The sequence below is a fragment of the Pleurodeles waltl genome, chromosome 12 (genome assembly GCF_031143425.1).
Source record: "Pleurodeles waltl isolate 20211129_DDA chromosome 12, aPleWal1.hap1.20221129, whole genome shotgun sequence".
In the NCBI taxonomy this organism is placed as follows: domain Eukaryota; kingdom Metazoa; phylum Chordata; class Amphibia; order Caudata; family Salamandridae; genus Pleurodeles; species Pleurodeles waltl.
Genome location: NC_090451.1, coordinates 694,539,727 through 694,683,905, shown reverse-complemented (window position 1 = coordinate 694,683,905; position 144,179 = coordinate 694,539,727). Strand labels below are relative to the sequence as shown.

Sequence of the window (144,179 nt, the reverse complement as noted above, 5' to 3'; positions counted from 1 at the left end):
ACCTCTAAGGGGAACCCTTGGACTCTGTGCATGCTATTCCTTACTTTGAAATAGCACATACAGAGCCAACTTCCTACATTGGTGGATCAGCGGTGGGGTACAAGACTTTGCATTTGCTGGACTACTCGGCCAATACCTGATCACACGACAAATTCCAAAATTGTCATTAGAAATTCATTTTTGCAATTTAAAATTTTTCTAAATTCTTAAAAGTCCTGCTAGGGCCTTGTGTGTTAAGTCCCTGTTTAGCATTGTCTTTTAGAGTTTAAAAGTTTGTTAAAGGTTTGAAATTAGATTCTAGAAACAGTTTTAGATTCTTTAAAAAGTCTTCCAACTTTTAGCAAAATAATGTCTGATACAGAGATGAATGTGGTGGAACTCGACACCACACCTTACCTCCATCTTAAGATGAGGGAGCTAAGGTCTCTCTGTAATATCAAAAAAATAACCATTGGCTCCAGACCTACCAAAATTCAGCTCCAGGAGCTGTTGGCAGAGTTTGAAAAAGCCAACCCCTCTGATGATGACCTCACAGAGGAAGAAATTAGTGACTTGGAGGCCAATGTCCCTCCTCCAGTCCTAAATAGGGAGAACAGGACCCCTCAAGTCCTGTCTCCAACTGTGTTAGTCAGAAATAGTGAGTCCCTCACAGGAGGGTCCCACATTTCTGAAATCACCGAGGATGCTCTCAGTGAAGATGACCTCCTGTTAGCCAGGATGGCCAAAAGATTGGCTTTAGAGAGACAGCTCCTAGCCATAGAAAGGGAAAGACAAGAGATGGGCCTAGGACCCATCAATGGTGGCAGCAATATAAATAGGGTCAGAGATTCTCCTGACATGTTAAAAATCCCCAAAGGGATTGTGACAAAATTTGAAGATGGTGATGACATCACCAAGTGGTTCACAGCTTTTGAGAGGGCTTGTGTAACCAGAAAAGTGAACAGATCTCACTGGGGTGCTCTCCTTTGGGAAATGTTCACTGGAAAGTGTAGGGATAGACTCCTCACACTCTCTGGAAAAGATGCAGAATCTTATGACCTCATGAAGGGTACCCTGATTGAGAGCTTTGGATTCTCCACTGAGGAGTACAGGATTAGATTCAGGGGGGCTCAAAAATCCTCGAGCCAGACCTGGGTTGACTTTGTTGACTACTCAGTGAAAACACTAGATGGTTGGATTCAAGGCAGTGGTGTAAGTAATTATGATGGGCTGTACAATTTATTTGTGAAAGAACACCTGTTAAGTAATTGTTTCAATGATAAACTGCATCAGCATCTGGTAGACCTAGGACCAATTTCTCCCCAAGAATTGGGAAAGAAGGCGGACCATTGGGTCAAGACAAGGGTGTCCAAGACTTCAACAGGGGGTGACCAAAAGAAAGGGGTCACAAAGACTCCCCAGGGGAAGGGTGATGAGACAACCAAAACTAAAAATAGTAAAGAGTCTTCTACAGGCCCCCAAAAACCTGCACAGGAGGGTGGGCCCAGAGCCTCTTCACAAAACAATGGGTACAAGGGTAAAAACTTTGATCCCAAAAAGGCCTGGTGTCATAGCTGTAAACAGCATGGACACCAAACTGGAGACAAGGCCTGTCCCAAGAAAGGTTCCACTCCAAACTCCCATCCAGGTAACACTGGTATGGCTAGTCTCCAAGTGGGATCAACAGTGTGCCCAGAGCAAATCAGGGTCCACACTGAAGCTATTCTAGTTTCTGAGGGTGGGGTGGATTTAGCCACACTAGCTGTCTGGCCGCCTAACATGCAAAAATACAGACAGGAACTCTTAATTAATGGGACTAGAATAGAGGGCCTGAGGGATACAGGTGCCAGTGTCACCATGGTGACAGAGAAACTGGTTTCCCCTGGCCAATACCTGACTGGAAAAACTTACACAGTCACCAACGCTGACAATCAGAGAAAAGTACATCCCATGGCAATGGTTACTTTAGAATGGGGAGGGGTCAATGGCCTGAAACAGGTGGTGGTCTCCTCAAATATCCCAGTGGACTGTCTGCTTGGAAATGACCTGGAGTCCTCAGCATGGGCTGAGGTAGAACTAAAAACCCATGCAGCAATGCTGGGTATCCCTGAACTGGTGTGTGTGAAAACAAGAGCACAATGCAAGGCACAGGGTGAACAAGTAGAGCTGGAGTCTGGAAGAATGGCCCAGCCTACCAAGAGAACAGGAAAGTCAGTTGGGAAACCAACTACAACACAGCAAAAGAAAGGGAACCTCTCTTCTCAGGAAGAAGTTCTGCCCTCTGAGGGAACTGAGCCTTTGGAGCTTGAACCTTATCAGGTTGAGCTCTTAGGCCCAGGGGGACCCTCAAGGGAGGAGCTGTGTAAGGGACAAGAAACCTGTCCCTCTCTTGAAGGCCTTAGGCAGCAAGCTGCTGAAGAGTCCAAAGGCAAGAAAAATGGAACGCATAGGGTCTATTGGGAAGATGGACTCCTGTACACTGAGGCCAGAGACCCCAAACCTGGTGCCACTAGGAGAGTGGTAGTGCCTCAGCTGTTCAGGAAGTTCATCCTAACATTGGCCCATGACATTCCCCTTGCTGGACATTTGGGACAAACCAAGACGTGGGAGAGGTTAGTCAACCACTTCTACTAGCCCAATATGTCCAACATGGTTAAGGAGTTTTGCCTCTCCTGCCCCACCTGTCAAGCCAGTGGTAAGACAGGTGGACATCCAAAGGCCCCCCTCATTCCACTTCCAGTGGTGGGGGTTCCCTTTGAAAGAGTGGGTGTGGACATAGTTGGTCCACTGGAACCTCCCACAGCCTCAGGAAATATGTATATCCTGGTAGTAGTGGATCATGCTACCAGGTATCCTGAAGCTATTCCCCTTAGGTCGACTACTGCCCCTGCAGTAGCCAAGGCCCTCATTGGTATCTTTACCAGAGTGGGTTTCCCTAAGGAGGTGGTGTCTGACAGAGGTACCAACTTCATGTCAGCATACCTTAAGCACATGTGGAATGAGTGTGGGGTGACTTATAAATTCACTACACCATACCATCCACAAACTAATGGCTTAGTTGAGAGATTCAACAAGACATTAAAGGGCATGATCATGGGGCTCCCAGAAAAACTCAAAAGGAGATGGGATGTCCTCTTGCCATGCCTGCTTTTCGCTTACAGAGAGGTGCCACAGAAGGGAGTAGGATTCTCACCCTTTGAACTTCTGTTTGGTCATCCTGTAAGGGGACCACTTGCCCTTGTTAAAGAAGGCTGGGAGAGACCTCTCCATGAGCCTAAACAGGACATAGTGGACTATGTACTTGGCCTTCGCTCTAGAATGGCAGAGTACATGGAAAAGGCAACCAAAAACCTTGAGGCCAGCCAACAGCTCCAGAAGTTTTGGTATGACCAAAAGGCTGCACTGGTTGAGTTCCAACCAGGGCAGAAAGTCTGGGTTCTGGAGCCTGTGGCTCCCAGGGCACTCCAGGACAAATGGAGTGGCCCTTACCCAGTACTAGAAAGGAAGAGTCAGGTCACCTACCTGGTGGACCTGGGCACAAGCAGGAGCCCCAAGAGGGTGATCCATGTGAACCGCCTTAAGCTCTTCCATGACAGGGCTGATGTCAATCTGTTGATGGTAACAGATGAGGATCAGGAGGCAGAGAGTGAACCTCTCCCTGATCTTCTGTCATCAGACCCAAAAGATGGCACAGTAGATGGAGTGATCTACTCAGACACCCTCTCTGGCCAACAGCAAGCTGATTGTAGGAGAGTCCTACAACAGTTTCCTGAACTCTTCTCCTTAAACCCTGGTCAGACACACCTGTGTACCCATGATGTGGACACAGGAGACAGCATGCCTGTCAAGAACAAAATCTTTAGACAGTCTGACCATGTTAAGGAAAGCATCAAGGTGGAAGTCCACAAGATGCTGGAATTGGGAGTAATTGAGCGCTCTGACAGCCCCTGGGCTAGCCCAGTGGTCTTAGTCCCCAAACCTCACACCAAAGATGGAAAGATAGAGATGAGGTTTTGTGTGGACTACAGAGGGCTCAATTCTGTCACCAAGACAGATGCTCATCCAATCCCAAGAGCTGATGAGCTCATAGACAAATTAGGTGCTGCCAAATTCTTAAGTACCTTTGACTTGACAGCAGGGTACTGGCAAATAAAAATGGCACCTGGAGCAAAAGAGAAAACAGCATTCTCCACACCTGATGGGCATTATCAGTTTACTGTTATGCCCTTTGGTTTAAAGAATGCCCCTGCCACCTTCCAAAGGTTGGTGAATCAAGTCCTTGCTGGCTTGGAGTCCTTTAGCACAGCTTATCTTGATGATATTGCTGTCTTTAGCTCCACCTGGCAGGATCACCTGGTCCACCTGAAGAAGGTTTTGAAGGCTCTGCAATCTGCAGGCCTCTCTATCAAGGCATCCAAATGCCAGATAGGGCAGGGAACTGTGGTTTACTTGGGACACCTTGTAGGTGGAGGCCAAGTTCAGCCACTCCAACCCAAGATCCAGACTATTCTGGACTGGGTAGCTCCAAAAACCCAGACTCAAGTCAGGGCATTCCTTGGCTTGACTGGGTATTACAGGAGGTTTGTGAAGGGATATGGATCCATTGTGACAGCCCTCACTGAACTCACCTCCAAGAAAATGCCCAAGAAAGTGAACTGGACTGTGGAATGCCAACAGGCCTTTGACACCCTGAAACAAGCAATGTGCTCAGCACCAGTTCTAAAAGCTCCAGATTATTCTAAGCAGTTCATTGTGCAGACAGATGCCTCTGAACATGGGATAGGGGCAGTTTTGTCCCAAACAAATGATGATGGCCTTGACCAGCCTGTTGCTTTCATTAGCAGGAGGTTACTCCCCAGGGAGCAGCGTTGGAGTGCCATTGAGAGGGAGGCCTTTGCTGTGGTTTGGTCCCTGAAGAAGTTGAGACCATACCTCTTTGGGACTCACTTCCTAGTTCAAACTGACCACAGACCTCTCAAATGGCTGATGCAAATGAAAGGTGAAAATCCTAAACTGTTGAGGTGGTCCATCTCCCTACAGGGAATGGACTTTATAGTGGAACACAGACCTGGGACTGCCCATGCCAATGCAGATGGCCTTTCCAGGTTCTTCCACTTAGAAAATGAAGACTCTCTTGGGAAAGGTTAGTCTCATCCTCTTTCGTTTGGGGGGGGGGTTGTGTAAGGAAATGCCTCCTTGGCATGGTTGCCCCCTGACTTTTTGCCTTTGCTGATGCTATGTTTACAATTGAGCACCAGTGTTCTTTCCCTAACCTGTACTTTTGTATCCACAATTGGCAGACCCTGGCATCCAGATAAGTCCCTTGTAACTGGTACTTCTAGTACCAAGGGCCCTGATGCCAAGGAAGGTCTCTAAGGGCTGCAGCATGTCTTATGCCACCCTGGAGACCTCTCACTCAGCACAGACACTCTGCTTGCCAGCTTGTATGTGCTAGTGAGGACAAAACGAGTAAGTCGACATGGCACTCCCCTCAGGGTGCCATGCCAGCCTCTCACTGCCTATGCAGTATAGGTAAGACACCCCTCTAGCAGGCCTTACAGCCCTAAGGCAGGGTGCACTATACCATAGGTGAGGGTACCAGTGCATGAGCATGGTACCCCTACAGTGTCTAAACAAAACCTTAGACATTGTAAGTGCAGGGTAGCCATAAGAGTATATGGTCTGGGAGTCCGTCAAACACGAACTCCACAGCACCATAATGGCTACACTGAAAACTGGGAAGTTTGGTATCAAACTTCTCAGCACAATAAATGCACACTGATGCCAGTGTACATTTTATTGTAAAATACACCCCAGAGGGCACCTTAGAGGTGCCCCCTGAAACTTATCCGACTATCTGTGTAGGCTGACTAGTTTTAGCAGCCTGCCACAAACCGAGACATGTTGCTGGCCCCATGGGGAGAGTGCCTTTGTCACTCTGAGGCCAGTAACAAAGCCTGCACTGGGTGGAGATGCTAACACCTCCCCCAGGCAGGAATTGTCACACCTGGCGGTGAGCCTCAAAGGCTCACCTCCTTTGTGCCAACCCAGCAGGACACTCCAGCTAGTGGAGTTGCCCGCCCCCTCCGGCCAGGCCCCACTTTTGGCGGCAAGGCCGGAGAAAATAATGAGAAAAACAAGGAGGAGTCACTGGCCAGTCAGGACAGCCCCTAAGGTGTCCTGAGCTGAGGTGACTCTAACTTTTAGAAATCCTCCATCTTGCAGATGGAGGATTCCCCCAATAGGGTTAGGATTGTGACCCCCTCCCCTTGGGAGGAGGCACAAAGAGGGTGTACCCACCCTCAGGGCTAGTAGCCATTGGCTACTAACCCCCCAGACCTAAAACACGCCCTTAAATTTAGTATTTAAGGGCTACCCTGAACCCTAGAAAATTAGATTCCTGCAACTACAAGAAGAAGGACTGCCCAGCTGAAAACCCCTGCAGCGGAAGACCAGAAGACGACAACTGCCTTGGCTCCAGAAACTCACCGGCCTGTCTCCTGCCTTCCAAAGATCCTGCTCCAGCGACGCCTTCCAAAGGGACCAGCGACCTCGACATCCTCTGAGGACTGCCCCTGCTTTGAAAAGACAAGAAACTCCCGAGGACAGCAGACCTGCTCCAAGAAAAGCTGCAACTTTGTTTCCAGCAGCTTTAAAGAACCCTGCAAGCTCCCCGCAAGAAGCGTGAGACTTGCAACACTGCACCCGGCGACCCCGACTCGGTTGGTGGAGATCCGACACCTCAGGAGGGACCCCAGGACTACTCTGATACTGTGAGTACCAAAACCTGTCCCCCCTGAGCCCCCACAGCGCCGCCTGCAGAGGGAATCCCGAGGCTTCCCCTGACCGCGACTCTTTGAACCTAAAGTCCCGACGCCTGGGAGAGACCCTGCACCCGCAGCCCCCAGGACCTGAAGGACCGGACTTTCACTGGAGAAGTGACCCCCAGGAGTCCCTCTCCCTTGTCCAAGTGGAGGTTTCCCCGAGGAATCCCCCCCTTGCCTGCCTGCAGCGCTGAAGAGATCCCGAGATCTCTCATAGACTAACATTGCGAACCCGACGCTTGTTTCTACACTGCACCCGGCCGCCCCCGCGCCGCTGAGGGTGAAATTTCTGTGTGGGCTTGTGTCCCCCCCGGTGCCCTACAAAACCCCCCTGGTCTGCCCTCCGAAGACGCGGGTACTTACCTGCAAGCCGACCGGAACCGGGGCACCCCCTTCTCTCCATTCTAGCCTCTGCGTTTTGGGCACCAGTTTGAACTCTGCACCTGACCGGCCCTGAGCTGCTGGTGTGGTGACTTTGGGGTTGCTCTGAACCCCCAACGGTGGGCTACCTTGGACCAAGAACTAAGCCCTGTAAGTGTCTTACTTACCTGGTTAACCTAACAAATACTTACCTCCCCTAGGAACTGTGAAAATTGCACTGTGTCCACTTTTAAAACAGCTATTTGTGAATAACTTGAAAAGTATACATGCAATTTTGATGATTTGAAGTTCCTAAAGTACTTACCTGCAATACCTTTCGAATGAGATATTACATGTAGAATTTGAACCTGTGGTTCTTAAAATAAACTAAGAAAAGATATTTTTCTATACAAAAACCTATTGGCTGGATTTGTCTCTGAGTGTGTGTACCTCATTTATTGTCTATGTGTATGTACAACAAATGCTTAACACTACTCCTTGGATAAGCCTACTGCTCGACCACACTACCACAAAATAGAGCATTAGTATTATCTATTTTTACCACTATTTTACCTCTAAGGGGAACCCTTGGACTCTGTGCATGCTATTCCTTACTTTGAAATAGCACATACAGAGCCAACTTCCTACACCTTTCAAAAACCTCATACAGGAAATCCTATTTCAAAACAAGGCATCGCTAGATGGATAGTAAAGTGCATCCAAACCTGCTATCTTAAAGCAAAGAGAGAGAGCTGCCTATTACACCAAAGGCACACTCAACCAGAAAGAAAGGTGCTACTATGGCCTTTCTAGGAAATATTCCAATGAACGAAATATGTAAGGCAGCAACATGGTCTATGCCTCATACATTTACTAAGCACTACTGTGTAGATGTGTTATCTGCACAAGCCACAGTAGGTCAAGCTGTACTAAGAACTTTATTTCAAACTACTTCAAGTCCTACAGGCTGAGCCACCGCTTTTGGGGAGATAACTGCTTATTAGTCTATGCACAACATGTGTATCTGCAGCTACACATGCCACCAAACGGAAAATGTCACTTACCCAGTGTACATCTGTTCGTGGCATTAGTCGCTGCAGATTCACATGCGCCCACCCGCCTCCCCGGGAGCCTGTAGCCGTTTAGAAGTAGATCTTCAACATGTTTACATTTGTAAATATATTACTTTAACCTTCATTTTGTACATACATATTCATTCCATTGCATGGGCACTATTACTAGCATACACAACTCCTACCTCACCCTCTGCGGGGAAAACAATCTAAGATGGAGTCGACGCCCATGCGCAATAGAACCGAAGTGGGAGGAGTCCCTCGGTCTTGTGACTCGAAAAGATTTCTTCGAAGAAAAACAACTTGTAACACTCCGAGCCCAACACCAGACAGCGGACTGTGCACAGCATGTGAATCTGCAGCGACTAATGCCACAAACAGATGTACACTGGGTAAGTGACATTTTCCTACTCAAACAAGCAAAGAGCTTGTGCCACATCAAATAGGAACAGGAGTTTACTCCCTGTATTTCCTCATCCCCAAGAAGGATAGAACCTTAAGACCAATATTAGATCTCAGAACTATCAATCTTTACATCCTGTCAGAACACTTTTACATGGCAACACTACAGGACGTGGTCCCACTACTACAACAGCAAGAGTTCATGGCAACATTAGACCTCAAGGATGTGTATTTTCACATACCCATCCATCCAACGCACAGAAAATACCTCAGGTTTGTTATTCAGGGATAACATTACCATTTCAAAGTGTTACCCTTCTGGATAACAACAGCTCCCAGAGTATTCACAAAATGCCTGGCTGTAGTAGCTGCCTACCTAAGAAGACGACAAATTCATGTCTTCCCATATCTCGACGATTGGCTAATAAAATCCAACAGTCATACACAGTGTCAAAACCATACACATTATGTAATACAAACCCTACACACCTTAGGGTTCTCCATAAACTACCAAAACTTGCACATACAACCTGCGCAAATTCAGCAGTATTTAGGAGCCACCCTAAATACACAAACAGCACTTGCAAGCCCAAGTCCACAAAGAATACAAGCATTTCACAATGTATTGGCACAAATACAGCTAGGCCAATAGCACACTGTCAAATTCGTAATGAAACTGTTGGGCATAATGGCATCATGTATCGCCGTTGTCCCACATGCAAGATTAAATAAGCTCCCTTTACAACATGCCTTGCACAACAATGGTCACAGGGTCAACTTCACGATCTAGTGTTGATAGACCGCCAAACACGCATATCACTTTAGTGGTGGAATTCCAGAAACCTAAACAAAGGGCGGCCTTTTAACCCTGTGCCTCAGACCATACTTACAGCAGATGCATCAATGATTGGCTGGGGGGCACACCTCAGCAATCACAACATTCAAGGACAATGGAACACCAAACACAAACAATTTCATATAAATCGCCTAGAATTGTTAGCCGTATTCCTAGCACTCAAAGCTTTTCAGCCTCTTCTCACTCACACTATTCTTTTAAAGTGTTGAAAGGTTATATTTATTTTTAAAGTTTATTTGCACATATTTTATTTAACAAAATAGAAATCACGCAGTCTGTTAGAATTTAAACCTAGTGGAAAGAGGGTTAAAGTTTTTTTCATTATATCAAAGGTTTCAGCTGCAAAGCAGCGTGTAGCTCGGCGGACAAGATGGCAAAGCACGGCGTTTGTAAAGCGGGTGCTGCGCTGAGCAATTGAAGGAAATGCATTTCCCACAACGGTGTCCTTTTCCAAACAATATAAATTTGTGGTGGTGTGCAAAACAAACAGGATACTTCTGTTTGTATTATGCTTAAAGCAACAGTGTAAACCTAAATGTAACCTTGGCTGTTAAAGCAGCAACTGTGTCCAAAACTGAACCTTGGGAAACAAATTCAGTTTCACAAGCAACAAAGTAACATTCCATCTGTTTTCGTTGTTTATTGTTTACTAACAAATATTGTAAAATTTACCAAAGCTGCATATCCAAAACTTATCATGTGGAAAACTTTAAAAGCTATTTCTGGTCACACTTCCTTTGCACTGATAAAGAAGTTTGACGCTGCCTTTTATTTAAGAAAGTTTTATTGTAAATGCGTTTTAAATCTGTAGTCCTTTTGAACTTTAAAGGAAATTAAAGATGTGGCTTGTGTGTTTTAATAGCACTATGGTGATGATTTAGCTTTTACAGAGCCTACAGTAGTTTTAATGAATGTAATTAATTTTGCAGCCTCTCCCCTTCTTTGTCTGAAACTGTTGCCCGAATGGTGTCACAAATGGGATAGGAAAGTAGAGAATCTGCTGGTTTTCTTTTGAAATAAGCCATCTGGGACAGATGAGCCAAAAGGTTAACACGACCGTAAAGATTGTCTCCTTTAATAGCTGTATTCTTTTTTTTTGTCACAAAGCCATACAGTGAATTACCCAAAAGCACAGGATGTGAAACAAACAATTGAGACAAGGACCATGGTTCCCAAGACTAGGGGCATGATTACAATCTTGAAGCAGGGGTTTCCTCCATCACAAATGTGACGGATATCACGTCCGCCGTATTATGATCTCTATAGAATATAATGGGACCATAATATGATGGATGGGAGATCTGTCACACTTGTGATGGAGGAAACCCCTCCAACAGGCCCTAAAAGTATACAGCGGTAGGAATAAAGGTCCATCTTTGTTTCTGTGTAACTTAAACTGTGTGTACATTTACAATGAGCCATCACACCGGGAATTAGAATTGTTTAATAATCTGATATACTCAACTATGGATTGTATAGATGAAAAAGGTCCTGTTTTCTCTGTTTTTGGCCGTATTTGTACGACGTTTTGATTTCGTGCACTCTAAATATGAAAATGACTATTTCAGTTTTCATCCCATAAATGTTTGCCTTACTTCTCCTGCCTTGAGAAACCCCTGGCTTATATATAGCCAGAGGGAGCGAAACACGTGTTGGCTGATCCTCTCTTTTTCTCTTGTCATCACTTTTGGACCTTGGATTCTGCATTTTGTTTTATAAATAAGTGACTCTGAATATTTGGAACTACAATGCCTGTACAACAATGAAATACATTTTTACTTTTACAATTTCAAGAACCTCCTGAGTGGGACTTCACCTTCTATTTATATTGAAAAAGTGCAACATTGCCTGCTGCTGTCGTTGAAGTATCCACTGCTCAGAAGGGTCTCAGAGGTACATTGTTTGTGCCTGCCCCGAATCTTTTACTTTTAACACATTTCACAACAATGTCGCGCTAAACGTAGCAACCATCAGCTGGTGCGCTTTAAAACTTAACCCAGGAGATGAAGTGTGATTTTAAAGCGGTTGCTGGTCATACGGCCCCAAAAAGCAAAAACACTTTGAGGGAAGTACACGTGCTCGATGCACGTTCAATTGCATGAAAGCATTACAAATTTGGAAATACTCTACCATTAGCTCACAAGAACATGCTTAAATCAAACCTCCTAAAGCATTGCGCTAAAGAAACACAGCTGATGCACTGTTAAGTGGGTTCTACGCTCATCATACCCCCAAAAACACACGCAGTTAAGGGAAGGGCTTGCTGCTCATTCACAATGACGTGCTGCTCAAGTGAAAAATGAAGTGCAGCAACCATCAGACAGGTGCCACACAAAACTTAATAAGCCTGGCGATAAAGCACACTGTCCATGAAGTGGGTGCTGTGGTGATCCATCCTCGGTACTTGCTCCGATGCGTGTTGACAAAGTCAACAGTGTAGGGAACTGCTCGTTCCAACTGAGGCGCAACAACCATCATGGGGGCGCTACACGAACCATGTGAATGAGTACAAGTCACATTCAGAATGTAAAAATAAGTTTCTAAGTCTAGAACTAAAATAGGACAAGTGGAATAGTACAAGTAGTATTGGCCTGATCCATGGGAGTGACCACTAGAAGAAAAGATGGAACAAGACTAAAGATTGACCACTTGAAAGCAAGGAATTCCAAGAGGCAGAGACATAAACAAATGGAAAGCAGTGGGTGGGTTGGAAGCCCACAGAGTGAATACAGCATTTATCGAGAGATAGCACATGCGTGCTCCCTAGTCTCGACCTAAAAAGGATCTGTTTACTCCTATAGATCACTACGCAGTTTGCTGCCACCACCGCACTCATATTGCTTAACTCATGGTAAAGGCCGTAGCTTTACACCACCATGGGGGTAGCACTTTGGGCTCCCTTCACGGTCCAGAAAGAATGCGATTCGTGAGACAGGCTCTATGTTACAGCACCCACACATGACCTGTGTTTGTGCATGACAACTAAAAACAGCAAAAGGGATCCAGTCATCATTACAGTTGGGGGACTCAAGGCAGGGGTGCACATCCATCACCATGCAAATAACGTATCCATCCCTATACCGCCCTTTGTTTCTACCCATCCCTAAACCCTAAAATGAACTTTATCCCATTGCCCCTATCCACCCTAAGCCCTAATAATTTCACCCTTAGGTCCCTTTACTACTACCTACCACTAAACACTACAATTACCCATACCTCCCGTTACCACTATCCACATCTGAACCCTAAAATTAGCTTTAGCATCTTTTAACACTGCCCACCCCTGAACCCCAAAAGTACCCTTACCCCCTCTACCGCTACCCACCGCTGAACCATAACATGACCTCCCATCACAAAGTGTTGTCTCACAACCACCCTCCGCTACTTTCATCCTTACCTCTTGTACTCCCTCCCTTGCCTGCCTTCCTCTCAGTGAGCACAATCTGCAGGCACGTGCAGGGGCAGGCAGTGATTAAAGCACAGCTCCATTATTTATACAGAGCTGCGTCCTTCCCGGTTTCTAACTTTGGCGACAGATGTGAACACTGGAAACTATGCAAGAAATTTATATTGCAGAAATGAATAAACAAAAAAAAACACAGTGTCAGGCATCAAAGGGGAGGGTGGGGGGTCATGTGTTTACAGGCCGGGCCCTTGAAGTAAGTATAAAACATAAAACTTTCACAAACCATGAGTTTACGGAATGTTATGTTTTGTTACTGCCTTCCCGCCTCAAATCTCTCACTTTTAATTGATTTTTTTTTCTTTCTGCACCTCTGGGGCTTCTACCACAGCCTCTTCTGGTCCATTAGATGTTTGTTATTTGTTCATGTAAAAGGAGCTGTGTTCTAAAGCGGGCATCAATAGAGTGTGGCCTCAGGGCACTGTGCACCTGGCGGAACTCCTCTTCTCTAAGTGCGTTTCTCTTAAAACGATGCCGTCCTTGCAGTGTGAACAGCTACGCCTGTCTCTGGCAGGTGTTCTTTTGTTTTCTGTCAGTAGTGAATGGCTTCATTTCGACACGCTTTCTGTGCACCGTCCCTGAACATGAGGCCATGCTCCTCTCACACTGGCTAGCATGGCTGAGGACAGGGTTGCATTGGACCGGGCACCCTCAAAAACGTGGCCCTCATTCGCAGATTGCGCCTTTTCGCAAAACTCTGCTTTAGTGTTTTAAGTATTATGAAAAAAAAGGGGGAGAACTGTCTAAAAGAGGCATATTTTTTTTTTTAACTTCACTGAGATAAAAATAAAATGCAGATGCTGCCAGGGCTCTTTGTGCATGGAAAAATTCACACTGGTGAACCACCCCTGAATATAAATGAGGCCACTTCTGTCCAGTTTCCCTACCTGCTCAATCTGCATAAATTAATGGACCAGCCCAGTGAGAGACGGAAAATGACACCTTGGAGAAAGAGAGGTAATAAAGGCCCATCTGCCTCCGGTAAGGCCACTTAGCCCTCACTGGGCTGCTGGCGGCATCTGAACAGCACAGACGTTGCCCAAATGGGCATCCACCCTGCCCAGAAAAAAGGCCCACAGCTGCAACTTAGATACCACTCATTGCCCAGTGCCCGCCTTACCAATCTGACCCTGGCTGAGGAAAAGCGCCTCATACACCACACTTGAATCCAGGTGTCGTTTTACTCACTAGTGCTGCATTCACACACTTGTGGACTCCCAGGCATCTCACCTTCTCCGTGCCATGCCCAGCTCTGCTTCAGGCATTATCAGGCTCAGGAGCGATGAGAGGGGTCTCTGTCCACTTTTTTTGTGTAGCGGTACAGGACTTGTGAGAAGCACCTTGATGATTCCTGCTGGTGTGAGTTACTGTTATTTTATTTTGCAGTATTTCTTTTTCTGAATATTTGAAGCAGACGGGCCGGATTGTTTTGAGGGGGGGTGGGTGGGCGTCATGCTCCTGTTGACATTGGCAAGAAGTGCCCCTGATTGAAGAGTTTGTTTTGAATATTGGAATGAGGTATCACCCCTCGTCTGCCAGGCTAGCTTGAACCCAGTGGCACTGTGAGATCAGGACCCACGTCTGAGCATACCCTGGCCACTTAGGGCGGCCAGTGCAAAAACAAGGTGATGGATTGAATGCTTGAATTAATCTCAGCCACTGTTTGAGCCCAGCCTCATGCAAATCCATCATCCCTGTCTTCAGTGAATCTGTCATGTAGCTGGGGCACTCGTAATGACCAGTGTCCAGCACGTGCATTTAAAATGGCTTCCCTGGTCACTTAGGGGCATATTTATACTCTGTTTGCGCCGGGATTGTGTCATTTTTTTTTACGCAATTCCGACGCAAAACTAACTCCATATTTATACTTTGGCGTTAGACGCGTCTAGTGCCAAAGTCCATGGAGTTTGCGTCATTTTTTAGCGTGGACACCTACTTTGCGTTAATGATATGCAAGGTAGGCGTTCCCGTCTAAAAAAGTGACTCCGAGGCATGTGCGCCGTATTTACACTCCCGGGCAAAATTCACGCCCGGGAAGTGGGCGGGTCAAAAAAAATGACGTACGGCCGCTTTTGCGCTGTTTTTTAGCGCCTGGTCAGGGCAGGCGTTAAGGGACCTGTGGGCTCGGAAGGAGCCCAGAGGTGCCCTCCCATGCCCCCAGGGACCCCCCCTGTCACCCTTGCCCACCCCAGGAGGACGCCCAAGGATGGAGGGAACCATCCCAGGGACATTAAGGTAAGTTCAGGTAAGTGTTTTTTTTTTTGTGGCATAGGGGGGCCTGATTTGTGCCCCCCTACATGCCACTATGCCCAATGACCATGCCCAGGGGACAGAAGTCCCCTGGGCATGGCCATTGGGCAAGGGGGAATGACTCCTGTCTTTGCTAAGACAGGAGTCATTTCTATGGGGGTTGGGAGTCGAAAAAAATGGCGCAAATCGGGTTGAGGCGAAAAATTTGCCTCAGCCTGACTTGCCCCATTTTTTGGCGCCCAAGCTCCATATCCCCCTACGCCGGCGCTGCCTGGTGTACGTCGTTTTTTTTCACGCACACCAGGCAGCGCCGGCGGCTAACGCCGGCTAACGTCATTGAATAAATACGGCGCCCGCATGGTGCTTCAGAATGGCGTTAGCCGGCGCTAATTTTTTTGACGCAAAACTGCGTTAGCGCAGTTTTGTGTCAAAAAGTATAAATATGGCCCTTAGTATGTCTGAGTATTGACAAAGACATAGCAGGGGCATATCTGCTCATGCAGATATACCCTCACATGTAACATAGTACACCCTACCTTATGGCTATAAGGCCTGCTAGAGGGGTGATATACATGTATTACATGGAGTGTTGGGGGACTTGGCACATAGGCTGTGTGCCATGTTGTGTTTTCACTTTTGTTCTTGATGAGGGGTCCCTTAGGGTGGCGCAGTTTGTGTTGCAGCCCTTACGGACCCTCTTGAGCACCTCAGGCCTGGTACTAGGGGTACCATTTACTATGGACTTACAGAGGGTGCTAAAGGGTTTGCCAGTTGGCTGAACAATTGTACAGTGTAGGGGGAAATAACACTGGCACTGGGACCTGGCTGGCAGGGACCCAGTGCACTTCAGTCAAAGTTGCATCAAATACCAGGCAAGAAGTGGGGAAGGGTACTGCAGCAAAAACCCAGTTCCCTACAAATCCCATGAGATTTGACTTTACTCAGAGGTTCTGCTGTATTTCAATCTTACAGCCTCCATCACTACGAAAGAATCAGAGTTGCACGTCATTTATTTGCTCTGCGGCTGTTCGCCTTGTTCCTTTCCGCAGAGCCAGGTGCAGCTCTGTTGCGTATAGACATGACAGCAATGCAAAGTGTGATATACTGTTAGCCAAGAACATAAACCATTCTAATGTGTTGTACTTGACTAGCCCCCGCCTAGCTCCTTGGGCACCCAGAATACATCACCACCTTCAACTGTTCTGCAAGTAACGTGCAGCAAAAATGCACTTCTTATAAACACTGCTTTACATGTCAGTGAATGCACCAGAAAACATGTAGTTATTTAACCTACCAAACAGGGTTAATTTACACCTTTACATGTATTTATTTTTATATAGTGCTAGACCGAGCTCACTGTGGAAAGATGAGCCCGTGGCGGATGATTATATATCAAATATTTATCTTATTTTCTGAATGACATCCATGATTCCCTCGTCCTTATTTTTAATTTTAAGTGATTCTGGAGAGACGTGGAGTCAGTCCAAGTTTGGATGGCCACCACGCCAAAAACTAGAGAGATGTGTCTTTTAAGAAGAGAGAGATTTTGGTTCTGTCCCTCTTCAGTTTGAGGCAGTTCCTTTTCATTCAGTTGGCTACCAAGGACATCAACTGGTGAAGTTGGCTTAGTTGGTGGGAGTATTTTCCGATAACAGAGAGGATGAGCTGTGTGTCGTTAGCATTAGAGATGATACTGAATCTTTGAGAGCGGATGATGCTGCTGAGGTGGGGCCAGGTAGGGCCGGGCACAGGGAGGGGCCTTGGTGCACAGAGTTATAGCGTTGGATCGGTATGGGGCTAGGCTGATTGGATGCATCTGGAGAGGATGGAGCTGATCCATCGTATTGCCAAGCTCTAAATTCTGGCATTGGATGAGGATCGGGTAGAGGGTGGTTAAATAAACTTCAACAAGTCATGATTGACACTGCTTGTGTCCCTTGCATTGTATTCATTTTCACAAAGAATGCATTGGTGTTGACAGCTTCATAGATCCTGAAACAAAATCTCTGTTTAAGTCACTGCAACACCTTCATGACCAGATGTTGGACTGTTATTGAATGTCCTCAAACTACACGGGAGATGCATCTGGGCCTGTAATCTTTAAAACGGTGGTCTCAGAATCTTATATCACCACTTTCCAATGGTATCTGTCTGAAGCAGAATGAATAGCTGAAGCAGTATCAGCTTTTTATGATGGGCTAACGGAAAATATAAAAAGGGTGATTTTTTTTGCACTGGTAGACCAACACATGATTACTGCTGCCATGATCTATCTGGTCTTACAAGTAAACCATAAACGATGAAGTAGGAGACATGAGAAGAGGCAAAGATATTTCAAACCATCTTATGTGACAATGAAGCTCTTTAACAGTCACCTTATTTGCAAATTCTGATAAACTTATGAAGATTAACTCTGCATGTTCCTGGGGCTAGAATTAATAAATGTGATGCTGCGGGCAACTTTTTTTCCATTCAAAGTGCCATGTTTATGACGCATAGACATGTGAAAGCACGTTTTGTGATGTAGTGCAAGCTTGTGTGACAGAGCCCATTGCATCACGCAAAGGGTCATTATATTGGGCTACACCTAAAAAAGTGGAACAAATAGTGGCATTACCAGTTTGGAATATTCCCTGATACCAAGTCAGCTCGAGGGGAGAAGCCAGGAGCCCACAGAACAAGAAGGATGGTTACTCAAGAGAGTACTAGGAAGCGGAAGCTTAAGTTTAGCTAGAAGGAGGCTGAGATTTTGATTAGAGAGGTAACAAGAGTAGTAAAAGATCTGAATGTCACCTCAAAGCTCCTAGTGGCAAAGAAGGCTGTTTCAAGGAGAAAAATCATTGACAAAGATAATGCAGTAGCTCCAACACACAACTGTGTAAAAAAGGTGGCACGACTACTAGCTTAAGTCTAAGGAGGAGTTGGCTCAGAACCAGTGATTAATTGGAGCTAGTGGTTTCCGATGTGCAGCACCTGCATTTAATTGTCAACACTGGCACTTATGACATTCTGCCACAAGGCGGTGCTGTTGTCTTATGTATAGATGAGTGTGATAACAGTTGTTTATTAATTCAATATACATTAAAAATGGCTAATAGCAGCAGTCCAAGCCACTCATAGCTTTGGAGGCGTGGAACAGTCTGAACTTTAACACTTTAGAAGTGTGATGGTTAGCAATTGTACTGTCATTGGCATCGCTGGCAGGGGCAATGGGTGGTGCAGGCTACAGTGGCTTCAGGATGAGAGCCCCAGCACTTATTTTCAAATATTTTTATTTTTTATTTTATTACAAATTAAGCACTGCTCAAAAGCCTAGATTTGAACTGGCAACTGGTAGAGGTCCACACAACCAACAGGAGTTGGCATCAATAGAGAAGCAGGTGGTAGCAGTCATTGGCCCTGAGACTAGTAGCAGAAATGATGGCATCAGCACCTCAGACCTTTCAGATACCTCTACATCTCATGGTAAGTCAACTGACAAATCAAAACGTATTTGTAGTGTACTTGTGTCTTTATATTGTTTTAGATAAAATGTAGGTGTGTATAAAGCTTATTAAAAATTAACTTCATATACATTTTTTGTCAATCTTAAGCACTCTTTGAACCTTTGACAAATTTCATTCTACATCATTATTAATTTTGTTTGTCCCATGATGGGATATTTTTTTAAATCTAATTTGTTGAATGTCATTTTTATATTTTAATAATGGGACAAGTGTGATCACATTGCATTTGTTTAATAAATTGATTTAATTGTGGCATCATTCACATTTAAGGTTTAAACTGAAACATAGAATATATTTTTTCAAATTAAGGTTTTGTATATGAATTAACTTAAATGTTACACATTTAAATATCTATTATACTCATGACCTAGACATGCTGATATGTGCCAATCCTACAAGAGTGACACTTTTGCTACAGTTTAGAGTTGAAGTCCTTATATTACTGCCACTCAGATGCGTGGATCTATTTTACTCAATAGATGTCAGACAACACTACAAGACCCAAATACTTTGCTTTCTCCAATAGGTTTAGGAGTGGAAACTCAGTCCTTAAATTGAGAGAAAGAGTGAGTTTGAAAGGCAAAAATGTCATACATTAGAGATTACAATGTTTTCATTTTGAATCTATGTTGTGCTCTTTCTTTCTTACATCTCCCTCCCCCAAAAATATATTCCTTTGGATATCTGGGCTCTTTAAAAATATTTGAGCCCTCAGCCATAAAATGGATGCTTGTAACATATCTCTTCATAGTCACACATACACACAGTCAGACTCTTACTACCATACAGATATCAGAAGGTATTAGACTTTAACTATACTGACATACCCAGTTATCAACCACATGGGCTGTTGTTGTTGGAAGGGATAGAGTATCAAATAACATAATAAAAATGTAGAACATATGATATTTTTATTTTTATGCTACCAGTAGTTCATAATGAAATATTACTAGGCCTAGGATGCAATAACACTTTTTTTTTTACTGTCAGAACTTCTAAAAATATTTTATTATAATTCCTAATCTTAGGCAGCTGTGCAGTCATAACAAGGCTTCACATAACTAGTAATTACATATAAATACATATTTATGTCTATGTAGAACATAATTTTCAAACTAACATGCACAATTTAAAAATATACATAATCGCTATGTATGAACGTTTATTTTTAAATATTTCAAATTGTACTTATTTTTATAGATTAAGGTTCATCCATTGATCAGGATTTGTGGACATTTAAGTCCTTGGGGCCAGCTCTATCCTCCATGGATGAAGATGCATTATACTGACGTGAACACACTCACATCCGGCTGGGCACCTTCAACGTGTTAAAGACTTAGACATTACCAGCCCTCTACAAAGCATTAATGAATCCTTGCAAAATATTCCAAAACAATCTCAAATTCTCATGAGAGAAGAGAGGAAATTGACTCCTTTATACATTATGAATTTATAAACTAAAACATTCCACAGTAATTGTCTCTCAGCAAAACCTTCACCTGTCTCACTAATTTCTTGGAAGGCATGCAGTTTGAACAATCAACCTCTAGTGCTTCCCCAACACATGCTCCCAGTCCTGTGTGCCTGACTTAAAAATATGGTGGCACATGAGGGATCATCTGTGGAGGAGCTGTGTGGCAATATCAACCAATAAAAGTGTCAGTGAGGATGTTGAGTTCTAACTTGCCCTTTGTTATGTTTCTTATCATGTCACCTTTTTTTCATCTAATACAGTCCTGAATTTTTTTATGTTTCCTGATGATGACTTTATTGAGGCTTTTTTTCTTTTTTTACACTAACTTACCTACCAAAGAGAAGGCGGCTTTACAGTCTTTAGCGACCGACCCAAATATAGTTATCAAACAAGCTGATAAAGGCGGCGCCATAGCCATTATGAATTCAGATGACTATAGACTTGAATGTTTACGCCTCTTGAGCGATTCAACTTACCATGTCAAAGTAGCCAGTGATGCTACTGCGAGGCTCTAGATCAGAAGCCTCATTGAAGAAGATCGGAACAATTTGTGGATCTCCCTTAAGGAGGCTGAATTCCTCGATACAGCCCATCCCCGGACTCCTTATTTTTATTGCCTACCGAAGATTCACAAAGGGAAATTGCCCCCGCCAGGACGCCCAATAGTGTCGGGTATCGGGTCTGTGTTAGAGCCTTTGTCGATATTCTGTGACCACTTCCTTCAGCCATTAGTACGAGGATCCTCAACTTATTTACAAGATACGAAGGATGTTTTAAATTTGATTGAATTCATTAATCAGACTGGGGATGTACAAGGCATCATCACCCATGAAGTAGAAGTATTATACACTAACATTCCTCAAGAGGCCACTCTACAAGTAGTTGATTTGGCCCTTTTTGAAGATCCGACTCCTCTAGCTACTTCAATCACTTTAATCATGCAATGCACAACATTGGCCATGACTGAATTTATTTTTCAGTTTGAGGATCAATTCTTCCATCAGATCCGAGGCACTTCTATGGGCAGTACATTTGTACCAAGTCTAGCTTGTTTGTACATGTATTATTTTGAAAAAAAGTATATTTTGCCATTGTAGGAAGTTGGCTCTGTATGTGCTTTTTCAAAGTAAGGAATAGCATGCACAGTGTCCAAGGGTTCCCCTTAGAGGTAAGATAGTGGCAAAAAGAGATAATACCAATGCTCTATTTTGTGGTAGTGTGGTCGAGCAGTAGGCTTATCAAAGGAGTAGTGTTAAGCATTTGTTGTACATGCACACAGGCAATAAATGAGGAACACACACTCAGAGACAAATCCAGCCAATAGGTTTTGTTATAGAAAAATATCTTTTCTTAGTTTATTTTAAGAACCACAGGTTCAAATTCTACATGTAATATCTCATTTGAAAGGTATTGCAGGTAAGTACTTTAGGAACTTTGAATCATTACATTAGCATGTATACTTTGTACATAAAACACAATAAGCTGTTTTAAAAGTGGACACAGTGCAATTTTCACAGTTCCTGGGGGAGGTAAAGTATTGTTAGGTTTCACAGGTAAGTACGTCACTTACAGGTTTCAGTTCTTGGTCCAAGGTAGCCCACCGTTGGGGGGTTCAGAGCAACCCCAAAGTCACCACACCAGCAGCTCCGGGCCGGTCAGGTGCAGAGGTCAAAGAGGTGCCCAAAACACATAGGCTTCAATGGAGAGAAGGGGGTGCCCCGGTTCCAGTCTGCCAGCAGGTACGTACCCACGTCTTCGGAGGGCAGACCAGGGGGGTTTTGTAGGGCACCGGGGGGGACACAAGTCAGCACAAAAAGTACACCCTCAGCAGCGCGGGGGCGGCCGGGTGCAGTGTGCAAACACGCGTCGGGTTTACAATGGTTTTCAATGAGAGATCAAGGGATCTCTTCAGCGTTGCAGGCAGGCAAGGGGGGGCTCCTCGGGGTAGCCACCACCTGGGCAAGGGAGAGGGCCTCCTGGGGGTCACTCCTGCACAGGAGTTCCGTTCCTTTAGGTGCTGGGGGCTGCGGGTGCAGGGTCTTTTCCAGCCGTCGGGAAATGGAGTTCAGGCAGTCGTGGTCAGGGGGAGCCTCGGGATTCCTTCTGCAGGCGTCGCTGTGGGGGCTCAGGGGGAACAACTTTGGTTACTCACGGTCTTGGAGTCGCCGGAGGGTCCTCCCTGAGGTGTTGGTTCTCCACCAGTCGAGTCGGGGTCGCCGGGTGCAGTGTTGCAAGTCTCACACTTCTTGCGGGGAGTTGCAGGGGTCTTTAAATCTGCTCCTTGAAACAAAGTTGCAGTTCTTTTGGAGCAGTGCCGCTGTCCTCGGGAGTTTCTTGTCTTTCTTGAAGTAGGGCAGTCCTCAGAGGATTCAGAGGTCGCTGGTCCCTTGGAAAGCGTCGCTGGAGCAGGTTTCTTTGGAAGGCAGGAGACAGGCCGGTAAGTCTGGAGCCAAAGCAGTTGGTGTCTTCTGTTCTTCCTCTGCAGGGGTTTTTCAGCTCAGCAGTCCTCTTCTTCTTGTTAGTTGCAGGAATCTAAAGTTTTAGGTTCAGGGAAGCCCTTAAATACTAAATTTAAGGGCGTGCTTAGGTCTGGGGGGTTAGTAGCCAATGGCTACTAGCCCTGAGGGTGGGTACACCCTCTTTGTGCCTCCTCCCAAGGGGAGGGGGTCACATCCCTAATCCTATTGGGGGAATCCTCCATCTGCAAGATGGAGGATTTCTAAAAGTTAGAGTCACTTCAGCTCAGGACACCTTAGGGGCTGTCCTGACTGGTCAGTGACTCCTCCTTGTTGTTCTCATTATTTTCTCCGGCCTTGCCACCAAATGTGGGGGCCGTGGCCGGAGGGGGCGGGCAACTCCACTAGCTGGAGTGTCCTGCGGTGCTGGCACAAAGGGGTGAGCCTTTGAGGCTCACCGCCAGGTGTGACAGCTCCTGCCTGGGGGAGGTGTTAGCATCTCCACCCAGTGCAGGCTTTGTTACTGGCCTCAGAGTGACAAAGGCACTCTCCACATGGGGCCAGCAACATGTCTCTAGTGTGGCAGGCTGCTGGAACCAGTCAGCCTACACAGATAGTCGGTTAAGTTTCAGGGGGAACCTCTAAGGTGCCCTCTGTGGTGTATTTTACAATCAAATGTACACTGGCATCAGTGTGCATTTATTGTGCTGAGAAGTGTGATACCAAACTTCCCAGTTTTCAGTGTAGCCATTATGGTGCTGTGGAGTTCGTGTAAAACAGACTCCCAGACCATATACTCTTATGGCTACCCTGCACTTACAATGTCTAAGGTTTTGCTTAGACACTGTAGGGGTACAGTGCTCATGCACTGGTACCCTCACCTATGGTATAGTGCACCCTGCCTTAGGGCTGTAAGGCCTGCTAGAGGGGTGTCTTACCTATACTGCATAGGCAGCGTGAGGTTGGCATGGCAACCTGAGGGGAGTGCCATGTTGACTTACTCATTTTGTTCTCACCAGCACACACAAGCTGACAAGCAGTGTGTCTGTGCTGAGTGAGGGGTCTCCAGGGTGGCATAAGACATGCTGCAGCCCTTAGAGACCTTCCTTGGCATCAGGCCCTTGGTACCAGGGGTACCATTTACCAGGGACTTATCTGGATGCCAGGGTGTGCCAATTGTGGAATCAAAAGAACAGGTTAGGGAAAGAACACTGGTGCTGGTGCCTGGTTAGCAGGCCTCAGCACACTTTCAATTCAAAACATAGCATCAGCAAAGGCAAAAAGTCAGGGGGTAACCATGCCAAGGAGGCATTTCCTTACACAACCCCCCCCCCCCCCAAACGAAAGAGGATGAGACTAACCTTTCCCAAGAGAGTCTTCATTTTCTAAGTGGAAGAACCTGGAAAGGCCATCTGCATTGGCATGGGCAGTCCCAGGTCTGTGTTCCACTATAAAGTCCATTCCCTGTAGGGAGATGGACCACCTCAACAGTTTTGGATTTTCACCTTTCATTTGCATCAGCCATCTGAGAGGTCTGTGGTCAGTCTGAACTAGGAAGTGAGTACCAAAGAGGTATGGTCTCAGCTTCTTCAGGGACCAAACCACAGCAAAGGCCTCCCTCTCAATGGCACTCCAACGCTGCTCCCTGGGGAGTAACCTCCTGCTAATGAAAGCAACAGGCTGGTCAAGGCCATCATCATTTGTTTGGGACAAAACTGCCACTATCCCATGTTCAGAGGCATCTGTTTGCACAATGAATTGCTTGGAGTAATCTGGAGCTTTTAGAACTGGTGCTGGTCACATAGCTTGTTTCAGGGTGTCAAAGGCCTGTTGGCATTCTACAGTCCAGTTTACTTTCTTGGGAATTTTCTTGGAGGTGAGTTCTGTGAGGGCTGTCACAATGGATCCATATCCCTTCACAAACCTCCTATAGTACCCAGTCAAGCCAAGGAATGCCCTGACTTGAGTCTGGGTTTTTGGAGCTGCCCAGTCCAGAATAGTCTGGATCTTAGGCTGGAGTGGCTGAACTTGGCCTCCACCTACAAGGTGTCCCAAGTAAACCACAGTTCCCTGCCCTATCTGGCATTTGGATGCCTTGACAGAGAGGCCTGCAGATTGCAGAGCCTTCAAAACCTTCTTCAGGTGGAAAAGGTGATCCTGCCAGGTGGAGCTGAAGACAGCAATATCATCAAGATAAGCTGCACTAAAGGATTCCAATCCAGCAAGGACTTGATTCACCAACCTTTGGAAGGTGGCAGGGGCATTCTTTAAACCAAAGGGCATAACAGTGAACTGATAATGCCCATCAGGTGTGGAGAATGCTGTCTTTTCTTTTGCTCCAGGGGCCATTTTGATTTGCCAGTACCCTGCTGTTAAGTCAAAGGTACTTAAGAATTTGGCAGCCCCTAATTTGTCTATCAGCTCTAGGAATGGGATGGGCATCTGTCTTGGTGACAGAATTAAGACCTCTGTAGTCCACACAAAACCTCATCTCTCTCTTTCCTTCTTTGGTGTGAGGTTTGGGGACTAAGACCACTGGGCTAGCCCAGGGGCTGTCCGAGTACTCGATTACTCCCAATTCCAGCTTCTTGTGGACTTCCACCTTGATGCTTTCCTTAACTTGGTCAGACTGTCTGAATATTTTGTTTTTGACAGGCATGCTGTCTCCTGATTCCACATCATGGGTACACAGGTGTGTCTGACCAGGGGTTAGGGAAAATAGCTCAGCAAACTGTTGCAGGACCTTCCTACAGTCAGATTGCTGTTGGCTAGAGAGGGTGTCTGAATAGATCACTCCATCCACTGAGCCATCTTTAGGGTCTGATGAGAGGAGATCAGGGAGAGGTTCACTCTCAGCTTCCTGGTCCTCATCTGTTACCATCAACAGATTTACATCAGCCCTATCATGGAAGAGTTTTAGGCGGTTTACATGGATCACCCTCTTGGGGCTCCTGCTTGTGCCTAGGTCCACCAGGTAGGTGACCTGACTCTTCTTTTCCAGGATTGGGTAAGGGCCACTCCATCTGTCCTGAAGTGCCCTGGGAGCCACAGGCTCCAAAACCCAAACTTTATGCCCTGGTTGGAATTCAACCATTGCAGCCTTTTGGTCATACCAAAACTTCTGGAGCTGTTGGCTTGCCTCAAGGTTTTTACTTGCCTTTTCCATGTACTCTGCCATTCTTGAGCGAAGGCCAAGTACATAGTCCACTATGTCTTGTTTAGGCTCATGAAGAGGTCTCTCCCAGCCTTCTTTAACAAGAGCAAGTGGTCCCCTTACAGGGTGGCCAAACAGAAGTTCAAAGGGTGAGAACCCTACTCCCTTCTGAGGCACCTCTCTAAGCGAAAAGCAGACATGGCAGGAGGACATCCCATCTCCTTCTGAGTTTTTCTGGGAGCCCCATGATCATGCCCTTTAATGTCTTGTTGAATCTCTCAACAAGGCCATTAGTTTGTGGATGATATGGTGTAGTGAACTTATAAGTCACTCCACACTCATTCCACATGTGTTTTAGGTATGCTGACATGAAGTTGGTACCTCTGTCAGACACCACCTCCTTAGGGAAGCCTACTCTGGTAAAGATACCAATGAGGGCCTTGGCTACTGCAGGGGCAGTAGTCGACCTAAGGGGAATAGCTTCAGGATACCTAGTAGCATGATCCACTACTACTAGGATGTACATATTTCCTGAGGCTGTGGGAGGTTCCAGTGGACCAACTATGTCCACACCCACTCTTTCAAAGGGGACCCCCACCACTGGAAGTGGAATGAGGGGGGCCTTTGGATGTCCACCTGTCTTACCACTGGCTTGACAGGTGGGACAGGAGAGGCAAAACTCCTTAACCTTCTGGGACATGTTGGGCCAGTAGAAGTGGTTGACTAACCTCTCCCACGTCTTGGTTTGTCCCAAATGCCCAGCAAGGGGAATATCATGGGCTAAGGTCAGAATAAACTCTCTGAAACCCTGAGGCACTACCACTCTCCTAGTGGCACCAGGTTTGGGATCTCTTGCCTCAGTGTACAGGAGTCCATCTTCCCAATAGACCCTATGTGTTCCATTTTTCTTGCCTTTGGACTCTTCAGCAGCTTGCTGCCTAAGGCCTTCAAGAGAGGGACAGGTTTCTTGTCCCTTACACAACTCTTCCCTTGAGGGTCCCCCTGGGCCTAAGAGCTCAACCTGATAAGGTTCCAACTCCATAGGCTCAGTTCCCTCAGAGGGCAGAACTTCTTCCTGAGAAGAGAGGTTCTCTTTTTCTTGTTGCGTTGCAGCTGGTTTCCCAGCTGACTTTCCTTTCCTCTTGGTAGGCTGGGCCCTTTTTCCAGACTCCAGCTCTACTTTTTCACCCTGAGCCTTGCACCGTGCCCTTGTCTTGACACACACCAGTTCAGGGATACCCAGCATGGCTGCATGGGTTTTCAGTTCTACCTCAGCCCATGCTGAGGACTCCAGGTAATTTCCAAGCAAACAGTCTACTGGGATATTTGAGGAGACCACCACCTGTTTCAGGCCATTGACCCCTCCCCACTCTAAAGTTACCATAGCCATGGGATGTACTTTAGTCTGATTGTCAGCGTTGGTGACTGGATAAGTTTGTCCAGCCAGGTATTGGCCAGGGGAAACCAGTTTCTCTGTCACCATAGTGACACTGGCACCTGTATCCCTCAGGCCCTCTACACTTGTCCCATTAATTAAGAGCTGCTGCCTGTATTTTTGCATGTTAGGGGGCCAGGCAGCCAGTGTAGCTAAATCCACCCCACCCTCAGAGACTAATGTAGCTTCAGTGTGACACCTGATTTGCTCTGGGCACACTGTTGATCCCACTTGGAGACTAGCCATTCCAGTGTTAGCTGGAGTGGAGTTTGAAGTGGTATTTTTCTTGGGACAGGCCTTGTCTCCAGTTTGGTGTCCAGACTGACTACAGCTACGACACCAGGCCTTTTTGGGATCAAAGTTTTTACCCTTGTACCCAGAATTGTTTTGTGAAGAGGCTCTGGGCCCACCCTCCTGTGCAGGTTTTTGGGGGCCTGTAGAAGACTCTTTACTATTTTTGTTTTTGGCTGTCTCACCACCCTTCCCCTGGGGAGGTTTTGTGACCCCTTTCTTTTGGTCACCCCCTGTGGAAGTTTTGGACACCCTAGTCTTGACCCAATGGTCCGCCTTCTTTCCCAATTCTTGGGGAGAAATTGGTCCTAGGTCCACCAGATGCTGATGCAGTTTATCATTGAAACAATTACTTAACAGGTGTTCTTTCACAAATAAATTGTACAGCCCATCATAATTACTTACACCCCTGCCTTGAATCCAACCATCTAGTGTTTTTACTGAGTAGTCTACAAAGTCAACCCAGGTCTGGCTCGAGGATTTTTGAGCCCCCCTGAATCTAATCCTATACTCCTCAGTGGAGAATCCAAAGCCCTCAATCAGGGTACCCTTCATGAGGTCATAAGATTCTGAATCTTTTCCAGAGAGTGTGAGGAGTCTATCCCTACACTTTCCTGTGAACATTTCCCAAAGGAGAGCACCCCAGTGAGATCTGTTCACTTTTCTGGTTAAGCCCTCTCAAAAGCTGTGAACCATTTGGTGATGTCATCACCATCTTCATATTTAGTTACAATCCCTTTAGGGATTTTCAACATGTCAGGAGAATCTCTGACCCTATTTATGTTGCTGCCACCATTGATGGGTCCTAGGCCCATCTCTTGTCTTTCCCTTTCTATGGCTAGGATCTGTCTTTCCAAAGCCAATCTTTTGGCCATCCTGGCTAACTGGATGTCCTCTTCACTGGAGTTATCCTCAGTGATTTCAGAGAGGTTGGTCCCTCCTGTGAGGGAACCAGCATCTCTGACTATGATTTGTGGAGTCAGGGCTTGAGAGGCCCTGTTCTCCATAGATAGGACTGGTGGGGGGGAATCACCCTCCAAGTCACTATACTCATCCTCTGTGTTGCCATCTTCAGAGGGGTTGGCTCTTTCAAACTCTGCCAACAGCTCCTGGAGCTGTAGTTTGGAAGGTCTGGAGCCCATTGCTATTTTCTTTAGTTTACAGAGTGACCTTAGCTCTCTCATCTGTAGATGGAGGTAAGGTGTGGTGTCGAGTTCCACCACATTCACATCTGTATTAGACATTATGCTTCTAAAAGTTGGAATACTTTTTAAGAAACTAAAACTAGTTCTAGAATCTAATTCAAACTTTTACCAAACTTTTAAACTCTAAAAGAAATGCTAACAGGGACTAACACAAGGCCCTAGCAGGACTTTAAAGAATTTAGAAAAATTTCAAATTGCAAAAATCTATTTCTAATGACAATTTTTGGAATTTGTCGTGTGATCAGGTATTGGCGGAGTAGTCCAGCAAATGCAAAGTCTTGTACCCCACCGCTGATCCACCAATGTAGGAAGTTGGCTCTGTATGTGCTATTTCAAAGTAAGGAATAGCATGCACAGAGTCCAAGGGTTCCCCTTAGAGGTAAGATAGTGGCAAAAAGAGATAATACCAATGCTCTATTTTGTGGTAGTGTGGTCGAGCAGTAGGCTTATCAAAGGAGTAGTGTTAAGCATTTGTTGTACATACACACAGGCAATAAATGAGGAACACACACTCGGAGACAAATCCAGCCAATAGGTTTTGTTATAGAAAAATATCTTTTCTTAGTTTATTTTAAGAACCACAGGTTCAAATTCTACATGTAATATCTCATTTGAAAGGTATTGCAGGTAAGTACTTTAGGAACTTTGAATCATTACATTAGCATGTATACTTTGTACATAAAACACAATAAGCTGTTTTAAAAGTGGACACAGTGCAATTTTCACAGTTCCTGGGGGAGGTAAAGTATTGTTAGGTTTCACAGGTAAGTAAGTCACTTACAGGTTTCAGTTCTTGGTCCAAGGTAGCCCACCGTTGGGGGTTCAGAGCAACCCCAAAGTCACCACACCAGCAGCTCAGGGCCGGTCAGGTGCAGAGGTCAAAGAGGTGCCCAAAACACATAGGCTTCAATGGAGAGAAGGGGGTGCCCCGGTTCCAGTCTGCCAGCAGGTACGTACCCGTGTCTTCGGAGGGCAGACCAGGGGGGTTTTGTAGGGCACCGGGGGGGACACAAGTCAGCACAAAAAGTACACCCTCAGCAGCGCGGGGGTGGCCGGGTGCAGTGTGCAAACACGCGTCGGGTTTACAATGGTTTTCAATGAGAGATCAAGGGATCTCTTCTGCGTTGCAGGCAGGCAAGGGGGGGGGCTCCTCGGGGTAGCCACCACCTGGGCAAGGGAGAGGGCCTCCTGGGGGTAACTCCTGCACAGGAGTTCCGTTCCTTTACGTGCTGGGGGCTGCGGGTGCAGGGTCTTTTCCAGCCGTCGGGAAATGGAGTTCAGGCAGTCGCGGTCAGGGGGAGCCTCGGGATTCCCTCTGCAGGCGTCGCTGTGGGGGCTCAGGGGGGACAACTTTGGTTACTCACGGTCTTGGAGTCGCCGGAGGGTCCTCCCTGAGGTGTTGGTTCTCCACCAGTCGAGTCGGGGTCGCCGGGTGCAGTGTTGCAAGTCTCACGCTTCTTGCGGGGAGTTGCAGGGGTCTTTAAATCTGCTCCTTGAAACAAAGTTGAAGTTCTTTTGGAGCAGTGCCGCTGTCCTCAGGAGTTTCTTGTCTTTCTTGAAGTAGGGCAGTCCTCAGAGGATTCAGAGGTCGCTGGTCCCTTGGAAAGCGTCGCTGGAGCAGGTTTCTTTGGAAGGCAGGAGACAGGCCGGTAAGTCTGGAGCCAAAGCAGTTGGTGTCTTCTGTTCTTCCTCTGCAGGGGTTTTTCCGCTCAGCAGTCCTCTTCTTCTTGTTAGTTGCAGGAATCTAAAGTTTTAGGTTCAGGGAAGCCCTTAAATACTAAATTTAAGGGCGTGCTTCGGTCTGGGGGGTTAGTAGCCAATGGCTACTAGCCCTGAGGGTGGGTACACACCCTCTTTGTGCCTCCTCCCAAGGGGAGGGGGTCACATCCCTAATCCTATTGGGGGAATCCTCCATCTGCAAGATGGAGGATATCTAAAAGTTAGTCACTTCAGCTCAGGACACCTTAGGGGCTGTCCTGACTGGTCAGTGACTCCTCCTTGTTATTCTCATTATTTTCTCCGGCCTTGCCGCCAAAAGTGGGGGCCGTGGCCGGAGGGGGCGGGCAACTCCACTAGCTGGAGTGTCCTGCGGTGCTGGCACAAAGGGGTGAGCCTTTGAGGCTCACCGCCAGGTGTGACAGCTCCTGCCTGGGGGAGGTGTTAGCATCTCCACCCAGTGCAGGCTTTGTTACTGGCCTCAGAGTGACAAAGGCACTCTCCCCATGGGGCCAGCAACATGTCTCGGTTGTGGCAGGCTGCTGGAACCAGTCAGCCCACATAGATAGTCGGTTAAGGTTTCAGGGGGCACCTCTAAGGTGCCCTCTGGGGTGTATTTTACAATAAAATGTACACTGGCATCAGTGTGCATTTATTGTGCTGAGAAGTTTGATACCAAACTTCTCAGTTTTCAGTGTAGCCATTATGGTGCTGTGGAGTTTGTGTAAAACAGACTCCCAGACCATATACTCTTATGGCTACCCTGCACTTACAATGTCTAAGGTATTGCTTAGACACTGTAGGGGCACAGTGCTCCTGCACTGGTGCCCTCACCTATGGTATAGTGCACCCTGCCTTAGGGCTGTAAGGCCTGCTAGAGGGGTGACTTATCTATACCTGCATAGGCAGTGAGAGGCTGGCATGGCACCCTGAGGGGAGTGCCATGTCGACTTACTCGGTTTGTTCTCACCAGCACACACAAGCTGGCAAGCAGTGTGTCTGTGCTGAGTGAGGGGTCTCCAGGGTGGCATAAGACATGCTGCAGTCCTTAGAGACCTTCCTTGGCATCAGGCCCTTGGTACCAGGGGTACCATTTACCAGGGACTTATCTGGATGCCAGGGTGTGCCAATTGTGGAATCAAAAGTACAGGTTAGGGAAAGAACACTGGTGCTGGTGCCTGGTTAGCAGGCCTCAGCACACTTTCAATTCAAAACATAGCATCAGCAAAGGCAAAAAGTCAGGGGGTAACCATGCCAAGGAGGCATTTCCTTACAGCCATCTACTAATCCTTTTCAGAATCACATCAAGTTATGGCATCGCTATATTGACGACATCTTGATCGTGTGGCATGGACCGTTGACTGATGTAGATCGGTTTAACGGATGGATCAATACTCTTGACCCATATTTGAAATTTACTTCTGCTGTCTCTTCCACCCATTTACCCTTTTTGGACCTCATAATCAACACTGACAAGGGTAAGCTGTCTACAAGTACTTATCACAAACCAACTGACCGTAACAGCCTACTCCTGTATGAGAGCCATCACGCTAAATCTTTGCGAGACAATTTACCATTTGGCCAATTTTTACGCCTTAGGCGCAATTGCAGTTCATTCCGAGACTTTGAGATTCAAGCCAACGATCTTCAAGACAAACTTCAAGAACGCCACTACCCTCAGAAAATTGTCAATTTAGCCTGCAAAAGAGCAAGAAATAACAATAGGGAAGCCCTTTTGACCATCAAGTATAGGGGCCCACAGACTTGTCTGACTTGTGTTTCTACATACACCCCATTGTCTAATAATAATAAGAAATTGATCAACAAAAGATGGCCAATTTTAACCAGCGGTGGCATTGATATTCTAAAACCACTATTTGCATTCAAACACACTGCTAATATCAAAGATATTGTGGTTCATACACGTCCACAAATCAACCGTAATAACTTGACCCAAACGACTCTGTGGAACCTTCCCCCAGTCGAGGGACATTATCCTTGTGGCCAGTGTAACGTTTGCCCATTGACTAGGCATTTTACAACACTTGACTTAGATCCCACTGGTAGTTGGCGACTCAAAAAACATACCAATTGTAACACCCGGAATTGCATCTATATAATCACTTGTCCCTGTTGTCTACTTTACATTGGTATGACTACTAGACCTGTTAAAGTGCATATTAATGAACACAGAAGTAATATCAGATGTGGACGCATTACCACGAAAATGTGTGCGCACTTTGTGGAAACCCCGCACACCCCTGATGAACTATGGTGGGTTGTTCTGGAAGCCCCCGGTAGTCCGTCCAAATGACTGACGCTACCTTTTTAGGATTGAACAGAGGTGGGTTTTCAAATTGGGGACCTATATGCAAGAATTAAACAATGAGATACCATGGATTAATCTTTCATCTTAAATTTCCTCTGAATTCAGCTAGGTAATCTAATATCATCTTTACTTTTTTGGCTCCATTCGTTTATAAACACTACCTAGCATTTCCCCAATAAGGTTCTTATTGATAATGTTACGGGTAACTTCCCTGCTATTACTTATTTGACTTTGTTCCATGTAATTTTCTATTGACAATACCATCCTCTGGCTGCCACTAAGATGTTTATTGCCACATCTGTATTCATCATTTTTACCTACACTCTTAATATTCTAAGTCCCCCAAGTATTACATAAATGTATTTACGGACATTTTCCAGAGAGAGATGTGTTTTCCTGACAATTGTCAGTTTTCCATGTCTATTACAACTGAGTCAGTCCTTGTCATACCTTTATTTTTGCTGATGAGAGACGCGCGAGCCGGAAGACACTTTCACTTCCTGGTCTTGCCGCGTTCATAATGGCTCCGGCAACACTCCACTTTCATTATTCGGGAGCGCTGCCGGAGGGTAGGTTCACTACAAAGGACCGCTGACCTAACTGTAAGTACCCTTTCTAGTAGCTATTAATAGCTACTGGCTGGCCTGTTCTAGCCGCGAACGGACACCTAACATACACATTGGTCTAGCCGCGACCGGCTTGTTAACACATGCTGCGTTGTATTCCTCTGTTGGGTGTTCTCTTTTTGATATGACAACAATGATCCTGTGTGCAAGGTTGTTGGGCAAGTTTCAATTGTCATCAGCCTTTGACATGATCACGGCCACATTGATGTTTATCCAGAGATAATTAATTTTTTGATCGAGATTTTTTTAAGTATTCAGTGTTCACATTTACCTATACTGTTCCCTGTGCGGCATTATTTCATTAACAATTATGATTAGTGTGCCATTTTTCATTGATGATTTCATTGTTTCAGAGACAGAATGGAGCTAGAGAGGTCTTTGTTTTGAATCACCGACTGCTGGCATGGCAATCCCTGTTAATATGTAATATCTATCTGGCTATATGATCCCTGTCTTTTAGATAGCATCAGCAACAGTCCCTGGCATGTGTTTTCCTATGGAGCCACATCTCTTATTCGGGGAAGGTAAGCCTTACAGTTCCTCTTACTGTGTGAATCACCACTGAGCACCTACTTCACGAGTGCACACATTTCCCCACAGATTGGGTTTGATTAATAAGTTGGTTATGATATAATTATTATAATCTTTGTTTTTCAGGGCGGCCGTACTAATTTGACCAGTTGACTTTTGTGAGAGAACAGGGCTGATTGCAGCCGCCCCCTAACTTTTTGCCCCCATTTTCCACTTTTTGATGGTGTTTTCCTGAATCTGATGGTGCCCTGGGTACTGCTAACCAGTCCCAGGGCCTGTGCTCTGTGTAATATCAGTATGCAAATTAGGCTAATTATAATTGGCTAAGTCAACCTACGTATAAGTCCCTAGTTTATGGTAGGGCATGTAGGTTTAGGGACCCCAGCATAGGTAGTGCACCCATAGGTGCACTGCTGAGGTGCCCAGTGTCATTTTAAAGCAGGCCTGCCTTGCTGGCTGCTTTTAAATTCAAGTTAAATGCAAATTCGACTTTGTAATTAAAAGTAGTTCCAAAGTCTTAAACTACCTTATTTTTACATATAAGTCACCCCTAAGGTGTGCCCTATGTGCCCCTAGGGCTGGGTGCCATGTAAATATAAGCAGTGACCTTATAAAAAATAGTTTTATAAGCCCTGGTGAGGTAAGAACAGCCAAATTCGTTCTTCCCTCATTGTAGTGAATGGCCTCCATAGGCTAGAATGGGGAGACTCTATTTTAATGTTAAAAGTTCCCTTAAGTGACAGATACAAAGAGTTTGGTATCAAATTAATTGTTGTAATAAATCCCACAACTTCCCGTCGTTGGATTTAATATAACTTGTTCAAAGAGTTTTAAACTTTACCTGAAAAGTAACCAACTTCAGCCCTGCATTGTTTTTGCTGCTGTGCTCTGATTGGCCAGCCTCTGGCAGCCTGGCCAGGCTGCCTTGATGAGGTGTGAAGTGGCCTGGCTTCACACAAAGAGATGTGCCTGTGGGAGGGAATTTCCCCTCAGCAGATGGTGAGGCAGGAAGGGGGAGGGCTGCCAAACTGGTCTTCAAAGGCAGAGAAGGACATTTGGAGCAACCCAGCAACACCCCACATCCTGCAACCCCAGACAACTAGGTGCCCCCTTGATTAGATTAGGAGAGGGGTGTGTGTGGGTGGACTCAGCCAGATGTAACCCCCAAAAATCACTTTCAGCCATGATGGATTTTTGAGGAATGTTGTCTCCTGGGATTGATTTTTGCCACACTTCCCAGGAAGTGATCATCACAGGTGGAAGGACCCTGCACCTGATTGGAGAAACAGGACCCCCTTGTTTTTCACCCAGGAGCAAGGATAAAACTGGCAGACCTGCACCCACACCTCAGATCCCCATCAGATTCTAACAAGGAAGAACCAAAGGAGAAGAAGGACTGCCCTGCTGGACCCCTGGCCTGCACCTGGACCCTGCACTCTGAAGGATTGCACCCGCTGCACACTTGGGCTTCACCACAAGAAGGACTTGGCCTGGCTTCAACTGGCTCAAGGAGGGACTCCCTGTTTGCTACAGGTGAAAAATTGCTAACCAGAGTCCCCTGCACCAACTCCTGAAGAACTCAACCAGCTGACCACTGTCCAGTGGCCAAAAAGGAGTTTGCACCAGGTGCATTCTGGGAGTTGTAGGCCACACCCCCAAGGATCATCTCAGAGCTTATGGAGCCTTGGGGTGAGCTGTGGACCCCAAAAGAACCTTAAAAGAACGTCTGGGAAAGACCCAGAACTTTGGAGAACTTTTGAAAAAAAGCTCCATAGAGGGACCGACCCGCTGCAGCAACTCTAGCCGGCTTGCCTCAACCGTGACCCGGCCTGATTTGCAGGTTCGTCCCGGTGAAGAAAATCTCCAAAAAAGAGACTAGGTCCGAATGTAGAAAGCTGACCGGGACCTCCCAGCCAGCGTACCCGAGGAGGGCTCCAAGGACGTCAGATCAAGATCCAGGTTTACCCCAGTCAAAGGATTTTCCCCTCGAAAAAACGACTAAGACCGGAGGTAAAAATCTCCACCGAGGGCTCCCGCGACGCGTATCTGGAGAAGAGTTACAGGAGGTCGGATTGGACTGGCAGGTTCGTCCGGCTGAAGGAAATCTTCAGAAAAACTACTAAGTGCGAAGGTAAACTTTTGACGGAGGCCTCCCGTGAGCTGTAGCCAAGCCAGGCTCCATCGCAGCCGGCCTTAAACTTTGACTTTGCCCCGGTCGATGTGCAACCAGATGACCCGATTGGCGCTTTTTGTTTCTAGGCGCTACAAAACAATAATTCTTTAAAAAATCATATCTCCAGTTTCCCTTATCCGATTTTATTCGTTGTTGTGTCATTTTAAACATAAAAATATAATCTATTTTTTAAAATTGGTTTTGGATTTTTAAACTGTTTCCTGTGTTTTATTTAATTACTGTTTTGTGATATTTGAATGCTTTACACTCTGTCTCCTAAATTAAGCCTTGTCGCTCGTGTCCAAGCTACCAAGGGTTGAGCTGGGTTTAATTTACTCAGACCTAACTGGACCTAAGTGGAGGTTAGTGGCCTCTTGCTAAGTGTAGGTACCTACCTGCCCTTACCAATAACCCATTTTCCAACAACTATAATGTAAGTGACTGCATCTCAGCCCCAAGTTTAGGGTTTATATTTAGTTGTGTCATAGGAGAAGTAGTTTTTTGGTCCTGATGAAGCGTCGATGGATCCGGTTGGACCACAAGACGTGTAACATGTTGACCCATGATTAGAGTGTCCATGATAGTCTCAGGCCTCTAAGATTTGGTTTTGGTTTTGAAAGTACATGATCATTACCACTCAACTTCCACTTTTTGTTTGTTTTTAATCTTGGCCTTCATCTCATTTAAGATGATTAAAGTTATGATGTGCTTTGAGATTAAGAGACAATTTTAGTTTTGTCTCTCCTGATTCTCTTGGTGCCTGTAATAAGGTGTTCACCTCAATATAACCATACCGATCAAGTCACTATTAGAGGATTTCGGCTAAGAGCCCCCTCCTTCGGGAAGCCCGTCAGGCATTCCAGCGCCGGCTTGATGAGCAGCATTCCCAATGATGAAGCTAGACATCCATTGTGATGCGTGAGGGTGCTTGCTCCTGAAGAATCAGGTCCCCCTGTCTTTCTTATTTTGGAACAGTGTACCCTTTGTTTTTGTGATTAATGTCTATGGGAGACTGTACACTGGACAATAAATTCTCTGGCCCACAAATCCCCCCCCCCCCTGTTTTTTCTTAATGGGATACCCTTTCAATGTATTCTAAGCTTTCTCATGGCTACAACTTTTGTTTTACAGCTGGAAGAAGTTTTGTTTTTAAGGCATTGTTTCTAAATCATTACAGTAGCCATACTAGCCCCAAATACACCCTCTAGCGGCTAAGTATATGGTTATACTGCATTACCTTCTCCTGTTTTTTCATGGGGGGTTTTCCCCTCTAGGGGCTGACAATATGGCTACATTACCACGTTTCTTACAAATTATATTTTTGTTATGGTGTCCTCTAGGGGCTGTTTTGAGAAGTACAGTCTAAAGCCAAAGGTGTATTTCTGATTAAGGTTTATATGATAATAAATTGTATCTTTTAATACTTTCTCCTTATTACAATTATGCCAATAATTCAGGCCAACTTAACATCCTTATTACACTATGACTGTTTAAACACTCTTGATATGTTGGGTGACCCTTCTAGTTCATTTCTCCTCTGTGGCTATCTTATGCCTTTTGGGGGGAATTGTGTCAGCCAGCCAGCACCTGCTGATGGTGGGGTGGTGAAAATGGTATTCTATTGGAATTAGCATGGCAGATGATTTAAATTGGGATGCTAAATGGCAACATTTTCACTTTTTGCTGCAGATAGAGTAAGAAGGTAAATGGAAGTGATTTAGTTATATACAGGTACACTGGAATTATGTGGCAGGAAAAGATGATATTATGAGGCAGGGTTGACCAATTTATGTGGCAAGAAAAGTCCTGTTATGGATTTACAATGCCAAAAGCTCAACCTCAAGCAAATGCAAGAACTATTGCTTGTTTGCTAAGTATTCAACTTGGAAATGCTGCTAACTATCATATTACAGGCTATTGCACTTTCAAATGGAATGTTTAGTTTATGAGAGGAGCGGCTTTTATAGTCCAGTCGATTGTGGTAACATTCTGCCAGCCCGATAGCACACTCCTCCTACCGACACCCCCCCCCCCAAAAAAGCCAATGCATGACTTTCAGTTCCCACTTGCCCCTCGCAGTAGAATATCGCGTAATAAAAGCCTTTACCCCTGTCCTGTCCAGAGACGTTTTAAGGCATGGGCAAAGTGGTGTCTGGCCCAGGGTCCCTGCCTTTCAGAGGGCCCCTGATACAGCCACTTCTGTTCTGCAGGGAATCTTGCACTGATGACCCTGACTCATTCCTAAACAGTTTTAAATACCTTTTTTCTTTCATTTGGCTGATGTGTGAGTCTATTACAGACATTCTGTAGATAAATGTTGTGTTTATATTTCATACAACATCCATAAAAACGTTCTTTTAAGATCAAAACAGAACCTCACTTACGAGAAATGGAAGAGTGCCTCAGAGATTATTTGCAGTAATGTTAGTGAGCTGTTACTGAGTTACAATTTTGTAAACACACGTCTCTATCCCTGAATATTATATATAAACACATTTAGAATTAAGACAACTGTGCCTATGCACTGTCAGTGACCTGGACAAAGGAGGCATGAAAGAGCTGAACCAGTTCATAAATTTAAACCTGTTCCGAACAGGCCCCTCCAAAATACTTTTGGCCCAGGCCCCCAAAATTTCCTAAAATTCCCCAGGTCCTGTCCAACCCCCGGAGCCTCCCCATGTCCGGTTGTCCCTGCCAAGCATAGTTATGCTGTCTTATTGTATTTCAAACAGCTAGCGCTCCCTCTCGCCCTCTCTCGTGTGCTCAGAGCGGTGGCTGCGGAGAGATGCGAGATTGTGACTAAGTTGGCGGCTTCAGCTATCGAGCCCTGCGCCTGAATCCCAGCTCCCTCACATCTGTGACCCTGTGCAACCCCTTCAGTCTCTCGCATAAGATCTGCTGTGCCCCAGGCTGTGCTGTATAAGACAGGGACAATGGCAATGCTTAATTTGTAAATGAAAAGGTGCCGGTGCTCAAAGCTCCTCTCTTAAACACGAGGCTGCAGCAATTGAAAGTGGAAGCAGATAATACTGAGGCAGCTAATTCTGAAACCATCTCTGGCCTCTTCAGTCCATTTACAGCCACTCCATGCCCCTTCAGCTCACTCTGGCAGCTTCCTGCTTTTCCCCTTTCTGACGCCTTTTCGTTATTCTCTTCCTCCGTCTTTCCCACGTGTCTTTTTCTCGCAGTAAATGCTTGAGACAGAAAACTAAGCTCCGGCCCGCAGAAATAAGTGCTGGTGCTCCGCACCGGACACAACAAGCACAAATTAAGCACTGGGAAATGGACACCAGTGTGGCACGCTGGTGACTCCTCTGCACTTGTCTTCTTGTGCATAAACGCTCTTTGACGGGCCTGCCAGGTGCATTCATCTTTGTTTTTTTAGTGTATACGAGAATGAGGCAAGGTGTTTGTTTTGTTCCCACTCCAGAGTAGGTTTATTTTTCCACGCACAATCTCTGCCCGGAAACAATTCTTTTTTATGGCTCTGGCAGGGTCTTTACTGCTGCAGATGTGCCTTGTTTCAAGGCGTGCGCCAGCCTCGTGCAGCTCTACCCTTGTGTAAACTTGGCAATTGTTAGGCTAATGTGAGACACCTCAGAGACGGAGCTGGCAGTTTTTTTTAGTACCCTCTACCCTCCATCCCCTCCTAGGGACATCTTGAGGATTATTTTTTGGGGGGAGAGGAGTGGCTCTGGACCAAACGTATTTTGAGGGTGGGGGACTGTCAAGAACAGCTTTGAATATATGATTACACGGCAACTTCTGCTCTTGGCTCGTGGCTGCTCTATCGGGGGGCCCTCTAAAAGGCTGGGGGCCTGGGCACATTTTGCCCACGCCTTAACAAAGTCTCTGCCACCTCCCACCAGCTCGTATTTGGATAATCACAGCCCCGGGACCCGTGGGATGACTGCTGGGGTCTGAGTAATGGGCCAGGGTTCTCCAGAGCTGAGTGTCGAGAACGACAGGAACCCGCCACCTGGGCACTGCCGCAGTTAGAGCTAGTGCCAGGACCACAGCAGCCACGATGGGGTGGCACTTCAGGGCCAGAAATTGAGGATTAAGCCATTGGAAGGCATGGGGGCGACACAGAGTTTTGAATGCCCTCCCTGAACTGTGGGCAAATGGGGGGCGTTCAGAGCAGCCTCGCTGTCTGGTACCACTTCTGGAGTCCCAGGCAAAATGGTGCATTGTCGCTTGAGTGCTCGCCTTATCGGGCCGTTTTACCTCAAGCGTCGCGCTCTGGCGCCCTCTTGCGGGAGTTTGTGGAGGCGCTGTAAGGCAACTGCCTAGAGTACCTGTAATACGGCGCCGTAGTACCAGAGGTGGGCACAGACCCAGGATGATTTTGCAGAACACCCCTCTCCCCCCCCACCCCACCCCCGTTGCCCTCTCTAAAGCTTGGCAGGGCACGGTGGGGAGACGGAGATAAAAATCATTGCCTTAATATGAGCAGGCCGAGTTGTAGTGGAAAATCTAAATATTTTAATAGCCGTGTGTGTCTAGGAGTCCTAGAATAGCGCCAAGAGGAGGAGCGTCGGCGCATGAACAGCCGACTAGACTCTGCCCAGCCTGTGGTGACCTCTCCAGAGTCTGGAAACAGAAACCGAGAGGTAAAAGGTACGCTGGGCAAGGCCCTCGTCTGCCCTCCTTTCTCTATTTCCTCTGTCTCTTCTCTCCTCTCTTTTTCCCTTTTCTTTCCCCGTCTTACCGCTCTCCTCTCCAGTTTGTTTCACCTCTCCCCGACCATCTTCTCCCTCTTTCTTTTCACATCCACGTCCCTCCTCTTCTTTATTTTACCTCTCCCTCCTTTGCCCCTCCCCCCTCTTTCCTTCTCCCCTCTGCCCCTCCTCTTCTCCCTCCATCTCTCCCCCTCATACCCGCGTGCAGGGCGCACTTCTCGCCGCCCTGGCGCGGGTCCAAGGTCACCGAGGCTGTGCGGAGGGGACCAGCGCCGAGCGCATAAAGGCGGCTGCCTCTCAGGGAGTCGGAGAGCAGCGCTGGGCACGGTGGCTGACGGAGTCTGACCTCCTAGTCCACTTTCGGTGTCAGCGCTGCAGATGACGGCTCGAGCTCGCGGAGTGCCTGACACCTAGGGCTGAGGTCTCGGGCTCCACCTGTGCCTGACCTTTAAGACTGAGGTCTGGGCTCTCTGGGTGTCTGACTCCCTGCCTCTGAAGCATCAGGCTCTTTGGGTGTCTATCTCTATACCCCTTGGGAGCACTACAGCTGAAGACTCGAGCTCGTGGGATGTCTGACACCTAGGCTGAGGTCTTGGGTTCCACGAGAGTCTGACCTCTACAGCTGAGGTTTCAGACAGAGGTGTCTTGTCAGCTGAGGTCTCTTCTCCTGGGTGTCTGCCCCTTAAGCTTCACATCCTAGGGTTATTTTGCGTCCCACCCTTGCAGTAGAGGTCTGGAGCGCCTTGGGTGCCTGCCCCTTAAGGTTAAGGTCTCAGGATTATTCAGTGTGTCACCCCTGCAGCAGAGATCTTACACCCACAGATGTGGCCACGACCCCTCGGATGTCTGTATCCACGATGAGACACTAACACACAGAAGAGCTCGAGGGGTGTAGAAGATCTGAGCAGAGCCCTCTCCGAGGAGATGTCTGACACACCGACCCGGAGGAGTCTCAGGTGAGGGGTCTGGTTTGGATTTATTTCGTGTCCTCTGAAATTGTGACACTCTTTACGTAAAGCAGGCAGAAGAAACTAAGGTACCCTGACCACACGTGTACTGTCCATAGCTAATATATCGACAAGTGCATGTAAATAGACTGAAATAGATGTTTATAAAACCGGAGGAGGATATCACACGTCTAACAAGATGCACGTTCATAGATGAAATGCTGTCAGTGATAAAAGGCGGCCCCCCTCTGATGCTCTGCATACGATGCTTTAAATGTGGGAGAGGGACGCTTGGGTGGCATTTCTGCAGTGCGCACCGCACACAAGTCTCTCCCGGGAGAAGTAATTACACCAACTTTCAATACAGTGAAAAGCGCAGTTTCAGTTCTACGCCTCACTTGAGGCCAGCTTCTTTCACCGTACACCCGGCCAGTGGAATTATGCGGCTCTGCAGCCACAGCATTTTCTGCTCACTAATTATTGTAACCGCGCCGCACTTGCCACATTATCGCACGTCTGCCGCATAATTTGAAGATTTAAAGAAAAATAGCTCAGCGGGATCAAAAGTTACTGATAAAAAGTGCCGCAGTAAGGCGGCGTAGTGCAGAGGCAGGTTTTAGGAAGGTTAACTGGCCCCTTTAGTTGTCGGGTTCTGTATTCACGTTAAACTGGCGACAATACTGTGACATTTTTGCTCAGCCTCTAGTAATATGTATTAAAATTAGAAAAATACAGTAATACTGTCTCAGGCCGTGCCACATTATGCCGCATAATTTGCATTTTCTTGCCACATAATTTAGTCAATCTTGCCATTATTTGGTTATCCATGACTGCATCATTTTGGTGTCCACGACTGGTCAAAAAGCCCCTTCTGTGGATAACTGTTCTGTTATTTAATTTCATCTACACCTTCTTTCCAGCCTTCACCTGTGTAACCTACTCTGAGGAGGCCGGTTCTAGGCACTGCACCCGCCATCTATGCGCTATAGTTACGTGTATCATTGCATGCTCCAGCTCCCAAAAGAACCACATTAATACAGTGTGCGCAACAAAAGCACAAGAAACGTAAACATACATTTTTTGAGTGGATTATAAAATGAAAGGAGTGATCTACCATTAATGAGATGAAATCACAACTATTATTGAATTCAATGAAGTTGAACACACTTTTGAAAATATTTGCAAACAAGTTCATTTAAACTATGTATTTGATTCAGGTGTCATTTATGACATGAAACAGGTTTAAGCTGTATTTTATCAGAATCAAGGATGCTTTCCTTGTAAACTTCAGCAACATGACAGTGATACAGGGCGGGAAGGTGACGTGAGCTGCCTGTGTTCCCTTGTCTGCACACATTTGTGACTGTGATAGAGGACAGGTACGTGTAAGATGCCTGTGATCACTTATTTACACACATACATGTCACTGTGATACGAAACATGTAAGTGTGAGGTGATTTTAAACTCTTGTCAGAGATTATAAACAAAAAGTGAACTGCTTCTGTCCACCTATTTACACACACTTGTGGCTGGGACACTTGATAGGTAAATGTGAGATGGTGCGATAAAGCAAACAAGTGTGGGAAACTAGTTTTCACTTATTTACACACGCACTTGTCACTGCGATACATGGCATGTAAGTGTGAGATGCTTGTGTTCACATATGTACACGCACTTGTCACTGCGATGCATGGCATGTAAGTGTGAAATGCTTGTATTCACCTATGTACACACACTCGTCACTGCGACATGTAAGTGTGGGATGCGTGTGTTCACCTATGTACACCCACTTATCCCTCGATACAGGACATGTAAGTGTGAGATGCTTGTGTTCACATATGTACACGCACTTGTCACTGCGATACATGGCATGTAAGTGTGAGCTGCGTGTGTTCATCTATGTACGCACACTTATCACTGCGATTCATGACATGCAAGTGTGGGATGCATGTTTTCACCTATGTACACACTTGTCATTGCGATATAGGATATGTTAGTGTGAGATGCTTCTGCCCACATTTTTAAACACTCTTTTCAAAACATTTATATGTAACGTTAATGAGATTGAATTGCAACTCCTACTTAAACCAGTAATACAGAGCGGTAAGGTGAGCTGCTTCTGTTTGCCTCTGTACACATGCATATGATAGTGCTACAGGACAGTGGGGCGAGGCGCCTCTCTTCACCTGTTTGCACACACTAGTGACAGTGGTACCAGACAGTAAAGTTCTTCTACTTACAAATGCTTATGTAAACTGAGCTGCTTGCCCTCAGGTATTTACACTTGAAACTGATGCAGGAAATGTGGGTGTGAGGTGCTTCTTTTCACCCATTTACACATGCTTCTGATAGTGATTCTAGACAATCTGGCAAAGGTGAACTGCATAAATTCAACTTTGCATATGCCAGTAGTAAAGGACAGAAAGGGTAAGCTGAGGTAGTCACGTTTTCACATGCACTTGTGACAGTAGGAGTGATTTCTCAAAGGAAACGCTTCTGACCCCCAGGACACTCAGTTAAGAGCATCAAGGGGGCGCCGAGAGGCAGGGGTGGGACAGGCGGTAGCTCGCCTCGCGGTGGACCGCCAGCTCGATCCCAAGATCCAACTACGAGCTTTTTAACTGCAGCAACTTTAATATACGCTATTGGAGCTGGAATTACTGCGGCTGCTGGCACCAGACTTGCCCTCCAATGGATCCTCGTTAAAGGATTTAAACTGTACTCGTTCCAATTACAGGGCCTCAAAAGAGTCTTGTATTGATATTTTTCGTCACTACTTTCCCAAGTCGTGAGTGTGTAATTTGCGAGCCTGCTGCCTTCCTTGGATATGGTTGCCGTTTCTCAGGCTCCCTCTCAAAATCAAATCCTGATTCCCCATTACCCATGATCACCATGGTAGGCACAGAAAGTACCATCGTAAGTTGATGTTTCAGACATCCAAATGTATTGTCGCTATCATGAGGACATGCGATCGGCCCGAGGTTATCTAGAGTCATTAAGGCGGAACGAGTGATGAGAGGTGTGCACCTATTTGCGCACGCATCTGATAGTGCCACAGGATTATATGGCAAGGGGAACAGCTTATTTCAAGAGGCGTCTTCAAAAAAACAAATGCACATCTCCAAGTTGTTCTCAAATCCTTTCCACTCCCTCAATACACTTGATCACACCGTGTAATTTATGGAGCGCTTGGTTACAAGCAGACTTCATTGTGGACAAACATAGCAGCCCACAACATCAGCCGAATCCGAATCAGACAACTTTATCCAGGGAAGTGAGTTGTTTTCTTGGGTAAAAATCAAGGGCTAGTCTACCTAAATATGCATTGTACTGGGGCAGAGAGCAGGGCATACCTATATTTACAAAATGTAACCTGCTGCTCCTTTCATCCCATGAGCTGGCATACAAACACACGCATACACACACACACACACTCACACCAATTTATTGGATGAGTGCTGCTCTACGCCACTCGACTCCATGACACTCTTTACAACTCCAAACTCTACTCCCCTGTACAAGACTCTCCTCCGCTCTACGGCACTCTACTCCATTCCACCCTACTCAACTCTACACCACTCTATGCTACTCCACTCTAAACCACTCTGCTTTAGTCCATACCACAACATTATGACACTCTACTTCACTCTGTTCCTCCACTCTTTGCCCCTCCACTCTACACCCCCTGTGCCACACTACATCACTCCACTCTACATCACTCCACTCTAGAAAAAAAACTCTACTCCACTTCACTCTACTCCATGAGACCTTACAACACTCCACAACACTCAAATCTATGACACTCTGCGCTACAACCCTTCATGACACACTAAGATACTCTAGAACACTCCATTCTATGCCACTCCACTCTGTGCCATTCCATGACACTCTACGCCACTCCACGCTACACGACTCTACGCCACTTTACATGCTGTTAATTTTATTGGAAAATATCTGAACCTGCCCCTCTGCCCTCTCTGTTCACTATCACATCTGCTCAAAAGGGGCAAGGGGTCTGAACACTTTCCCTAAATTCCGGCAAGCCAAGATATCTTCTAAGAGGGTTCAGGGTCCCCCACCCCCACGAGAAAAGTTCAATAAATATGGAGTTAAATAGTGCATTTTAAAGCATAATTTTACACATACATTTGCTAAAAGGCCATAAATTCCGAAAGGCGACTCATAAAATAGTCCAGTCTTTTAATAGAATACCTAGAAAGATTGACCTTCCTCAGAGGCTGACCCCATTAAAGAAAAATAATTCTCTGGGTTCGCCCCATGTGTTAGGAATTACCACTCAAACTACACATTTACCGCAAGTATTCCACTCTCACCAAAATTATTATGTTTGCTGATTTTCTGGGTGATTTTCCTCCAGCACACTTCCTGAATCTTGCCTCTCCTCTGCTCTCACCCTCTCGTCTGCAGGCTCCACAGATTAACTAACTCCTTACCTCTTCCGCCACTAGCCAATGGCACCTTGTGGCTTAGGACGCCAGTCTTGATGTAAAAACCAGGCCCTCCCACTGCCTTCTCAGAAAGGACTTGTGCTTGCGAAATCCACATGTTTTTGCAGAACAAAGCGGGGTTCACCAGCTGTTGACACAGCTCTATTTGTTTGCAGTCTCCTCACCCTGGCGTTATTTTTCAAGGGCTCAAACTTCTCCTGATGAAAGAAAAGGTTGACACAAAGACGGCTCAGTAATTCTACAGGCTCATTGTTGAAGCTGGTAGAACTAGTCTGGGCGCTTTATCACATGCTGATGTTTCTAGACACACTTAAATTTATCATATTTCTTCAATTACATGCCGGTAATTGCCATACTCCAAGTAAGTTTTGGCCTTTGTTAATTACATATTGAGGCTACCACGCCTCACAGACATACACTATTCAATTGAAAAACTACCAGAGCCCATCCCACCCTCACCTCTTTTAGTTGCCCCAAGCCCCCTAAAAATATAGCTGGCCTGGTCACAACAGAGAGGGAGGAATGGGTTAATTAATATGGGTGAAAACATATTTGGATTAATGCAATTACTGATAAGTAATGAAACATTACCTCCTTGGTGCGTTTTTGTTGCGATGGATTATATGCTATAGCCTTGTAGCCTGCCGTAGCGGGCCATAACGGCTATTAGAGGACCGCTCCAGGGTTGAAGGTATGAGCTGAAGGTGGGGGCCTTTAACGCTTGAGCGGGCCTTTAATGGACGGTGTAGCCGGCTACAGAGGGCTAATAGACTATAAGAACATTCCGCCCCAGAGGGCAGAATGTTCAAATTGTTAAAACGAAGGCCTAATGGAGCCCGAAGGAGTTAAAATCCCCTGCGGCTCCGTGAGGCCTATGTGCACTGCTATAGCACTGAGACAAACATTGGAATGTTGGACCTCGGGCTTTTACCATCCATTAGAAGCACGGAGCCCCTCCATTGTCTCCAATGTGGCTCCCAACATTCCAGTGTTCTAATATAGCCTTAGAACGTTCTATTAAATAAAACAAATTGCTCACGGAGCCTGAGGGGATTAAAATCCCCTCGGGCTCCGTGAGGCTTTGTTCAAAGCTGTTGCTGTGAACAAAGCGAACATTGGAATATTGGCGCTGTGGGCTTTTACCTGCCAGTAAAAGCCTGCAGCACTCCATTGTTTCCAATGTTCTAATGAGCTGTAGCAAACAGTGACACAGACCAAGATTACTAATTTTTATTTATTTTGAATTGGACCTTCTATTGCCTCACAGATCAAAGTACCTTTGACCCCAAAACCTTCTCAAAGTCAATTTTTGGCATTACCCTATGAAGCCTGACAAAAGTAGAAGGCGCAGCCCATGCTGCAGTCCTGCAGATTTAAGTCAATGACATTCTCTGCGACTCTGCAAATGAGCTAGACATAACTCTGGTGGACCTACCCTCCACACAGGCTGGACAAGGCCCCCCTTCCTCCTTATATGCCAAAGGTTCTTAAGGAATGGACTCACCTATTCAGCGTTTGAATGGAAGTTTTAGATCCTTCCAGGCTGGTCCGAAATTCACAAACAGTAAAGACCCTAGCTACCTGAACTCTAAAACCGCTTCTCAACTAAAGTGTGCAATTTCACTTGCTCAATCGGGCTAGGATTGAGATGAAAAACTGGGATAATGACTTGATTTTCCCTACGAAAGACCACATTTACTTTGAGTACAAAAAAAAGGCCAGGACGAAGTACTACCTTGTCCTCAAACACCACAAAGAAGCGATGCCTTACAGACAGAGCTCAACTCCCCAACCTTCTTCCTGAAGGATTAGCTACTAGAAAGAATGCTTTGAAAGTAAGCCTCATTAGCTCAGCCTTCTCAAGAGGTTCTAACGGAGATAACTTCAAAACATCCAGGAGCAAAGAGAGATCCAAGAAGAATAGACTGATCTAGACACAGGCCCCTGGTTAAGGAACCCCTTAAATAACCTCTGAATTATATTTGCATTGCCCTGAACATTACCCCTTGAGGTTCTGAAAGCCCTACTGGCTGCCCATTGAGTTTTAAGGGTCGAAACCTTCAACCCTAAAGAAAACCCTTCCTGAAGAATATCCTACACCTTAACCAGCTTAACAGATTGCAGAATTAAAGCCCATATTTATACTTATTTAGCACCGCATTTGCGTCATTTTTTTTACGCAAAAGCGGCGCAAACTTGCAAAATACAATTGTATTTTGTAGGTTTGCGCCGTTTTTGCGTCAAAACGCGGCGCTAAAAAAGTATAAATATGGGCCTAAGTGTTTTGGCTTGCATCATCTTTGGAACAAAGTCCAATGCTCTCATGCGAAAAAAGCATGCAAGCCCTGCTGGAATCATAAATTAAGGAAGCCACACACTCTGAGACCCGTTTCTCTATCAGCCCGGTTGCCCTGTCAACCTCCAGGCCGTCAAGCCGAGGACAGGGAAACTCTAGGGGAGATGAGATTACAGGAAGATGAAACCCCTCACTAATCATTGTTGTCATTATCAGATGGAACCAAGCACACGGGGTCATGATGGTGCTATAAAGATCACTATAGATCTCTTTCACCTCAACCTGATCAGAGCCTTAAGAAGAAGAGGGAGTGGCAGAAATGCATAGATCTCTCTGGCCAAGGGCAAGAAAGGCCATCCACTGAGCCTTCCCCTCTGTCACTCTTGAACAGAATAGAGGAAGCAGGGTGATCTTGGTTGATGCAAACATATCCACCTTTGATAAACCCCACCATTGACAAATCCTGGCAAATGCCTAATTGCTCAGACACAACTCCAGTGAGGAAGGAATCTGGCTGCTCAGCCTGTGTGCTCTGATATTCAATTTTCCATGTAAATTGAAGATCTTGTCCTGTGCCCATAAGAAGATATGATCAAAGATTCTCAACAATGATGGGGATCTTGTGCCCTCCTGTTTATTGAGTTGCTGTGATGTTGCGTGTTCTGACCAGAACACCTTTGTCCACCGGGCGAGGAGCAAACACCAGCACTGCTATGAAATTTTCCAACTGGGGTGAATTGGGAACAATCACAGCTGTTGTACCTATGACCTGTGGTCCTGGACGTGCTGACATCCTAACCAGGTGCCTCATTACGTTGCAGTGGTATTGGTTGTCAGTATGAGTGACTGTTCAATGAGCACAGCTGAAGCCAGTCCCAAAATGACTGCCAACACTTCCTGGTTGAAGTGTTGACAGTCAATCAGTTATCACCAATGGGACTGTTAGATCCACAGAGGATCCGTGTCCCTACATATCTGAATGGATTTATGCCAAATCACAAAAAGCACAATCTGCGCACCAAGAAAGAGCTTCCTGGTAACTTTGGTGTAATTCCGGCCAGTGGTTCCTAAGTGCATTATCCTGGTCTTGAGGGATAGACAGGAAAATACATTTGATGTAGTTAATGGGTCCAGATATTTGATATTTGATTTGTTTTTTAGCAAGTGAATGGCAAAAATATTGACTCAGAAATAGTGTGTAAAATGAAGATCATGGCAATAATATAGTCACTACAAAAATATCGAGGAACAGACTATAGAAGGCAAGAATTATGATTTTTATGTATGTAATGTTGTTATAAAGAATATTGTTTACTTTAATATAGTTGAATTAAAAATCAATTTGTTATTAGTTTAATATATATTAGTTATTACAGTACGTTTTGATGTTAGTATTGTTAATAGATATATATTTGTTAACACATTTTTAGGTATACCTTGTAATGTTAATGTATTATTAAATTAACTGATTGATCATTCTTAAGTGTATTAAATAATAAGCCTTGTGAGATCTATTTTATATTTATTATATATTTTTATTATTGTATTTATTTTATTGATTAGTGATATAGATCTTCAAAAACAAATTAGGTTATTTGTGGGCTTTGTGTTTTTTGCGTAGCATGGAGGGATGTGTAGTTATTTTACATTTATTTATTTTGTTTTTAGCTCATTTTGTATTATTATTTGTTTTCACATTTATTTTGATTTACTTATTTAGTATATATTTTTTGTGTTGAATGTGTTTTAACAATTTTATCTTTTAGGTGTTTTTATTTTGTTCAATGATTATAAGTCGGAATGTTATATTTATATCATATATATCAAACTTTCCATGTTTTAGTTTCGTGTGTTTCCAAGGTAGGTAGTTTCATCTGTAAACCTATAAATCTTACTAGCAGTAAATCAGCTGTTATCCCGCCTGCCTTCATTACTTTAATAAGGATGAAGTTTAGTGCTTGTTTGCCAGCCCCAGGAGCTTTAGTTTTGATTGGGAGAGGCCCTTTATCTGACCTGTACATAGAGATCCTTATCTGCAGTCATTATTGACTGTTCCCTGGAAAGGCTGCAGGCTGGATGTGGCTTCCTCCTTCCACACCCTACACCCAGATAAGTTCCTTCTCAGACTACGTTGATGTTTAACCCTGTTTCTCCTATGATTGTCGCCCTGGCACCTAAAAGAATAACAAAATTACATAACATTGTGTGTTTGATCACCTAGATCGATGGCACTGCTTTTATGAAACTAAGAAGGATGAACAGCTGAATGGACACACCAGGATCCCACCTGTGATCTTCTGGTCTCCAGCAGATTTCGGCAATGTGTACAATATTTCAAAGAGCTCTCTTACCAGAGACAAATACGCATGAAATTGCTTTTTCAACACAAGTACAACTTTGACCAGTCTGTGGGACAAGGTGATGAGGCGAGTAACACAAAAGGATGATGGACAGAGTGCCGAAACCTTTCAAGCATTCACCCCCAGTCACAGATCTGGGTTAAATCCATTGTTCTGTTGCTCACCATACCACTCCAGTTTGGACCCAGCCATTTACAAATCAGTCTTGACCCTGCTCCCCAAGGGACCAGGCTAGCCCGAACTGCCAGGCCAAGTCCTCCCTGGACTGGAAAAAAGCATCCTGGGAGTGGTTTTGGGGTATCACCCCTCTTCAGCCAGGATAGCTAGAATCTAGTGGCGCAGTGAGCAAGGGACCTACGTCTTGGCATACCCTGGCTACTTAGGGCGACTTTAGAAACACAAAAGAATGATGAAGGGAGTGCTCAAACTTTTCAACATTCACCCCAGTCTCTGATCTGGGTTTAAGCTATTGTTATTTTGCTCACTGTGCCATCCCAGATAGGAACCAGCCATATGCAAATCAGTCTTGACCCTGCTCCCCATAGGAACAGTCCAGCCCGAACTGCCAGGCCAGGTCTTCCCCGAACCGGAGACAAGCATCCTGGGACCAGTTTTTGGGTATTGCCCCTCATCAGCCAGACTAGCTTGAGTCCCATGTTCACATGGAAAAGTTTTAGCACTCCATCCATCATCCTTCTGTGTTACTAAACTCACCCTAAGTGGCCAGGTTACCCTTTAAGCCTGACACCCTGATTTCTCTTCCACCATTTCTGTAACTCCGACAAATGCGAGACCCTAGTGCATTGCAAATGATTGTTGATTTTGCATTCACCGTCGCCTGATGTCACCTTTCCATACTGAAAATGCGTGCGGGCCCTAACTCTGCCGATTACACTGTGGAGCCCTCTGCACACTTTTCTAATATTAGAAAAAGAATCAAAGGCCATCAATTGCAGCAAAAGTTACGATTTTCACACGCAGTTCCCAAATTAAAAACGTGGCAAACTGTGCGAAGTTGCAAAGTTTTAGACACACCTTGCACAAATACATTGCAACTGCACACACCCATAATGGGTATTTACGCTGTAAAAGGCACCCAGCAGCAATAGCAGTTCACGGATGCGCCCAACAGCCCGTAGATTCTCACCTCAGTGAGGTGAGAGTGCAGCAGACGAAGGGTTAATGAAGGTTCTCGCATCACTGTGCCCTCACAAGGGTAAAGTGAAAGCAAACGGGGCCCGTGTCAAGCTCAAATGAAAACCCTGCACGGATTATGTGGCAACAGTGCACAGGAGAGGACCAAGAGGGATGCATCTGGGGTGCAAGGACCCCCGTCTCCCCATCCTGGAGAAAGCAATAGCCAAGGGGTCGTTGGGCGAGGATTTCTTCCAACTCCAGCTGCACCAGAAACCCATTGATTCCCGATGGTTGTTCCTGTTTCATCTCAGCCAACTCGTCTTGCCAGGTCCATCTACCCACTCTTGTCGCTTCTAGGTAGCCCCTGGCAGGGTGGCAAAGTGGTATCTCCCAGATGCGGCTCAGAACTATCTGCAGCTCAAGTGCATCCTTCACCCCACTCAAGCCAAGCCGCCTTTGAGAATCCCCATCAGCAGCTTGTGAATGTGCAGCCTGTTTAAAGCACTCCCAGTATTGGGTTTCTGTGCAGCGAAGTGTCCCTTCCCTCACAAGAACAACCCTGCCTGCACCAAAGGCGCCCTGACGCAATGGTGCCTGCACCAGATTTAGGGAAGAACAGGAATGTGCTGTATAATGTTAGATATGGCGCATGCTGCCCTTCCACACAGCGCAGCAGGGTGGGTTGCTGCGTTGCGCTGCATGAAAAAATGATTAATATGAGCCCCAGAGCATATACCTAAGGCCTGGCACAAACTAAGGAAAGTCACTATTCTTCCCCTTGGTTATGAAGTTGTTGTTTCTCTCATGCGCCATGAAGTTACATGGTAGTGTCCGCAGCGCATTATTACAAATAAAATAATCAATGAATCATGTCAGAAAAACGTTGTTCTATAAAGTTCCAACTAGTGATTTCAACTTGAGTTAGCTGAAGCCCTTGTGTTTTCAAACAAAGGACTAAAGTGGCCAGGGGTTAAAAAAAATAAAAAACTATTGAAAGCGAGTTACATGATCACACCCTCGAAAAGTAACAGACATCATCAAACACCAAAACACAGATCTAGGAGACAACTATAATCAAATGTGAACTTCTCTGCAAGTACTAGGATGATGTTCAAACCATTTGGAACTGGTGAAATGGAAAATCCAACAGGGTAGGTGCAAGGGCCATGGAAGGAGGGGACCAGAACTGGAGCTCAAGGCCCCTGCAGGGAACAGCTGGGTGAGGAGACCACAAGAACTTGAAAGATGAGGGAAAATGAATCCATTGGTCTGAGGGAAGTGTGGTAACCGCCCCCGGTACATTCTTTAGATGGCCTTATGGACAATAATAGAGCTGTTACTCTCCAGATAGGTGGGCGCCTATGGACGTGAAGACCCCTTCTGGGGGTCGGTTATTCAGGCTGCCGTGTGGTCAATTAAGAAAACAGATTTAACAGGGTCTCATTTGCAAGTGTCACATGAAACCTTGGAGAACAAAACAGCAGAGTAATAGCTTCCTTGACTGCAGTGTGAGATGACCTTCAGAACATGTATGTTGTGGACTGTGTAAGGACCCGACATATAAATCACAGAGGTATGTGTCTATGGAATTAAGCATATAACATCTACATTTACCTGTATATGCTTACCTTCACAATATTTTGGTAGACCATATTATAGATACATTTTTGTAGTGGAATATTTAAAACTTGATATTGTGGTACCATACACCAAGGGTTTGCCCACTGGCAAACAGTTTGGTCGGGCGGAAGGCAGAGTACGTCACATGCTTAGTCCCACTTGATGTAAACACTACGCCAGCTCAACAGGAATGAGATTAATAAATTTTTCAGCAAATCCGCCTGCTCAAGGTTGCCGGATACCCCCACCCAATGACTTTGTTGTAGGAAGTGGGCGTGTTATCAGAACGCAGAGGCGCGAAGGGTGTAATTTTTTACCTTTGCCCCATGCTCAATCCAGTTTCCCAGAAGCCAGTGTCCACTCTTGGTCTACACCCCTGACCTTCACACCACAGACGCCTCGGCGATGTGCTCCTCCCTTGAAAGGCCTATAGCTTTTGCAGATGTCAAGGCCCATATTTATACTTTTTGACGCAAAACTGCGCTAACGCAGTTTTGCGTCAAAAAAATTAGCGCCGGCTAACGCCATTCTGAAGCGCCATGCGGGCGCCGTATTTATTGTATGACGTTAGCCGGCGTTAGCTGCCGGCGCCGTCTGGTGTGCGTTAACCAAACGACGTACACCAGGCAGCGCCGGCGTAGGGGAAAATGGAGCTTGGGCGTCAAGAAATGGGGCAAGTCAGGTTGAGGCAATTTTTTCGCCTCAACCCGATTTGCGCCATTTTTTTCGACTCCCAACCCCCATAGAAATGACTCCTGTCTTAGCAAAGACAGGAGTCATGCCCCCTTGCCCAATGGCCGTGCCCAGGGGACTTATGTCCCCTGGGCATGGTCATTGGGCATAGTGGCATGTAGGGGGGCACAAATCAGGCCCCCCTATGCCACAAAAAAAAAATGAAAAAAAAACACTTACCTGAACTTACCTTAATGTCCCTGGGATGGGTCCCTCCATCCTTGGGTGTCCTCTTGGGGTGGGCAAGGGTGACAGGGGGTGTCCCTGGGGGCATGGGAGGGCACCTCTGGGCTCCTTCAGAGCCCACAGGTCCCTCAACGCCTGCCTTTTGCAGGCGCTAAAAAACGGCGCAAAAGCGGCCGTACGTCATTTTTTTTGACCCGCCCACTCCCGGGCGTGATTTTTGCCCGGGAGTATAAATCCGACGCACATGCCTCGGAGTCGATTTTTTAGACGGGAACGCCTACCTTGCATATAATTAACGCAAAGTATGTGTCCACGCTAAAAAATGACGCTAACTCCATGGACTTTGGCGCTAACGCCAAAGTATAAATATGGAGTTAGTTTTGCGTCAAAATTGCGTCAAAAAAACCGACGCAATTCCGGCGCAAACGGAGTATAAATATGCCCCCAAATGCGTGCAGCACATCATGACGAGATACGCCTTTATATTTAGATATTGTTCAAACATGCCAAAAGACTCGGGATTTTTAAGACAAAATTACTTTATTTTCGTTGTCCCCACCCACAGTTTACTTTAGCGATTTAAAAAGTAAATATTGTAAATAACACACTTGATTAAGCTTATGAAATGCACAACAGCTATCTTTTCCTGAGGAGGGACCAACTTCTGCGCCGTGTATGAGGGAAGCTGGAAACACAGAGGCAAGGGCGTGGTGCATGGAAGATCCAGCACCAATTTTCCCACGTAAAAACAGTTATGTGGGTTGTCAAAAGGACCAAAGTAGCTCACGTCAGCCTGCCTGAAAACTGCGTACCATTCTAGGGTTACCACCCATCTGTAAATTTCACGGACTGCCCGTTATTTTGCCCTGCCCATGAAAGGCTTAACTGACAGCATTTGTCCCTAATTTTAGCCCTTCACCTAAAGGAGAAAGGAGGGCAGGGCGAAATTATGGGCAGATTCGTTTCCCCAGCTGCATGGAAAGGCTCTGCTCTGAGGGAGGGCGGGGCAGACAGTTAAGAAACAGACCTTCTTACCAGGGTGTCTCCTTCCCTAAAGACATGCAAATGTGCGCAACTGGTTAGATGGTGTCCAAGCGCGTCGTCCCGGTCACGAACTGCCAGCAGCTGTGACCCGCGCAGTTTAAATGGACTCCCCCAGCCCCCATGTTGTGTTTTGGTGCGAGGCCATTGGAGAGTTTGAACCATACCAAACTCGCCCATTGGCCCCTTTAGTGTCCCTCACCTCCCCACCTTTGCCGGGGGGGGGGGGGGGGGGGGGGGAGGGATGTGGCACCTCCAACCTTTTGGTGCGCGCCTCCCAAACCGGTTTGTCCGGTCCCTTCCAGGCCAAGGCAGCCGTTAAGGTGCCGGCCCTTTATGCCCCCTACGGGGCCGGCCTTTGCACAAATCTGCAAATGCGAAGGGGCTTGAAAACCTGCATTGACTTTAACCAAAGGAGTCACTTGAAGCTTCCTGATGGCAAATATATTAATGGAGGTACTGTAAGGGTGTTCCAAGGTGAGCTGTGGAGTGTATGGTTTTATTGGAGTGTTATAAAAAATGTTAGTACTAGGTATGAACTGTAAATTATTCAAATCTGTATTTGAGAAGCTTTTTTTTTTATTTAACCGAAATGTATTTGCGCATTTGGTAGCAACCTATATTATGATGTAATTGTATTTATATAGCACTTACTACCCCTGACGAAGCATTGAATGCATGTTTAAAATAACGACTTACACATTCACAGTTCTTTCTGGGACCTCAGTAGCTCATAGTACTAACAAACATTGGCAAAGTCAATAGGTCTCGTCTACGGAAGAGTTATTGGCTTTGTTAATGTGTTTTAGCCATGTTATACACCAGAGTGGCTCCTGTTCAGCATGACTAAAAGTTAGTGGGATAGTGGTATGAAGTCAAGTAGAGTGGCATAGGAGCAGTAGCGTAGAGCCCAGTGGTGCAGAGTACAGTAGGGTACAGTGCAGTTGTTTGGAGGGCATTGGCATAGAATGAAGTGGTTTAGAGTGCAGTGGCATGGCGTGGGACAGAGCAGAGTGCCATAGAGTGCAGTGGAGTAGAGTGGCATACAACACAGTGGCAGGGAGTGCAGTAATGTAGAGTGGTGCAGTGGCATAGAGTGCAGAGTAGACTCGCGTGGCAGAGAGTGCAGTGACGTAGTGTAGAGTGGTGCAGTTCAAAGTAGAGTATAGTGATATAGAGTGCAGTCACGTAGAGTGGAGTGATGCAGAGTAGAGTGGCATAGAGTGCAGTGGCATAGAATGTGGTAGAACAGAGTAGATTGGTGTACAGTACAGTGGCGGAGAATGCAATGTTGCAGAGTACAGTGTCAGTGCAGTGATGTAGAGTGGAGAAGAGTGGCACAGAGAGCAGTGGCGTAGAGTATAGTGGTGCAGAGTAGAGGGCAGTGGCGTACAGTGCAGTTGTTTAGATTGCATTGGCGCAGAGTGCAGTGGCATAGAGTTGCATGGGATAGAGTAGCATAGAGTGCAGTGGATTCCAGTGGCATATAATAGAGTGGCTGAGAGTGCAGTAATGCAGAGAGGTGCAGTGTCACAGAGTGCAGAGTAGACTCATATGGCATTGAATGCAGTAGCGTAGAGTGGTGGATAGTGGAGTATTGTAGAGTGGTGAAGAGTATAGTGCCTAGAGTGCAGTGGCATAGAGTGCAGTGGCACAGAATGCAGTAGTACAGAGTAGAGTGGTTTAGAGAGCAGTGTTGCAGAGTAGAGTGTCAGTGCAGTGGTGTAGAGTGGTACAGAGAACAGTGGCATAGAGTTCAGTGGTGCAGAGTAAAGGGCAGTGGCATACAGTGCAGTTGTTTTGAGTGCACTGGAGTAGAGTGCAGTGGAATAGAGTGGCATGGGACAGAGTAGAGTGGCATGGAGTGCAGTGGAATAGTGTATTGGTGCAGAGTGTAGTAGTACAGAGCAGAATGGTGTAGAGTATAGTGGTGCACCAGTGCAGTGTTGCAGAGTAGACTGTCAGTGTGCAGTGGTGTAGGGTGCATTGAACTAGAGTGCAGTGGTCAGAGTGGCATAGAGTGCAGTGGTGTAGAATAGATTGTTTCAGAGTAGAATGCAGTTGCATAGAGTGGAGAGGCGCAGGGTAGAGTGGAGCTGCATAGAGTGGCATAGAGTGTGTTGACACAGAGTAAAGTGGTGTAGAGTGCTGTGGCATAGAGTGCAGAGGTGCAGAGTAGATTAGAGTGACTTACAGTGTACTGATGTAGAGTGCAGGGGCATAGAGTTCAGTGTTACAGAGTAAAGTGCACTAGCATAGAGTGTATTAGCTTAGAGTGAAATGGCGTGCAGTGCAGTGTTGCAGAGTGGCGTAGAGTGGAGTTGTGCGGACTAGATTGGTGTTGCCTAGACTGGAGTGGTATAGTGTGCAGAGGAGCAGAGCGTATTGGTGTAGAGAGGCGTAAAGTGCATTGGCATAGAGTAGAGTGGTACAGAGTAGAGTAGAGATGCATATCGTGAAGTAGCATAGAGTGCATTGGCATAATGTGGAGTGGTTCAGAATGGAGAAGAGTGCAGTGCAGTGGCATTGAGTGGCGTAAAGTGGAGTGATACAGAGTAGGGTGCAGTGGTGTGGAGTGGTGCAGAGCAGAGTGGAGTATGCATGGTGTGCTAACACACTGCCATTATAGACAACACATTTTTGATTGAAATGACCATTACATTTGCACAGATATACAGGCCCGTATTTATACTCCGTTTGCGCCGAATTTGCGTCGTTTTTTTCGACGCAAATTCGGCGCAAAACTAACGCCATATTTATACTTTGGCGTTAGACGCGTCTAGCGCCAAAGTATGAAGAAAGAGCGTCATTTTTTTGCGTGAACGCCTTCCTTGCGTTAATGAGATGCAAGGAAGGCGTTCCCGTCTAAAAAAATGACGGCGACGCAAATGCGTCGTATTTATACTCCCGGGCAAAAATCACGCCCGGGAGGTGGCGGGTCAAAAAAACCCGCATTTGCGCCTGAATTTAACGCCTGGGTCAGGGTAGGCGTTAAGGGATCTGTGGGCTCAGAATGAGCCCACAGGTGCCCTCCCCTGCCCCCAGGGACATCCCCTGCCACCCCTGCCCACCCCAGGAGGACACCCAAGGATGGAGGGACCCATCCCAGTGAAGTACAGGTAAGTTCAGGTAAGTATAATTTTTTTTATTTTTTTATTTTTTTTGTGGCATAGGGGGGCCTTATTTGTGCCCCCCTACATGCCACTATGCCCAATGACCATGCCCAGGGGACACAAGTCCCCTGGGCATGGCCATTGGGCAAGGGGGCATGACTCCTGTCTTTACTAAGACAGGAGTCATGAAATGGTGTCTGGGCGTCGAAAAAATGGCGCAAATCGGGTTAAGACGATTTTTTAGCGTCAACCTGACTTGCGCCATTTTAAGACGCCCTAACGTCATTTTTTCCCAACGCCGGCGCTGCCTGGTCTACGTGGTTTTTTTCCACGCACACCAGGCAGCGCCGGTCTGATTGCGCCGTCTAACGCCATTCCATAAATACGGCGCCCGCATGGCGCTTCAGAATGGCGTTAGACGGCGCAAAATTTTTTGACGCTAAACTGCGTTAGCGCAGTTTAGCGTCAAAAAGTATAAATATGGGCCACAGTTTTTCAAATCAAACTATACTGTGCACGGACAATGATGTGTGGAATTTGCATCACCAAATGCAATGATTTGTTTTAATCATATAAAGGTATTTGCTTCCAGCAGAGTTCAGAATTAACAAAAATGTGCTTCATTTGTACTCCTAATTCTGATATATTCTGAAGTTTATTTAAATGTTGTCATGTGATAGAGAAAAGTCTTTCCTAACCCCAGTATCCAGCAAGATTGTCGCATAAGTCCTCTCACTTTGAAGTCAGAGAAAGAAAAGTAAACACTAAGTTCCCACCAAAGACAGAGCCTGACATTTGACTTTGTTCTTTGAATGCACAGCAAATGTGATGATATAAGAACAAGATTTACAGGCCTGTTCTGTTTACAGAAAGGAAGCACTCGGAAGGATACTGTAAACAAGGTTTCGGCAAGGGAAGGGACGAACTCAAGCTGCATAGCCTAAAATAAATAAAGCCAGCAAATTGAAAGCAACAAAATGTGAGATACAAACCACCAGACAAATGGCAAGCAACGGGCGGAATGCATTCACAAGGAAGCATTATGAATGTACTTGAAGTGACAGCCATGGGATACTTTGTGGGGAAAGTCCAGTATTTTAGTCCAGTCCATATCTTGCAGAGGTTTGGCCACATCATCACCCAGGTAGAATGACGAGAAGACCTGGAGTGGTTTCCATGTGGCAGTAAAGGTCTGTACACCCATTCTATCAGTTTGCCACCAGTTCCTATGGTGTAGAGCTTCTGGCACACCTCATGTAGGGTTAGTGCTAGGTGGCAGACATGAAATAGAGCATTTAATGATTATTTAAGGTGGTTGTAAGTAAGGAGTTGACCGGGGTCAAGATGGTAGTCTGCCACAAAGGTTTGGAAATTTAGTAGCTCGCCGTCCAGAAACAAATCCCCCAATCTTAAGATACCTGCAGCATACCACTGATGGAGTGGCTCTGAGCACAGCGGTCCCGTGCGAGTGGGAAGGCTTAGCAAAGATAGTGCAGGAGCATAGGGTTTCTTCGTGTTGGTGAGTTTACAGGTTCTAGCAAGGCAAGAGAAAGCTGTCATAATACCCCCAGATGGTGATCCGTAAAATGGTCAGTAGGAAACAAAGAGCAGTGCATAAGCTCTCCTTAAAAGTCTTTACAGATAAACCCCATCTCATGCAGGGAGGTGGGCAGGAATCCAATGAGCCACCCATTGGAACTGTGCAGCAGAATAATAGCATTCTAAGTCCAGAAGACCTCATCCACCTGCAGTCACGGGTAGCTTTAGAGTGGAAAGAGCTACCTGACAGTGCCGCAGCAACCAAATCAGATGTGTGACATGTCTGAAGAAGGAATGAAGGACGAGCAGGGGAAGGTTTGCAAAATAAAACTGTCAATGGGGTAGCACACCATCTTCACTAGTGCCATGTGCCCCACTACAGAAAGCAGAACAGAAGACCAAAAATCAACTGGGCTTGGAGGGACCGTGACGCTCTGCCGAGATTTCCATCTTGCAAATCAGTGGGAGAATGGTAGATATTAATCACTAGGTATCAAAAGGTAACTGGTTCCCAGTTCAATCTGAGATCTAATTGTATATAAAGGGGAGAACAGTGCCATACGTTAAAGAAATGAAATGAAATGAAATGAAATGAAATGAATGAAATGAAAGGGGATTTATAAAGCGCGACTGCTGCCCTAAGGCGTCCAAGCGCTAAGTAGAAAAAAACGGTTCACTGAGGGAGTCAATGGGGAATTAGCTCCTGAACAGGAAAGTTTTTAATTCCTTGCGGAAGGAAGGGAGGATGGGATTGGATCTAAGGGATAGGGGAAGTGAATTCCATAATTTGGCGGCGTTGAGGGTGAATGCCCTGCCTCCTGCTCTTGACCTCTTAATTCTAGGTACGGTGGCTAAAAATGCGTTGGATGAGCGCAGCATTTTCCCGGGGAGATAGGGAGTGAGAAGAGAATGATTGATCTCTGGGTTTGCTCTGTGAAATGCTTGATGGAATATGCATAGGGCTTTGTATTTTATTCTATCCCTCACCGGGAGCCAATGGAGTGATCGAATTCCCGTTTTGGCAGATTCTCTTCTCGGTATCTTAAGTAGCGTACGTGCAGCACAGTTTTGGATTCGCTGTAGTTTTTGCAGCACAAATTCAGGGGATCCCAGATAGAGAGCGTTGTTGAAGTCTATCCGGGACTGGATGAGGCCCTGAATAACCACCTGTTGGGCTTCGAAAGGTAGGAGAGGCAAACTTTTCTTCAGCATCCGGATGATGCCGAAACAAGTTGCTGAAGTTTTAGTGGCCTGGGTGTTCAGAGTGAGTGAGTTGTCAAGCCACACTCCCAGGCTTTTTATATTCTCCTGCGGAGTAGGTGGTGGGCCTAAACTAGGGGGCCATAGCCGGTCGAAGTCAGTGAGGGTGGAGGGGCCGAGGAGCATGACCTCGGTTTTATCCCCGTTTAATTTTAATGAGGATGCTGTCATCCATTTCCTCACCTCTTCCATGCAGGCCGCCAGATTGTCCCGAGGGGACCTGCTGTTCTTCTGTGCCAGGGAGACCACCAGCTGGGTGTCGTCCGCATAAGAAATGATTTTAATACCATATTGGCGGACAACCCCAGCCAGCGGTCTCATGTTTCCAGGTTGGGGGCACTATGCCCTTTAATATAGAGCCGTCGAGGAATTCCAAAATAGTGGGGGAAATGACTTGGCTAACCATGTTCATCATACGGGGGGGTACAGGGTCACGGGGGGAGCCAGACTTTATTTGTGAGGCCAGGGATTGAAGTGAGTCTGAGTCCATTAATGGGAATTTCTTTAGCATTGCTTGCGCGGGGATACATTCAGCGTAGGGGAACAAGGTTCAGTGGCTATGGGTTCAGGTACAGGGGTTGAGAATGAAGAATAGATTTTATTTATTTTTTGGTAAAAAAATTCAGCTAACTCGTTGCATCTATCTGTGGGGTTTTCGGCTGGAGCGGCCGGAGCGGAGATCTTGGAAAGGCTCTTAACTATTTGATAGATTTCTTTTGGTTTGGACTTGGCGGACATAATCTTCTCTCTAAAGTAGATGGATTGGGCTATATTGATTTCCAGTTTATAGGTCCTAATGGCTTCTCTATACCTGATTTTTTCGACGGGGTCGTATCCCATGCGCCATTTTCTTTCAAATTGTCTACACTGCTGTTTTTTCTTCCTAAGCTTGTCTGAATACCACGGAGCGGTTGCTCGTGCTCTTTTTAGCATGGTTCTCCTCATGGGGAGAATGGAATCGATGGAGTCCTCGATCCATTTGTGGACTTTGCTATTGTCAAGTATGGGGTCTTGGGATAGAGACGGCTTTGTGTCAGATAATAGATTTGACCATTGTACCAATGGAAGCTTAGACCATTTCCTAATTTTACGTGGTGTAGGAATGGGAGGAGTGAATTTGTGGATCTTCCAGTCAAGGGGGATAAGAAAGTGGTCGGTCCAGGGAAGATGTTTGATGGTGCCGACCGAAAGGTTGGGGCAATTAGTGAAGACAGGGTCAAGCAGGTGGCCTTTGTCATGGGTAGGAGACTGGATTAGTTGCTCCAGTTGAATCGCAGCCAGGCTTCCGACTAGCTCCCTAGTGGTGCCGTCATTGATATTATCAAAGTGCATGTTGAAATCTCCAAGAATCGTAAAGTTGGAGGATGACATTACGTATTCTGCTGCTAGCGGAGGGAGTAGGGAGTGAAAGTTGTAAAGTGAGCCTGGGGGACGATACACGAGAACTCCTGTTAAACTGTCATTGGGGGTAAATTTCAGGCAGAAAGCCATGCTTTCGCAGTCCTGAAGTGGGTCTGGGGTACAGTAACAATGATACTGGGATTTATGAATAATTGCAATACCTCCTCCATGAAACACTAATTACATTTAAAAATTATGCCTTGCACAACCTTACGGGGGTCTGGCCCCTGCTCACCCTTCGCAAGCATGAACAGCGGACCATTGCACCAGAAGAGTTTGCCAAGGTGGATGGGTGTTGCTTGTTCAACCACTTGACAGTGCCTCTTCTGTTTATCTCCTGTGTTGAGAGACAACTCCCCAGGTACCCAATACCTTCTGATAGTCTTGGTGGACCCATCTTGTTTGATTCTAGGAATTGTCCCACCTTGTTCTTCTCTTCCTTATTTATCCAGTTCTTAGCAACAACCCTTTGAATATCTTGCTGTGGATCTCCCATTTGATCTCGATTTCATCCTCCTCTTTTATTATCTTTGATTGGTAGTCCGGGCTCCCATTTCTGAGATAAATGTAGAGTCCCAGACATACACTCTAGTGCTGTGAGACTAACTACAGACAAGTTGTGGGTACCTCACATCCTGGCATTAGGTGTGAGACTGTAGCCCAAACCATCTGCCCTGCCTTTTTTTTTATGGTGAAAGTCCATGGGCGGTTGGGGAAAGCCAGAGTTTTTTGTTCAATTTGTTTAAACTAGCATAAGGTTAATTATTTTAATGTTTCCCAAACTGTTTGCCAGGGGTTTTAAAATGTTCAGAAACATAATCAAAATTGTGTTACTTTCTCTTTAAGAAAGATTTGGTAGATTTGGGTAGGGGTTATGGCCTTCACACAGTGCCGAGGGGCATTAATTTACTACTGAACAAGGATGTAATGTGACACCTGAATGCAACATACCAGGAGGCAATCCCCAAAAGACCACACTGAATAATGCGTGCTATGTAAAAAAAGAGTAAATAAATGCACTGACAACATAGTGAGGCATGGCCTCTCTCTCCTGTTTCTGTAAAACTCACCTTTGTTCTTGAATTTTTGTCCTGAATTTTGACTCTTTATCCTGAAGTTTTGTCCTCAATTTTGACCCTTTATCCTGAATTTTTGTCCTCAATTTTGACCCTTTATCCTGAATTTTTGTCCTCAATTTTGACCCTTTGTCCGGAATATTTTACAGTCCTGCCCAGAATTTCCCTCAATGCCAGGTGGACACCCTAGGCAGTTCACCTCAACAGAGCCCGTTCCATCATGGCTGACTAGTGGCCCAAATGTTCGATTTGCCTAGTCTTTGGAATGGGAGTGGCTGAAGGAGGTTACTGCTTTGTTTCGGCATCAAAAGGATGATTTTTAGGCGACTCTTTCTGTCATATGTCTAATCTTGTGAGAACCGGTGCTTGCACAAGGCGAGGTAAGATGCCACCTACTGGCCAGTCCAGTGATGGCTGGAGATCTTTCAAAGTGATGGGGATCTATACTTGATCGAATTCCAGGTCGCGAGTATGACCAGCTGAGAGCTCTTTTGTTCAGTGGTGTTTCCAGTGCTTAATTTGTGCCAGTATTTCCGCTGTGTGTGTGTTGTTTTTTTAAAGAACCGTTCATAAGTGGAGCATAAAGCTAGTTAATATATCTTAAATTGGAAAGCATTTGAAATTAGAAGCATTTTTATAGCGTGCTATACTCGGAGGTGCCAGAGCTCTGAGAGAGAGCAGTCTAAAGCACTGAAGAAATGTAGAGAATACAATTTAGAGGTCTAAGAGGAAAAAGCCACAGTTTTAGATTCTTTTTTTTAAATGACAAAACTTGACCTTAAACGTGCAGTTTAAAATGACGTCAGTTGCGTAGCTGCCAATATTTCCATGTCCATGCGTGATGTGCTGCTTCAGTTCACTTTATTTCCTTTGACTTCTGGGACTTGTAGTCCTGTTTTATACTGACATAAACAAGCCTACAATGCCCAGAACTAAAAAAAAAAAAAAAAAAAAAAAAAACACATGGAATTAAGCAGCACGTGACGGGGTGCAGTTGTGTCAGCTGCAGTAGACCAATGAGCCCTGGAACTTACTTTTTGTTGTTGTTGTTTTTTTTTTTTTTTTTACAAATTAAGAACTGGGGGCTTATTTACAAGCCCCATGGTGCAGGGCGCCAGAGCAAGTGTCTTGCTGCTGCCTCACCCTGCGTCACCAGGAAAGGGCAGAAATGCACCATATCTACAAGATATGCTGCATTTCTGTCCTCTCCCCCTGCGACGGTGCTAAAATTAGCTGCCTACCGCCAACGCAGGCACTCTTCCACCATAGCGCAAGGGTGACCACATTGCAGGGAATGATTGTTTATGTGCAGGAAGGGACACCTTCCTGCATCTAAACAACCAGTAATGGTGTTTTGCTCTTTATGTATGTGCTGCAGAATGCTGCAAACATAGGAAAAGCAAAAACGAGGATAAATAAAAGTTTTTCTCCTCATTGCACCACTCTAATGCCACCCTGGGGTGGCATTAGTTTTTGGCACTGCCTCAGGTTTACGATTTCTCGTAAATCTGGGGCAGTAACAAAATGCAATGGGTGTTGCTGTGGCATGCCCAAAGCAACACCTAATGCACGCACTCTGCCGCAGTAAACTGCTTTGGGGAGGGGCCCATATCTGCAAGGCGGCGTTAAGCAATGCAAAGTGGTTTGGCTCCACCTTGTAAATGTGGAAAAGAGCCCACGCCTCCGGAGCGTCGCTGAAAGTGACGCACCGGTGGCACTAGGGGCTTGTAAATAAGCCCCTGGGTGTTTCACGGTCAAATAACCCATTTCAAACCATGATCAACATGCTAAAGAGCCATCTGCATTAAATAGACAAGTGCTTTTATGGTGTACCACCCCAGCCAAGCCTAAATCACCCGAGAAGTTGACTCAGTTCTTTTCAAAGTGTGCTATTGGTGCCCACACCGCATACTGCAACTCTTATAACAAGATATACTAACTTTATGCCAATGAAAGAACTTTGTACTGGCGCCATCCATATACCATGCATCACCTATATGCAAAGCCACTGGAATTATGCACATTTGTGGCTTTTTTGCATTACTATTAATGATGAGGTAAATCTTTGCCCAGGCAGTATTACTATGTTTAAAAACTACACAATAATGAAGTTATGTTATCAAAAATGTGTAATTTACTCAACTTTGTCACATAATTAGTATTCCCCTGCTGCATAATTCCAGTGGCCTTGCTCACAAGGCTTTTGAGAGCAGACCACAGATACAAGAGATTGTTTTGTCTCAAACCTCTCAGCGCTATAAATGTCCATGTGCAATACGCATGATGTAGAGGACCTGGTAATGCTACTTGTAGCACTGTAGAGGCAGCAGTCAGCCTTGTATAGTTCTTGCACAACAAACAGGGTGGTCATTAATACTAGCAAGACTTGAGTAATGCAAATAGGGAGAAAATGTTCCCCAGTTGCATAAGAGTATAAACGGTGGAAAACTGGTAAATGTCACCTCTTACAAATATTTAGATGTTGTTTAATCATAAAACGTCTCTTAATGAGCAAACACAGCAAGCGTTTGCCTGGGGCCTGACCTTCATGTCGGTACTGTCGTTTTAATAAACAATATGGTAGGTTCTCGAAGAGTTCATTTTTAAAAACCTATTATACTAATGTTGTACTGGTTTTTATATCTTGCCTAAGATATTGTTTGTACTGTGTCTTGTGAAACCTTTTGGTACATCACAGGGACCTAGAGGCCACCCATGGCTTACCATTGGTTCACTTCATTGCCAGTCACTTTGCTTGCTTCTTATTCGTCAGTTTCTGTAGGCTCCCTTATATGGGGAATATAGTCTAAATAAACAACATTTCAACCGTACATATCAGGTGTGGCTTGCGGCGTGTGACGGGGCAGCACAGGGCAGGGGTGGAGAAAAATTTATTTAAGGAGGGAATTATTTTTACCTGAACCGTCGTCGCCGCCGCCGCCGCCACCACCACCACGCCGCTCCTCTTGCCTTTGTTGCAGCTGCAGGCTCCAGGTACAGACTCCCAGCCTGCTCTGTGGCAGTGGCGGCTGGTGACATTTGAAAGTGGTGGGGCGTAATAGTCTGGGTACGACTTTTATGTAGCGAGCAAGCTCAGTGGACAAACGTGGGGTCCAGGGTGGGTCCTCCACCCAAGAAAAAATAGAAAAAAGATTGACAAGTGGTCCATTTGAAAGGAAATACATTTTGGCAGAAAGCAAGGTTTATAAAGCAGTGGGAATGTATAGTCTTGAAATATTAAACACATATCTTACTGCTTTAATATGTTCACCCTTTACTTTAATGTGCGAATTGTACACTGCAACAACTTCAGGCCCTTTAAAGTGTGTGTTTACCCACTGTCTTGCACTCCATGCGGCATCAACTTTGGAAGAATATGTTCTAACCAGGCATCAGGAAGCACATACAACTGCTGGCTGCAACCAGTCATTCAGAAATATGTGCAGACAGGTCTTTAAGTGGGATGAAAAAAGTGGGGACTCTCTAAAAGGGAAAATGCAAAATGAGATATTATTGCATCCAGAAATATAACATAACAATTGACATCACGTAAAGCCTGTCAGTACAGTTGGCTTTGTCAATGGTTGTTAGCTGTGGAAGATAAATGAGTAACAACAATGATTAGTTATAAATAATTAACATTGAAAATGTTTCAATTCTGAAATTGTGAGACTATGAATTAAATATTGTTGAGGCCTGCGGAAGGAGTAGGGCCTTCAGTTATTTGTTCTTTAATGTTAGATATGTTTGCCCTATTTCTCTTCACATCTCATCCATCTGCACATTTTCAACCTCCTCTCTACTCTTCAGCACACTCTTTTCACTCTCCCCTGAATGCACTCCCTGCATCTCCCTCATTTTACCACCCCAAACATACATTGCACTCATTCACATATAAGCACTTTATTTCCTTTTGCTTTTGCCTTCTAAATATTATGACCTCTGTGCATCCTCTTCACACACATTTACAGTAAGGGCCAGATGTATCAAGGTTTTTTCCATTCACAAACGGTGCGAATGCCCGTTTGCGAATGCAAAAAGCCAGTTCAGAATGTAAGAAAGACATTCTGAACACAATTTTAATGTATCGCTAAAATAGCGATTCATTAAAATTGCGACCCTGTTTAGAGAGTCGCAAATTGTGACTCTCTAAATAAGAAATCGCAAATAAGGATTCCTTATTTGTGATTTCTTAGCACATGTATGAAGCCATTCCTAAATGCGATTTGGGCATTAAGGAATCGCTATTTACCACTAGGTTGAACCTGGTGGTAACCATGTGCAAAATTTAAAAATGCATTTTAAATGTATTTTTAAAATGTACATGTAAAGCACACATGCCCTTTTGGCATGTGTGCACCTTACATGTCCCAAAAAATAATTTTGGGGAGCAGCAGAGGGGGCCTAAGGCCCCCAGCACCCTGGGGTTTTGCATTTCCAAAATTGCGATTTCTGGTTAAGAAATCAAAATTTCGGAAATGCAAAAAATTCTCAGATATGGGCCAACAGGCCCATAGGTGCGAAAGGGGCCGGTATCGCAGTTTGCGATTCGGTAATAGCATTTGCAATTTTTAAGAAATCGCTATTAACAATTCGCAAATGTGATGCATGCCATTTTGCGAGTCGGAAATAGCGATTTCTTTAAAATCGCTATTTCCGAATCACAAAAGGCCTTCATGATACATGTGGCCCTAAATGTCAAATGTAACTGGAAAACGTGACCATTGTTCTGTGTGCTTTGTGAAGACGCCAACACACTGACAGGCACTTTGCTTTACCTTCAGCCTCAGCACCAGCACTCTCAATGAAAGCCCCTCATAAACACCTGGCACGAATCAAAGTGTGCACTAGGCAAGACAGAAACAGATCATGATGAAACAGCTAACTCTCTTGGTGAAAGCAACATTAATTAAAACATGTGAAATAAGAGTAACTAAATCACTTTTTAATATTCATTGTTTGCATATCAATTCATGTTTTTGGCATTAATGCTAAGAGCATGATGATAGGGACAGTTTTAAGGCCATACAGCAGATAAATGCCTTTACTGTAAGCACATATTTCTCCCTTTGTGCTTGAATCCAATATTTGGATCAATTTTGCAAGGGAACAAGAACCATGCTCGTCTTTTGGGGGAAACATCCTTTATTACGAAGTCTTTTTAACGGATTCGTGGTTAACGAAAGCGCAACAACGCTTTTTTTTAACCACGACTCCGTTATTTTGTGCCTTAACTACGTATGTTCTGAACTACGAACATGCATGGTTAAGGTACAAAGAAGGGAGTTGGCGAAGGAGGAGGATGCAGGTGACAAGGGGTCGACTAAGGTAAGTGGGGGGTTTTAGGTTTTGGGGAGGGGGTGGGGGGTCAGGGGGTTTTAGGTTGTGGGGTGGGTTTGGGGGGTGGGGCGTTTTTGGTTTTGGGGAGGGGGTGGGAGGTCAGGGGGTTTTAGGTTTTGGGGCGGGGTTGGGAGGGTGGGGCGTTTTTGGTTTTGGGGAGGGGGTGGGGGGTCAGGGGGTTTTAGGTTTTGGGGCGGAGTTGGGAGGGTGGGGCGTTTTTGATTTTGGGGAGGGGGTGGGGGGTCAGGGGGTTTTAGGTTTTGGGGTGGGGTTGGGAGGGTTCGGCGTTTTTGGTTTTGGGGAGGGGGTTAGGGGGTTTTAGGGTGGGGTTGGGGGGTGGGGCGTTTTTGGTTTTTGGGAGGGGGTGGGGGGTCAGGGGGTTTTAGGTTGGGGGGTGGGGCGTTTTTGGTTTTGGGGAGGGGGTGGGGGGTCAGGGGGTTTTAGGCTTTGGGGTGGGGTTGGGGGGGTGGGGCATTTTTGGTTTTGGGGAGGGGGTGGGGGGGTGGGGTGAGGGATGTAGGGTCAATGGTGCCTATTAGTAATGCTTTTATCAGGAATGCCTTTACAACAAAAATCGTTGTTAAGGCATTCGTGGTAAAATCATTAGTAGTAGCAACGAGGTCGGTGTTCCGACCTCGTTGTTAAGGCACTAGTTGTTTAGGAAATCGGTCTTCTGTCGTACAACCATCTTTTGGATCAATTTCAGGAGGGAACAAATGCAGCCCCTCCACTTCTAAAGGAGCCAGCGATTTGCAGCCAGGGCCTGGGGCATCACAGAGGGGGAGGTTAGTGTGGCAAGGGGTCTCAGTACCATAAAGATAACATAAGATTAGCATTATAACACTTACCATTACCCAAGACAAGACACCAGGTTACTCATGCTTGCATCCACTTCTACTGCGTGAGGAATGGGGGAAAGAGTGGGCTCTATGTCAGTGAAAGTTAGACAGCTGGGATGAAGAAGTGTCAGTGATAAAAGGTACACGTTTATATGAGCTGCGGATTACATGTTTAATATGACATATCACGTCATTAGTCTTCAGAAGAAATAAAACGAGCATAACTAGCCATGATAAATTACTGGAACCATTACTGCCTTTGAGAGAGGAAATCACCTTCAGAGGCTGTGAAAGGAGAGGAAAGCTGAGAGAACAGATTTTTTTCTTATTGTCTGTAAAAGAGATAGAGCTCCAACTTACTTGTGTGGGCAGGGTTGTCTTTGGCATATTTATGACTTGAGGTCTTCAGGTCACACTCCTGTCTCCCAGAGAGCCCTGGATGGAGTTATTTATTGTATTTATTCCATTTCTCTGCCACAGACTGCTTGTAATGCAGGAAAAGGGGATTTTCTTTGTGCAATGCCACATTCTTTTAATATAATGTGACCTCTGGTACGTAGACCCTTCTGATCACACCCCACCATTTGAGTAAATAGGAAAGGGTGGATAATAATATCGGAGTGACATGAAGTTTTCAGAAACCTGGGCTGAACAAAAAACTCCAGGCTGTTTACTATCAGGGCTTCTGGTGGAGGAGGAGATAAGCCAGGGACGTCACTGCGTTCTGCAGCACAATTAACTACATGAGCTTTTTCACTAGTAATGAAAACTGAGACCTGCTAAATGCGCACAGATCTCTACAGAGGGTGCCTTAGCCCAACGAGGTATCTCCCTGGCCGATAAACTTGGTCAGCAGTGTCTTGAATTGTATGTCACAGGTGAAAATAATGTTGTGTTCATTTAGTTTTTCATCCTTGTAAGGGTGATGATATTGAGACCTGTTGAGTTGGGCGGTAACACCTATTACAGACTACAGGCCATCCAGGTTTGTTTCCTTTTGAGGCAGGTTAAAAAGAATGAAAAAAATAAGAATGTGAGTACAGAGGCTAAAGGAGAAATGGAGGAGAAAGAGAAGAGGAATGAAAAAAAAATGGATCACAGATAGAAGAAAGAGGAAAGAGCAACAGAAAAGGAGGTATAAATAAGGGCAAGCAAATGGGATAGGGAAAAGAAAATGCAAGGGGTCCAAAAGAGAGGTGTCAGGGGAAAAAACAAGAAGAAAAAGGTGGAAGGTGGCAAGAGAAGGGTGGATAGAGAGGACATCAGGTAGAAGGAGGTTCCTGGGCCCTGAGCTGCCATTAGTACAGCAGGTACAGTGACACTCCAGTTATGGCTGTCTTTTATTTGACACAGTTGGACATTTTCCATTCTTGCATTAGTATCCTAACTTTACTACTAACAATTTCTACCCAAGCAAACCATTCTTAACAAAATTAGGATAATCAAAGACTGGGACAAAAACATAACTTTCTAACCTATACCATGCAGTTTGCATGTAGCTCTTTGATGCCAGTTCATAGCTCCCTGTGCTGGATTATGATTCTAACTTGTGAACTGTATAGTAATCAAAGCTAAGCTATCCCACTGAGCTTTGAACATAAAACACTATTATGTGATCTGCATAGTACATGTTCTTTGCAGCAGGCATATTAACCCTCTGTGCTACCTCATATGAGTCAAAACTACCACTAGCAGCAGGTACATTAATCATCAGAGTTATCTTGGCACTTGTACTGTTGCCTGAAAAGTGTTGGATGTACAAGAAACTCTGCACTGCTTTTAAAACTGCTTCACTGCTACAAAACCGTCCCCCAAGAAATCAAAGATGCCCTGTACAGTCAATCTGGCCTTGCCAAGCAAGCAGGAGACACACAAAAGTCAAGCAGGAGAGACACGCCTGGCAAGGAGGTGAGACAAACCAGGCAAACAGGAGAGACATGCCAGGAAAGCAGGTGAGACACAACAGTCAAGCAGGAGAGACACGCCAGGCAAGCAGGTGAGACAAACCAGGCAAGCACTAGAGACACAAAAGGCAAGCAGGAGAAACACGCCAGGCAAGCAGGAGAAACACGCAAGGCAAGCAGGTGAGACAGGCCAGGCAGGCAGGAGAGACACTCCAGGCGGAGAGACACTCCAGGCAAGCAGGTGAGACACGAAAAGGTAAGCAAGTGAGACACTCCAGGCAAGCAGGAGAGACACGTCAAGCAAGCAGCAGATGCACACCAGTCAAGCAGGAGAGACACGCCAGGCTAGCAAGAGAGACACGCCAGGCAAGCAGGTGAGACACGCCAGGCAAGCAGGAGATACACACCTGGCTAGCAGGAGAGACACGCCATGCAAGCAGGTGAGACACGCCAGGCAAGCAGGAGAGACACGCCAACAGAGTAGCAAGAGAGACACGCCTGGATAGCAGGAGAGACACACACCAGACAACTAGGAGATACACACCAGGCTAGCAGGCGAGACATGCCAGGCAAGCAGGTGAGACACGCAAGGCAAGCAGGAGAGACACACCAGGCAAGCAAATGAGGCACACAAGGCAAGCAGGAGGGACACACAAGGCTAGTAGGTGAGACATGCAAGACTAGCAGGTGAGACACGCCAGGCAAGCAGGAGAGACACGCCAGGCAAGCAGGAGAGACACCCGAGGCAAGCAGGAGAGACACCCGAGGCTAGCAGGTGGGACACCCCAGGCTAGCAGGTGGGACACCCCAGGCTAGCAGGTGGGACACGCCAGGCTAGCAGGTGGGACACGCCAGGCTAGCAGGTGAGACACGCCAGGCTAGCAGGTGAGACACGCCAGGCTAGCAGGTGAGACACGCCAGGCTAGCAGGTGAGACACGCCAGGCTAGCAGGTGAGACACGCCAGGCAAGCAGGTGAGACACGCCAGGCAAGCAGGAGAGACAAGCCAGGCTAGCAGGAGAGACAAGCCAGGCTAGCAGGAGAGACAAGCCAGGCTAGCAGGAGAGACAAGCCAGGCTAGCAGGAGAGACACGCCAGGCTAGCAGGAGAGACACGCCAGGCTAGCAGGTGAGACACGCCAGGCTAGCAGGTGAGACACGCCAGGCTAGCAGGTGAGACACGCCAGGCAAGCAGGAGAGACACGCCAGGCAAGCAGGAGAGACACGCCAGGCTAGCAGGAGAGACACGTGAGGCTGCCAGGAGAGACACCAGGCTAACAGGAGAGACACGCCAGGGGAGCAGGAGAGACACGCCTGGCTAGCAGGAGAGACACACACCAGGCATGTAGGGGAGACACGCCAGGCTAGTAGGCGAGACACGCAAGGCAAGCAGGCGAGACACACCGGGCAAGCAGGAGAGACACGCCGGGCTAGCAGGAGAGACTCGCCGGGCTAGCAGGAGAGACTCGCCGGGCTAGCAGGTGAGACATGCCAGACAAGTAGGAGATACAAGCCAGGCTAGCAGGAGAGACATGCCAGGCAAGCAGTAAAGACACGCAGGCAAGCAGGAAAGACACCCCAGGCTAGCAGGAGAGACACGCCAGGCTAGCAGGAGAGACACACCAGGCAAGCAGGAGATACACACCAGGCTAGCAGGAGAGACACGCCAGGCAAGCAGGTGAGACACGCCAGGCAAGCAGGAGAGACACGCCAACAGAGTAGCAAGAGAGACACGCCTGGATAGCAGGAGAGACACACACCAGGCAACTAGGAGATACACACCAGGCAAGCAGGCGAGACATGCCAGTCAAGCAGGTGAGACACGCCAGGCAAGCAGGAGATACAAGCCAGGCTAGCAGGAGAGATGCCAGGCAAGCAGTAAAGACACGCAGGAAAGCAGGAAAGACACCCCAGGCTAGCAGGAGAGACACCCCAGGCTAGCAGGAGAGACACGCCAGGCTAGCAGGAGAGACACACCTGGCTAGCAGGAGAGACACGCCAGGCAAGCAGGTGAGACACGCCAGGCAAGCAGGAGAGACACGCCAACAGAGTAGCAAGAGAGACACGCCTGGATAGCAGGAGAGACACACACCAGGCAACTAGGAGATACACACCAGGCAAGCAGGCGAGACATGCCAGTCAAGCAGGTGAGACACGCCAGGCAAGCAGGAGTTACAAGCCAGGCTAGCAGGAGAGATGCCATGCAAGCAGTAAAGACACGCAGGAAAGACACCCCAGGCTAGCAGGAGACACACCCCAGGCTAGCAGGAGACACACGCCAGGCTAGCAGGAGACACACGCCAGGCAAGCAGGTGAGACACGCCAGACAAGCAGGAGAGACACGCCAACAGAGTAGCAAGAGAGACACGCCTGGATAGCAGGAGAGACACACACCAGGCAACTAGGAGATACACACCAGGCTAGCAGGCGAGACACGCCAGGCTACCAGGTGAGACACGCCAGGCTACCAGGTGAGACACGCCAGGCTACCAGGTGAGACACGAAAGGCTAGCAGGTGAGACACGCAAGGCTAGCAGGTGAGACATGCCAGGCTAGCAGGTGAGACATGCCAGGCAAGCAGGAGAGACACGCCAGGCTAGCAGGAGACACACGCCAGGCTAGCAGGAGACACACGCCAGGCTAGCAGGAGAGACACGCCATGCTAGCAGGTGAGACACGCCATGCTAGCAGGTGAGACACGCCATGCTAGCAGGTGAGACACGCCAGGCTAGCAGGAGAGACACGCCAGGCGAGCAGGAGGGACACACCAGGGAAGCAGGAGAGACACGCCTGGCTAGCAGGAGAGACACACACCAGGCATGTAGGGGAGACACGCCAGGCTAGTAGGCGAGACACGCCAGGCTAGTAGGCGAGACACGCCAGGCAAGCAGGAGAGACACAGCAGGCAAGCAAGAGAGACACGCCGGGCAAGCAGGAGTGACACGCCGGGCTAGCAGGAGAGACTCGCCGGGCTAGCAGGTGAGACATGCCAGACAAGCAGGAGAGACACTCCATGCAAGCAGTAAAGGCACGCAGGCAAGCAGGAGAGACACCCCAGGCTAGCAGGAGAGACACGCCGGGCTAGCAGGTGAGACATGCCAGACAAGCAGGAGAGACATGCCAGGCAAGCAGTAAAGACACGCAGGCAAGCAGGAAAGACACCCCAGGCTAGCAGGAGAGACACGCCAGGCTAGCAGGAGAGACACGCCAGGCTAGCAGGAGAGACACGGCTGGCTAGCAGGTGAGACATGCCAGGCAAGCAGGAGAGACATGGCTGGCTAGCAGGTGAGACATGCCAGGCAAGCAGGAGATACAGGCCAGGCAAGCAGGAGAGACACGCCTAGCTAGCAGGAGAGGCACGCCAGGCTAGCAGGAGAGACACGGCATGCTAGCAGGTGAGTCACGCCTTGCTAGCAGGAGAGACACACCAGGCTAGCAGGAGAGACACACCAGGCAAGCAGGAAAGACATGCAAGGCTAGCAGTAGAGGTACGCCAGGCTAGCAGGAGAGACACACCAGGCAAGAAGGGTCGGAGGAGGGCCAGCGTGGAACATTAGTGACTCCACTTTGATATGTAAAACGTTTTTTCGTTATATCGATATAGAGTGCTGAAGGAGGGCAGCCAAAGATTGAGAGAAATGTTGACTACCTCGTTGCTGGGGAAGCGGCGCACCCTGTATGAGAGAGGACGCACTGCCACAAATGTTTTTCAGAGAGTGGAGTGCTTTTCAAAACCATAAGCGGATGAGTGTTGTTTCTTTGTTTAGAAAAACTTTATTAAAAGTAAGCAAAGCAAAAAGATGTGTTTTAACACATATATTGCAGCCTTCGGAAGTCTGTTAGCAACACCAAGTAACGACTCGTGGGAAGGTAGTTACAGAACGCTACACACCCTTATCACCATCCCTGCACTTCATTACATGTGTCACTGTCTCACATTCCTGAAAAGTTTTAACAAGGGTCCTTCCTCTGACGCCGAAGTTCTGGTCCTACCTAAACTTTCAATTTAAATGCTTTGGATTCAAGGAATTATTCCATCCAAAGGTAATTTTTTTGTATTAAAATGAGTGTAAACAAATTGTCAGGCCCAGCATTTTGCGCTCAGTTGAAAAAAATGGTTCTCTGGCTGTGACACTGAACATGACCTCGTCGGACCAATTAATTTCGAGGCCCAAGTGATGCTGGCCCTGCCTTCCAAATGAGAACCGCTTTTAAAACGAGTGTAAATGCTGTTTAAACACTTCAAATGTGCCTGGACTAGGATGTCACACCCAACCCACATCTAATACATTTAGCACACACCACTCCCAGCTCTGGACTCAGCCCCATTGTTGGGTGACCTGTAGTCTACCTGCAGTCAGAAAAAAAAGGCAGGCTGGCTCGTTCCTACTTGTGATACCCGGTGCCACTGCACAGGCCGCACCACTGCTAGCCACGTCTCCTGTGTAACAATATGAGTAATAAGTGATGCTGCCCAACTAAACAGTACTCAGCTTAATCGACCTCACACGGATGAACAATCAAATGGACAAGAGTTATTTGCAGCTGTGGTCCACAGTTTGACACGCAGGTGTCTCTACTAGGATTGTTAACACACTGGTGCATTTTACCTGCTGTATCAGCTGGTCAAATGTATCAGCTAGTGAGGCACATCGGTGGGCTAAGGCACCCGCTGTACAGATCTGTGCGCATGTAGCAGGTCTCAGTTTTCATTCCTGGTAAATCAGCTCATGCGGTCAGTGTGCCTGCTGCAAAATACTCTTTGTAATATGCGGCTCTCAGGGTTCAATACTTGCAAGAGAGCACAGTACATGTATGCACTTGTTGCAACTGCCCAGGTTTCACCCAGAGGTTACCAAAACAGCGCTGGGGAAATAACTCAGTGGGTTAAGCACTTAGGCCCTCATTACGACCCCGGCGGTCGGCGGAACACTGGCGGTAACACCGCCAACAGGCTGGCGGTGTTCCGCCAGCGTATTCTGACCGTGGTGCATTCGCCACAGTCATACCGCCGGTCCCGCCAGGCTGCATCCAGGTGGTCATAATCCCCAGGGCAGCGCTGCCAGCAGCGGTGCCCTGGGGATTGAGTCCCCAACCGCCAGCTGCCATGGAAAGGCTGGTGGTAAGGGGAACTCGGGATGCCCCTGGGGGCCCCTGCACTGCCCATGCCCTTGGCTCATGCCATGCCCACGGCATGGGCGGTGCAGGGGCTCCCAGGCACGAGCCGGCTTCAATGTTGATGTGACTTTTCCGCTGGGCCAGTGGATGGAAACGCTGTTTCCATCCGCTGGCCCAGCTGAAATATCATAATAGGGGGGCCAAGCATACCGCCAGCACTAGCAGCATATTGGCTCCCGCGGCTTCGGGGGTCTTTTTACAAGACCGCCGAAGTCGTAATGAGGGCCTTAACGTGCGGGGAATAAATGTGAAACGAGGCAAGGCTACCTTAAATGTTTATTCTTTCTTATTTTTTGGGACAGGGGAAAGAGGGTAGGAGCAATATAACGGGTGCCTTTAAGTTTGGTAGTAACTAACAAATATTATTATTGTAAGAAACAAAATTGTGCGGTGTGTGATACCTATATGGTCATAATTAGAATAAATATTCCTGTAGGCGTACAATACATTATTATATGTATGGTTGAAATTTTGGTAATTAGACTTCAGTGCCCTTATAAACCAATTCACTTTAAAACAAAGATCTGCTACAAAAACCTCATGTAAATAATTTAAAAACATTATATGTAAACCAACAATTCCCATGCTGACACATTACCATTCATTGTTTTAATTATTTTTTACAATGCCACTTGAATTGCATCTTATCAGTATTTAAAATACATTGAGTGCTTAAAGGCAGCAGTCACAGATCCTGTGCCTTCAGGGATAGACACAGTTTCCTTCTCTGCTGTTTATCTACCATATCCTTACATATTTACCTTCCCTCTGTATTTCCTCATTATTTTGTCTCTAAGCATCTCTACTATTTTAATCGCTACCATCTCATGGTTTGTATACCTACCTTGTGACTTGCCATTGAAGGGCCTTTCAGAATGTATGTTATATTTCCCAGCAGCCTCTTGACTTTGTCTCATCTGATAGGCCCTTCAGATTGTATGTTATATTTCCCAGCAGCCTCTTGACTTTGTTTCATCTGATAGGCCTTTCATATTGTCTGCAATATTTCCCAGCAGCCTCTTGGATTTGTCTCATTTGTTAGGCCCTTCAGATTGTATGCAATATTTCCCAGCAGCCTCTTGGATTTGTCTCATCTGATAGGCCCTTCAGATTGTATGCCATATTTCCCAGCAGCCTCTTGGATTTGTCTCATCTGATAGGCCCTTCAGATTGTATGCCATATTTCCCAGCAGCCACTTGGATTTGTCTCATCTGATAGGCCCTTCAGATTGTATGCCATATTTCCCAGCAGCCCCTTGACATTATGTCTCATCTAAAAGGCACATCTGAGTTGGCTCCTACAGAGATCCTTCAAACAGATGGGAGACACTGAGAAGCTGTCTTCACCAGCTATTCAAACTATAGCATTTATACCTACAACCTCGTGCAGCAACCCTAGTGTGGTTAGACCTAATGCACTGCCTCAATTCCAGTGCCTCTAGCTAAACTAGATGCCCTTCAGACTACACGTCTGACAAATTTCCCAAAATCCGAAGAGGACTCCGTGATGAGGGCTAGGAATTCATGTGAAAGGAGCATTAGAAAAGCCCATAGGTCTCGCCCACAAGAGCTGTTGGCTTTGGCAACGTTTTTTAGCCATGTTGTACAGCGGTATAGCTCCTGTACAGCATGGGTAAAGCTCATTTTTAAAAAAGCACTATGAAGTGGCCAGATTTGTTTTAATTTGTAACCATGTGCTCCCCTAGGCAACAAGGAAGGAGGGAGGGCAACAGAAGGACTTGGTGGGGGAGAGCACAGGGGAATGGTGGAGAAATACACGGACTTGAAGAGTAAGTGGGAGGGTTTGGAGGAGGACACAGAAAATGGGGGCAGACTTGAGAGGCTGGTGGCAAGCAGGCATAGGCCAGATATTGGGCAAAGGGCCTAGGGGCAAGCACACAGACAACAGAGGTGGGGGTTGTGGGGGCTTTAGGGGCGGGGTGCAAGCACATGGACAACAGTGTGCACGCAGGAGCAGCTCAGGCAAGCACTCAGTCACATACATGCCAACATTTTAAAGCAGGCAAGTGGGAGATTAAAAAAAAAATAGTCTGAAAAATATATGTTTTCTATTGATTTAGGTCGAAGCAGAGGCAATCTGCCTGAATTGCGTCTATTGGCATGTATGGTTACAGCAACCAGCCTTTCATTTTGGGCAGTTTAATAACATAGCACAAATAAAAGCAGTTCTAAATTTTACTTTTGTATACATGTTGGAAATGGCCCTTTTTGCAGGGTTATCCCCAAACCTTTTGCCTTCTTCCTCCTATTTTTTCAGGTCTGTTTTTGGTTTATTGTCTCAGCACACTGTACCACTGCTAATCAGTGCTAAAGTGCAACTGCTCCCTATAGAAATTGTACTGTTGATTGATTTATCCATGATTGCCATATTTGATTTACTGGTAAGTCACTAGTAAAGTGCACTAGAGGTGCCCAGGGCCTGTAAATGAAATGCTACTAGTGGGCCTGCAGCACTGGTTGTGCCACCCACATTAATAGCCCTGTAATCATGTCTCCGACCTGCCACTGCAGTGTCTGTGTGTGTAGTTTTGACTGTAACTTCCACTTGGCAAGTGTACCCACTTGCCAGGCCTAAACCTTCCCTTTTCTTACATGTAAGACACCCCTGAGGTAGGCCCTAGGTATCCCCAAGGGCCGGGTGCAGTGTATGGTTAAGGTAGGACATATAGTAATGTGTTTTATATGTACTGACAGTGAAATATTGCTAAATTTGTTTTTCACTGTTGCAAGGCCTGTTCCTCTCATAGGTTAACATGGGGGCTACCTTTAGATCTGATTGAAGTGTAGATTCCCTTTGGGAGCGGATGGACATGTGGAGTTTGGGGTCTCTGAGCTCACAATTTAAAAATACATCTTTTATTAAAGTTGATTTTAAGATTGTGCATTTGAAAATGCCACTTTTAGAAAGTAGGTGTTTTCTTGCTTAATCCATTCTGTGACTCTGCCTGTTTGTGGATTCCCTATCTGGGTCAGTTTGACAGTTGGGCTGTTCACACCTCTCCTCTAGACAGTGACCCCTTGGTGAGTGTCTGGGGCCTAGCTTGGACAAGGAAGGATCCTGCAAACACTTGAGACTTTGCTTTGAAGTTTGCAAAGCCCCTCCGGAGCTTACCACGAGGATCACGACGCCCTGCAAATCCAAGGTACTGTTTGCGGGTCTTGCCGACACCGCAGCTGGCCTGCAACGCCACGGCCGGCCTGAACTGTTGGTTTTGTTGGTTTTGTTGATCACGATGCCGTGATAGCCCCAGGTGGAGCTATTGACTTCAAGGAACTGTAGTTTTGAGTAACTCTTGCATAATTCATATTTTTCTTACTGTATGTTGGATTCTTATCGTATTTGGTCTTGATTTATATAGATAAATATTGGCCTATTTTTCTAAAACTGGTTTGGTGTCCTTTTATAGTGTTTTCACTTATTACTGTGTGTTATGTGCAAAGGCTTTACACATTGCTTCTGAGATAAGCCTGACTTCTCGTGCCAAGCTACTAAGGGGGTGAGCAGGGGTTATCTGAGCGGGTATCTTCCTTATCCTGACTAGAGTGAGGGTTCCTACTTGGACAGGGTGCAAACCAACTGCCATTTAGAGACCCCATTTCTAACAATACGCAATGTAAAATTTCCAAAAAGTAAATGTCAGGCATGTGTCATACTCGAATCTCCCCCTCAATGGATTAATGGCTCAGGAGATGTATATTTCGATCTCAAGCTGCCTTCTTTCCAGCAGATCATGATTCAGCAATATGAGTCGAGTTTCTGCATGCAGCAATCAGGAGGTGGGCCTTGAAATCGGTAGTCTACCACCTGAATCGGGAGGGTTGACATGTATGCAGACAAAACAGGAAGGGCTGAAGGTACGGACTGAGGATAAGTACACGAAGGACACAGCTGAAAAGCACATGCACTTTCTTGTGTAGCACCTGAAAAATGAATAGTGGAAGGGCACAAGTAATGTATCCATCTTCCAGGGGAGGGAAAAACCCACAAAGAGGAAGGAAGCCTACGGCAGATGACGAACAAAAAGCAAGCAAATTAGACTGACAATGAAGCCAAACAATGGTGAGCAATTGGCGACCTCTAAGTGCCCTGAAATGTAACAAAAGGTCTCACAAAAGAAATACCTAAAAATTAGTACAATCTTAGCACCATAGGTCTTTAAAGGTGGACTCACTGAGGACCCTCCATATTGTGGATTAAAACAACACACAACAGCTAAATATTTGTAAGAGGTAAGATTTACCAGCTTTACACCATTTATACGCCATGTAACCAGGGACATTTTCTCCTATTTGCATTACTCTTGTTTAGTTTGTGTTAATCACCAGTCTGTTTGCTGTGCAATAACAATCTAAGGCTTCTCTTCTACATCAGTGGTTCCCAACCTTTTGACTGATGTGGACCCCCATTTTATCAATACTGGAGCACGGGGACCCCCACTGAATCATTATTGGAATCCGGGGACCCCCACTGAGTCATTACTGATAGTTGGAACCTAATATTATTACATTTTCTAAGCAGTCGCGGACCCCCTGAGGAGGCTTTGCGGACCCCCAGGGGTCCCCGGCCCACAGGTTGGGAACCACTGTTCTACATTATACCTATTGCACATGCAGGAGACATGTGGAGTCCTGAGAGGTTTGAGAGAACACAAGGTTTTGTATCTCTGCTCTCAGAAGCCTTGTGAGTTGTGGCAGTGTATCTTTGGATAAGGACGTGCAGTCCATCTGAACTCTCACAGGCCACCCAGGATACTTACTTACCCAAATAAAACTGAGAAAGCATGTTAAGTGGTTCTTTGAGGTCAGGGATTTGAACGAGGGTCCTCTCTCCTCTCTAGCCAATCACTGCCCATGCTGCAATTCTGGGCTGGTGGCCATGCTAAATTGGGAGAAAACGGAAAATGTCACTGTGTTTAAGTGTTGCGGTAGGGCTCTGACCTCAGCAGCTTGTTCAAATCCTACCATGGACCGCCTGGGTTAGGGAAGTGTTGGGCCCAAGTAAACCTCCCGGCGTGATTCACAGGAAAACCAGCTGGCCCGTGGAGCTGGAATGGGGGGGGGGTCTTTGTGCGCAGGGGAATGCAGCACAGCTGAGCAGGGCCAGTGGGATCAAGGCAAGCGTTTCAATTGGCTGTCCTTCTTTGACTCCCATGGAGTTGTCTGCTGTGTGCATGCAACCTCCGAGGCTGCGTCAACCAGTTGTGGTGTGGAGTGGTCCTGATCATTGCACCCACCTTTGAAAAATAATAAATGTGCATAGACCCACTGACTAGCTGGTGTTTTGCAGATTTTGGTAGAATGCCCCTAATGTTGTGGTCCGCTCCAAGGTCGGTAGGGGGATGTACCGCTGAGTTAGGTGCTATACTCCTAGTGGGGAGAGAAAAATGGTATGTCCCTGATGGAAGGGGCATAGTGAATAAGGGCCGGCAGCTTGGCACCAAAGGCCAGTTATACCCACTACAAAATACTTGTGCGCGCATGCTGTGGGGGGGGCTACCTTTGATCCCGAGGACTCCACACCTATGACCGTAGTGACCTATTGCCATGTATGGAACCTCTAGCCATTGTGGATGCTCAACCAACATCACTTTGCATGACTGACTTTCTGAGCCCACTCTTGGTGTGTCAAACATTAAACTACAAGCCAGAGAATGCAACGAGGTCTTGGATAAAAAATCCAGAATTGGTGATAGTGTCACAAATGGTGTAGGATATACAAATACAGGGCAGCCCAGTGAGCCCCAGAAATGCTGGGACAAATAGTATATCCACAGAAAGCTGCTCCCAGAGGAATCTTGATATATAATTATCAACCAAAAATGAATGTCAGACAATTACCTAGAACTATAAATGAATTAATGGCCTGTAGTAAAAGCCATTTATAAATTACAACAAAGGTAAGACAATAGGGAAGAAGCATAAAATAAATATTGAGAAAACATACAGTACATAAAATTGTATCATGAAAGATCTGTTACGTAAACATGTCCATCCTAATCTCTCCAGGTGATAGTATCCAGTGGGAGAGATGCAACCTTTACAGAAAATCGATAGCAAAACCAATATTGTTGTTTCAGTCTCAATTTTTCAGATGTGTACATGGCCTTCATCAGGACAATACAGCATTTTTACATAACATCGACCCACGTGTACTTATGCATTTTCCCCTAGACACAGAATTGAAAAATCCTTTTGATACATCTGTCCATCAGTACCAAAAGCTACAGGCAGCAAGGAAAACTTTATGCAAGTTGGTCTACGTACTGCAATCCTGTTCCTGTCTCACCCAAATGTATTCGCAGCGTACCAGTACCAAAACAGAGAAATATTTTATTTAATTTGTTTTAGCCAATTAGAGCCCTTATTTTAACCAAGCCACATGCTAAATAAAATACTTACCTCCATAGTGCACAATTGCAGTGTTAAGGGGAAATAGTGGCACAAACACGTGTTTTTTGTAAATTACACACACACACGTACGCACCTCATGAAAAACTGTACATTTTTTGTGTTTCACAGTCATTTCTGGTCACTTTAAGGTGCTTTTCTTCACTTGGATTCTGAAAGCCCTGGTTCCACATCTGTGTGTGTTACAAAGTCAGGTGCCAAATCTAATATTCTGGTATAAAATCTAATATTGTAACTGGCACAAAGCCCCACTCTGCCAAGTGGTTCTATTTGATGTGTTAAGTCAGCAGAACCTCAGATGCTGGGAAAAAAGAAATTACAACTCAAAAAACGTAATGTCTGTTGGTACAAAGCAAGTACTGAAAAAGAGTGCCACAGAGACGATATTGAGCCCGTGGTGTCTAATGATCCTGGCGAGTGGGGCCATGTAGACATTGTAGAGGGTGGGTCTCAAAGAGGACCCCTAGGGTACTACACGGCTGGTTTCTGTCAATTTCAAGGTAAAAGGTGGGAGCCCGACTTTCTGGATTCGGCCAGAGAGGAATGAGGGGATCCACTCCTTGGCTTTGCCACGGATGCCGACATTTTGTAGTCTGGTGCACAAGGTGGTGTGTGAGACGATGTCGAAAGCGGCAGAGAGGTTGAGGAGGATGATGGAAGATGTTTTACCATGGTCCAGTAGGGCATGGATGTCATCCGTGGCTGCTAGGAGTGTGATTTCAGTGCTGTTGTTGCTCCTGAATCCAGATTGGGAGGGATCTAGGATGTAGTTTGTCTTGATGAACTGGTTGAGCTGTCTGTTATTTGATTTTTCGATTACCTTGGCTGGAAAAGGGAGAAGTGTGATCGGTCTGTAGTTCTTCAGCTCCGTTGGGTCTACAGAGGGCTTCTTCAGTAGTGGGTTTATTTTTGAGTGTGGTGATGGGGGTTTGGACATCGATGTTGGTTTGAGGTGGAGTGAGTTTTTGTGGACGATGGAGATGCCTCCTCCTGGTCAGTACGATCTTGTATCCATCGGAGATGGCAGTGGCGATGTCCAGCGCTGAGGTGGTGATGATCCAGGCCTCCGTGAAGAAGGCAACGTCGGGGGTGATGGAGTCGAGTAGATCCCATACTTCTATCACATGTTTGATGAGGAGTTGAGTGTTGAGTAGCATGCATCAGAGGTGTCTGGATGGCCTAGCAGAGGAGAGGTTTAATGTGCGACTGCAGTCTGAAAGTGCAGCTGTGGCAGGAGAACAGGTCGTGAGTGTCGTTAGGTGAGGTATGGTGGCATACTGCAGAGCCTCCAGTGTTAAGGTCGTGCAGAGGGCTGGCATCGTATGGGTGGATGGTGCAAGAATCTGAGTCTGTGGCATCAGGCGCGGTCAGTGTGCGGCCATGCAGCGACCGCCATTAAGAACGAGAGGGATGTGGGAGGGATCACTCAGCTGGGAGGCAGGAGGGTGGGAAACACGGCGCTAGGAGGGGGCTGGGCCGCAGGGGCAGCAGCGGGAAACACGGAACAAAGGCAAAAAAAACAATGGAAAGGAGGCAAAAAAGAGGAGAAAAGTGAAAAAGCAAAAAGGCAGAAAAAGGGAAAAGAAGGGCAGAAAAGCATCAGAGAGAAAGACAGAAAGGCCACAACTGGCCAACAGGGATGAGGTGGAGGCGGGTGCCTTTGGGTGGAGGAGGGCCTCGAACACAGTGAGCCTGGCAGGGTCACAGGACGCAGGGCAGCAGCAGCAACAGTCCAGTGTTGGTCATTGTAGTAGCGTTCCTGTTTGACTGACCCATTGTTTCCAGATTTCCTGCGCTATTGTCAAACCTTGTTCCCTGAAGACTGCCAATTCCTGAGGTGTAGCTAATTCCCTTTTCCTTGAAGTAGCACTGCTTGCAGTGCTTCCTTGACTCCTGAGTGCTGTGTTAGCATTGCTTAGTGCATCCTTGCTGCTTGATTCGCAATTTCTGAGCCAGCACTATCAAATGAATATTCTCTCTTTCTATAGTTACTCTTTTCCCAATCCCTGCCTTTCTTTCCTCTTACCTTAGTTCCAGTTCCTAGTTTTCTACTTTCCTATTCTTGCTGTATTTGCCTCCATTTCCCTAATGTGATTTGTTACTTGCTTTCTGCAAAGTGTGTTCTTTATTTCCATTTCTTTCCTGGTGAGTACTCATCCTCGCTAGCTCCTTGTCTATTGTGGCAGTATATTTAGTCCTCTACCCATGCTATTACTGCCTTGCATGTTCCTGTTTGATCGCCAGTATTCGTGGGAATAGTTGACATCCTAGGTGGTGTTCCTTGTCCACTGTGAGTATTGTCTCTGAGTTACTTTTAAAACATCACCATAGGTGTCAACTCCAAAGACCTCGCCTTTGCATGTATATCCTAAAATTGGGTATTAGCTGTCAGTATCTGTTACAACAAGAGTGACTGATGAACTTACTGAGCTTCAGTCTTACCATGTGGAGCTCCGAAGTGCGTTACTCGCACGTTCTCTCAATCAACCAAGGATTTGTAAAGCGCGGCTAATCACCCACAGGGTCGCAAGGCGCTGAATGTTGGCGTGCTGCTCAGTCGAAGAGCCAGATCTTGAGGTCCTTCCTGAACTGCTTCAGTGATGCTCACTGCCTGAGCTTGATAGGTAGCCTGTTCCATGTCCGGGCTGCTAGGTAGGAAAAGGATCTTCCTCCTGCTGTACTTTTCCAGATCTTGGGGACGGCTGCAAGGGTGAGCTGCGAGGAATGGAGACTTCTGTTGGGTACGTAGAAGGTGAGGCGGTGGTTGAGGTATGCTGGTCCTGTGTTGTGCAGTGCCTTCAAGGTGTGGACCAGGAGTTTGTATGTAATGCGCCTGTTGACCAGGGGTCAGTGTAGGTCTTTGAGGTGGGAGGAGATATGGCTGTGATGGGGGATGTCCAGGATGAGTCTGGCTGCTGCATTCTGGACTTGTTGTAGTCTAGATTGAAGTTTCTTGGTGGTGCCGGCATAGAGTGAATTGCCCTAGTCTAGTTTGCTGGTTATGAGTGCGTGGGTGACTGTCTTCCTTGTGTCGGGGGGAATCCATCTGATGGCGTTAACTTGGCGGGCCATCGATAGAGAGGTTTCCCGGATGATGCCCAGATTGCGCAGTTGGCCATCAGGAGTCATTCCAGGCTGAAGGGGTGGAGCCAATCACGAGGATCTGTGTTCACCGAGTTGAGCTTGAGGCAGCTGGCCTCCATCCAGGTGGCGACTGCTCGCATCCCGTTGTGGAAATTCCTCTTGGCTTGTGTAGAGTCCTCGGACAGAGACTATAAGCTGGGATCGTCGGCTGAGGAGACTATGTTTAGCTCGTGTTGTTTGCTGATCTTAACTAGTGGGGCCATGTAGACGTTCAAAAGCTTTGGGCTGAATAAGGATCATTGGGGAGCTCCGCAGCAAGTGCTTTTAGGTTCTAATGTGAACAGTATTAGTCTGACCCTCTGTGTTCTTCCGGTGAGGAAGGACCTGATCCATTTCAGGGCTTTGTCTCAAATGCCGGCATTGTGCAGTCTGTCGCAGAGAGTTGAGTGGGAGACAGTTTCAGCAGAGAGGTCGAGGAGGATGTGTGCAGCTGTGCTGCCAAGGTCCAGTATGAAGGGTATGTCGGTGGCTGCTAAGAGTGCGGTTTTGGTTTGTGGTTGCTTCTGAATCCGGACTGGGAAGGGTCAAGGATACGGTGTGTCTCGAGGAACTCGGTGAGTTGCTGGTTGACAGCTTTCTTTGTTACCTTGGCAGAGAAAGGGAGCAGAGAGCTGGGTCTGTAGTTCTTCAGCTCTCTAGGGTCGGCAGTGGGTTTCGTGAGTATGCGGCAGATTTCGGCATGTTTCCAGTCTGAGGGGAATGTGGCAGTCTTGAAGGATAGGTTAATGGTTCGGCAGAGCTCCGATGCTATGGTGGCACTGGCCAGGTTGAGGATGTGATGAGGGCATGGATCCGAGGGTGCTCCTGAGTGGATGGAGTTCATCAGTCTTTGGGTGTCCTCTATGGTGATGGGGATCCAGGAGTTTAATATCTGGTGGGGTGCAAGGTCCATGGTGGTGAGCAATGCTCGCGGGCTTTGCTTCCTGAAGCTTTCATAGATGTCCTGGATCTTTCGGTGAAAGAAGGTAGCAAGTTCGTTGCAGAGGTCTTGGGAGTGAGGGACGGATCAAGTGTCTGCCCTGGGGTTTGTGAACTCTTTGACGATAGTGAAGAGCTCTTTGCTGTTGTGAGCGCTAGCTCTGATGTTCTGGTGGTGCGTGGTGGCTGCATTTTTGTAGGCTGTGCTGTCTTCGGTGGATTTGCTGAGTCTCCATTTCCATTCTAATTGTCTGCAGGCACGCTTGGATACCTGTATGTCTGGTGTAAACCACTTGTGTGTTTTGCTCTGTCGATTCCCTGATGATTTCCTCAGGGGGGCCTATGCTGTTGCTGCAGTTTGAGAGCCAGCGGTGTAGGTTACTTGCGGCTTCATTAGCATCAGCCGCGTCTGGTGGGAGGGAGTGGTTGAGAGCTTTGGTGAGCTGTGCTTCTGTGACTTTTCCCCAGCTTCTGCCAGGGGGGCGGAGGGGTGGTGGTGTGCGGTGTTCTTCGTGTAGGTAAAGTAGACGCACCTGTGATCGGTCCAGTGGTGTTCAGAGGTGTGGGAGATGGTGATGTTGTCCCCTGCTGAGAAAACGGGGGCGAGAATGTGTCCGGCTCTGTGGGTGGGAACATTGATGAGTTGTTTGAGGCAGAGAGTTGTGAGGTTGTCCAGGAGGTTTGAGGTGTTAGGGTCATTGAGGGTATCAAGGTGGAAATTGAGGTTGCCGAGTAGGCTGTAGTCAGAGAAGGCAAATGCTTGGGGGGTGACAATGTCTTCACAAAACTGGGATCGGCGCCCGGGTGGCCTGTAGATGAGGGTGCCATGTAGGGAGGTGTTTAGGTTGGTCTGGATCTGGAAGTGTAGGTGCTTGTGTGTTGACTGAGACTGCGACTCAATGGTGGTAGTCACACGTAGATTGTTTTTGTAGATTATGGCAATGCCTCCTCCAGGTCGGATGGCTGTGTCCTTGTGGAGGATTTTGTAGCTGTCCTGGATGGCCGTGGCGATGTCTGGGGCAGCAGTGGGGTGATCAAGTCTCCGTGAGGAAGGCAACGTCCGGGGCTGTTGAGTCGAGGAGGTCCCAGACTTCTACTGCGTGCTTGAGCGATCATGTGTTGAGGAGTATGCACTTGAGGTGGCTGTCCTAACTTGGTGCAGGATCGTGGGGTGGTACTTGGAGGGGGCAGGAGCAGGTCTTGCAGGAAAAAGGTCCATGGGTGCTCCTGGGGTCGGCTTTGTGGCAGGCCGATGATGTTCCCGGGTTGAGGGCGTGTAGAGAGCTGGCATTGAACCAGCAAAGGGGGTGAAAACCAGAGTCTGTGGCATTGGGCGTAGTCCAGGCACAGGCGGGCCCAGATTGGGTTCCCTTTGGTGCACCAGCTGCACGCATCCGCTGCATGGCTGCGCTGCAGCCGCCATTAAGAAGGTGGGGTCCAGTCAGCTGGGAAGCGGGAAGGAGGGAAAAAGTGCTTTGCGGGAGAGGGGCGGGCAGCAGCGGCACAGGAAAAAAACACACAAAAAAAACACAGAAAAAGAGAAAGAAAAGCCAGAAGTGAAAAAATAGAGTAGACAGAAGTATAAAAGGCAGGAGTAAAGAGGAGTAAAGATCGGAAAAGAGTAAAGAGAGGAAGATAGTTACGTTCAGATGGCCACTAGGCCACCAGGGATTAAGTGCAGGCAGGTGCCTGCGGTTGGAGGTGGGCCTCGAACAGCGAGTTCCTTCTATTGTTCATGTTGTTATATGCATGTCGTGCACATCCTGGGTGTTAATTATTCTGAATGCAGAATTGCATCTTGAGTGCCTGTTCTTTCTGAGCTTTGACTTTCTTGTTCCCTTGTGCAGAGCGTCCCCATTCATTCCATTTTCTTCTCTGACACCCTGTGTGTTCTTGGGCAGCTCTGAACTCAGTATTCTATTTACGTTGTCTACCCTGTCATTTTTCCAGAGTCCCTGACAGTCATACTTTTTGAGAAAGGCTAGAACCAGAATCATAAATGAGACTGTGCAGTGCTCCAGTGTGTCCAGAGCTTTTGAAGCTTCAGTAAGCCATCCCACTAAAGGAGCTTCTGCTGATAAGAGGAGCTGATTTGGAAACATCAGCCACGTTTGCAATCCATGAACCTCCTGTAGTGAGGATTCTGTGCTGCTTTATTAATTTCACAATTATTTTTTTGCTTGTTTTATTAATTTACTAATGTCATCTCTCCTGTTGTCATTGATGATACAGGTTGTGTGACTTCTCTTCCTGTGATGTCATTAAACATGCTAATTAACCTCACTCCTAAGAACTTGAGAGATGTGTTACCCTCCTGCCCCACTCCAAGACAAACACACATTAACAGATGACTGTGCACAGGAAAACAAGCCAAAGAGTAAACTTGTAAAATTCCATCATCTGAATTTTTATACATACGCATACAGAAACAAAAAATAAAATACACGCAGATTAGAAAAAAAGACTGTTTAATTTTGAACTGGTTACCCTATGTAAACATGCCACAATCTCTCTCCTTCTTTCTCCTGCCTTCGACCTTGCTTCACCCTGTCCTCTGTGCACAGTGGCTGAAGGAGGCAGTAGTGTGGGCGTTTGGTAACTTAGGGTGGATTGCAGCGGTGGCTTCTATGTTAATTAAGGAGGAGATTCGCCCACTGCTGGAGCCAGCAGATGAAAACATGTCAAATTAAATGATAATAAAGCAATTAATAAAATTGCTTTATTATCATTTTATTTTACATGACAGAGCCGGAGCTGAGTCTTGAGGGTGGAGCCATCCTCTGACATCAGCTAGCATGGAGAAGAGTGGTGAGCGCAGGGCACTGCAAGTGCGCATGTCAGTTTGATCGGCTGTCTTAAGACCTCCAAACCGACATGCGCACTAAGATATTTCCAGGCTGTTGCATGGAGAACAGCAGTCACAGGCTCCCAGTTTCCGTGGGAGCGTAAAACCTGCCCGCTCTGCCCAATCCCGGCACTTCTCTCATGCTAGATAATAGTATTACCAGCATGAGAGCACCATCAGGACTGGCCCAGGGGATATGGGAGCTTGTGTATCACAAGCAGAAGCTACTGAGGTGCTGGAGAGCAGTTAAGTTTTCTTTTCTTTTTTTAATTATTGTCCCCTGCTCTGCCCCTCCACCTATCCCTGGTGGAAGCCACCACTGGTTAACTGTGTGCACCATTCAAACCAGTGTCTTTGCTTTTCCCAGCTAATTGTGCCTCTGTTCTGATGGTCCGTGAAACCTGTAACATTACCATGAAGATTTCCTGAGGGCGATTTGAGAAGGGTGTGGGGGTTCTTTGGTGGGGGTCCCAGGCCCATTCATGGGGTGTTTCTCCAGCCCAAGTTTTTTTCCTTGAACTCTGGGACCTGTAGATTAGTTTATTCCATTATGTAATAGGACCACAAGTCATAGAATTCAAAGGATAAAACCTTGCCAGGAGTGGCACATCATGCAAAGATCTGGGAAACTTGGCACCTATGGAGGGGAGGGGAAGGTAGGGGTTGGTGGGCATGACTGGGATCTATGAATCTCTGAATAAGTATTGGTGATTACCTCTGTGTGGAAAGAACTGACTTGTTCAGAGACTGACTAATGGGAGCAGGCAGAGCAGATGACTACATGTCACCAGGACACCTCTTTTTCATTCCTGAACTTTGCTTTTACTGGGAGTTGTAGTACTGGTTCTTTTTAATTGAACCGATTGCATCAGCACAGCTGATTAAAATGATATGCACAGAAAGCAGAGTTTATGAATGGAATAGTGATGTCCTAGTGACATGGAGCCATCTGGTCACCGTAGATGGGAGAGTCGGCCAGGCTGTGCGAGAAACCAGTCACTATTATCCCTGTATTAGTCAGACACCCAGCTGGACCATGGCAATCCTTGACTGACCATAGATAAAACACATAGGAGCAGGGAGAGAGTAGATGTAAGTGCGATTGGCGGGAAGGCAACCCTACTGGTGTGAAGGAGAGTGATGCCTGCATCCAAGGGGATAGAGAGGGGAAGGGTCTTGCAGAATAAGATGTCGTTTAGTTTACAAGAGTCACAAATACTTAAGCCCTGGAGCCACTCCTTACGTGATCAATTATGTAGTGTCTTCCACAGCCTTGGGACCCTGTGTCACACATGGAGCTTGGTATTACACATCTTTATACATCTGCATGTAACCGTGAACTCAACATTCTAAACCTGCACAGTTCTACGGAGTTCATCAGAAGTCAAAAGGGTTCCGCCATACATAACTCACATGACACTATATGCGCCAGTGCTCTCCTGCCACTTTATGCAAATGCAGAAGGGAATGCCACGGCAGCACACTCATATGAGCAGAAAATAAGTAAAATTTGCATTGTTAAAGACAGCAGTTTTGGATGCTGTATAATGAAAAGTTATATTTGGGTCCACATACACAGGCACAGGCCTTCAGAAGGAGGATACTTAAAGCAGGGGGGTTGCAGACAAAGGTGGATAAGGTATAAGAGTAGTGGGTTAATGGTACAGAGGAACAGGTTAGTTGGTAGTGAAAACACTGATGGAGGTGCTGGAGAAGGGACTTGGTGTAGAAGATGAACTCTGAACCTTTAGGTGGAGCCGTAGAAGTACACAGATTACTTTTTATTAGTTAGAATTCTAGTAGTTGTAGAAATGGAGAAGTCCTATCTAGACAGAAGACAATTTTCTATGGAGATCAAGGAAATGCCCCCTACTTTGAGGAAGAAGGGAAAACACAGAAAGGACAAGATCCTGAGAAAGTTGGAATGAAGAAATAACCTGAGCCAAAAAGGAAGGGTCCTAGTGCAAAACCACTGTGTCACGAAACATATGCCTGAGGAGATGGTGGCCAAAAAGAAAACTTTTTTTGGTCAAAAACTTCATAGAAATAGACTTAAAAGTTTAAAAGGATCTCCCTGAAGGATGTTAAACACCAAAGAAAGGACATAAATGGAACCATGGAATGAACTATAGGGCACCTTGAAGATAATGGCCCATATTTATACTTTTTGACGCTAAACTGCGCTAACGCAGTTTAGCGTCAAAAAATTTAGCGCCGTCTAACGCCATTCTGAAGCGCCATGCGGGCGCCGTATTTATGGAATGGCGTTAGCCGGCGCTAGCAGACCGGCGCTGCCTGGTGTGCGTGGAAAAAAACCACGTAGACCAGGCAGCGCCGGCGTAGGGGGAAAATGGCGTTAGGGCGTCTTAAAATGGGGCAAGTCAGGTTGAGGCAAAAAAATCGCCTCAACCCGATTTGCGCCATTATTTTCGACGCCCAGACGCCATTTAAATGACTCCTGTCTTAGTAAAGACAGGAGTCATGCCCCCTTGCCCAATGGCCATGCCCAGGGGACTTATGTCCCCTGGGCATGGTCATTGGGCATAGTGGCATGTAGGGGGGCACAAATAAGGCCCCCCTATGCCACCCAAAAAAAATTAAAAAATTAAAAAAATTATACTTACCTGAACTTACCTGAATGTCCCTGGGGTGGGTCCCTCCATCCTTGGGTGTCCTCCTGGGGTGGGCAGGGGTGGCAGGGGGGGTCCCTGGGGGCAGGGTAGGGCACCTGTGGGCTCATTTTGAGCCCACAGGCCCCTTAACGCCTACCCTGACCCAGGCGTTAAATAGTGGCGCAAATGCGGGGTTTTTTGACCCGCCACCTCCCGGGCGTGACTTTTGCCCTGGAGTATAAATACGACGCATTTGCGTCGCCGTCATTTTTTTAGACGGGAACGCCTTCCTTGCATCTCATTAACGCAAGGAAGGCGTTCACGCAAAAAAATGACGCTATTTGCCCATACTTTGGCGCTAGACGCGTCTAACGCCAAAGTATAAATATGGCGTTTGTTTTGCGCCGAATTTGCGTCGAAAAAAACGACGCTAATTCGGCGCAAACGGAGTATAAATACGGGCCCATATCTTCAGAAAAAGGAGGCCACAATATCAAAAGGGGCAAGGCTAGAACCTCTAGTAGCTCTGACAGCCAGCCACTGGCTAATAAAGGACCCAAAGAAATCTAACTTATATCTTACTCCCATAACAAGAAATAGTCTGAAACCTCCAGAAATACACAAGGAATCAAAATGTTTCCATTGTCTAACCCACATTTTAAGACTACTCTGCCTTCTAGAATTCTGAGTAGAAAGAGAAACTTAAACGGAACAATCCAAAGATTCTAACTTCACCCTTTCAATATCCAGACCCCCCGGACATAGTCATCTGAAAATTGAGGGGACCTCGGAGAAGATGGGCGAATGAGAAAGATCTAAGGAGGTTGAATGGCCAACTGATGAAGAAGTGGGAATGACGGTCTCCGACAAGAAGTAGGAACAAAAAGCCTTTATTATCCTTTATCTTCTGAATATCTTTGTTCAGCAGAGGAACTGAAAGAAAGTACATGGAAGCTTTTTGAGCCACTGAATACTCATCGCATCTGCCACCTATGTTTCTAGAAATGGAAGTAGAGAGTAGAAATTGGTCAGAAGAGAGTTGTGGGTTGAGGCAAAGAGACCTGCCCACGGCATCCTGAACTTCTTCTGGAATACTAGAAACAGACAAGCCACACACATAGGGACAATGATAAGTGGAAATGTAACTCAGCCATTCTCCAACCCCGGAAGACAGATCACTGATTGAGACAGGAGATTCTTTTCTGCCCAAATCCTAATCAGGTTTGCTAAAAGGGCTAATCTCGGAACCCAGGAACTGTCTACATAAAAATCAAAACTTCTGTTCCATCATAGACCAACAAGAGATACAATCTACTCCCTGGTTTAACTCCTCAGCTAATGACTGGAAGTCACTTAGTAAGGACTGCACCATATAGATTGCATAAGCACCTTACCTTAAATCAAAGTTGGATGCTATATCTGATCTTCAGTTTATTTAACAGTTTTATCAGGTCCTGCTGCACTTTCTGAACTTTATAGTCCCTTGAGAGCACATGCTTGCCATTGAAGAATTAAATTTGACTGCTGCTGGGAATTTCTTGGAAATCTATCATAGGAATATTTTCTGTTTAAAAATCTGGGAAAGCTAGGTTTTTCCACACCTGTCTAGTCCCTAGACAGAACCTTCCTTATTGCCTTATGCACCGGAAAACAGCCAGGTTAATTCCTCAGATATTGCAGGAAGAAACCACCCTCTCCCTCTTGTACTGAGGAAGCAGGTAAACTATAATTGTCATGCAGATGCAGGATCACTTCGGCCAAGTCTCCTGCATGTATCCCCTCTATGCTCTACTACCTTCCTCATTTTGTCCATGCCCTGGGCAAGGAATTGTACCCAATACACTATTTTTGGTAGAAGAGGACCCAGAGTGTCCTATAAAGGCAGCCCCCACTGCTTTATTTACCAAGCACTGCATGAATTATATAGGAAGCATAATCTCTCACTTACTGAAGACTCCTCCACCACCAGAAACAACTTCCCCAACACCATGACCACTATAGCCGACTGGATGAAAACAACCTGCATGAAGCTCAACTCCAACAAGATGGAAATCCTGATCTTCGGGAAAAACACCTCCATGTGGGATCATAGCTGGTGGCCAGCCGACTTCGGACCCACTCCCATGCTACAGACCACGCTCACAACCTTTGTGTCATCCTCAACAGTGAGCTGACCATGAAGGAGCAGATCAACGCAGTTGCTTCCTCCTGCTTCCATACCCTCCGCATGCTCCACAGAATCTTCAGATGGATCCCAGCCAACACCAGGAAAACAGTTGCCCAGGCCCTCATCACCAGCTGCCTAGACTACGGCAATACGCTCTACGCCAGCATGACCTCCCAGCTCCAAAAGAGACTCCAGACAATACAGAACACCTACACCAGTCTCATCCTGGACCTTCACAGGCACACCCACATCACCCCCACCTCAGAAACCTCCACTGCCTCCCCATCCAGAAGAGATGTCATTTCAAGCTCCTCATGTATCCCTACAAAGCCTTACATGATCAAGGACTGGACTACATCAACCACCGTCTACACTTCCACCAACCCACCAGACACTTGCGCTCTTCCTCTCTGGTCCTCACCCACACACCCAGAATCCAGTGCAGCCACAGCGGCGGCCGCACTTTTTCCTACATCGCCGCCAAGGCCTGGAACGGCCTCCCCCTCTGAACTGCACCCTCACTGGCAGACTTCAGAAAGAGACTCAAGACCTGACTCTTCAACAGAGACATCGCTCCCCAGCACCCAGATACCCCCACGGGTGACAGCGATGCGCTCTACAAATGACTGATTGATTAACTGATTGATTCCTTCATGGAAAAAGTCGCTGAATGTTTTTAAGAAGACTTCCACCCAAGCAATCTACATGCATTACCTACATCAACTAGGTTACACCCTCAATAGTAACTTCATGAAGGTTGCTGTGATGCAAAAATTGTGATCAGCCATATGCATAAAACTCAGATCGAACAAATTATTGGTGGTGCCTGGGTCATCTGAGACCACCATCAATATCTGATGATGTGTGCGGCCTGCCTGATACCATGAGCCAGGTGCCTGAAAGGTAACGTAAAACACTGCGGAATGATGCATGTCCCAAATCCACGAACTATTCCTCAACCATTCGTGCTAATTCTGTAACAATAACAGTAGTGGTATTTCACTGGCGGCACAAGGGCCTCCCACTTATCCATTGCTTCTCATGTCTCTTCATGGTGCCAGACTAGAGTCAAGCAGAAACAATTAAAGGCAGAAGTATTGGCTGCTCTACCTTCAATTCAGAAAGCATGGAACAAGTTCTCCAAAAAGGAGGGGGCAGGGTGCTTTAGATTTGTGTGTGTGTATTTTTTTGGGGGGGCTGAACCGTGATTTAAGTGGGAGGGAAGGTTAGGCATGTAATTTAGTGACCTCAAAGGAAGTAGTGGCACATCTTCCAACATATTCTGAACTTTAATATGCATGGATCTGTTTTTCACTTAGACAATGATGAGGTGCAGTTTACATTCACACACAGTGAATGTTTGAGGTGATACATGAACCAACATTTTAAAAATAATACAGGCATTCATAAACATTTAGGCCCATATTTATACTTTTTTAGCGCCGCTTTTTGACGAAAAAACGGCGCAAACTTACAAAACACAATTGTATTTTGCAAGTTTGCGCCGTTTTTGCGTCACAAAATGACGCAAATGTGGTGCTAAAAAAGTATAAATATGGGCCTTAGTCCCTCATTATAACTTTGGCGGTAACTGCTGCCTACCGCCACAGCAACGGCCGCCAACATACCGCCGCCGTGGCTACCAGCTGTCTACGCGTATTATGACCGCCGACAGAATTCCGCCAGAATGCTGGCGGAATACTGCCGACGGTAAGGCGGCGCTGCTGACAGCAGCACCGCCACACCAGCAAAACACCATCTGGCGGTGTATTGCTGAGGACGCTGCTGATGACAGCAGCGCCGCGGACCGTCTCCAGGCCGGAGGACCCCCAGCGAACAAGTAAATAGGCTTCTCCGACAGGAGAGGAGGGTGGGAGGTGTTGTGTGTATGTATGTTTTGGAATGTGTGCATGTGGGTGTGAGTCGCGTTGAATACGTACATGAATGACTGAATGTGAGTGTATGTTGTGTGTTGTGAATGCATGTGTGCGACAATGTATGTTGTGTGTGTTGCGGTGTGTGGGTATGTATGTGTGCATGCGTGGGTGGTGGTGGGTATGCGTGTGTGCATGTGTCTATATGGGTGCGCGTGTGGGTGTGTACATGTGTGGGGGGCATGAGGGGGAGGGTGGGGGAAGACTCTGGGGAGGGGGGTCGGGGGACACCCCTGTCAGTGCCAGGGAAGGGATTCCCTGGCACTGATAGTGCCTACCGCCATGGTTTTTTAGGCCGTAAGTTTGGCTCGAAAACCATGGCGGTAGGCCGGGTCGTAATCTCGAGGGTGGGATTGTGTAACGGCTGCCGGGCTGGAACCCGAAGTCTCCAGACCAGCGACCGTTACCACCCTGGCGGTGTGTTAAAGTGGCGGTCTGTGTTGGCGGTTACCGCCATGGTCAAAATCCAATTTATTTTACCGCAGGCCTGTTGGCGGTATTAACGCCGCTATAACACCAACCGCCAGGGTCGTAATGAGGGCCTTAGTTATAAGAGACATACAATAAAACAGAAATGAAGGAATGCAATTTTATTTACAGAGCTCTGCATTCTTATGCTGTCATTTTGTATATTTAGAACTCATTAATTTGATATAAAAACAAATCTTTGTGTTGGATTGAATAAAGTGTACTGTGGGACATGTGTGGGGTTTCCTTCCAGGTGATCTTTCTTTGTTTATAACAGTGCTCCGAAGCGGCCTCATTTCTGCATAAGAGCTATTCAAAAACAACACCTAAAGAAATATCACTAAATAAATCAATGTAAAAAAAATAAAAACGTTGAAAATCAATGTATCCATTGTAGACCACATTTAACTTTCAATATACAAAAGATAATTGAACTTATAAGTGACTCAAAGTGACAGAGTTTTCATAAAACTAACTGGCAGCTGGCTTGGATGGGGCTTGTAGAAAAGGGTTGTATCAAATGCAGTGCTTAATTTGAGCCAGTGGTTTTCCATGCTCGGCACCTGCATTCAATTGTCAGCACCAGCACTTATGACATTCTGCCACAAGGTGGGGCTGTTATCTAAACGAGAAATTAGCATGATAACAGTTGTTTATTATTTCAATATGCATTAAAAATGGCTGATATCTGCCACTCAAGCCACTCACAGCTTTGAGGGCCTGGAATAGTCTGAATTGTCACCCTTGTAGTAGTGGGGCGGTCCGTAGTTGTGTTGTTACTGTCATTGGCAGCGCTGGCAGGGGCAATGGGTGGTACAAGCGACAGAGGCCTCCTGACAAGGGTCCTGGCACTTATGTTCTTTTTTTAATTGATTTTTACAAATTAAGCACTGATCCAACAAGCATATTAAATGACCTTAGAATATTGTCACTATTGAGATTATACTTTGGTGCTATCAATCGGATACGAGTCAAAAGTGATGTCCAATATATGTGTACTCTATGGGTCTTTAGCAGCCTTTAGCTTTGCTAATCCCCTAGTTAAGACCTTTTAGAGGGTGCACACTTGAGCTGGATAGAAAACATCCTTTCTTTTTTTCTTCTTCAGCTGCGCCATCCTCTCCTCCTTGGCTCACAATATAAAGGGCATCTCTTCACCTCCCTCTTCAGCCCTCAGGAAGCCAGTCCATGGTTAACAATGGGAAAGGGAACCTGCCACTTTGTTAGTCCTGGCCCGCCTCTTGAGCCCCTCGACTGGAATGATTGCATGGACTTGAGGCCACTGGTCCTTACAGTTTGGAGCTTTTGTTTAGTCCTGGTCAATGTTCCAGCTGTGCTTATCTGCCCCTGGGGTCCTGGTCCTGGCCATGGAAAGGATTGGCGCATGATGATGGCTGTGAGCACGGCAGCGATGGAGAACAGGGCAGAAGAGTGGGAGGACAGTGAAGGGTTACACCTGAGACCATGGAACCTTCATGATTAGATGGTGGAGCCAGAACAACCTTGTTGGCTCAGAGGGAGCAGAGTAAATGCAACAGATGTAATAAATCCTAAATCCAATCTCTGTTTGACAATCGAGCACTGAAGCTACCAAACTATAGGCGCTAGTGGGAAATGAAAGGCAAGTCCAAAGCCCTTTTAATTAAAGAGCAAACAGTGGAAGCCCTTTCGACCCCACTAACTCATCTAGTTTCTAGTCATATTTCACATGAACTATTTTATCAGGCCCAAGATGGACAGCCAGCAGATCCAAGTGTCAATATTGTCCCAGGAGGTTATGTCCCCCCCCCCTTTAGGCACAAGCCTTCTGCACTGCCCTTTATTGAAATGCTATTTGCCATCTACCTCGCCAAAATATTTGTTTAGTCTACTTTAGAACCTCGTCGCCTATGTATACCTTTGATACTGTGGGATACAGTAATTTATGACTCAAGTTAATTATTTTTTCAACAGAAGAAGACTCACAATTCAATAACTGATTGTAGATGGATAGACTTGACATTGATTTGCATATATTATGGGTAGCCATGTAATATTGCCTATTAATGATTCCACAGGGGTTTTCGTGTCAGGAAACATAATTATATAAACTGGTGCCTGGGTCCAGTTTTAAATATAATCAACAGTTTGAAGAGTCCAGTTCTCAACGTCCTGCCAGAATATATAAATAAAGCTTAGAAATTGGTGAAAGTGTCCACACATCCTGTTGGTTGGTCTGATCTCTGCTCCTCTTGCACTTCCAGGTCTCAGTCCGATGCACAGCGATGGGTCTGATGTCAACCATGAACAACTACTCATCCTTCCTTTACTGTGACAGCGAGGACTTCAAGAGCCCCATCTACACTGCCTGCTACATAGTCACTTTCATCATTGGCTTCACTTCCAACATGGTGGCCCTCTACGTCTTTCTGTGCCTCCTCCCTCGCAAGGTCCCCAGCTGCATCTTCATGACCAACCTGGCCATCTCAGACCTGCTCTTCACCCTGACCCTGCCGCTGCGCATTCACTATTATCACAGGAAGAAGGGCTGGATCTTTGGAGACCCTATGTGTGGAATCACTATATATGCTTTTTACGTCAACATGTATACAAGCATTCTATTCCTCACAGCGGTTAGCATTGCCCGCTACGTGGCTGTTGTCCACCCTATGCACATAAGGCGGATCTTCAACTGTAGGAGGTGTGTGATCATTTCTCTCGCTATCTGGATTCTGGTGTCATTGTTGACATCCCCATTCCTAGTTGCTCGATCGTACCACGTGAACGGAACCATTAAATGTTTTGAGCCCCAGAACTCAACATCCCTAGGGCGTGTGCTCATCATGAACTATTCTGGGTTGGTGCTCGGGTTCCTCCTACCATTCCTGGCAATCACAGTGTGTTACATCCGCATCATTTACAAACTTCGAGGGGTCACGGAAGAACTGGGAGGGAGTGGACCTCGCCGGGGACGTTCAGTGGCCCTGGTGAGCGTGGTCCTCACCGTTTTCCTCTTCTGCTTCTTCCCCTACCATGTGGTCAGGACAGTTCACCTCCACTTTGCATCCAGCTACCAGAATGGCTGCGCAGAGACCACCCTCCTGCAGAAAATTGTGGTCCTTAGTCTTTGTATGGCAGCTTCCAACAGCTGCTTCAACCCTCTTCTCTACTATTTTGCCGGGAACACTTTCCGGCGCACCCTCAAAAAGTCCTTCCGCAACAGCAGTAATGTCTCATTCAAGAAGTCGGTCCAACAAACCATGTTGGAGCCCCCACCAAATGATGAGAATTCTCTTTTTGCATGTGATGACAAGACTGCTGCAGGCCAGAAATGAGAGCTGCATCTCTCTCATGTAACAGATGGCAAAGTTGTGGGAAAGGAAACAAAATCCAAACAACTTTGAACATTCAAGGGCCCACAAGATTGAGAGGTGATGTTTCTGGGCTGAAGGTTAATATATAGCTGATAAATTATGACTGCTACGTGTAGCACTACATTAATGTAAACAAGGTCATTGAGAAATGCCTAGAGTACAGCTTGGGCAGATGAGGACTTGAAACTGCATCCAGTAAATGTGACTACACTGATGTTTGTAGTGTGTTCCCGGTTCATCAAAATATTTATAAAAATAAGTATGCTTAACAGACTGATAAGTGACTGGAAATTACTTATGTGGGACTTAAACCCAAAGAAACAGGCGTGAGGAAGTTGACAATTTTGCCTCCAACTTTCTGTGTTACTTGGAATCCGTCTGGCCGGTATGGAGTAACCAATGCATTTAACTTGAGAGCTATGTAAAGAAAAGGCAGCATTTATTTTAGATTTTGGCGGACGGCATATCTGTTACCGTTGTGATGGAGTAACCCGCCCCCGAGTACTAAATCAGGTCCTATGTGACACACCGAACTTTCTATGTATAGCCCACATACAAATCTAAAGCAAGGTCAACAATGGCTGCCTATAGGAGGGTGATGAAAATCAGAGCAATATTTTTGTATGCAAAAAGAAATAAAACTATTTTTAACAAAGATCGTCTCCTGAAGGTTAAGGCAGGAGAAAGGTGTAAGTTTATTTTACAGTATATGATTTTGTAAATAACTCTTAAAATCTACAAAGTTTTAAATACAGTTTGGTAGACATAAATAAAAAAAATGTTGATTCCCACTCTTTAATTGTCCCTACCATTAGTTTCCATCTCATATCCAATTCATAAGGGTAAAAACCTTGATGTTACCTTCAACTCAGACCTTCGATGCCGTCATTGATAATCAAATATGCCAAATTTTAGCGATGATTGCTCAATGAATACGGTCAGTTTTGGAATTTAGACTGAGACTAGCGCTTTCAAGAGTCTTGCTTATGCCCTGGGCATCTGCATCAAAGATTATTTTGGTCTCACAGAAAAGCATCAAAACAGGTTCCAGCAAGTGTGAAATTCAACAGCCAGACTCAGTCTCAAACTCACAAGATAGACCCACAGCAAACTGACCCTTAGAGTCCAATATTGGTTCCTGGTGGAATAAACAATCAAATAAAAAATCCAGCAGAGAAGTGGTGGGAATATTAAAATCTCGCAAGTGCAAAATGTAATGAGGGACAAAATGTTTTATTTGGAGGATACTCTTGCGGTGTTAAGGGGATCTCACTCTATCGATTGTTTCATTATTATGTAAAAAAATCAACAACACAAACAACAAATGCATTTATATAGAAACAATCCAGTGCACCTGGAGTAAGTGGCGCTGAAGGCCTGATTCCCTTCCTGAGACCTCTGACCAGCGAGGGCTGCTGGTTTGTAAGATGAAGTAATGCGGGAGTCATAGTGTGCCAGCACCAAATAATTACAAAAGACTCAAAAAATATCTTTTAACATTGCAACACGGGCATGCTGTTTGCCGGAAGCACTGAAAATGTTATCATTACTCCTCTGAATCAAAAACTACTTTCTGAACTTCCAACTGAAGTGAAACATGAGAACCACAGTGGCTTTAGGAGCCCAGTCCAGTGGCACTCATCAGGGGCTAAATCAACGCAAATGCATTACTGTTCCCGCAATAAAATATTTTGAGATGCACACCAGAGTTTTAGCAGTATCTTAAAGTACTGTGCCCATGCAAATTATTTGCCAGTGGTTCACTGAGCTTGGAAGCTGATTCTGCGTGTGTCAGTTCATTGTTTTTTTGCTGTGATTTTTTTTCTTTTTTTTTCTGTAGGGCTGAGATCATGCGCAAGTCTCAGCAGAGGCCAGTATTGTCATGATTACACCTAACTTTGGCGCTGCGCGGGCGGGTCTGCTCACTGCATGAGATCCTCGCAGCACGTAGCGCGAGCTTGCACGTAGCCTGAGCTTTAAAACACTTACTTCAGGCCTCAGGGAGGCCTGATCTAATGGGAAAGCCATGCAGCATATATCCCAGATACAAGGGGGGGTATTTACAAGAGGCCTGAGCCACTGGAGAGTTACCTTTTTAAGACACTCCAGTGGCACGGGCATCTCAATTATATCTATGAGGTGATGCAAAGCCACCCTGGGTGACTTTTCACGGCCCTGTAGACATGTAGTAAAGCAGCCCAAAGCACTGTGTTGCCCTACTCTGCGTCAAGGAGGCGTTCCATGAGCGTTGCAGTGGGTGTTCCCATGCAACACCCATGGATTTTGACGCTGCCCCAGACTTACAAAATCATGTCGACCTGGGGCAGCGTCAAAACCTTACAGCTCCCCCGAGCAGGCGTAGCAAGGAAAAATGTTTTTATCTCTCCTTGTTTTTTGTCCTTTCCATATGTGCAGCACAGTGCAGGAACAAGGAAAACGCCTCCATGGATTGTTTTTGTGCTGGAAGGTGCAAGGTGCCTGCACTGGAGCTAGGCATCAAATTGTGCGCCGGCGCTGACTTAAAGGACAGGAATGAACCATATCTTGTAAATACGGTGCAATCCTGTCCTTTCGATTTTGTGTGGAGCAGTGCACCAAAAAGACTTGTGGTGCTGCCCTACACCAAATCTTTGTAAATGAGGCCTAGGGATTCTCTAGTCAGGCATTGAAAGACCTCAGAGGCTGGCACAATAATTTGTCAGGCCCTGATTCAAGCTTGACAGCCTCCAGCCCTATCTTAGGAGCTGCTGTCCGCCTGCACCTTCAGCTCTGCTCACAGCTCACCTTCTGTAGTGGACCCAGGTGCCACCCTGGTCCCTGGTAAAGTCAGACTTGTAGACCTGAACAGGCCATAAGGGTCAGGGCAGGCATCTCCTCACTGGCAGCGTCAGAACAATACCCAGGCAGCAGGTATAAAAGGTGCCTGAGATGCAAAGCACCTCCCACCACCTCAGCAGGCCTTTTTCATCCTGATGGACATGGTTGCTCTTTCTACATCCCTGCAATCCCCTGTTTTCTGTAAAGGACGCCTATGCAAAGAATTCAAGTCACTGACCCTGAAAAGAAAAACATAAAATAGGTAAAATATGAATTGTATGCGCTTTTGAATGGTCTAACACGTCATTATGTTGGACAGTAGCAAGAAAGTTGGATGATGTGAGGCCTATAAAAATATATTGCACTATTTCACATCTTTAAAAGAACGACAGTACTATTGTTGTAGAATTTAATTAAACAGAAAGGCCTTGCTGTAGTTATGTACATGTGGGACATCTGCCTGCTGCACAAGTAAGGTGTACCCGTGAAGACTATGGCATTGTCAAATGTGCTGTATTGCCTGTGAAGTCTGCACTATATATCAAATGTAATTTGTGATGATTAAACTGTAAGGATATTTTGTTGTTTCCAAAGGGTGGATGCAGAACTCAAACTTGCAGATCTGAATTTTCAGCCGCTAGCACTTGCATATTGGTCCTGTAAGACCCTGCGTTTGAAGGGAAAAGTGTTTCAGAATTCAAACTGGTGTTGCCAAGAATGGCTTTGCCTTTGGTATAAGTCAGGCAGGACATGCTTTAAAGCTTGTTCCGTGGACAGCTACATACCCCATATCATATTATTGCTACAAGTGGGCCCTCTCGATCGATCTTTGTGTGACTGTTTCATAGCGATGTGTGGCAATGCTGGCTAGCTGAGTCCGGTTTGGGGAGATGGTATTATGTTTTATCTGATGGCGTAATATTCATTTATGCATTTATGAAAATGTAGTTCAGTAGTTTCATCCCTTACTGCGGAGAGTTGTCTCGAACCTCGAGGACACACCTCAGTCAAAGGCAGGACCTGCTTTGCATTTCATCCGAGGACAAGCAAAATATTCCTTTGGATTGTAAACTCACGGGTGATGTCACTGGAAAATGGAGGACCCAGACCTCAGGAGTAATTTATCAATGTACAGTGTTCTACGAACGTATTCTTGGGCCACTTGATTTGCATATAAGTACCAGCTTACAATAGTTTAGCTGATGATGAATTGATGTTTGCAGGACCTAAATTTCGCATAAGCAACATGAATAGAAAAAATTTGACAGATTTTAAATTAAACTATGTGGGGATGGTGAGGGTGAAAGGAAAATGATAAGGACATTACAGAGCTGCCAGATGGTCCTGTAACTCGTGTGACCAAACCCTTCAGGAAGTCCACGCTTTATAGCTAAGGTCACTTTACATTCTTGAAAATGTTTGTTGTTTGTAGACCATGGTATTGCACAAAGGGGTATTTCTAATATTTACCACGCTGCATGCACACAATAGCTTTGGTTCGCTTACGAGGAAGTGTCACTCAATATGTAGCACGTATGAGATTGCATGTTTCTGGTGTGCATTATCCGTGACATTTCAAATTCCACACGTAGTCAATCCCTGAACTTGACAGCTATGCACTGGAAGCTTGCGCTTGGAATGTTCTCAGGTTGAAGCAGAGACCAGAGTCTATGCAGGTTTGATTCTGGAAATACTGGTGTCATTGAAGGGGAAACCAACAACAGATTGAACAGAGAGTATACCATCCCACCCACCACCTTCCCCCAGAGTCTGCTGGCCCAGAGCATCCGTATAGAGAAGCACCAAGCTTCAGAACTGGCGCGTTCAAAAGGAATCTTCCACAGGAGCTGATTTTTGGGGCATGCTTCATCTTCATCTAAGGCCTAAACCTCGTTTATCCTTCAGGTGATATCTAAAAGCAATATTGAAATTAAGAAAATCTTGTTGCTGTAGCCAATCTAAATCCCTTCCTCCTGAATCCTAGCTCTGCCATTGTCGAATACCGCTTCTGGTTGTTCTCAGTGAAATCACTCAAATACCCTTTTCGTGCAGTAGTGCTATGAACATGTTAAACGAATAATAAATAATTCTATTGCACTGAAACAGGCCATTGGGTCTTAACTAAAGGAATAGCCATGACTGGAATCCCTAAAATCAGGCTGCAGCTGGCAAGGTAAAGCCAGGGGAACGACAACATTTCAGTATGGTGAACAGCACGCAGGTACCAACGAAAGCCAATCTCAAACTCTGTCTGAAATGTGCTCCCACAGTGTGCCTGCCTCTGGTTGGTGAACAGCACATGGCGACCAATAATAGCCAATCAGAAACTGTCTTTGATATGCTTCTGCACTGTGACTACCCTTGATTGGTAAACAGCAGGCAGCGGCCAATAGAAGCCAATCAGAAGCCCTACACTTGTGGGGACACTCTGCTTGTGCAGAGACATCTGACGTTGTTTCTTGGGTTGGAGGAGCAACTGAAAGTCACATAACAGATTTTTGGGGTTTCATTCTAAGTCCCACATTTAAAGCAGGCCATGTTAGAAGAGAACTTCACTGGAGATTGATTTTACCGACTGTGACTATGCTTGATTTTCATGAAGCCATTAAAATTGCACAACTCTGGTACTACTTTTTGTCATCTAATAATTAAATTGTATTCTATTTTTCTAAACTGGTATAGATTTTTCTTGTGTTGTGTTTTCAGTTTATTGCTGTTTGAAGAGTTGCATAAATAATTTACACATTCCCTCTAAGTTAAGCCTGACTGCTTTTGTGCCAAGCTACCAGAGGGTTAAGGACAGGTTAATTTGGAGTTTGCATGTGTTTCACCCTGACAATAATTGTGGTTGCTGATTGTGTGGGGATTCACCCCCCTCAACCAGGAATCCAATTTCCAACATAGTGTAAAGCGACACCACATCCCACATTGTGCATTTGACCTTTATGCCACTTTGGGCACATTTTGAAAACACCGTACATGCCTTATTTCAGCATTAGTGTAAAATCAGTGGGAGGTTGTTTCGCAGACTTCTGCTGCCTACAGTCAAAGCACACCATCTAGTTAGTTATAAAAATACCGGGGAAACCACTTGACTACTACAACCCCCTAAAAGCAGTTCTATGTGCAGCAGCTCGCTTACTCACTAAAGAGTGTACATTTGACCATAGCATCCCTCTGCTTACTTCGTGTAAATGGTGACCACACAAAGCATGAGGTTATTTTAAAACATCATTCCTAACATTTAAGCCCCTCTACTGAAATTTACTTACACACCTTGTCAAAAATGTGAAGACCTCTGTTGGCCTATAGAATCTTAGAAGAAATAAAACATCAGGCTAGCATTCCCGGGTATAATGCAAGAACAACCACACAAGAAGCATCTTGTGTAACAAACCTAAAATTTGATATGCCCGACAAACACAGGTATGATTAGCTTCACCTCTACCTCTCATGAATTTTCAACTCCCAAACAGACATCCCAGTATGAAAGCACCTTAATTTTCCTGCTTCCTGATCTCTTTTTTAAATCCTTAATCTAAAAATGGTGACTACTGTATGACAATGGTTCCCAACCTGGGGTCCGGGGGCCCCTGGGGGTCTACGAAGCCTCCTCAGGTGGTGCCCAACTGCTTAGAAAATAAAATAATATAAACAGATTAATGAAGTTTACATAAAGTGGCTAAATGAACAATTGAAATTTTTAAAACATATTGTAGATGTCAAAGATTCGGAAAATTGGAGGATAAAAATGAATTTAATATCCTCAGATTGATTCATGGGAGCCGTGCAGGTGCATCAAACAGAATACAGTATGGATGATATGTGGCTTCAATTGAATTTAGAAGAGCTCCTACTTTCCTATTAAAATGTATTTTTTTATTTATATTTGTTTGCAAAGTAAATAAAATGTATTATCATTTGTGTATGTGTTTGGTTAATACTTGTTTCTATATTTTTTGTGTATTGTTTTGCATTTCAAATCATCGACAATGTTTAGGCAGGGTCCCCCGGCTTCCAGTAGTGACTCAGTGGGGGTCCCCGGATTTCAATAATGATTCAGTGGGGGTCCCCGGGCTCCAGTAATGATGAAGTGGGAGGGGGGGCACAGAAGTCAAAAGGTTGGGAAGCACAGCTCTTTGAGAAGAATATAGAGATCCAGTTACTTGTGTGCACTCCTAGATTTATATTTTTACAAATAAGAAGCAATCATGCTTTTTTTCGAAAAGATTTACTTTTGTTTTCCAGGGTCTCTATTACTACAGCTCCCTGTGTGGAGAATTATCTTCCTACTAGCACCAAAATAACAAATAAACTATGTTAAGCCATCTCTGGTGGCTCCTGACACACCTGCTGCCAGGATATCATCAACTGTGGACAAAGAAGTGTAAAAAATAAAAACAAACAAGACGAATCCTTTCCCACCTATGCTCCCAGGGTCTGACACAATAGCCTCATATCCATAAGGCCTGCCCTAATTTTGCTCCAATTCAAGAAAGAGTTGAAGAAACACCTCTTTAAGAACACTCCTTTATGATGCAGTAACAGTCCATAAATCAGCTACCTCTCAATTCATTCACTGACTGTATTCTTGCCTCTGATACAGTACAGTAGTCCGCTGCTTTGTCTAAGTGTGCGTTATACAAATACAACATGCATATATACTAGGAGTGGGCAAAACATCTGCTCCACCGGTGGAGTTTGCAGTCTTACCCACTCTGTGTTCTGCTAGGAGTGCGGAGTTCCGCAAAACTCCGCCAACTGCCACATGGCAGAGTTTTTCTCGCACATGGCTCGCCAACGCTAAGTTGGTGAGTGTGAGCACGATTTGCATCCCTGATTTTTGGTTGCTAGAACGCCTCTTGGAGTGATTTTTCAACATAGGCGGTCGTGACAGGGTGCTACCGCTTGTGTAAAGAAAGCTGCCACTCTTGTTGAGAAAGCTGCCGCTTGAGTAGGAAATCTACTTGAGCAGCAGGAAAAAGCAGCACCCTCTGACATGCCACGTGGTGCCTTTTCTGCTGAATTTACAGCGCAGGACAAGCTCCCGGTGCTACAAATCAGTACGAGCAGCACGACGTACCAAAATTCTGCCACTTGCGAAACTCCACAGAATCTTTTTAGGTAACTCCGCAGGATTCTGGGAGTGAAACTCTGCGGGTTCTGCTGAGGGCTATGTACCCCTACTGTCATGGTTCTAATCTACAATACCCTAGATAAGGAATACATTGTCCCTCATATAGCTGACATATGTGTTTCGCGATTCCCGCAGGGCCAGGCAGTTATGTACTCAAAAGGCTACTAGGCGTCAGTGCTCTATAAAAACTGTACACATACAACACGGGGGTTCTCTAAACAGACACTTGTGCCGAACACTGGCACAGTGCACAAGCCGTAACACGTGGTAAAAAGAAAGGACGTTCTTTCAAAATGGAGCAACTTTAATTTCACTTCCGGTTCATGAATTATTCAAACACTGCAGAGCTTTCACAACGAGACACAGACATTTAGGCCCTCATCATAACCATGGCGGTCGGTGGCGCTAGTACCACCAACAGGCTGGCGGTACTAGTCACCATAATATGACCATGGATGCCATGGAAAGGATGGCAGTAAGGGGACTCCGGGTGCCCCTGGGACCCCTGCACTGCCCATGCATAGCCCCGTCACGCATTTCACTGCCCGAATTGCGGGCAGTGAAATGCTTTCGCTGCACATCAGCATTGCCGCCGGCTCTATTACGAGCCAGCAGCAATGTTGATGTGACTTCCACTGGGCTAGCGGACGGTAACACTGTTACCGTCCGCTGGCCCAGCGGAAAAGTCATAATAGGGAGCCAGACATACCGCCTGCACTGGCGGTATTCTGGCTCCCGCAGCCTCGGCGGTCTTTTGCAAAGATCGACGAGGTTGTAATGAGGGCCTTAGTGTCAGAATGTTGTGAGTTTTACTGTAACCGGAGGGTGGCAGCGCCAAATAATTCACGTCCCTGCGACACACGGTTGTTGAAAAGTAAAACATTGCCAGAGTCATAGAGAGGAGGCGCTGTTCTGAAGTGTCGGAAAAGGGGGATTCCCATCATATAAAACAAAGCATCTTAATTTGTACATATTGTTCCCTCTTTCTTCTAACCCTTACCTCTGTAAAAACACTTCACCATTTTTTCTTCCTTAACAAGTCCCCCCTACGACATTTACTACGTCATGGAATTTATAGAAATTCCCTGCAGGTAGTGATATATTTTATTTGGCTGACAAAAAGAGTACAACGGGCCCTTTGTGCCCTGGGTGACTCGTGCGAGCCTCTTACGGTCATGAAAGCGTGAGAATAGTCCACGTGCATGGAACATGCTGGAAAGAAAGTGTGGGACTAGTCTACGCATACACGTCAACATTTCTGAACAGGCAAGCAATTGCGTGGTTTGGTCGGTAAGATGGGGGAGGGGGGGGCTTCAGATTTTCCGACAATCAGACTGGCAAATAATTTTAAAATACATGATACAACTAGCAATGCGCATGAGAGGGGCTTGAGGGGCAGTGGGAAGGGAGGGGAATACAGATTGGTTGGAGTGCCAAGAGGCAAACACAATATTTTGTAAAATAGCCAATGTTTCTGAGGACTTTCAATGCAGAGGCTGAAAAAGTGTGTGCTCGTTTTTGTCGGAGTGTATGTAAAAATTCCTGCTGAAACCCGCCTGGCATCTTACAATATCCGACTGACTGCACCAAACTTTTTTCAGAACATACATTTATTAGGGGGTGGTCTAACACCCCCCAAAGCTATGCCCCTGCAGATAAGTGGGAGATTTTGAAAAATAAATTGGGAGAATGGATTTTCCCCAGTGATTACAACTGAAGCAGAGGCAATTTCAGTCAAGAGGCAGCTAAACAAAGCCATTTTGGGCTTCAAAAACCGGGAGTCTCCCGCCGGAATCAGGCCTGTTGGCATGTTAGTCCACATGTTGCCACCCAATCTGCTGCTTGTATTTCTTTGGTGAAAGAAACCGGAGCTGGGGGGGCCCTCTGACATGGACAGTGTGGGGGCTTCTCCGCACCTGCAGCTGCCGGCCCTCTCTGTTACCCCTCTGTAGTCCATGCTTGTGGAACACGTTGGGATGAAAGTGTGAGACTTGTTCACTCGTGTAGGACATTTTGAAATGAAAGTATGAGACTAGACAACAGAGTGGAACATGCTCGAATGAAATTCTGAGACTGGTCCCGTCCACTCGTGTGGAGCAGGCTGGCATGAAAGTGTGAGACTAGGCCACGCATGTGAAACATGACCACTCAGAACATGTTGGAGTGAGTGTGTGAGACTAGTCCACCAGTGGTGTAAGGAAACGTTTGGGGGCCTACCTGCAAGGAAGTGTGAGGGATCTCTGCCCCTATGAGATTGTATATGATTACCGTACCGCCTACGTTTTTGAAGCACCTAACTACTGCACGCTTTTATTGATCTAAGTAGCTTCTAGGAGCTCATTGTGCCCTGCCGTCAGGGTGACAACATGGCGTATCTAGATATACTAAAAAGCCGTTATGTGCAGATCAGACCGTAACCTTAAATCGAGGCAGCTGTTCAGAAAAAAATGTCTACAGGTTCTTACTTTGTGAGCGATGTGCAGCAACGAACCCAGCCTGTCTTTTATAGAACAGTTGTAAACCTTGCGTTGTGCCCAGTGGCGTAACAAAACGTAAGGGTGCGCCCCTGCCAGAAATGCTGAAGGCCATACCCGCACTCTTATAAGTAGGGGCCCCCTAAGCCTGGGGGCACCCCTTAACTGCGGGGCATCTGTTACGCCACTCGTGGTGCCACTCTTAAAAACTTTCTGCTTGTAGTCAGATATTGCCTAGAGCAGGGGTCTTCAAACTGGGGGGCGGGCCTCCTAGGGGGGGCCTCAAGTGATCCCAGGGGGGGCTAAGCTCTGGTCAAAAGAGTCATTACTCAAATATCAGTGTTTTGTTTTAAGCAGAAACATGTTATTGCATTTTTAAAAAGGTAACAGTACTTAACTGCAAGGTTTAAATGCATCTAGACATATTTAAACATTGCCATCTTTATAAAACAATTGTAAAAAAAATTCTTAAGGGGGGGGGCAAAGATTTTTATTTTTCATCTGGGGGGCGCAGCATTAAAAAGTTTGGAGACCACTGGCCTCGAGTTAAATGACTTGAGAGACTTGGGTTTGGATCATAAATAACAATTCACAAAATTCAGCCATTTTAGGCAGGTCACAGGACTTTCTGTAGCTTAGCTGCCTCAGGTGCCAAAATTCATAAACTTAACAAACAGTTCTGAGGGGTTGCTCATGAGACATTGTATTACAAAAGGGTGATCCACACCACACAGAAGCAGTATTTCTCGTAAACAAATCACATACACATCTTTTCAGAAAACTGTGCACCCAATAAAAACACTGGATCCACAAAAAATAAATATTTCTCTTCTGGAAGAAGCAGTACTTGCGACAATGTGCCCACTACTGTTCTCTTGCAATATATTAGGACTCCCAATTATCTGAGGCAGAAAATAAAATACCATCAGAGTTTGAGATCGAAGTATAATCTTAGCAAATCTTGTATTTTTTTATTTCTTGCATACAGATTATATACAATAAAACATTCCAGAGAACTTGCAATATGCGTGTGTTTTTTTTTCAAATATTTCAGGACGCTGTTCAAATTTTCAGGTGTGCTACTCATTACATTCAGGCTAATGTGTCAAACAGTCCGTCAAGGGTTCTGCTGAATTAACAAAATGATGGCCAATGTACCAGGTACCCTCAGCCATCTATAGTTTTATCACAAAGCAGCACTGTGCAAACAGGAATTTCTGATTCTATATTCTATATTTAGAAAGACAAACACAAAACTACACAAAAACTACAAATACTAGAATGCACAGTGATGCTGGCTAAAAAAAACTAGAACTGAAGTGTCCCACATGACATGAGACTGTCTGTGTCTGCACCAGTGTCCTTTATGATTGTTGTGCAAATGCAACTCTGTCAAATGTACAAGGAATGAATTTTGAAACACCATTGATTAAACTGCTACAATGAGCAGTTGATAGATTGGCACTATGTGAGAAAAAGGGCCATTAGTTGTGTGACCTACACAAGTAATGGGTCCACATTCTCCATCCACTGGGAACCAAGCCCCCCACTGTAGTGCTTGACTCTAGGTAGAGGATCAGAGCAGTCTGAGGCCTACTCAAGGGAGGTGGTGTGGGCAAGTAATCACCGTTCGGTAGCACACTAATAACACTCAATAAATGATTGTCCAGTCAGTGCTTTTTTTTTTTTGAAAAAGGAAAAGTGCATTTATTACATACACTACTAAATACTATGCAGTCATTCACAAATATACATAAGGCTGGTAGAAATACCTTTGACAACCTTCCATTTGATTCCTAAAGAGTCATGGCCTCAACATTAACAGTACTCCCACTTCACGCACAATACAGCACATAACCATATATGGGGGTGTCAGTTTACATTAGGTCAATGTTTTCCCGTTTCAAGAATGGAATCACATGTTATGGTAATACTTCATTCCATCACTGACTCCCCCATGAGTGTACATGAACAATTACAAGGCCTACCACAGGTCAATATCCAATCCTGCAGCGTTCCCTCTGCGCCGCGGTACCTGTGTGCAGTTACGGGACTGCACACAACAGGAGTCTCACACATGCAGCCCTCACACATGTGCACCCATGTTCACATATAACCAACCAAGCGTCCCTTACTGCATCACAGCAACTTTATCTTGAAAGGTGGACACTGGTGGTAAATATGCACAGTCCATTTACTGTGTATTTACCTTGGGTGAGTCACCAGTTATGAGGCTCTCTCACAGCAAAACGTCAAAAACCAGGTGATCAAAAAGTGAAAAATCCGGGCGGATTCGATGGACAGAACCCATCACCTCACACATTAGGTACAGTTGAAATATACCCTCTATGAAACATGTTTTGATACCGGCAGCAGTGATGTTAGAGCTATTGTATTACAGGCTTCAGAGGTTTCTGCAGGATTGATCCAACATGCTTTTTAAAGAACTTTTCTATTTTACTGATGTGTGTGTATTTCACATCACAGTGCAATCATGGACTGCTTATGAAAAAGTGATTCATGTATTGTCTTTTGCTCCAGGTCATTTTATAGCATTTGACCTATTGTTTTTTGCCGCAGGGCATTTAAATCAAAGATTTTAAAAAAATGTACAGTTTTGAAATTGCAGTCACCACAATAAAGTTGTTGGCTGGGGCCCTCAGGGATCCATGTTGGCCTCTGGATGTGTACTTTTTTGGCCCTGCTACTGCCGCACCAAACACCCCAGACAACCCGAGTTGCTATTTGTGTTCCTTTGAAAAAGGAAACCAGAGCTGTGGATGGCACCTCTGACATGATCAGTGTGGGGCCCTCCGCTGCACCTCGGTTGTCCATGTGTGTGGAACATGATGAATTGTAAGTGTAAAACTTGTTCACATGTGTGAAACATGCTGGAATAAAAGTGTGAGACTAGACCACTCAGCTGGAACATTCTGGAGTGCCAACGGGACACAACCATTTCCTGGAAGTTAAGTCTCTGGACTTTTTTTTCCTTTCTCTGCATTACAACATTTTTGTAAATGAAGGGAGCGGAGGTGATGCAATCTCGCACATCTGCCGGTAATTCCTGGAAATCTTTCCAGCTCTCTTTGGCTGGAGAGTGAGGCACAAATGACTGCTGGTAAAAGCTCCAGGGCGACCTTTTAAATGCAGCGGAACCAGCTGACAGTGACAGTGTCAGAGCAGTCCTCGGAGTGCGGTGCTGGACATTGACGTCATTGCACTACGTCACAGGGGAAGTGAGAACCTTACATGCTACTGAGAGGGTGAGTTTAGTGCAAGAAACAAACCTGTTCAGGAGAAGAGTGGAGAGGAGAACAATGACACCGCAAAAACATTTATTTAAAATCATTGAATCCATCTTTTCACCAGCTCAAAAAAGTTCAAGAAATTGTGCTGCAACACACTAACTTGAGGTTATGACACAGAGTATTCCAAATACAAAACAAATGAACAACAAAACATAAATAAACAATCACAAAAGTTCTTTATAGGATTCCTAGTAGCTTCCAAAGTTAGAAATAAGATGGTTGCGACCAATCCTCTGCACATCAAATCCACCCAAGGTAGTCCATTGTATGCCAAGGCTTCTGGCCCAAATAGCCTCCTCTTCACCTGGCTAATAGTACGCTGACAAAATTTCAGTTTTTATTTGGGCACACCAACCACAGTCAGACCGGGTGGCGGACCCCTGATAACGCTAAGGCGGACCCCTGATAACGCTAAGACTGTCCTGTCGGGACCATAAGGATCGGGGAATGAATTGATTATTCCAGCTTTCCGCTTGAAAACATTGAACGGGTACAATTTATTGAACAAGTGGGAAAGTAGTGTTGAAACAATAATTTATATCCTCTGGACACCATTGAGATAACTTTTTGATCCGCACGGGACTGATGAACTTTCGTTGTCTTCAGATGACTTGAGGAGGCCAAATTTACACTGCAATACAAACCAATATGCACCCACGACTTGAGCCTTTAAGGCATACCTTACAACTGACTTATCCACTGTTAGGGAATGCCTTTCACAGGTCAAAATGCTTTAGTCTGCCATGTTAACACCACAGGGTTACACAGCTGCTCGCAAGCCCTGCACAGATATTGTTGAAATCCCACGTGTGAAAAGTCAGAACACACCCCACACTGGGCATTTGACCTTTATGACACTTTTGCATATTTTAGCTACTTTGATGGTGAAATTACCTAAGGTTAAACGAGCCAATTGGTTTTTATCACAGACATGTTTTGTGTCATGGTTAGAGCCCATTCAGTAAAAGGCTGTTTAGCCACCTCTCGATGCCCAGAATCAAAATGTGGCAGCTAGACAGTCAAAAAATCCCAGGGAAAACTATGCAAACTGTGCACTTTTCTACAACCCCCTAAAAGCAGTTCTGCATGCATCCCCCTACTCACGTCAAGTAAATGGTGACCGCACGATGCTTCGTGTATGACATTTGAAATGCCCGACAAACACAGGTAAGGGTAGCTCATCTCTTCCTCTCTCCTTGAGTGTTTACTGAAATCTCACCTCCTAATCAAACAACTTTTTAAAAAAACTTAAATCTCCGGCCTTCTGACTTCCTTTTTAAACCCTCGATCTAAAAAAATTAGTTAATCTGCAACAATAAAGAGCTCCAGCTACTTGTGTTGTCTCAAGTGGCTCCCAGAGCTCTTCAGTGGCTGCGGCTCCAGGGTCACTTGGCTTTGGTGATCTTCCTGGTTCCTTGGGCCGGGTTTCATCTCTTTTGTCTGGTCAACTGGATTCTCTCCCGTTGGACTCCGGATCCTTGCAATCTTTTCAGACTCCATTCGCAGGGAGTTGGGTTGGTGTCTGGTGCTGGCTAATCTCCGGATATGGGTGTCCTTTTCTCCTCTGGTGTGAGTAAGTAGCCTCTTTCTAGCCTTGTTACCCCCACTTTTGGCCTGTTTGTGAGTGTATGTCAGGGTGTTTTCATTGTCTCACTGCTAGCCAGGGCCCAGTGCTCATAGTGAAAACCCTATGTTTTCAGTATGTTTGTTATGTGTCACTGGGACCCTGCTAGTCAGGACCCCAGTGCTCATAAGTTTGTGGCCTATATGTATGTGTTCCCTGTGTGGTGCCTAACTGTCTCACTGAGGCTCTGCTAACCAGAACCTCAGTGGTTATGCTCTCTCTGTACAAATTGTCACTAACAGGCTAGTGACCAATTTTACCAATTTACATTGGCTTACTGGAACACCCTTATAATTCCCTAGTATATGGTACTGAGGTACCCAGGGTATTGGGGTTCCAGGAGATCCCTATGGGCTGCAGCATTTCTTTTGCCACCCATAGGGAGCTCTGACAAATCTTACACAGGCCTGCCACTGCAGCCTGAGTGAAATAACGTCCACGTTATTTCACAGCCATTTTACACTGCACTTAAGTAACTTATAAGTCACCTATATGTCTAACCTTTACCTGGTAAAGGTTGGGTGCTAAGTTACTTAGTGTGTGGGCACCCTGGCACTAGCCAAGGTGCCCCCACATTGTTCAGGGCCAATTCCCCGGACTTTGTGAATGCGGGGACACCATTACACGCGTGCACTACATATAGGTCACTACCTATATGTAGCTTCACAATGGTAACTCCGAATATGGCCATGTAACATGTCTATGATCATGGAATTGCCCCCTCTATACCATCCTGGCATAGTTGGCACAATCCCATGATCCCAGTGGTCTGTAGCACAGACCCTGGTACTGCCAAACTGCCCTTCCTGGGGTTTCACTGCAGCTGCTGCTGCTGCCAACCCCTCAGACAGGCATCTGCCCTCCTGGGGTCCAGCCAGGCCTGGCCCAGGATGGCAGAACAAAGGACTTCCTCTGAGAGAGGGTGTTACACCCTCTCCCTTTGGAAAATGGTGTGAAGGCAGGGGAGGAGTAGCCTCCCCCAGCCTCTGGAAATGCTTTCTTGGGCACAGATGTGCCCAATTCTGCATAAGCCAGTCTACACCGGTTCAGGGGACCCCTTAGCCCTGCTCTGGCGCGAAACTGGACAAAGGAAAGGGGAGTGACCACTCCCCTGACCTGTACCTCCCCTGGGAGGTGCCCAGAGCTCCTCCAGTGTGCTCCAGACCTCTGCCATCTTGGAAACAGAGGTGCTGCTGGCACACTGGACTGCTCTGAGTGGCCAGTGCCACCAGGTGACGTCAGAGACTCCTTGTGATAGGCTCCTTCAGGTGTTGCTAGCCTATCCTCTCTCCTAGGTAGCCAAACCCTCTTTTCTGGCTATTTAGGGTCTCTGTCTCTTGGGATTCCTAGATAACAAATGCAAGAGCTCATCCGAGTTCCTCTGCATCTCTCTCTTCACCTTCTGCCAAGGAATCGACTGCTGACCGCGCAGGAAGCCTGCAACACTGCAACAAAGTAGCAAAGACGACTACTGCAACTCTGTAACGCTGATCCTGCCGCCTTCTCGACTGTTTTCCTGGTGGTGCATGCTGTGGGGGTAGTCTGCCTCCTCTCTGCACTAGAAGGCTCCGAAGAAATCTCCCGTGGGTCGACGGAATCGTCCCCCTGCAACCGCAGGCACCAAAAAGCTGCATTACCGGTCTCTTGGGTCTCCTCTCAGCATGACGAGCGAGGTCCCTCGAATCCAGCAACTCTGTCCAAGTGACTCCCACAGTCCAGTGACTCTTCAGTCCAAGTTTGGTGGAGGTAAGTCCTTGCCTCACCTCGCTAGACTGCATTGCTGGGAACCGCGACTTTTGCAGCTACTCCGGCCCCTGTGCACTTCCGGCGGAAATCCTTCGTGCACAGCTAAGCCTGGGTCCACGGCACTCTAACCTGCATTGCACGACTTTCTAAGTTGGTCTCTGGCGACGTGGAACTCCTTTGTGCGACTTCGGGTGAGCACCGTTTCACGCATCCTCGTAGTGCCTGTTTCTGGCACTTCTCCGGGTGCTACCTGCTGCTAAGAGGGCTCCTTGTCTTGCTCGACGTCCCCTCTACCTCCTGGTCCAATTTGCGACCTCCTGGTCCCTCCTGGGCTACAGCAGCATCCAAAAACGCGAACCGCATGATTTGCAGCTAGCAAGGCTTGTTGGCGTTCTTTCGGCGGGAAAACACTTCTGCACGACTCTACAAGGCGAGAGGGATCCGTCCTCCAAAGGGGAAGTCTCTAGCCCTTTGCGTTCCTGCAGAAACCGCAGCTTCTTCAGTCCAGTCGAAGCTTCTTTGCACCCGCAGCTGGCATTTCCTGGGCATCTGCCCATCTCCGACTTGCTTGTGACTTTTGGACTTGGTCCCCTTGTTCCACAGGTACCCCAGATTGGAAATCCAGCGTTGTTGCATTGGTGGTTTGTGTCTTTCCTGCCTTATTCCCCTATCACGGCTTCTTTGTCCTTTGGGGAACTTTAGTGCACTTTGCACTCACTTTTCAGGGTCTTGGGGTGGGCTATTTTTCTAACCCTCACTATTTTCTAATAGTACCAGCGACCCTCTACAAGGACACATAGGTTTGGGGTCCATTCGTGGTTCGCATTCCACTTTTGGAGTATATGGTTTGTGTTGCCCCTATCCCTATGTGTCCCCATTGCATCCTATTGTAACTATACATTGTTTGCACTGTTTTCTAAGACTATACTGCATATTTTTGCTTTTGTGTATATATATCTTGTGTATATTTCCTATCCTCTCACTGAGGGTACACTCTGAGATACTTTGGCATATTGTCATAAAAATAAAGTAACTTTATTTTTAGTATAACTGTGTATTGTGTTTTCTTATGATATTGTGCATATGACACTAAGTGGTACTGTAGTAGCTTCACACGTCTCCTAGTTCAGCCTAAGCTGCTCTGCTAAGCTACCATTATCTATCAGCCTAAGCTGCTAGACACCCTATACACTAATAAGGGATAACTGGGCCTGGTGCAAGGTGCAAGTACCCCTTGGTACTCACTACAAGCCAGTCCAGCCTCCTACATCCGGTACCTGTGGTGGTAATGACCGATGCCAGCCTCTCAGGGTGGGGGGGGGCGTGGCTGGGGTCGGAGCAGGTTCGAGGATTTTAGTCTCTCTGGGAATCATGGAAGTCCTCGAATTGGAGGGTGTTAAAAGCTGTTCTGCTGGCTCTGGTGCATTTTCAGGGGCTCTTGATAGAGAAGGCGGTGCTGGTCCAGACGGACAACTTGGTTGCCAAGTCTTACATCAACAAACAGGGAGGTACCAGGTCCAGCTCTCTGAATCTGATTGCTCAGGACATTTTCTTCTAGGCTCAGAATTCTGTTCTGTCTCTTCGGGCCACCTACATTTAGGGAGTGGACAATGTTCGGGCGTATCTGTTGAGCAGGATCATTCCTTCCTCCCGGGATTTCTCCCTTCGGTTGTCTCTGTTCCATTGTCTGGTGAGTAAGTGGAGTAGACAAGTTGTGGACTTATTTGCCTTCCCGGAGAATGTGAAGGTGAGAGGTTCTGCTCCCAGATTCGGTGATCTCAGGCTTGGGCGATGGATGGTCTGACTTGTCAGTAGCCGCAGTCTTATTATGCATTCCCCCCTTTTCAGTTGATCCGCTCCTTTGTTGTCTGGGTCCGGAGGGTGGTGGCTCGGTGATTTTGATCGCTCCCCGTTGGCCTCGTGCAAATTGGTTTCCTTTGCTTCAGATGTTGGCCTCCGGGGTGGAGTGGGTTCTTCCTCTCCATCACTCTTCTCTGATGCTTCCTTGTCTCTCCCGGGGGTCCCTGCAGAGGCTGCACTTGGCGGCTTGGCGGTTGAACGGCGGGGGTTGACGGGGCTAGGGGTCCCTGGTCCTTTGGCTGTGACCTTGCAGGCCATAAGGTGTAAGTCCATATTGCATTCCTATGATCGTTAGTGGAAGGTTTTTTCCACTTGATGTTTGAGGCAACAGGTTGACCCTACTGTGGCCTCTCTGTGGTGATGCAGTTTTTGCAGGATGGGGCCTGTATGGGGTTGTCTGTGGCTACTTTACGAGTGTAGTGGGCGGCGATCCAAGCCTTTCGGGGTCCTTGGCGGAATTTGAAGGATGATGGTAATTTGATGCCCAAATTTTTTCAGGGCCTGGTGAACTTGTTTCTGCGGCCAGTACATTCTTTTCTTAGCTGGAGTCTCCAGTTGGTGTTGGTGTTGGATGTCTTGACAGAACCTCCCGTTGAACCTCTGGTGGACATTGATTTGAAGCATTTGACTTTGAAAATGTGTTTCTTGGTGGCTATTACTTCTGCCATGCGTTTGGGGGAGTTGGGTGCTTTGTCATACTCTTCATTTTTGCAAAAAATTTCCGGATTGGGTTATTCTGGTTCCGGTGCCCTCTTTTGTACCGAAGGTGAATTCGGCTTTTCATGTCTGACAGGAGGTGATCCTCCCTGCCTTTTGTTCCAACCCTTCGTCGGAGGAGGAGGTCAGGTTGCATGCTTTGGATGTGCGTCAGGCCTTGTTGTGGTACCTGAAGGTGGTTGCTGCCTTTCGGAAAGGGGATTCTTTGTTTGTTGATTTTGGTCCTGCTCGGAAAGGGGAAAAAACATCTATTGCTTCCTTGAGTCGCTGGATCCGGTCTATGGTGCTCTTTGCCTATGTTTTGAAAGGGGTGGTGCCTCCTCCTGGGATTCGGGGTCGTTCCACTCGGGGTCTGGTGGCTACAGTGACAGAGTTGCAGGGCGCTTCGGTGGTGGAGATTTGTAGGGCAGCTACTTGGGCCTCTCCCTCCACTTTTGTTCGCCCCTACAGAATTGTTGAATTGGAATGTTTGGAGTCGGTTTTGGGGCACAGGGTATTGTCCTCTATGATGAAATCGGGGTCCGTGTATGTCTTGACTGGTTGTAATTAAAAAAAAAAAAATCTGCATTGCAACTCAGTTGTTTGTCTCCTGATTTCTTGCTATGTCTCAATGGTTACTTAAGGAAGGAGAGGGAGTGATGGGAGGTAATGCGTCCATTACTTACCGTTAATGGTATTACTCCTAGTCCTACTCCCTCGCCTTCCTTACAGTTCCCTCCCGCCCTCCCGCCCTCCCGGTGCAGGACAACTGAGTTGCCTTTGGCTTGTTTCTGTACAGGAGGAACCTTGGGCTGGGGGACTTTTTAAAAAGGGTGGGGTGGGGTCCAGGTGAGGCAAGGTGCCTCATTGGTTACCTAAGGAAGGCGAGGGAGTAGGACTAGGAGTGATGTCATTAACAGTAAGTAATGGACGCATGACCCTCTCGAGTAGCCATGTGCTTTAAAATCTTTTTTACATTGCCAACTAGGTGTCAGTGCTGCATAAGCCTCTGGACAATTACACTACGGAAGGCACTAAATAGATCTTGTGCGTTCTGTCCCTGGGCACTGTGAATGCGATTGTAGCTTCCAGAGAGGTCAGTGGGAAGAAAGGGGCAGGCTCTGCCTCGGTGGCACAGCCCACCCAAACACTGGCACAGTTCACAACCGTAACACGTGGTAAGAAGAGTGGAAGTTCCATCAAAAGGGAGAAACTTTCATTCCACCTCTGGTGCTTGAATTATTCAAACACTGCAAAGCTCTCACAATGAAACCCGGACATTTAGTGCCAGGGGCAGGTGCGTTTTACTGTAACTAGGGAGTGGCAGCGCCAAATAATTCATTTTCCTGATTCACACGTTTGTAGAGAAGTAAATAGCGTCAAAGTCCTAGAAAGGAAGCGCTGTTCTGAAGTGTCAAAAAAGGGGAATTCCCGCTTCATGAACAATGCAGCTGAATTTGTACAAAGTGCCCTCTCCTTCTTCGAACCGTAACTCTGCATAAACACTTCCCGAACAACTCACGCTAAGCCATTTAATACGTCATGGAATTTATGGAAAAAAATTTCTGGAAGTGGTATATTTTATCGGATTAACAAAGAAAATACAAACAGGGCACAAGTCCTAAAAAAAGTAGTGGGGGGGTTAACCAAGTTAGGCAGTATGCAAGTGACATCATGGTACATGACATGACATGACGGCATCACAGGAAGTGACATCACAAACCTCACAGGAAGTTACATAACAAGAACATCACGGGGAAGTGACATAACAAGAAGTGACATCAGATCTTGACTCTACACACGTTCCCCAGTTCTATCAAGAGTACTTTTGAGTGCATTATGAGATTTTACAAATTAGATTTGTTTGTCTGGGTAGTGCCAAAATTGTGAAGCAACCCTGATGCAACATGTGGGCCTCAATTTATACAGTTATGTTTTTTTAAACTCTGACACAAAGAAGCTGGCAACAGGGAGAAACGTATCGGTAAATCTATTATGAATAAATGTTTGCAAAGACTGCACTTTAAAATATTTTATGGGGTTAAGGAACCTGCTGCAGAGATCTTTGTGTGCCCAGTAAATCCCAGGGAACAGTGATAATGGAAATATAACTTTGGAGGGTAAAGCAATTGCTGGAGACACCTGTATTTTCTCAAGTAATAGTTTTGTATCAAAGTAGCGTAATGGATTAATGTGAATGCTGCAAAGCATCTGCAGATGACAGATTTTAATTTCATGTTGCTAGGTATGTGAGTTACTGCTTTTACATCCTTTTGTTAAAGACATCCTTTTGTTACTCGCAGTTTGTAAATTGTAATCCTTCTAATATAGCACAGCAAACTATAAAGGAAATGTGACTTCTACATCTTGTAACCCTCACTGTCTTGTACATGATTTGCACAGTTATAGGATTTATTGTCTGATGTAAAGAACTCTGACGCCCTGCACTGGGATGAGTAGCACTATAAAAGAAATAAAACAAACTAGTGGTATTTAAATTGTTATTTATTGTGTAAATATTGGAACAGACCAGCACACCAACCATTCATAAAGTTCATGCATATCTCTATTCAGGGATTGAACACCATAAAAAAGCATGCCTCTCTGAAATATTTGTGAAGTAATAACCACAAGCTGTGTGCATTTGTTTCTCCTCCCTTTAATTTGCATCTGGGTGTGAGGATCATATATCAGATAGATCCCATTCAGGATAGTGGAACAAAAGGAAGCCTGATGCCCCTTAAATTCAGCCTTTGTTATGGGCCCAGAGGGAGTCTGAAACATGAAAGCCCCTTGCTGCCTGCATGTTGCTGCTTGAAAGGAGAGCAGACAATGTGCAGGGGATGCTGAGTGTGTCCTGTGTTTGAAAATTACACCAGGACATGTTGAGCATATTTCAGTGGGGCTCACATCTTGCAGTGTGGACAGCGTTCACCCTATGAAAATAGTGGGTGGATGCTGTGTACCCACGTGTGCCCCCAACTTGTCCCCTGAGTACAAAGAGTTCTTTGTGCACTGGGTATCTCGTGCCAACCTCTTCCGCTGGTGAAAGTGTGAGGCAAGCCCATACATGTTTAGCATGCTGGAATAAAATTGTGAAACGAGTCCACACGTGAGCTTGCTGGAATGAGAGCGTGAGTCTAGTCCACTAATGTGGAGCATGCTGGAATGAAAATAGGAGACCAGTCCACACGTGGGAACATGCTGGATCAAACGGGTTCGCTCATGTGGAACATGCTGCGTGAAAGTGTGAGATGAGTCCATGTGCATGGATCATGCAGGAATGACAGTTTGAGACTAATCCACGTGGGACACGCTGGAATGAAAGTGTGAGATTAGACGTGGCCCATGGTGGATTGCCCAAAGGAACACAGCCATTTCCTGGACGCCAAGTTAGCAAACATTTTTTTTTACCTTCTCTGCATTACAACATTTTTGTAAATTATGGGGTCATGGCTGATGTAATACTGCACATCCACCAGTAATTTCTGGAAATCTTTCACGCTCCCTTTAGTTGCAGGGGGGTCATTCACAGAAGACCGCTGATAAACATTTCAGGGCCACCTTCTAAATCTGGCAGAAGCGGCTGAATGTGACAGTGTTAGGGCAATCCTGCGGGAGTGGATGCTGGACACTGACGTCATTGTATTGCATCACGGGAGATGTGAGGAACCTAAATGCTACTGTGAGTTCAGTGCAATAAACAAATCTGTTCGGGAGCAACTGGGGAGGATAACAATGAAGGAGCCATTGGTGTAATTTCATCAGTGTTTGTCTGAAAGACATACTCACATTCCACTGCTTTCTCTACATTACCTGATCACCGCATCGTGGGACCAGGGGCGGCTCCTCCATTAGGGCGGAGGAGCGTTGCTCCCCCCGCCAGCAGAGGCAGCTGCAAAACCTTTAAAAGAAAAGGATAATAAACTTTATTATCCTTTTCTTTTAGAGGGACGGGGCCATGGGGGTGAAGAGTAGCGAGGGGGAGTGCTCAGCACTCCCTCTCACTACGCATCTATGTTTGGCCGGCCGTCTTGGACCGACCAAACACACATGCGCAGTAGGCTCTCTCAAGCCCGGCAACACAGTTGCCGTGCTTGAGAGAGCCTGCAGGCTCCCAGTCTGCCTGGGAATGCCCTGGCTGGGTATTCTCAGCCAATCCTGATGCTGCTTTGAGCAGTGTCAGGATTGGCCGCAGGGCAGGCTGGGAGCCTGTGCCTGCAGCAGTGACAAAGGACAGAGGAGTGGCGCGCGGCAGAGGAGGTAAGTGTGTTTATTTTTATTTTTTTATATTTAATTTTTATTTACCCCCCCCCCAGCGCGTGTGCCACCCTTCCCCTTCTCGTTGTTGCGAGCCGCGACGATGTGGGGTATTACATTATTAACCACCGTTTACCATTTCTCTCTCCAACCGTGCTTGCTTAGGGCCATAAAAACTTTAAAGAAAATATTGGGTTTGACACCCCATGGCAGGAACCAGTTAATGAAACAATAATCATAAGAAATACAGTAAAGGGACCTGCAGAGCTGCTATGAAGTGCCAGCTGAATGAAACCCATAAACTGCTTGTCTCTCACACATCTTCATCTGCCACACTGCTAAGGACTGCATCACATAACATGATAACGTACTTCAGTGGTCCTCATGCAAAACATGGAAACACTTGCCTCACAGGACAAAAAACAAAGACAACACCCTTCCAACCATACGCCCTGCATCATGTATCTTGCTGCCATGTCGGCAAGTGGTTCAGTGCCCCACACAGAGGTAGTAAGCGTTATATAAACACTGCAATACAAAACGCTATGCACCCTTGGGGCTTTAAGGCACACCTTGCAACTGACATCTAATATTAGGAATGCCTTTCACAGGTCAAGATGCTTTAGTCTGCCATGCTAACACCACAGGGTTACCCAGATGCTTGGCAGCGCAGCAGCAATGTTTTAAAAATGCAACGTGTTAAAAGCCACAACACATCCCTCATTGGGCACTTGACCTTTCTGACACTTCTGCATATTTTGATGGTGGAATTACATAAGATTAGATAATCTAGGGCCTTATGTACGAACACATTTTCCCATAGACACAGAATGGGCAAAACTGCTTGCTACATCTGGCCCCTAGTTTTTTTTTTTTGTCACATACGTCTTGCTTCATGGTCAGTGCCCATTCAGTAAAAGGCTGACAAAGACGTATAAAAAGACAGAGGGAAAATCCCTCTTCCAGCTGTGCACCCAGGATCTGGAATAACATCCCCGTATCTGCAGGAATGAACCAACGCTGCTCCAATTCAGGAAACAGCTGAAGACTTATCTCTTTAAAGAACACCACATCACGATGCAGTAACAGTCCACTCACCAGCAGCCTCTCAAACCGCGTGTTGTCGTTATCCTTGCCCTTGATCCTGTACAGCACTCTGTTGTCTTTGGCTAGGGTTGTGATGCTCAGGTATGACATACATACATCCGTACTCCTACTCTCCCGATTCTCTCCTCTCCTACCAATCCCCAGATGGCCAGTAAGTACATTGACCCTTATGGGGCAGTGGTGCACAATGAGTTTCCCCAAGACACATCCAGCAATTTACTCAAACGGCCACTAGGTGTCAGTGCTGCGTGAGAATCCGTCTGCTCGGGCATAGCATAGGCAGGAACTACACTGACCACTGTGAACCTTCTGTCGCTGGACAGCATACATGTTGTTTTAACTTCCGGGAGCAAGGGCGAAACTAATGTCAGCCTCTGTCTGGGCGGCGCAGCCCACCCCAACACTGTCACAGTGCACAAGGACGTGACATTGACAGAAAGAGAGGCTGTTGTGTCATTCCAGGTGTGCAACGATCATTCCACCTCTGGTGCATGCATTGTTCAATCAGAACTCTCACAATGAAACACAGACTTTTAGTGCCGGGGGCAGGTGCGTTTAACCGTAACTGGAGGGCGGCAGCGCTAAATAATTTATGGTCTTGCGACACATGGTTTTTCAGAAGTAAAACACTGTCAGAGTCGTAGAAAGGAAGAGCTTTTTTAAAATGTTTTGAGGGGGGATTCCCACCTTACAAAAAAATCAAGCTGACGCTCACTCACTGTCTCCTCATTCTCTTAACCTGAATTATGTAGAAACAATACACAATTTTTCCTTCCTTACCTCACGCCTCAGGCCATAAATAGGTCCCTTCAGGAAGTGATATATTTTATTGGGCTGATGCAAAGAGTAAAATAAAAAGGGCCTTTGTGCGCTGTCTCCTACGACCCTCTTCCGGGGAGGAAAGTGTGAGACAAGTCCACGCATGTGTAATATGCTGCAATGAAAGTGTGAGATAAGTCCACGATATGGAACATGCTGCAATGAAAGTGTGAGACAAGTCCACGCATGTGTAATATGCTGCAATGAAAGTGTGAGATAAGTCCGCGATGTGGAACATGCTGCAATGAAAGTGTGAGACAAGTCCATGCATGTGGAACATGCTACAATGAAAGTGTGAGAGATGACCATCCATGTGGAACATGCTACAATGAAAATGTGAGACAAGTCCACGATGTGGAACATGCTGCAATGAAAGTGTGAGAGACTCTCTCTCACCATTATTGACCCACTTAGTCTGACATTCCTATTTACGCTCGAACTTTGCTTTCTAAATATCTCACTTATGAGTTGGTTTAACTCTGACACCAACTTACTTGTTGATTTGCTCTACATATATGGCGCATAGATTACCTCTGACACCAACTGACTCGTCTAAATTGCTTGTTAAATATGGCGCAGAGTTTTTTAACAACATTTCCTGCCTTTTCTCTCCTAGCTGCCCTTAGATTTACTTAATTGATACTGTTAGTCACTACAATTGTATATTCTCCTCATGTGCACCTTGTTACTTGCGCAGGACCCTAATCGAGGCTTATCAAGGCCTATCTTGCCTACCTACGTTGACTGGATCGGCTTTTACCTGCTGCCAGCCAATCATATCTTCACTACTCACGCACTATACCATCAACTCTACCCATTACTTATTTTCCTGGCCATTCGGACAAAGGTATGACCTTTACCTCCCTACCTATTTCTTTTACTCACCTACCTCCCTTTTTTCCTAATACTCCACGGTTTTGCCTTCACCTGGGAATCATTTCTCTTAGGGATAATACTTTGTGTTTATCATCACAATCCAGCACAAGGTTTCGACTAAGGAACTGCTCTCTTCTTCCTCACCTGTCTCCTCTTCCTAACTGTTTTTTCCTTTGCACATCAGACTACTATTCACAACTTTCACCACGGTTTGCCATGCCTACTTAATTTAACTGCACGGACATGGATGTGTGTACACATTCACTTGGGTTAAGCATAACACGGGCACCTGTCCCTCGTGAGCTTAGACTAAGCATACTTACCCATGATTACTCCCACACACCGTGTACATCATTTACTGTTTTACAGCCTTGATAAAGTCACTTGTGTGACGAAACACGTGTTGGCTGTTCTTGGAAGACTACGCAATTCTGTGGCGAATTGGGCCTACAAATACATCACCAACTGAGGACTCTTCAGATTTGTTACCCACATCCGGAACCTGTATACCAGGGACACTTGTCTTCAATTTGAACTGTAATTGCACCATCCTGTGTGCCGTGGTCATTCTGTTGTTTTTGAAAGTGTGAGAGATGACCATGCATGTGGAACATGCTGCAATGAAAGTGTGAGAGATGACCATGCATGTGGAACATGCTGCAAATGAAAGTGTGAGACAAGTCCACGATGTGGAACATGCTGCAATTAAAGTGTGAGACAAGTCCGCGATGTGCTACATGCTGCAATGAAAGTGTTATAGATGACCATGCATGTGGAACATGCTGCACAATGAAAGTGTGAGACAAGTTCACACATGTGGAACATGGTGCAATGAAAGTGTGAGACAAGCCCATGCACGTGGAACATGCTACAATGAAAGATGAGACAAGCCCACGCTGTGGAACATGCTGCAATGAAAGTGTGAGTCAAGTTCATGCATGTGAAACATGCTACAATGAAAGATGAGACAAGTCTACATATGCGGAACATGCTACAATGAAAGTGTGAGACAAGTCCACACTGTGTAACATGCTGCGAAATGTAAGTGTGAGACAAGTTCACACTGTGGAACATGCTGCAAAATGAAACTGTGAGACAAGTTCACACGTGTCGAACATGCTGCAATGAAAGTGTGAGACAAGTCCATGCATGTGGAACATGCTACAATGAAAGTGAGACAAGCCCACGCTGTGGAACATGCTGCAATGAAAGTGTGAGACAAGTCCACATATGTGGAACATGCTACAATGAAAGTGTGAGACAAGTCCACACTGTGTAACATGCTGCAAAATGAAAGTGTGAGACAAGTCCACGATGTGGAACATGCTGCAAAATGAAAGCTTGAGACAACTTCACAGGTGTGGAATATGCTGCAATGAAAGTGTGAGACAAGTCCATGATGTGGAACATGCTGCAATGAAAGTGTGAGAGATGACCATGCATGTGGAACATGCTGCAATGAAAGTATGAGACAATTCCACGCTGTGGAACATACTGCAATGAAAGTGTGAGACAAGTCCACATGTGTGGAATAGCAGTGGCAGCTCCCCCGCTATGGCAGACGAGCGTCGTCCCCTCACCAGCAGCAACCGCTGCAAAGCTTTAAAAACAAAACGATAATAAACACTGTTTATTATCGTTTTATTTTTAAAGGGACGGGGCCATGGGAAGATGACAGCCATGGAGGGGAGTGGTGTGCACTCCCCTCAGTGCACATGTGTGTTTGGCCAGCCATCTCGGGCAAACACACATGCGCACTGTGCTCTCTCAAACCCGGCACTGTGTTGCCGGGTTTGAGAGAGCAGGCACAGGCACCCAGTTTGCCTGGGGACGCCAAGCCAGGGCACTCCAGCCAATCCTAACGCAGCATTAGGATTGGCCGCAGGGCAGGCTCGCACATTTAAGCCTCACCACTTTTAAATGTCACAAGCCGCCACTGGTTTCAGTTGTAAGTCTGTTAACATGCATGTAGGAAGCTGACTCTGTATATACTATATCAAAGTGAAATATAGTGTGCATAGCGTCCAGGGGTTCCCCAGAGGCTTAACAGAGGCTAAAGTAGATAATACTAATGCTCTCTTTTGTGGTAGTGTGGTCGACCAGTTAGGCTTATCAGAGGGTAGTGCAAAGCATTTGTTGTACACACACAGACAATAGAAGAAGCACACTCAATGACTTAACTCCAGACCAATGGTTTTTATATTGCAAAAATATATTTTCTTAATTTATTTTTAGAACCACAAGATCCAAGTCGCAGGTAAGTACCATAAAAGTTTCGTATTTCACACAGGTATTAATGGTACTTTGTTTGAAATAGGTAAATAATACAGTTTTTGAAATATTGACAATAATCTGTTTTAAAAATGGACACAGTGCAATTTTCAGAAACAGTTCCTGGGGGGAAGACATGTTAGATCGTTTTGCAGGTAAATACAACACTCACAGTTTCAGTCTCTGGGTTTTAGGAAGTCCACTGGTTGGGTTCAAGTTAACCACAAGCACCCACCACCAGCAACACGGGCCGGTCGGATGCAGAGGTCAAAGTTGAGCAAATTTGATGTGGCCTCCTATGGAGACGGGGATACTTGGAATCAGGCCTGCAGGCCGCAGCTTGGAAGGCAGTCCAGGGGGGATTAGAAGAGCAGTGGAGGGGCCACAAGTAGGCACCAAACACACACCCTTTGCAGCACAGGGGTGGCCAGGTGCAGGGTGCAAACAGGACATCGGGTTTCCAATACTGGTCTATGGAGAGACCCCAGGGGGTCACTCAGAGGCTGCAGGCGAGGTCCAGGGGGGTGTCTCAGGCACACCACCGGTCGGACAGGGAGGAGGGCCACCTGCTGAACGTTGAGGCACCGGGGGTCAGTTTCTCTAAGGCCTGGGGGCTGCGGGTGCAGTGTTTTCTTAGGCGTCGGATATCTTTGTCCAGAGCTTCGCGGTCAGCTGGGTCCTTGGGATTCCATCTGCAGGCATCGTCATGGAGGGGTGGAGAGGTCAACAAAGGGTGGGCATTTGCTTGCAATCACCTGAGGAGCCTCTCTTGCTGGGTGGACCACCTGGAAATGGGCCGTGGGCGTCGGGTGCACAGGGGTCAAGACTAACGCATCCAGAGTGAGGTGAGAGTCCTTAGTTGTTAGTTTCTTTAGACAGAGCCGCTGTCCTCAGGAGTTCTTGGTCCTCTTTGGGTGCAGGGCACTCCTCTGGAGTTGGCAGAGGTCATTGGTCCAGCTGGACGCGTCACTGGTCTTTTTGCAGGTTCTTTGAAGCAGGGGACAGGCCGGTAGGACTGGGGCCAAAGAAGTTGTTGTCATCCTTCTTCTCTGCTGGGGGTGTCAGCTTAGCAGTCCTTCTCCTTCTTGTAGGTCACCAGGAATCTGGTGAGCTGGGTTCAGGGAGGCCCTTAAATCCTAGATTCAGGGGCGTTTTTAGGGGTCAGAGGGCAGTAGCCAATGGCTACTGTCCCTGAGGGTGGCTACACCCTCCTTGTGTCCACTCCCTTTGGCACATTCCTATCCCTATTGGTCCCTGTCCTCCAAACCAAGATGGAGGATTCTGCAAGGAGGGGGTCACCTCAGCTCTGGACACCTTAGGGGTGGTCCTGGCTGGGGTGGTCACTCCTCCTCTTTGTGTTAATTTTCCTGCCAGACTTGCCGCCAAAAGTGGGGCTTTGTCCGGGGGGCGGGCATCTCCACTAGCTGGAGTGCCCTGGGGCACTGTAACCCGAGGCTTGAGCCTTTCAGGCTCACCACCAGATGTTACAGTTCCTGTGTGAAGCACCTCCACCCAGGGCAGGCTTTGTTTCTAGCCAAATAATGCACAAAGGCACTCACCCCATGTGGTCAGAAACTTGTCTGAAAGTAGCAGGCTGGCACAGACCGGTCAGTCCTACACTAGCAGTTGGGCTAACATACAGGGGGCATCTCTAAATGCCCTCTGTGCGCATGTTTCAATAAACCCTACACTGGCATCAGTGTGGGTTTATTGTGCTGAAAAGTTTGATAAAAAACTTCCCAGTATTCAGTGAAGCCATTATGGTGCTGTGGAGTTCGTAATGACAATCTCCCAGACCACATACTTAATATGGCTACCCTGCACTTACAACGTCTAAGAATGGACTTAAACACTGTAGGGGTATATTGCTCATGCAGATATGCCCCCACCTGTGGTATAGTGCACCCTGCCTTAGGGCTGTAAGGCCTGCTAGAGGGGCGACTTACCTATGACACAAGCAGTGGTTATTGGGCATGGCACCCTGAGAGGGGTGCCATGTCGACTTTGTCTTTTTCTCCCCACCAGCACACACAAGTTGTAAGGCACTGTGCATGTGCAGAGTGAGAGGTTCCTTAGGGTGGCATAATACATGCTGCAGCCCTTAGAGACGTTCCCTGGCCACAGGGCTCTTGGTACCATGGGTACCTTTTACAAGGGACTTAACTGTGTGCCAGGGCTGTGCCAATTGTGGAAACAAAGGTACAGTTTTAGGGAACACTGGTGCTGGGGCCTGGTTAGCAGGGTCCCAGCACACTTTCAATCAAAGTTGGCATCAACACTAGGCAAAAAGTGTGGGGGGGGGGTAACCATACCAACACTGGCACTTTCCTACAATGCAGTATCATCATGTTGGGCAATGCTACATGTGTACATGTCTTTGCACTATGTAGAAGCAGTAAGCATTGCATCTTGCAAAAGAGCCCACATCTCACTCTGCTAAAATGAAGGTGGTACGGAGCCAGAAGATGAAGGAAAAGAGATGTGGATCACCAGTTTGTCGACATCTTTTCCAAGCGAAGATCATAACACTGTATGGCATTACTTGCACCCCATTAGTGTCAGTTTCATGTCCAAACATAGCAACAGAAAGGAGACTGGTCTAGCTTTGCAAATGGCCTTCCACTAAGCAGAAACATGTGTTGCTGCATATTTAGTAACTTTTGAACCATTTGAGCTAGAAACAATATTTTTGCTAAAATCAGCAGATTATGGGGATACAGGGATGGTGGCCTGGTATAGGGACCAAGGTATGGCCCAGTTGGCCAAGGCCCACCTCCCAATGGGTGCCAGGGGGAATCACTGTATTGGGTAGCTCTGGCATGGTTGTTTGGGGGTACAGCTGTTATGCTGGCCCAAGCTCCCTCTGTCTTGAGGGGACAAGTGACTTCGCCTTGATAAAGACAACTTATGGAGAGACAGGCAGAGTCTTGTTCTGGGTCCAAGTCAATTAAGTCAAGTCAATTGAATCAGTCAGCACCACAAGGGCCTGAGGGTGGTAAATCATGACTCCTTCATTTGATATGAAATTTAATGTATTCATGTATTAGTTATGGAATAGTTGATAGAAGAATCTATGTATTAGATATGACCATGCAACCACTATGCTGTATTATACTTATTTTCATATTTATGTGTAAAACAAAACATTTGTCGTGTTTGTGAATAGTAAAAAATACGTCCGGAGAATGTTATTGTCTCTAACGCAAGAAACCAGCTTGCATTGGGTCTTTCTTGTATAATTTTTGTATATGAAGGTTGAGTAATTGTATGTCTGGTTAAAATATGACTGGTCTCGCTGCGGTCCCCCACCTGTGAGACCAAGCTCTTTGTGGCAAATGTAGCTAGAGGAATTAATAGGTACAGTCAGTACCCATGGACAAAACCAATTTTCCTCCTGTTGTATTATCTCACAATCTGATATACCCCATATTTCCACCCCAGGCAAGACGATCGGGGTACATTGGGATTTATAAATTTGAAGTAAAGGTACCAGCGCACTAACCCCCCTTCACTCCCAGTTGGGGAAGACTACATATAGAACCTATAGCTGTTGAGAGTATAGCTTTGCGATGCGCAATGCTAGGGGGTCAGGACCTGGTCAATGAAAACATAACCCCTATTTGTGCTTAATAACTTGGCAGACCCTATCGAAAGGTCGGTTGACTGATTGCCTTTGAGCCCATACACCATAATAAAAGATTTGGAAAAATTAGTACTCAAATCTAAGGTGGCCATAAACTCCACAATCCCATTCACCAAGAAATGCAATGCATGGGGAGTCCGTGCCATAAGCAGAGCATCATCCGTATACAAAAGGGAGGGTAGCAGCACTCCTTCAATCTTAGGTACCTCCCGCGTAACACTTATCAAATGTGGACGAAGCCCATAATTTACAGAACAAATAATAAGGGCGCTAGTACACATTCTTGCCAGACCCCAGGAGCTACAGACACGTCCCCAGAAAGCTCCCCCTGGATAGTAATCCTTACTCTCACTTTCATATCAGTATGTAGATAGGTCAGGAAATGCACAAGAGCAGGATCCATCCCTTGCTTCATAAGCATGCACCACAGCTTTGACGTATTAACACAATCAAAGGCGGAGGAAAGATCCATGAACGTCAAATATAAGAACTCTTTCTTGGCAATGGGATATTTCCCAGCACAAACTCAGATTAAAACACTGTCCTATGGCCCCTAGCTTGCAACAAAACCCATACTGACACCGGTATAATATCGCCTCACTTTCAATCCAGTCCCTCAATCTATTATAAATCACCCTTGCCAAGATTTTAACCGTAGAATCAATCAAGGAAATCAGCCTGTACAAACCAGGGGATGAACAATTTCCCTTCTTAAATATCGGCACTATGATTGAAGTAGACCAGGAATTGGGCAAAGAAGTTTGAGCCTGATTACTAAAAACATTGGGTAACAATAGTGCCCAAAAGGCTATATTATATCTAAGGAGGTCATTTGGGACACCATCGGACCCAGAGCCTTTCCACTACCACTCTCATATATGGCACTGCTCACTTCGTCCAAGCTGACCCTCAAAGCACCAGCTAAGACAGAGGGGGTTATTACAACTTTGGAGGAGGTGTTAATCTGTCCCAAAAGTGACGGTAAAGTGACGGATATACCACCAGCCGTATTACAAGTCCATTATATCCTATGGAACTCGTAATACGGCTGGTGGTATATCCGTCACTTTTGGGACGGATTAACACCTCCTCCAAAGTTGTAATAACCCCCAGAGTCTATAATGAATTCCACCTCCCCCACATGAACTTTATAGATATCAGAGAAATGGGCCTACCAGATGGTACTAGGGATGTGAGAAGAAACAGAACTAATGTATTTGCCCTTATGGCGCAACTTAATGACTATAGGCCAAAAAGATTTGCTATCTTTAACCAAAGCAGCCTGCATCAGATTCTCCCAGAGTACCTCTCTCCAACTCCTCCTAATAACATCTTTGTAGTATCTCCTTGCTAAGTTAACAGCTACAGGGTCCCTAGGCTTCGATGTAAGAGCCTGGGCCAGCACGATTATCTAGGGAGCACTCGTGACTAAACCACCTGGGCATATTTACCAAGGGTCAAAAGGACTTCAGCAATGCACCCCTGATATTTTTACATAGCCCTGAAAAAAGCCTTTGGAGCTAAGGAGGCTGTATCCCCCTCAGCAATACATATATCCACTAGCTCGCGATTAAAGGTAATAATTAATCTGAAGAACCTAGCAGGCTCACGCAACCTCCACACAAGTCTAAGATTCTATATCAGGACCGGAGGCGAGGATTATGCATATCTTTCTTCACTTTTTATTAATCAGCAAGTTCAAAGTTAAACACAAAATGAACAGAAAACTACAAGTTCCATGAAGCCGCCGCCATGGTAACCAGTATCCAATGAGGTTCCACCTTTCACGCTGGTATAAATAGCCTCAGCTGCGACACACTTCCTCTTTCTTCACTGCTCAGATAAGTGCCTTTCCTGCCTCCGGCTAACATTGCTTTGTTTGTTTAGCGCGTTGTTGCCTTTTGTTTCTTCTGTGTAAGCAACCAGTGTTGCTCAGGCGGTGTGCTCGTAGCGGACCGCGTTTCCGCTCGAGCGTTTACTTTACATTCTCTCTGTTGTAGCAACTAGGGTTGCTAGGCGGGTGTCCTCGACTCGGAACACGCGTTCCGCTCGAGTGCTTCGCCTTTCTGTTATTTTTGCACTGTTGTAGCAACGGGTGTTGCTACGAAGGTGGACTCAACTCGGAACGCGCGTTCCGCTCGAGTGCGCCTCTTTTCTTTTGAGTTTCAGTGTTTCTTGACGCGTCACACCCGTCTGAGGGCGCGCGTCTTATTTATTTCACTCAGACGCCCAGTATTTTGTTTAATGCGCAGTTAATCGTGTGAGTGTTTTGAGTAACTACACGCTCGTGTGTTTGGCTATATTTTTCCTCATTTCTTTAACACTTTGTGTTTTAACTGTTTCCTACCCCGTGACACCGTTTGGTTGATTATACCCCTACGGGGAAGAATTTTGTGCTTTATTTTCTTGTTTCTGGACAGAGGGGGTAGGGAATTACCCTTTATATATTTATAGGGTGGTATTCTCTGTCACATTATTTTTTGTCTGAACCTCAGCATGCAGTCCTCTCAGGGGCATGAGCCTTTTGCCAACATGTCCCCGGGTGAGGGTCCCTCTCACCGTACCATTCCCCCTGGGGTAGACGCCTTATTCTCACAAGCAATTTCGCACGCTTTGGCCCCTCTTAGAGAGACTGTGGCTAAACTCACAGGACAGGTGTCCAAGGGTACGGGCATGTTTGACGTGACGGGAACGGAGGGTGATACTTCTACCCTTTCGGCTCCCAAGAACAGGCGCAAGCGCGACGCGGGGCACCTGGAAGATAGCGATTTTTTATCACACTCCAAGAGTGCGCGCGCGCATACGCGTTTACCCTCCCGGGAGGGTCGATTGCCCGGAGTAATGGGTGACATGCTTCACCATCTATGGAACCCTGATTCTGGTTCACCTAAAGGCATCCTCGGTGGTTCAGACGACGATTCATCATCTTTGGATGATGATTCAGGTCGCCCTTGGCGTCCTAATGCTACCCTGCCGGATCAGTCTGTTCCTGGGGATTCGGGCTCAGATATGTTTGAACCGGAGGGTATCTACCATCCACGTTCCTCTGAGTGGCGGCCGGATCTCAAGGTTGCGGAGTATGTCGCCAGTAAAATTAGGCAACCTTTGGACATGGTAGTGCGTGCTCGTTTACGGGCCGAATGCCCTCGCCCATCGTTATCTGATAGGGTCGCTTTTACTCTAAATATTGACCCAAAAATGTGTACCTTTTTTGCAAAATACATTAAAGATCCCAAGAAAGGGATAGACCGCTCCTGGAGGGCATGCCAGGACAAGCTTCTGGATGTTGGGACCCCTCACACAGATCATTCAACTGGCAGAACGCGCCAAACATTCAAACAGTCCCCTGCAAACAGACATTGTTGCAGGATGGGCCCAGAGAGCTGTCTGTCTTCTGGGCAATGCGAACTGTGCCATTTCTGCGGAAAGGCGCAGATCTTTATTGATTAAAATCGATCCCAAATTGGGTGAACTTTCAAACTCGGAGGCAGGGGCTATTGCCCAAGGCAATTTATTTGGTGACCCTTTTGTTAAGGAGCTGGGTAAATTCGTTGCTACTTTCTCGGCTCTGGATAAGCCCAGTCTTCCATTAAAAAGATTTTTCCTCGGAGCTCTCTCCGACCCAATCGTTAGTCTTCCTGGGTTTTCTCATAGATTCTCGTTCGGCATCCCTCAGTCTTCCGTCAACAAAGATATCCAAAATAAAGAAGGAACTGAGGAAAGTCCTTCAGCGAGACAGGATTTCCCTTCGCCAATTAGCCAGAGTCGTCGGCCTGCTGTCTTCCTCAATTCAGGCCATTTTTCCAGGCCCCCTACACTACAGAGCCCTTCAACGCCTGAAGGCTTTCCACCTTCGCCGGGGGGTAACTTATTCCGAGCTCATCTCCCTCTCTCAGGAAGCGAGAATGGAATTATTTTGGTGGATGGACCACATGGAAGCATGGAATGGCAGAGCCATTTTTGGAGCAGCCCCGGATCTGGTGATAGAGTCCGATGCCAGTCGCCAAGGATGGGGGGCTCGATGCGGGGACATTTAGTTTGGGGGACGCTGGACTCCACAGGAGCTCACCATGCATATCAATTGTCTGGAACTCCTGGCAGGGTCGTTTGCGATAAAGTCCCTAACGAGAGACAAAGTCTCATGTGTAGTTCTTCTCAGGATGGACAATTTATCGGCTGTCCAGTACATAAACCGTCTAGGAGGGACGCGATCGAGAGCCCTAGCGGAACTAGCAAAGGACTTCTGGCATTTTTGTCTCCAACACCAAGTCTCGGTCACGGCAGGGTATCTTCCGGGGGCCCAGAATGCTTGGGCGGACTGGAACTCCCGATTTCTCACAGACTCCAGCGATTGGCAGTTACACCGATCGGTTTTTCAAGCGATCATGACCCGTTGGGGTCCCTGCACAGTAGACCTCTTTGCGTCCAGGTGGAATGCTCACCTTCCCCAATACTTCAGCTGGCGCCCGGATTCGGGAGCTGCGGCAGTAGATGCGTTTCGCCAACATTGGGGGACTCTTCAAGGTTATGCTTTCCCACCGTTTCTTATGATCCCGCGAGTTGCAGCTCAGGTTCGCAGACAGGAGGCGACAATAGTTCTAATAACCCCCTGGTGGAGGTCTCAGGCTTGGTTTCCGACTCTTCTGGAGCTCTCTTGCGAGTGCCCCCTGCGTCTCCCAGTTTTTTCTGCACTCCTACGGGACCCGTCGGGATCTTATCACCCCCTGGTCCTTCAGGGTCATCTCTCTCTCATAGCTTGGAAGATTTCAGGCATCGTTGGCAAGACAGCCGACTTTCGCAGGAAGCTAGAAACTTCATTGCGCAGGCCTGGGCCCCTGGGACATGCAAACGTTACAGTTCAGCATGGAACAGATGGTCTCGTTGGTGTGTGGACAAACACCGTCATCCCATGGGGGCCAGTATTACAGATATCGCTAATTTCCTTGCAGAATTAGCGGAGTCTGGTCTTGCTTACTGTACGATTAATTCTTTTCGCTCAGCTATATCTGCAGGTCACCCCCCTCTGAACAACCTTCCGGTTGGAGAGCATCCATGGATCTGTAAACTCCTCAAGGGTATCAGACTTTCTAGACCTCCTCAGGCTAGATATACAAATCTCTTGGATGTAAACATAGTCCTTATTCTTTTGTCCTCTTGGTGCGGTAATCAGTATTTATCCCGGAAGGAGTTATCTGCCAAATTGGCCATGCTTTTATGCCTCATTTCATGTAAACGCGTATCAGATATCAGGGCCCTGGATGTATCAGCCCGTGTCTTTACTCCAGAAGGAATCACGTTTACTATTTCTAGGAGAACAAAGAATAATACCAGGTCAGTATCCTATCCATCTTTTCCGGACTCCCCAAAATTATGCGTGGTTAGATGTCTCAAGGTCTATGGGGAAATAACCGCGAATCTTAGACCTCCAGGTGAGAACCAATTATTAATCTCCATAAAAAGGCCGTTTAAGGCGGTTTCTTCTCCTTCCATTGCCAGATGGATTAGTTGGATTTTGTCTGAGGCAGGTATTGATATCCAAGTTTTTGGCGCTCATTCTACACGGGGGGCCATGGCTTCGAAGGCCATACAGGTTGGGGGTAGATTAGAAGACATCATGCATGCCGCAGATTGGTCTTCGGAATCTACTTTTAAGAAGTTCTACTTTAAACCTATTCATGAGGCAGCCTCACTGGTGGTTGGTAAGCTTTGAACTTGCATAATCCTCGCCTCCGGTCCTGATATAGAATGCGAAATTTCCTAGCTATCGTGAAGGAAAGTTTCAATTCTATTAAGGACACGGAGGCGAGGATTATCCCACCCACATACTACTCTCGAGTCTTCTGCCCACCCGGACTCTTGTATCTTCGTATTGAGGTGGTATATTTGCATGTATACCTTGTTTATTTATTTATTTCCTTGCTCATGTATCTAGTTTTCTTTAAACAATGTTGATAGTCTCAGGCTTGTTTTGTGATTCAGGTTATGACACATATGTATATTCTCTTATTTGGCTGGCATTGTGATGCAACATTACGTTATCAGTTTGGGTCCTAATTTCACCGTATATTTTTTAGGTCCCCAGACTACACCCAGTTAATTCGAACAAGATTTCCGCAGTGAAGTCGAGGAAGTGTGTCGCAGCTGAGGCTATTTATACCAGCGTGAAAGGTGGAACCTCATTGGATACTGGTTACCATGGCGGCGGCTTCATGGAACTTGTAGTTTTCTGTTCATTTTGTGTTTAACTTTGAACTTGCTGATTAATAAAAAGTGAAGAAAGATATGCATAATCCTCGCCTCCGTGTCCTTAATAGAATTGAAACTTTCCTTCACGATAGCTAGGAAATTTCGCATTCTCGCTTGAAGGTTGGGGTGACTAGCTCCAATAAGTGCCCTGGGTTTCACCATGAGTGCCCTTAGGAATATAGCTGCAGGGGATTATGATCCTTAGACCACTATATTTATCAAGCTGCATATCACAAAGATATAATCAATCACTGAGGAATTCCTCCTACCCCTATAGGTAAACTCACCTGTTGTAGACACAGCCGAGATTTCCATAATATTACTCAAGTTACTGGGGGCTAAATGAGCAGCTAGATCTAATGCCCTTGGGGTCGGTTGACATAATTGGGGAACACTATCCGGGAGATCCCCACTAAGCAATGGCAGCTTAATATTTAAATCACCCACCAAACACGAATAAATAAGCCACCCAGAAAATACTTCCTTACCAATTAAATTATTGATATAGTTGAACAAAGTGACCGGTTTAAAGTAAGGGACACTTACAAAATCATTATTGAAGAAATTTACAAAATAACTATAAATATGAGTCTTCACTAAAACAACTTGGAAGTCACTGTTGGGCGAATCAAAAAAACAAACATGGCTTCCAGCAAATACATTGATCCAAATCGCTGAGGCCCCCGATGCACGACCATTGTTGGAGGGAACTGAGGGAGTGCGAAAACTCTGGTAGCCATCTAAAAAAAGAAGGGGACACATCCCAGGTCTCTTCAAACATTATGATATCATAATTCTTAATCAGTGACAACCATTCAGGAAGATGTAATTTAGAGCGTAGCCCTGCTATGTTCCAACTTGGGATTTTTAACAGTTGATCCTGCGGTAACTGCGCAATGCTGGGAGAAAAAGAGGCACTTGGTGTTGAGAGTCGTGTCTGGTCGTCAACAGATAATACAGTAGGGACAACTGGCTCATTGGCTAGTCACTCACGCCCTCCAAGTTACTCAAGGCATCAAACCGATTTTCACAAGGGACCCTGGATGAACAATTGCCAATTACTGGCCCATGCGGGCGCTGGTAGAACTGAGAAGATGGCTTACAAAAATAAGTGACAGAATGGAAATGTTCGCACGATAAAAACTGCTCAGCTCCCTAATAGCCAATATCCTGCGAACCAGACGAGGGTTTTGAAAATTAACCACAATGCAATCACCCTCATAACTCTTCTCGGAGCGCCCCCACCCAGTTGACCCTCCGTGCCATAATAGTGTCAGAAGGACTGTTTAATTTACAATAGTTCCGGCAAAACCAGCGCATGATTTTACTAGGCAATTGCTCTCAGGTTTCACTTTGTTCAGGCTTTAGGAGTGGGACGCCCGTCATAACTACAACATAAGGGGACGCTGCTGGAGGTAAATTCAAAATATCCTTTTTAGGGGCACTAAAGTGTGCTGGTACCGTGGATTGTGAACAAATAGGTCTTGATAATAAAACTGCGTTCGTTGTTTTGGAAACTGCTGGGCCATTAGCTTATGCTTGTTGGGAAATAGGTAGGCCAGGTTTAGCGGAAAAGAAGCATTACCTCCCGTCCCTCCCTCGCCTTCCTTCAACCAATGAGGCTTCCTGCCTCCCCATAGACCCTCCCTTCCCGTTAACCCCCCCCCCCCACCCCACCACCTCATGTTCTTTTTTGTCTAGCCCCCGCTAGACTTACCTTCTGCCTTCCTCCACGGCAGGGCCTGGGGGCCTTCGGTTCTGCCCTCCTCGAGGCGCGGAGCCCCTTGGGAGGGCTCCTGCCGGTCGCGTCTTTGAGAGACAGGCAGGGCTGCCTTGAAGACGTGTCCTGGGAGTCGGCTGACAAGGTCGGTCGGCTCTTTGCGGCTGGGGCGTCAGTTTCCGGTTCTTCGGCTCGCGGAGCCGCGCTGAGGTGCCGGTTTGCTTTTTCAGCATATTGGACGGTAGGACGGGCATTCTGCCCGCGTTTTTAACTCATTTTTATTAATTGGTTGAGTGTTTTTATTTGCTGATTCTTTTTCAGTAGGAGGACCTTTCTCTGATATATATATGGGTTTGGATCCTGTAGGATGGCATTTATGTTAAGGTTATCATGCCGAAGGTTCCTACCAAACGTCGCAGGATTGTTTCTTCTTCCTCCTCCTTAGGGGAGGAGGGTGATTCTCCCGTTTCTACGCCTGGGGGTCGCCAGGTTCTGGGAAGTGCTTCTGCGCCACTCATGTCCAGAGAAGAAGTTCAGGACATGATTGAGGTGGCTGTCTCTCGAGCTCTCCAGGCCGGGGTTGGTCAGGCCTGGTCGGTCTCAGGCGGCCCGTCCTCCTGGGACTGCGAAGAGGTCCTCTTCGGGAGAGGAGGATGATGACGCTCCATCTACTTCTTCTGGGGGGAAATATGTCTCCAGGGAAGAGATGTGGGAAGTGATGTCGCATGTCCGGGACAATTTAGGTTTTCCTGTGTTTCAGCCTGCGAGATCGGATTCGCATTTGTTCCCTCAGTATCAGACGCCTTCTAAGTTTGCCATGCCTTTTCAGGGACCTGTGAAGGATATGGTACTTCGGGAATGGAAAGATGTGGATAAGGCTCAAGTGCCACGATTCCTTCAGAAACTTTACTTACTGGAAGGGGAGGATGTGTTACCTCCCTCTGTTCGTCTGGATTCCATTTTGGCAACCCTGATTGGCAAGATGGCAGTCAATCCGGAGGATTGTGTGCCTACGGATACCACTGACCGTAAGGTGGATTCTGGTCTCAAGAGGGCTTTTGCGGCAGAGAATATGGCCCTTAGAGCGGGTATATATTCGGCTTATTCTGCCCAATCTTTGGTGCAGGATTTTGACAAGCTGGCGGTGGCTGTTCAGGAAGGTTCAGAGTGCACCGAACTTCTGGCTGTCATGGAACAGCAGGACAGGTTGCTGGCTGACGTGTCATCTGATGTGGTCCGTACTTCAGCTCTGGCATCGGGAGCTTTGATTGGGGCTCGTAGGTCCCTCTGGTTGAGGTCATGGAAGGCGGATCCTGGGGAGAAGTCTGCTCTCCTGAGACTGCCTTTTGAAGGGCGTAGTTTGTTTGGTGATCAGTTGCCTTCCATGCTTTCCAAGGCATTTAAGGAGAGGAAACATGCCTTGCTGTACAAAGGTGGTTCTGCTTCTGGCAAATGGTGGAGGAAGCATTCCCGCTCTTCTCCCAAGATGGATTCCAAGTCTTTTTCTTTCAGGAAACGTCGTTTTCAGCCCCGTTTTTCTCCTAAGAAGTCTGCTCCTTCGAACCGGGGTGGGTTCAAGAAGGGGTCCTGACAATCACTGTGGGCCTGGCATAGGGCCAGTTGGGGGAAGGCTGAGGCACTTTCTTCCAGTATGGCAGGAAAGTGTCAGCGATCATTGGGTGCTGGACATTGTGGGCAATGGCTATGCCATAGATTTCGATATGGTGCCTCCAGATTCCGGGGTTCATCCCACTCCTCTGCCTGCGGTCGGGGCACGGAGACAGGCATTGTTGGATGGGGTCTGGGACTTGCTTCTCAAGGGGGCCATTTCCCGAGTTCCTGTGGGGGAAAGAGGTCTGGGCACTTATTTAGTCTTGTTTCTGGTTCAGAAGGTGTCAGGGGGTTTTCGGCCTGTCCTCAATCTGAGAGGGGTGAATTCCTGGATCAAGACGGTACATTTCCGTATGCTGTCCATTCAGACTATCTTTCCTCTGGTCAGTCAGGGGGATTTCCTGGCATCTCTGGATCTGCAGGATGCTTACCAGCATGTTCCAGTGGCGCGGTCTTCTCAGCGGTTCCTACGTTTTGCAGTAGGCCTGGAGCATTATCAGTTTTGTGTTCTGCCTTTCGGCCTCAAGTCATCTCCTCGCATTTTCACCAAGGTGCTGGCCCCTCTGGTGGCTCTTCTACATTCAGAAGGGGTGTTTATTCATCCTTATCTGGACGATATTCTAATCCATGCGCCCTCTCAGGAGCAGTTGCGGAGGCATGTGGCCGGGTTCTGGTGGTCCTGCAAAGCCACGGGTTTTTGATTTGGCCCCTTCCCAAGATCTGGTGTTTCTAGGGGCTCGGTTTCTGACTCGTCAAGGTTTGGTGACTGTGTCGGAGAAGCGGTTGTTGGTCCTCGAGTCCCTGGTGAGGTCGATCGTATCACAGTCTGCTCCCCGGGCGCTTCTATGGTTACGCCTGCAGGGTCATTTG

General features: G+C 46.4%; 1 protein-coding gene across 1 annotated transcript; it reads left to right on the top strand.

Annotated features, from left to right (window-relative positions):
• The first annotated feature begins 41,095 nt into the window (after positions 1-41,095).
• Positions 41,096-102,737, top strand: LOC138267819 (cysteinyl leukotriene receptor 2-like). The gene is made up of 2 exons (XM_069217035.1): positions 41,096-41,741; positions 99,982-102,737. Exon 2 carries the CDS (start codon positions 100,003-100,005, stop codon positions 101,050-101,052), a length of 1,050 nt encoding a protein of 349 aa, XP_069073136.1. The 5' UTR covers positions 41,096-41,741; positions 99,982-100,002; the 3' UTR covers positions 101,053-102,737.
• Positions 102,738-144,179: the final 41,442 nt, after the last annotated feature.

Excerpts from the sequence above, each read along its gene's own strand:
- LOC138267819 (XM_069217035.1), top strand. The coding sequence starts at position 100,003 with ATGGGTCTGATGTCAACCATGAACAACTACTCATCCTTCCTTTACTGT.